Source organism: Esox lucius, chromosome 1 (genome assembly GCF_011004845.1).
Source record: "Esox lucius isolate fEsoLuc1 chromosome 1, fEsoLuc1.pri, whole genome shotgun sequence".
NCBI classification, from domain to species: Eukaryota; Metazoa; Chordata; class Actinopteri; order Esociformes; family Esocidae; genus Esox; species Esox lucius.
Genome location: NC_047569.1, coordinates 11,486,698 through 11,606,260, shown reverse-complemented (window position 1 = coordinate 11,606,260; position 119,563 = coordinate 11,486,698). Strand labels below are relative to the sequence as shown.

The 119,563-nt window shown below is 42.9% G+C and overlaps 1 protein-coding gene across 4 annotated transcripts; it reads left to right on the top strand.

Annotated features, from left to right (window-relative positions):
• The first annotated feature begins 57,652 nt into the window (after nt 1-57,652).
• Nucleotides 57,653-119,052, top strand: pdgfd (platelet derived growth factor d). Of its 4 annotated transcripts, XM_010893731.4 has the most exons (8): nt 57,653-57,969; nt 58,155-58,319; nt 98,812-99,001; nt 99,548-99,725; nt 110,685-110,738; nt 111,372-111,582; nt 115,179-115,393; nt 117,168-119,052. In XM_010893731.4, the coding sequence occupies exons 2-8, from the start codon at nt 58,181-58,183 to the stop codon at nt 117,414-117,416; spliced, it is 1,236 nt and encodes a 411-aa protein (XP_010892033.2). In that variant the 5' UTR covers nt 57,653-57,969; nt 58,155-58,180; the 3' UTR covers nt 117,417-119,052. The 4 variants fall into 4 exon arrangements, with proteins under 4 accessions (XP_010892033.2, XP_019901777.2, XP_010892035.1 ...); XM_020046218.2 differs by having other exon boundaries at nt 57,653-58,319; XM_010893733.3 differs by having other exon boundaries at nt 57,653-58,319; nt 117,046-117,279.
• Nucleotides 119,053-119,563: the final 511 nt, after the last annotated feature.

The following is a 119,563-nucleotide window of genomic DNA, read 5'->3' as shown; positions in this document are numbered from 1 at the left end:
TCCCCTCCCAACTCCACCTCTTTTTACTCCTTAACCTCCACTCCCGTTTCCCTTCCCTGCTGTTTGTTCTCCCCCTCCCGAAACCATTCTCCTTCACCTCAGTGTATTCTGCCGTGTACCTTCTCGCTTCATTGCTCCTTTCATAGCAAGTAAGCTCAGAACATATGGGGATATCAGCCAAGTTGGTGTTTTAACTGTAAATATACACTACTGTCTTAACAGACTAGACTACATAATGGTCTGATGTGATACATTTCGAAGATGGACATATTTAATGTCTTTAGAAACACAATCCAATGTGCCTGCAACCACTGTGGCTACTACTACTACTACTTCTACCATTAATACTACTACTACCATCAATACTACTACTACCAACACCATCAATGCTTTTACTACTATGACCATCAATACTACTACCACCAATACTACTACTACTACTACCACCACCATCAATACTACTACTATCAATACTACTACTACTACCACCATCAATACTATGATTACCATCAATACTACTACTACTACCATTAATACTATTACTACTATAACCATCACTACTACTACTACTACAATGAATACTACTACTATCAATGCTACTACTAATACTACCACCACTACCGTCAATACTACTACTACACTCATCACTACATCTACTACTATCAATACTACTACTCCTACCTTCAGTACCACTACCACCATCACCCCTGCTAGTATTACTGCCTGCAGTACTACTACTACCACCACCACAATCAACACTAATGATACTATGACCATCACTACTACTACTTCTAGTGATTTCTAGTTTTTATTTGTATGTAAATATGCTAACAATTCTGTATATAAAGCATCAACTATTCTCTTACTCTCTCTCAGACAGAATATCTCCCTCATTGACTCGTAGACAGACAGATAGTTGGCTCTGGTTGGAAGCTTAGCTTTTCCCTGCCAAGATCAAGTTGTGAATAGACACTGATCTAAGGTCAGTTTTGCATGTATCTCCTCCAAACGATTGGGGGAGGGTGAACAGATTGTAGATCTGTGCCCACGGGGAACTTCAATCCAGAGTACTGTTTGCATCACTCTCTCTCTCTCTTTCCCCATCTCTCTCTCGTTCTCTCCGGCTCTCCCTTTCATTCTCTCCCTCTCTCTGTCTCTCCCCAGAGGCACAGTGGGCAGCTGTGAGGGGAGAGGGGGATTGTGGGCCAGCACAATGGCACCCTGTGGGCTTCCTGCTCCAACAGGAAGGAGCAGCTTTTCACAGTCAGCCAAGAGCTGCAGCTGAGGGGAAGAGTCTCCTCTCTCTGTCTCCTCTCTCTGTCAGTCTGTCCATCTTTTTCTTTCTATCCCTTCTACACCTCTACTTCCCTCACTGACAGTACATTTGTTTGCCCTCTCCGCAGCATTCTTCAATTTGTTCTGTTTTGTTTGTTTGTCTCTCCTCCTTGTCCTTTCCAATAATAGTTTCAATGTCTTCTATTCTCTCTCTCTCTCTGTTTCCATCACTGGCCAGTAGGGCGGGGGGCTTTCTTGCAGTGGCGCGGTGCATAACATTTTCCAGTCTCCCCATTCACAATTCTCCATTTGTGCCTCTGACTGACAGGGGGACTGCAGTTCTGTGATTGGTGGACTTGTCTGGAGAAGTGTACAATTCTTTTCATCCCCCTCTGTGTTGTGGAACATGCTGGTTGGGGAATTCAGAGAAAAGCGCTTGCAGACACAATGTAATGTCTCATTGATCCAAAGCCGTCAACCTCCTCAGCTTAACAGCAAGTGTTCCTATGAGACAGAGACTGTACTCAATCTATTCACCAGCCACCACTATGCTTACTTTGAGAGGGAGACCGTGGGACAGAAACAGGGTGACAGAGAGTAAGACAAAGACAGAAAGACGGCAAGAGAGCGATGTTTGAAGATGTTTGAAGCATGTTTGAAAGATGAGAGACACACACACCAACAAACCTATAGTACATGCACAGAGAAACACAGACACACCAATGAGAAGGAACACTATATTGGAAGAGTTGTGTGTGTGTGTGTGCATGTTTGTATGTTTCTGCCCCGCCATCTCTCTCTGTTCTCCAACATGATCAAACTAAATAGAATGTTAAATCACATGCTTTAGTTTACAAGTGTAAACAGTGAAATGCTTACAAATGCTTACTTAGTATATACAGTACCAGTCAAAAGTTTGATCACACTTACTTATTCAAGGGTATTGAAGCTGGTTGAAAGAATGCCAAGAGTGTGCAAAGCTGTTTGTCAAGGCAAAGCGTGGCTACTTAAAAGAATCAGATTTTTCGAAATTCTTTCATAGACTTAATGGTTAGGTTTAAGGTTAGGAGTTAAGGTTAGGTTTAAGAATGAATGTTACATGTTTCAGATTAAGGTTCGGGTTACAGTCAGGTTAAGGTGAGGTTCAAAATGTTGCCCTTGATGGTCCTGAAAACCTGGTGTTTGCAGCCTCCCTGAACCCCTTAGTCCCAAACAGGGCAACATTCTATAGCAACAAACACCCAGTTTGGTTTCCACATGTTACTTGACGATGTGTGCGGGTGTCTGATGTGTGCGGGTGTCTGATGTGTGTGGGTGTCTGATGTGTGCGGGTGTCTGATGTGTGCGGGTGTCTGATGTGTGCGGGTGTCTGATGTGTGCGGGTGTCTGATGTGTGCGTATGTATCCAATAATCATTTCTACACCACCAGCTGATGACAACTGTAAAGAGCATTGAACACTATTTCATTTCCTGTTACTATCTCTGTTTCTTCATCAGTCTATTTTTATTTTCTAAGGCAGGGGGTATCCCTTGCTTATCTCTCGGGGTTCTCTCGTCTCTTTCATCTCTGTCCGTCCTTCCCCTTAGTGTTCTTCCTCTCATTCTGTATCACTCAGAATTCTGTTGAGTCAGACCCATATTGTCTCGTTACGTTGTTTCCTTGCAGTGTGTCAATGCGTCTCTTCCTGTCTCTTTTTCTCTCCATCACTCTGTGAGGCTATGTGTATGTACGCATGGATCCTAGCCAAGTTGGTTTAGTGATGCTACGCCTTTGGGTTTGGGAAACAATATGCTATATGCAAATTAGGGTCTTTGTTCCTCATGCATGATTGGATAAATTAATAACCTTTTGTTTGCTGCATCTCCTTGACGACCCGTGGGATAAAAAAATAAAACAACACTTGGAGACCCTGCCAACACTACAACACTTAATAAAAAAAAATCAGGACAGCACAAGAGAGGAAAGTAACAGTAGGATGAGAGCAAAGATGGTGGGTAAATCAAAATGCTTCACCCAGAGCATTTACAATAAAAAAATAGTCAGTTCCGGTCCGCCAGACTGTGCCCCTACCACCGAAACCAGTGCAGTAGCAGCTCATCTACTTAGATTCATCAACTTCCAGTGAAAAACAAAACATTGGGAACTTATATGTTTTGCCTCATCTTTCATCTCTGGAGGGAGTAAAAGATTTGAGAGGTAGACTGAGAAAGAGAGAGAGACAGGAGGTGAAAAAAGAGGTGAAGAAGAAAGACAGGAAGTCTTGCCAGTGGTTTCTATTTCAGAAAGTAAAAGTCTCTATGAGTGACTCTCTTGAGACCAGTTCCAGCAAAAACGTACAGTCCTCTCTCTCCCCCTTGTCTCCTTTACTCCTCCTTTCTCCCTCCCTCTCTATCACTTCCTCTGAATGTTTCATGGCTTCCATTTGCAAGATTACATCTTTCAATTAAGACTGTGATGGTTGTCTCTCTGTTTGTTGTATGTGTGTGAATGAATGTGTATGTATGTTTGAGTGTATGTTTGTGGGCGTGTTTGAGTGAGAGAGAAAAAGAGGCTGTCTCTACCCATCGCTGTGGTGAACTGAGGTGTTAAATCCAGATTTTTTTACTGTCTCAAAAAAAAGTATATAAATAAAAAAAGATTTAGAATGTTATATTATTCAGCCCTAATTCTCACCAGACAGGAAAGATATTAAATCCATGAGGTTTATGCTATATTAGGTCAAGACATGATTTTAATCGAGTGATCATTGGGCAGGGTACAAGCTAGAGGAAATGGTTCGAGAGGAAGTTAATTCACTGATTGAACCTCATTTCAATCTTATTCGTTCAGAAATGCAGCCGCCATTACATAATTAAAACAAGAGTTGGTTTGTGGTTGTGTTGATGAGGGTGTTTCTTGGGTGTGTCTTCACGATTTAACCGCAGCAATCCATGTAGTGATATAAGTTTTGAAGTTGAGGACTCCTGACACACTCCACATGGCAAGACCAGTAATGTAGTTACAGTGGATATCAAAGGTCTACACAGCCATATTGAAAATGCAGCTTTTGTTGATTCATCAGCTGAAATCAAGACAAAGATCTTGTAACCAGCTATATTGAAGTGAGAAACAAAATGAACACTGGCTACTGATTCAGTCCTCCAAATCATGCATTCCAAAGAAGACACGAACATGCTTACTCACCTTGGCCCAGGAGTAGACCTGTATGTCACTAAGGGAGTGGTGCACCTCCTTATCGGTGGCTACTGGATATAGGCCTGCAGTAGGGAAAAACGTCTGAACAGACTGAATAATCAAGAACAATAACAGCATTACTAATTAATGTACAGTGAGGGAAAAAATTATTTGATCCCCTGCTGATTTGGTACATTTGCCCACTAACAAAGAAATGATCACTCTTTAATTTTAATGGTAGGTTTATTTGAACAGTGAGAGACAGAATGACAACAAAAATTCCAGAACAACACCTGTCAAAAATGTTATAAATTGATTTGCATTTTAATGAGTGAAATAAGTATTTGACCCCTCTGCAAAACATGACTTAGTACTTGGGGTCAAAACCCTTGTTGGCAATCACTGAGGTCAGATGTTTCTTGTAGTTGGCCACTAGGTTTGCACACATCTCAGGAGGGATTTTGTCCCACTCCTCTTTGCACATCTTCTCCAGGTTTCGAGGCTAACGTTTGGCAACTCGAACCTTCAGCTCCCTCCACAGATTTTCTATAGGATTACGGCCTGGAGACTGGCTAGGCCACTCCAGGACCTTAATATGCTTCTTCTTGAGCCAATCCTTTGTTGACTTGGCTGTGTGTTTTGGGTCATTGTCATGCTGGAATACCCATCTACGACCCATTTTCAATGCCCTGGCTGAGGGAAGGAGGTTCTCACCCAAGATTTGACAGTACATGGCCCCGTCCATCATCCCTTTGATGCAGTGAAGTTGTCCTGTCCCCTAAGCAGAAAAACACCCCCAAAGCATAATGTTTCCACCTCCATGTTTGACGGTGCGGATGGTGTTCTTGGGGTTATAGGCAGCATTCCACCTCCTCCAATCACAGCGAGTTGAGTTGATGCCAAAGAGCTCGATTTTGGTTTCATCTGACCACAGCAGTTCTCCTCTGAATCATTCAGATGTTCATTGGCAAACTTCAGACGGGCCTGTACATTTCTTAAGCAGGGGGACACTATGGGCACTGCAGGATTGCAGTCCTTCACGGCGTAGTGGGTAACCAATTGTTTTCTTTGTGACTATGGTCCCAGCTGCCTTGAGATCATTGACAAGATCTGGGCTGATTCCTCACCATTCTCATGATCATTGCAACTCCACGAAGTAAGATCTTGTGTGGGGCCCCAGACTGTGGGAGAATGACAGTTCTTTTGTGTTTCTTCAATTTGCGAATAATCGCATCACCTTCTCACCAAGCTGCTTGGCGATGGTCTTGTAGCCCAATTCAGCCTTGTGTAGGTCTACAATCTTGTCCCTGACATCTTTGGTCTTGGCCATGGGGGAGAGTTTTAAGAGTGTGCTCCTAATCTCAGCTCGTTACCCGTATAAAAGACTCCTGGGAGCCAGAAATCTTTCTGATTGATAGGGGTCGAATACTTATTTCACTCATTAAAATGCAAATCAATTCATAACATTTTTGACATGCGTTTTCTGGATTTTTTTGTTGATATTCTGTCTCTCATTGTACAAATAAACCCACCATTAAAATGATAGACAGATAATTTCTTTGTCAGCAGGCAAACGTACAAAATCAGCAGGGGACCAAATAATATTTTCCCACACCGTATGTGACACACATTACATCTAGCTCCAATGCAAGATAATCAATGCTATTAGATTACATTATACAACCATGTTTCCCAAAAAGTCAAGAAGCTGTGTAAAATGCAAATAAAAACACAACGCAATGGTTTGCAAGTCATTTATCCCTATATTTCATAAAAAATAGTACAAAGACAACATATCAAATGTTGAAACTGAGAAATTCTATTGTTCTTGATAATATACATGCCCATTTGGAATTTGATTCCAGCAATAGATTTAAAAAAAGCGGCATATTCACCTCTGTGTTGCATCACATCTTTTAACAATACTCTGTCAGTGTTTGGCAACTGAGACAAATTTCTGTAGTTTTGAAAGTGAAATGTATTTCCATTCTTGCTTAATTAATATAGGATTTCAGTTGCTCAACAGTTTGGGGTCTCCTTTGTTGTATTTTTTGTTTCATAATGCGCCAAATGTTTTCAATGAGTCACAGGTCTGGACTGCAGGCAGGCCAGTTTATTACCCAGACTCTTTAACTATGGAGCCATGCTGTTGTAATATGTGTTCTGGAATGTGGTCTGGCATTGTCTTGCGAAAATAAACAAGGCCTTCCCAGAAAAATACGTTGTGTGAATGGCAGCATATGATGCTCCCAAATCTGTTCATATTGTTCAATATTAATGGTTCAGCATTATTGGTGCCTTCACAGATGTGCTACTCACCCATACCATGTGCACTAATGCACCCCCACACCATTACAACTGCTGGCCTTTGAACTGTGTGCTGATAAGAAGCTGGATGGTCCCTGTCTTCTTTAGTCCTGAGGACATGGGGTCCATGATTCCCAAAAATAATTAGACATTATGATTAGTCAGACCACTGGACAGTTTTCCACCTCCCCTCAGTCCATCTTAAATGAGCTTGGGCCCAGAGAAGGCGGCAGTGTTTCTGGAACTTGTTTATATGCGTTTTCTTCTTTGCATGGAGTTTTAAGTTGCATTTGTGAATGCAGCAATGTACTGTGTTCACAGACAATGGTTTTCAGAAGTGTTCCTGAGCCCATGCAATGATTTCCACCACAGAATCGTGTCTGATTTTAATGCAGTGCTGCCTGAGGGCCAGAAGATCAAGGCCATCCAATATTGGTTTTCAGCCTTGTCCCTTGAATACAGAGATTTCTCTGGATTCTCTGAATCTCTTAATGTTATTATGTAGCATAGATGCTGAGATCCCCAAACTCTTTGCAATTTTATGTAAGTTATGAAAATGTATTCTTAAATTTTTGCACTGTTTTCATGCGCAGTCTTTCACAAAGTGGTTAACCCCTCCCCATCCTCACTTCTGACAGACCCATCATCTCTGGAATTATCTTTTAATACCCAAACATGTTACTGACCTGTTGCCAATTTACGTAATTAGTTGTCTGATATTCAAGAAGGTAAAATTTTTTAGGTTGTCTCTGTCCCAAATGTTTTGAAATGTGTTTTTGGCATCAAATTCAAAGTGGGCATATATTTTTCAAGAAACAATAAAATGTCTTTGTTTCAATATTTTATATGTTGTCTTTGTACTATTTTATATTGAATATAGGGATTATATGAGTTACACATCATTGCATTCTGTTTTATTTACATTTTATGCAGCGTCCCAACTTTTTTGGAAACAAGGTTGCAATTTAATTAAACTGGCCTGAGCTTTTGGAAAACTCTTGTGGAGACAGAAATAGTCTACCAGCACAGAATAAAGTGACCAGCAACATAAACCACATTGAACGACCTATGATAGCCTAGCCATTTTCGTTTGCGTTAGATTTAGACCGTCAGGTTTCTTTACACTGAGTGGGAGAATTGAAGTGCAGACAAACAGTAGGCTCTTGGTCGGGGACAGGCAGTAGGTCGGTAAGCGGTGGCTCGGTTGATTGGCCTGGCAGACGGCAGGCTAGAACGTAGTCTTGGGCGGGCTGGAAATCAGTACATGGGAAGCCGAGCAGAACAGACTAGGAAACACTAGGGGAGAAGATGCGGGAACGCTTGGCATAGGAACACATGACGAACTGGCACAGAACAAACAGAGGACATGGGTTAAATACACAGTGGGTAATCAAGAGAACTGGGAACACCTGGGAGTGAGGCTGACTAGAAAAGACAGGTGACAGGGCGTGACAGAAAATGTCTAGCTAACGTATTTAAAATAGAAAAACAATTAGATTGAGTAGGCTAAATATTCCAACGTGCACAGTACCTGCACTAGCAAAATCCCAGATTCAGAATGATTTTGGGGGTTTTGTGGATGACAACGACCTGATCAAGGATGTACACAATCCAGAGGAAGCAGGCACGTACATTACTCAAAATTATTAAGGGAACATGTAATCATCACAGTATAACACCAAGTCAATTAAACTACAGAGACATCAATCTGTCCAGTTAGGAAGCATAAGCGATTGTGAATCAATGTCACCTTTTTGGTGCAAATTAATGTGAGAACAGGTACAGTGGAGAGGCGACAGCAAGACAACCCCCAAAAAGGGAATGATTTTGCAGGTGGTCTTCTCTAGTTTTGCATTTCCTCTAGTGGGACCTGTGCTCACAGCCCAGCACCGTGCAGCTCGATTGGCATTCGCCAGAGAATACCAGAATTGGCACGTCCGCCATTGGCGCCCCGTTCTCTTCACAGACGAGAGCAGGTTCACACTGAGCACATGTAACACACATGAAAGTGTCTGGAGATGCAGTGGTGAACGTAATGCTGTATGCAACATCATCCAGCATGACTGGTTTGGTGGTGGGTCAGCAATGTTCTGGGGAGGCATATTCTTGGATGGTCACACAGACCTCCACGTGCTAGCCAACAGTACCCTGACTGCTTTTAGGTCAATCAAGTCAATCACATTCATTTATAAAGCCCTTTTTACAACAGCAGTTGTCACAAAGTGCTTTTACAGAAACACCCAGCCTTTAACCCCAAGGAGCAAACAACAGTAGTGTTGAATTTCAGTGGCTAGGAAAAACTCCCTAAGAAGGCCAAATTTTTGGAAGAAACCTAGAGAGGACACAGGCTCAGTCTTCTTCTGGCTGTGCCGGGTGAGATATTAAGAGTCCAATTGGAATAATTAACAAATGCATGTGGGCTAAATCCAGAGTCTATTTAAATTTAGACTAGGTCAGAAGTATGACCAGATGGACAAGGACAGAGACAGCAATGGGCCCCCCAAACCAGGTACTCCGTAGGTGTGGACCAGGACCTCATGTCCTCCTAAAGTTTAAAACGGGAGGAGACTGGAAAAATTCAGAAAATGCATTAATCATATCAACAACGATTTATAGGGGAGAAGGAGACACCCACCAACCGCAACCACCCTGAATGAGGGCAGAGTATTGCCAGCAGAGTACAGCCCAAGTGCGCAACAGAGAGACAAGAACAAGACAGTGACTCTTCCCCCGAAAGGCATTGGAGGGAGGGCATCCCAGTGGTGACAACAGCCCACCTGGCAAGACAGCAAGGATGGACAGTATCAAGCATTTTGGTCACCTTCACGCCCCCGGGCCAGGCTACACCTGCCTGTAGAGATGAGTTTTTAGTAGACACTTGAAAGTTTGCACTGAGTTTGCATTTCTAACCTTAATTGGCAGATCATTCCACAGTAGTGGAGCTCTATTCGAAAAGGCCCTGCCTCCGGCTGTTTGTTTAGAACTTTTTGGTACAATTAAAAGGCCTGCATCTTGCGATCGTAGGTTACGTGTAGGTATGTATGGCTGGATCATTTCAGCAAGGTAAGTAGGAGCAAGTCCATGTATTGATTTAACAGGCAACCAGTGTGAGGATGCTAGTACAGGAGTAATGTGTACCATTTTTGTTCTAGTTAGGATTCTAGCAGCCGTGTGCAGCACTAATTGAAGTTTATTTATTTATTTGTCAGGTTAACGGAAAGAAGAGCATTGCAGTAATCTAGTCTAGAAGTAACGAAAGCATGGATTTGTTTTTCTGCATCAGTTTTTGATAGAAACTTTCTGATTTTTGCAATGTTTCGAAGATGAAAATAAGCAACTCTTGAGACATTATTTTATATGTTCATCAAAGGAGAGGTCAGGGTCAAGGGTAACGCCACATTTTTTTTTACAGTTTTTGGGGATATGACCATGCAGCCGTCGAGGTTCACAGTGAGATCTGCTAACAACACTCTTTGTTTCTTGGGTCCTAAAATGAGCATTTCTGTTTTTCTTCACTTTAAGAGCAAGAAGTTCTCTGTCATCCACTTCCTAATATCTGAAATGCATGCTTCCATCTAATTTTGGGGCTTCTCCATGCTTCATTGAAATACATAACTGTGTGTCATCAGCATAACAGTGTAAAATGTACAGACCATATTAGATGACACTTCCAGCAAGACAAAAGCACACAACCAAATCCACAAACAGATCATTCTTTGACCACAAAATCAACATTCATTCTCCTGACATAAATCAGATTTAAAACTTTGGTTCAAATTGAAGGGGGCACTCCATAAGTGAATGTGTATGGAGAAATGGTTTACAATCCCTTCCAAAGTGTTACAAATATGGATGTTTTAAAAATTATGGAAAAGGACATTATTCGTGCAAGTGGTGACTGAGGTAATGAAACAAGGGTACCAATACTTTGAACCTTATTTCTTGCAAAATACATTTTGAATATTTAAACATTCATTAAGTACTCTTCCAAATGTTGGAAAATGAGAATATTTCTCATTACTTGTGCTATAGGTTTTTTTGCTCATCTGTATCAAGGTTTCTAACAATTTGAGATGACAGAGCACTGGTTAGGTGTATTATTAATGGTGGTTGTGAAAAATGTATTACAGGACAAATTACATTATGTTGACATATGACCAGATCAAACATGCCCAACTTGATTCTAGTGTCCTCCATTACTCTGAAATAGGAATTTGGATGGCCTTTTCTGGTGATTTCTGTCATCATTGTTTTGGCCCTAGAACATACGTAATGTTGATGGCAACTGGCTTGGGTTAGCAAAATCCCAAATGCTAAGTACAGTAGGTAGCTGTTTCCAAGTATTTTCTTTCAACATTTGCCAAAAAATACAGAATGTTTTTTTTTTTCTTCAGTTCAGTTAGATTAGCGGCCCTTCCTAAAGTAGACAATGGCATAACATTACTGAAAACTGGCAATAAAACAGGTTGTCTAATTAATTAACTAAGAAGGGATGGTAGATAGCCAGTTTGAAAAGGAAGCTAGGTATATTCTAACCATCATGGTTAGGTCCACATCCTACTATCACATTAAGTAGAAGTTAGAATATGTATGTGTGTGTGTATGAAGTATTTAGCTAATAACACCACAGAATAATTAGCTAATTAGCTAGCAAAACTTTAACTGAGTTCTAACTAAGGTTATCCTATTCATACATTATAGTCAATTTCAACAGTACATTTCTGATTGATATTGATGGCACAAACTCCATTGTAAGGTAATATACATGTATACCTACACACACTCACACACACAAACACAGATAAACACTCAAGCTTATTACCACAACACATAAACTACACGTGTGTGTCTCTGTGTTTAATGGTGTTAGCGTACATGCATCAGCATGCTTATAAGTGTTTTTGTGTGTCCTGGTAATATATAGGACATTCAGTACACTGTTCAGTACACTCTTCCAAGGAGCTTGCTTAGTGATCTACAACACATATGTTTATTCATTTAAAAAGAAGCATGAAGAATTAAACAGTTTTGATTCTCCAGGCGCTAACTCTTTCTAGCCCCCAATCCTTCTCCTGCCTCCCCCATACTACATTTCTCCCCTCACATCCCTGTGCTACCAGGTCCCTGTCACCGTAGATGGCCTGGAGATGTCCTCCATTATAGATGGGGAAAGGTAAATTTTTCAAGCCAGTGGGGCTGCCACCGTATTTATATCCATACTGGCATTTCACAGGATTCATTTAGGCAGAGTGAACGTTTCAAACGGTCAAACTCATGTCACAATGAACACACCATCACTTGTATTTGAGCAGCAGCAGATTATCCAACCAACCACACCTTGTTTGGCAAACAAGCTTCAGCTGAGCTCAGTGCTGGAATAACAAAGTTCTGGAAGGTCTTGACAGTTTTGGTAGCACAGAGATATCTGTCCGTGACTACGACCTGTGGGACTGCACTCACTTCACATGCCTTCAAAGAGTTTATAGGGGTTTAATATACGCATCAACTTCAGGACACACTTGTGACTTGAATGATGCAATTGACGGTCCGCTTTTAATTAATATCAGAAATGAACATCATTAACAATTGAACATTTAATTTAGGTGGTGTTTTGTATGTGTCAAGTCGCCATTGATTATTTTCACTCCGTCGTCAATGGGCACAAAAGGCAGAGGCATGCGTGAAAGTGTTAATTGAGGGCCGTGGGTGGTCTGAAGGAATGAAGGGTTCATTTGGGATTTAGCAACAGTTTTGAATTGACATCCTATTTGATGAATTTACTTCTGAAAGCCCTTTCACAACTAGTCTGTTATAATGGGCTGAATCATTTCACCTTTTATCTACTGTTGCACTGTGTCCCCGATTCAAACATTCAATTTACACTCAGGTTTTGCCATATAGCATTCCCCAGTGGTAAGTAGATTCAGTTTAGATAAGCCAATCCAACAGATAGTATTTGAAGCTAAAAAATTTTAGTATTTTGGGGAAATTAGAAAGGTTATTTGCTTTTGTGTCCAAGCGTGATGCACCGCATGTGGCTTTGTCTGATGGTTCATTTAGGTGATGTGCATGACTTCACTAATTCTCTCAATCAGACAGGTCTACAGCAATTGTCATCAGGATGGTCAGCATTTCTGCAAGGAATGATGACAGGTGTTTCAGTTTTTTTGTTTCCTCTCATTAAATGAGAAGAAAGCTGCAACTGAATGAAATGCAGTCAAGCTCCTGTCCATGACTCATTCTGCATATTTTCAAAGGGGCCTATAGTGCTATACTTCAAGTATAGGCTAATATTTTCCTATCTTTACTGCGTCCTCTATAGAACATATTGCTACTTTCCAGTTCCCAAGTTGCTTACACCAGATTAAGTGAATCTGTATTTTTAAATAAAAGTGAAACAGACTTGGTGAGAAAATGCCTTAAGGCAGGCCTTTAAACTCCAGTCCTGGAGGGCCAAAATATATATATATAATTATATATATTTTTTTACATTTAAGTAATGCAGCAGATGCTCTTATCCAAAGCGACTTACAGTAGTGTGTGTATACATTTTTCATTCTGCTTCCCATGGGAATCGAACCCAGAACACTAGCAGTGCAACCGTCATGCTCTACGAACCAAGCTTCACAGGAAATTTCCAGTTCATGTTTGTATTGACTACATAATTGAACTCACTGGTTAACCCAGGTCTGAATTAGCCCAGAAGGGTTTCAGCTCTCCAGGGTTGGAGTTAAATACCTCTCCTTTGAGGCTAACTGTTCTATCAAGATACCTCAAATAAAAATCACTATGATTTACATAACATTTACTCTACATACATATCATCAAGTTTGCCATCAAACTCAGCTAAATATTGCTTTAAAGCTCGTTGTCATTATAATCATCAGACATTGATATCACAGTCTACGGGCATTGATATTACAATCTACAGGGCTTACAACCTACTGTTATTATAATCATCAGGGATTGATATCACAATTTACGGGCTTGGACCAGGGCTTACAACCTACTGTTATTATAATAGTCAGGGATTGATATCACAATTTACGGGCTTGGACCAGGGCTTACAACCTACTGTTATTATAATCATCAGGGATTGATATCACAATTTACGGGCTTGGACCAGGGCTTACAACCTACTGTGTTTATAATCGTCAGGGATTGATATCACAATTTACGGGCTTGGACCAGGGCTTACAACCTACTGTTATTATAATCGTCAGGGATTGATATCACAATTTACGGGCTTGGACCAGGGCTTACAACCTACTGTTATTATAATCGTCAGGGATTGATATCACAATTTACGGGCTTGGACCAGGGCTTACAACCTACTGTTATTATAATCGTCAGGGATTGATATCACAATTTACGGGCTTAGACCAGGGCTTACAACCTACTGTTATTATAATCGTCAGGGATTGATATCACAATTTACGGGCTTGGACCAGGGCTTACAACCTACTGTTATTATAATCGTCAGGGATTGATATCACAATTTACGGGCTTGGACCAGGGCTTACAACCTACTGTTATTATAATCGTCAGGGATTGATATCACAATTTACGGGCTTGGACCAGGGCTTACAACCTACTGTTATTATAATCGTCAGGGATTGATATCACAATTTACGGGCTTGGACCAGGGCTTACAACCTACTGTTATTATAATCGTCAGGGATTGATATCACAATTTACGGGCTTGGACCAGGGCTTACAACCTACTGTTATTATAATCGTCAGGGATTGATATCACAATTTACGGGCTTGGACCAGGGGTTACAACCTTCTGTTATTATAATCGTCAGGGATTGCGAGCTTTATATGGACACAGCTTGACACTCTCTGCAATCATGTTTCACATTCAACAGAGCTGCAATTTCCCTGTTTGAATACAGGAAAAGAGCCCATAGCATGGAAACAATAGACTGGGAGGATGTAGATAATGTGAATGTCATTGCAGAGAGAAGAGGATGCTATTCTGTTCCTGAAGTGCTCTCCAGATTGAAGACGAGACAAGATGTTCTGCGTATTTGCGTGCATGCTTTGTCCCAGTGTCTCAAAAACCCACCCTAAGGTTGTGGTAAGATAACAGAAAAGAGGGTTAACTGACTGGCTGATATGATGGAGGTCCAGTAGTTGTCTAACACCTGTGATTGGCTGTATGCTTGTGGTGATGTAGGAAGTGGCATCACTGAAACCAGAACCGGTCGCCGCTTGGTTGTGGTCCGCAATGAAAAGAGGCTCAAGGGGACAGGGATTTGCTGTACCCAACGCCTTCATATTGTCTGAAGAAATGGGGGAAAGGTTTTATTTTAAGGTTACATGGGAATCTACTTCATAACTGCTCCAGCGTTGTGGTGTGAACCTTCGTAGCCCTTTTAACCGATGACAGCGAACCGCTGTTGTTCCTGCTCATAATACGTGGTCATAGAGAACCCCTGAAACAACATACTTTGAGGTTTTTACTCTTTTAGTATCTGACAAGTAACTCCAAAATGAACCCATATACTTTCTACTGTAGCTAGGCCTGAGAACTGCAGGCTGTTTGGCTCCCGTTGTGTTTGATTCTCTACGTAAGCACAAAAACATTATGTTTACACCTGTTTACACAAAAACAAACATTCCCACACACAAACACATTCGTGCTAACTATGCTGCCTGCTTATGCTTGTCCATAATTGATGATAACAGAAAATAAATCTGTTTTTATTTCATGTTAACGTTTTCTCTTTTTTCATATTTTTTGATACATTCTCTGATTAGCTCACTTTCAAGAGCAGTATTTGGTCAAAGGTATTCACAGCATCATTCAATGTGTGTGTGTGTGTCTATTTTTACTATCCATTACCCTACTCCCTACAGGGATAGTAAAACCAGATGTGTGTGTTTCATTGCCTCCTGTCGTAAAAACAGCCCATCAGCTTTCAATAAAATCACCTTGACTCCAATTTACCAAAATATGCCATTTCCGTCACTGTTTGTGCTCCAAATTATCTTATGTTGTTTGAAAAGTAGTCATCTACAATTGATGTATTTTCCAAGGTACTGTATATAGCAAAGCATTAATCCCATCTGTTGCTGAATGGTTCAGAAATGTGCTCTATCCTGTCATTAGATAGTTTCATTATAGTAATCAAGCAGGATGTAGGCTGGACACAGTGTACCAGTTAATGATATCTATGTTCCATTCACAGTCATGCTAGGGGATTATTCATATAAAATGTGTTATCTTTAATGGCGTTGTCAATACAGCTGTTCACCTAGGTCAATAAAGTGACTTCACACTGCTGACTATCCATCTATCTGGAGAAATCATGAAATTAGATGTTTTTTTAAACACCCCTAGTCTTTTGTGTGTGTGTGTGTGTGTGTGTGTAACAGTGTGATATAATGTGTGTCTGTGCGCATCCATGGAAGAAATTGCATTTAAAATTCCAATTACCCCTATAACGCCATCGGTCAATACAACCCATGGGATCTGTGCATGTGCGGTTCAGACCCTCTGCTGTGCATGCTAACATTGGTATTTCTAGGGAAGGTGCCCGCGTCTGTGTGTGTCGACGGCGGTATTTGCCCTAATCTGGTCCGCTCTGGAGCAAGATGACTCGAGAGAAGGGAGAGGCAGATGGAGACCGGGGGGGCAGTAGACCTGCAGAGGAGGTTCAAGGGCCACCGAGCAGATGTTGGTTCCATCGAGCAGAGAGGTATGTGAGAGGCAGAGGGGAGTAGGGTGAGGAAGGGGGAATAAAGGGCATGTATTCCAGTAGTTAGAGGGACCGCTCCCCAGTTGGATTCATGTAAACTGTAGAGGAGAGAGCTTTAAATCAGGAGCTCTTTCTAACTCTGACACTCTTAGCAAGATTTTTAGATTTATCGCTTTGAAACCAAAGTGGCACACTGGAACACACTCCTGTGACAAGTACCTCGGCTGAGACTGGCTTTAGCTGGATGTGCTGTATGAGGTCCTTAGATAGTTTGACAACCTATAGGCTGGATTACATCTGTACACTGTCGTAGGCTTTCTCCTCTTATCCATCTCTCCCTCTGTCTTACTCCCTCTCCAGTTTCTCAGTCACTGTCTCTGCCCTTTGTGTTTTCTTGTAGACAGATAACGTCCTTTGTTCGTCTGTTTGCGTGGGTTTGGTCTCTCTGCAGCATCCCGACATAAGCACCACGTTAATTAATTAACCGAGAGTGCGTCAGTGTCTCGGATGGGAGATCTACTGGGCTTATTCACATTCAGTGGTCACCTCCCAGAGCACAGGAAAACAGAGAGCGGGGTAGAGAGACGGGAGAAAGGACAGGAGAGGGATAACAGCACTCAAAATGGGAGTGGCATGCTGAGACAGAGAGAAAGGACAGGAGAGGGATAACAGCACTCAAAATGGGAGTGGCATGCTGAGACAGAGAGAAAGACAGGAGAGGGATAACAGCACTCAAAATGGGAGTGGCATGCTGAGACAGAGAGAAAGACAGGAGAGGGATAACAGCACTCAAAATGGGAGTGGCATGCTGAGACAGAGAGAAAGGACAGGAGAGGGATAACAGCACTCAAAATGGGAGTGGCATGCTGAGACAGAGAGAAAGACAGGAGAGGGATAACAGCACTCAAAATGGGAGTGGCATGCTGAGACAGAGAGAAAGGACAGGAGAGGGATAACAGCACTCAAAATGGGAGTGGCATGCTGAGACAGAGAGAAAGACAGGAGAGGGATAACAGCACTCAAAATAGGAGTGGCATGCTGAGACAGAGAGAAAGACAGGAGAGGGATAACAGCACTCAAAATGGGAGTGGCATGCTGAGACAGAGAGAAAGACAGGAGAGGGATAACAGCACTAAAAATGGGAGTGGCATGCTGAGACAGAGAGAAAGACAGGAGAGGGATAACAGCACTCAAAATGGGAGTGGCATGCTGAGACAGAGAGAAAGGACAGGAGAGGGATAACAGCACTCAAAATGGGAGTGGCATGCTGAGACAGAGAGAAAGGACAGGAGAGGGATAACAGCACTCAAAATGGGAGTGGCATGCTGAGACAGAGAGAAAGACAGGAGAGGGATAACAGCACTCAAAATGGGAGTGGCATGCTGAGACTGAGAGGAAGGACAGGAGAGGGATAACAGCACTCAAAATGGGAGTGGCATGCTGAGACAGAGAGAAAGGACAGGAGAGGGATAACAGCACTCAAAATGGGAGTGGCATGCTGAGACATAGAGAAAGACAGGAGAGGGATAACAGCACTCAAAATGGGAGTGGCATGCTGAGACTGAGAGGAAGGACAGGAGAGGGATAACAGCACTCAAAATGGGAGTGGCATGCTGAGACTGAGAGAAAGACAGGAGAGGGATAAGAGCACTCAAAATGGGAGTGGCATGCTGAGACTGAGAGAAAGACAGGAGAGGGATAACAGCACTCAAAATGGGAGTGGCATGCTGAGACAGAGAGAAAGGACAGGAGAGGGATAACAACACTCAAAATGGGAGTGGCATGCTGAGACAGAGAGAAAGGACAGGAGAGGGATAACAGCACTCAAAATGGGAGTGGCATGCTGAGACTGAGAGAAAGACAGGAGAGGGATAACAGCACTCAAAATGGGAGTGGCATGCTGAGACAGAGAGAAAGACAGGAGAGGGATAACAGCACTCAAAATGGGAGTGGCATGCTGAGACAGAGAGGAAGGACAGGAGAGGGATAACAGCACTCAAAATGGGAGTAGCATGCTGAGACAGAGAGGAAGGACAGGAGAGGGATAACAGCACTCAAAATGGGAGTAGCATGCTGAGACAGAGAGAAAGACAGGAGAGGGATAACAGCACTCAAAATGGGAGTGGCATGCTGAGACTGAGAGGAAGGACAGGAGAGGGATAACAGCACTCAAAATGGGAGTGGCATGCTGAGACAGAGAGAAAGGACAGGAGAGGGATAACAGCACTCAAAATGGGAGTGGCATGCTGAGACAGAGAGAAAGACAGGAGAGGGATAACAGCACTCAAAATGGGAGTGGCATGCTGAGACAGAGAGGAAGGACAGGAGAGGCATAACAGCACTCAAAATGGGAGTGGCATGCTGAGACAGAGAGAAAGGACAGGAGAGGGATAACAGCACTCAAAATGGGAGTGGCATGCTGAGACTGAGAGGAAGGACAGTGTTGATTGTTACACTGTCTCAGTCAACGGCACCCGTGTGGCCACACAGGGTCCAAATGAAACATGAATTTGTCTTTTTGGAGAGGTGCGTCACTCTACCGAACCGGCAGCACAGGGAGCAATTGGATTGAACTCCCTCGCGTGCCGGTGACGTTACCGATTGCTTTCACCCTGTCAGCTCGGGGGTGAGATTTAACAACATTTCAGTACCCGGCCCAACGCTCCTAACCGCTAGGCTACGTGGCTCCCCTTGTGGCGCAGTGGATGCGTCTTAAACAGGGACAGAGAGACAGCTTTGACTGCTGTGTTATCACGCCTCCCCGCATCGCAGCGTCTCGGAGATCCTGATGTGGATGGCTCCGACAGGGATGAGGGGTGTGTGTTCGCTCTGCTCGCTCCGGTTCTGTAACAATGTGTCCGAGTGTTGGCACACTGGGAGTTTCTCTCTGGTCTGTATCCGCGCTGGGGCCACGCCGATCCCTCTCAGGCACTTTAAAGGAAATGTCAGCGAGCTTTGGAGGAAAGAGAGACGCTGGAGAGTCTTTGGACAGGCTCACCCCGAGCCCAGCCAACTGAGGCCCTTCCGACATCCGAGTGAACGCGGCCGCCCTCTTCCATTTGAATTGGCTCCCTGTTATCTGTTTTCTAGCTCACAGGGATGCCCCCTCCCTAACACACACACACACACACACAAACAAACACAGAGACATAGTCATACACGCACACGTTGCGACACCACAAGCCTTAAAAAAGGTTGTTAGAAGATCTTATGGGTGCTTGTCACTGTAGTCTTTGTGTTCTCAGAGAGCAGGGGCCATCTAGGATGTTCACTTCACCTCCTGATTAGTATTTCTATGCTGTGGTGTTACATAAATAATTGCCTCTGTATTTATAAGAACAAAAGTCCTTATTATGAAAATCCCATTATTATCTGTTAACCATTTGCCTGTCTTTACTCTCCCCCTCTCTCATTTTCTCTCCTTCCAATCAGCTTCATCCCTCTCTAACCTACATCACTCTCATGCTGTATTTCTCTTACTGTCATCTCTGTTACTCTCCTTCTTTCAAAAGCAGCTTTGTTCAAGATCTTTTCTCTCTCTCTCTGGTGTTCTCTCTCATTCACCTCTTCAGCATTCCCCTCTATTTAGCTCTCCTCTCTCTCTTTCTCATTCTTCTCCTTCCCACTCAACGGCTTTTACTTAATATCTATACCGTCTTGAGCTCCTTTTTCCCTATCAGATTTTCTTTTGCTCTTTATTTCTCTCGGTCTTGCTCCTGTCATTGCTTTCAGAGTGATTTTAAACCCTGAGGGCCTCTGGGAATTCTATGATGGTCATATATCAGTAGGCCCTGCACTCTGTATGCACAGACGCACATACTCAGCTCTCTGCCGAAGAAAGACCATTTACATTACCCACCCCTTACCCCCATTTACATTAGCTAGACCAACTATACTATGAAGGGGTAAAGTGCTGTAAAATATACTACATTGCGTTATCTTTGTATAGTACAAGCAGGTGACATTTTCTGACTAAGTACCTTGCAATGAATTATTACCAAAAAAGAAACCATGCAAAGCCTGACTACAGTATCCATCTGGCATTTACACCATACTGTAAGTGAAGCCAGGAGTTTTTTCCTTAAAACCTCTGTGACTACATGGGTTGGAGGAACGTACTCCAGACATGTAAGAGACATCTGATGGAGGTGCGCCAGAGCTGATCAAACCAAATCCCATTTGTCTTTTACCAAGGTTCAAGTCTGCTCCCGTCCTCTAGGTCCCCAACCTGTCATATCCAATTTTGCCTTCTCTCTTTCCTTCAGTTTTTTCAGCTAATTCTCTCTGTCTCTTTCCTCCTGGCCAGTCTCACATGTAACACTCTGCCTGATGTGCGGTTGGTTAAGGTTTCAAGGAAGCTACCATATGCCTGTTGTCATGACTCATATGTCATTCGCTCCGTAAGCTAACACACGCAACCCTCTCTTCCTCGCTTTCTCTCTCGTCTCTCTGTCATTCCACCCCATTTCCCACAATCCCTTCCATCCAACTCCCTCTGTCTCGGTTGCTGGTCAGTCTTAGTCAGACGGTGGCCTGAACCCTTTCTGGACCTTGTACACTTATGCTGTTGATACGTACACAGACAGGTCACACCACTCCGACACACACACACACACAAGCCATTGCCATTCTCAGCTGTCAAGCTTGTGAGTATAAAGTGGCAGTATCAGTGCTCGATCATTAAAGTTTGATCGATAGGTGATGTCTAAAACCATCTCTTTTAGCACCTCCGCTTAAAATACGGACAGTTCCACTGCGCTCTCTTTATATCCTTGTCTCACGTCCTGTGCCATCTTCCTCTCCATTCCCCTCTCTTGCGCTCCTCTATCTCCTCCTCTCTTCCATATTCGTCTGTTCTAACAGCTGGCCTGTTTGATGTTTGTTCATCTGTCCTTAGGCCTCATCACTAAGACTCGTCCTGATTGGTTACAGAACCGAGGGGGCAGGGTGGATGGGGAGAAAGGGAATGGCAAGAGAAAATGATGAGGAAGATCAAACACTCAGTCAGTCCCAGGCAGGTGCCTCTCTCGTTCTTTCTCTCACTCCTTTCCTGCCTCTTTCTTTCCCTTCATCCATCTTTCTTGCTTACACCTTTCTTTTCCTTCCTTCTCTTTCTCCTCCGTCATCGTCTCTGTCTTCTTATTAGTTCTCTGTCTTCCATCCTCTCTCTCCTCCTTCCTTTGGTCCTTTTCTTTCACTTCCTCCGTGCCTGGCTGCTGCTAATTGTTCTCTCCACTCATGCAGGCATCAAGGTGGTCAACAGCCATCACGGACAGACACTCAGAATGAACAACCCCCAATGCACACACACATTTCCCTATCTCTTACCCCTAAACCTAACGCTAACCTCAATAATCGTATCACCACCTAAACGTAACACAGTCCTAACGCTTAACACTAACCCATAATGCCTAAACCAAAAATGTCCCCATATCTAACACTATACCCAATTGTAAGTTTCACCCTATACTCAACCCGCAAGAAATCTACAGTTTTTGTAGTGTGGACTGGTCAAAAAACCTTGTGGTGAACGATTTGTCAGGCTTTAATATCTTTTTGGACACACACACAAAATCCTGTGGTGTCCTGCTCTTTTTCAATCTCTTCTCTCCTCTCTCTTTAGGTGACAGCATTTTGTTTCTATGTGTTTTTGGCATGTATGTTTTTGTGTGTGTCCATAGTTAGATGTGACCAACCTCACTGATGTGATAGCCAGCAAGCAGAGACAAGTAGTCTTTCCAACAACACCCAATACGCCTGATTTGGTTGGGGGGAGACCAGAGGGAGGTGCTGTTCAAAGTGGCTTGTTTAGCCTTTTACATGGAACAGGCTTCTATTGACAAGCTGCTCAAATATGCCTTGGATCTTTCACCTGAATGGTACCGGTGACCAGCTTGCAGTGCTGATATACAGGTGTTGTGGCCATGTTCACAGCGTGACGGCTGATAGACAGGCCTTCCGATTGCACCCCTATATAAGTCAAGGGCCAAGAAGCTGCTGTGGCGTGGTACTGCTCCATGTCACTGGTCGTGTGTGGAGAATTAGGAGCTATCTGCTTCTAATAGTTGCACAGATGTCTGTGTCCTAAAAATTTTTAATCCTGTGTGTGTGTGTGTGTGTGGTGTGTGTGTGTCTCATGCATGTGTGTTATACATGATGTTGTTTGTATGCTTAATTGGATGGCAAGCTACCAGGTCCTGTGGCTCCTAGTCCTATGCCCTGAGGTGAGACATTTGCATTTCCTGGTGGTCCCTGTTAATTGTCCACCTGTATTTTGTCCCAGGACACACACATGCATGAAAAAACACATCCACAATGTGTTCTATGTTCTTTATACCTGCCCTGCTAAATCTAACACAACCTAACACGAAACCCTATGAAATAGCCTAAAATAGCCTTTTATTTTCTGTTTTTCTTTCTTACATTTTTTAATTTGCCACTGGTTAATGTACTTGTAAGGACTTCTGGACACACAAAGAATTGCCATAAAGGGATTGGAGGTTAAAATAGCTGAGAAACTTAGAAGAAGTGAGAGGTGAAGTAAGGATTAAGGAGTTGTTGTAATGGAAGAAATGGAGGAGTTCTGGTAACAAGCATATCTGGCCCTCGCTAATGCATTTAATAGTCCTACTGACATTATGGATTTAAGAATAAGGAGGAGATGGAGCGATAGAGACAAGGTGAGGTGGAAAGGCAGGACGTGTTGATTTAAGGTAAGAAAAAAAAAAAAGCATTAGGACCTTCACATACAGCATGTCTAAAAATAGGCTCATTAAAAATATAGCAAGATGAACATGTTTCATCTACGGGCCAGAGAGAGCTGAGTATGTTCTATAGCATCTAACAGCTCGGCAAATTTCCTTTCCCTCATCTAGTATTAAATAGGCAGCTATTCAGCAAACCAGAGTGAAAGGCTGTATTGTCTATTCCACATCCCATTCACCCTCTAATTGAAAAGCGGTGTAGGGGAGGTGATAGAGGGAGGGGATAGCGGCATGGTTCTGCCCTGGTACCAACCTTGGGGAACGTGCGTGTATCGTTTTTGTATGCGTTTCTTCATGGCAGGAGGTGGGGGAGGCGCAAGAATGAAGATTTATGGGGTGAGGCAGCAAACACACATTGAGAAAGGCAGGAGATAGAGACATAAAATAAGGAGAGGAATAGGAGCAGAACTAAGAGGTGATTCGAGGAGTGAGCAGCTGTCATCGGACGAGGCTTCAGGCCAGTTCTGGGAATTGTGTCAAGGCCGATCCGAGGTGCGCGCGCACGTCAAATGCTTTATTTCAATCCACAAATGACATTTACTTTCAAATTTTTTTTTTTTTATGGTTTTAAGTGCAATGACACTCTGTACAAATAGCACCATTGTCTCCATGACAGCTGACACGGAGCAGTACCTCTCTAGCCTTCTGCTATTGTCTCATCTGGTTCTGCGATCTGAGGGCCATGCATGGCACAGGCCTAGGCACTCGAACCTCTTCACCGCCAACAGCTTGGGGCAACATGAGGGGCTGGAATTTCAGTACGTTGCCAGCAAAGACCTGCTCCATGCAGAGGTCAAAAGAACAGCCCGCTTCATGCAAAACGTGTATGTATAGACCAGGAAATAAAACCAGTTTTCAAACCTCTTGTCCATAGGAGGCCTACATGATGTGTAAATCGTTAATGTTGGTGAAGGTGTATAACATGTTTTGACCATGTCATACCTGCTTTGTAAAGTAATATTGAGCGTGACATATTGAGGAAAGGTGTTCCTCAAACTGATAACTACAGAAAATTGATGCTTCAAAAACAGGGGCGAAAACCTGATATCAACTTTGGAGGGGACAATTACATAAAGTTTTCTCAAGGGCAATTCTTGAGGGGGACACCAAAAGTAGTGCTTTAATACTGTTTTAGTTTGCGCCATTGGTTTGCTCGCTACTGTAGCTCTGCAAATTCATCTATTGTGTGCGTGAACCCTACCAGCAACATAAAACAAACTGACTGCATTAGCCTCACGTTAGCTACGTGCATTGAGTGCCTCACGAACACAGTCAACTTGCCTGCTAAGGAACACGAAATACACTGCACTGCAAGCTTCTCTCATTGACTCAAATTCAAACAAGGGGTGGGCAGATCGATCCAAAAATATGGATACTACAGATATTACATCTAGTTTTTGAATATCAATTCTAGCGTCAATTAGGTTCTCTCTTCTAAGTTGTACCAGTTTCCTCAAAGAGTAGAACTGTCACTCTGTGCAAACAATGTGTGTCGTGAACACATCTTTAGTGCTTCTCCAGCTCCACTGGTGTTGCTTGTGACGGTGCACCCAAACAACAAACATATGCGTCGCACACGCTAACATGAAGTGTGACCTGTAATTCACTGCAGCAAAAATGAACTGGTGATGGTTAGAAATGTGTCTTATTGTATTGAGCAGTAGACGTAAAGAAATGTCTAACATATCCTTCGTTTGAACTAATTACCGAAAGTCAGCTACCAACGACAGACTCCCTCAGATTCCCACACACGCAGTATAGCTGTACGATGTGCCACTGCTGAGGGCTTGGGGGGCAGTGGATCAAACCACTGTGAGGCAAAGGGCGGGGGTCACCATTGTTTTAAACTTAAAAACACGCTATTAAGTGTCTATAATCAGCACAAGTACTTTCATTGCTTCTTATTAACATTATTGAAGTTACATTGACCTAGTTATGTTTACAGTGATATATTGGGGTGCCCCCCTGTGTCCCCTGGGATTTCCGCCGATGGTTTCAGAATTGTTTATTCATGGGTCAGACATTGTCGAGTACACAAACACACCTATAAATATTTAGAAATACTTCTACTGAGTATTGCACATAATTTGAGAAGTGTTATTTTCGCAGACAAAAAAATTATTCCAGGTGAAAGTCAAAGATCCTAGTATCCTGAGGAAATGCAACAGTACATCACTCGTCAGATTTCAGATGAGTGCAGAGGTTTTCAAAATGTTGGCGATTTGGCCCGCTCCAATTTCACTTCCTACCACTAAGCCATTAACTTTCCTGAGGAAATGCAACACTATATTACTCTTCAGATTTCAAAGCATAATGTGTTTTTTTTTTCAGCTGCAGATTCCGCCCCAAAATTGACATACAGGTTTGGGACCCGTGTATGTGGGCAAAAGAAGACCTGAAAAAGTAAGCATCATTTGTACGGAGTGCAGAGGTTTTCAAAATGTTGGCGATTTGGCCCGCTCCAATTTCAATTCCTACCACTAAGCCAGTAACTCTCAGCATGCTCAGCCCAGATAATTTCATCGCAATAAATCATGCAGCCCATGAAAACTTTATTACGCCCATTACTACTCCTACCAACACCACCACCACCACCACTACTACTACTACAACTACTATATTTACAGAGCCATAAACACTCTTGCAAATGCACCACATTTACTTCTGTAAATGTATTTTTCTGGTTTAGATTCATTTGGACAAAGAGAGAGAGGAAGAGGGGGATATGGTTAGAAAGGGGAGCGATGGACAGTGAGTGTGTGTCAATGTACTGTGCAATATCGAATTCTCCACCTTCCAACCTTAAACTGTAGTCCCTCGTTTCTCCATCCATCCATTCCTCCATCCCTCCATCCATCCCCATCCAGTCCTGTCTCCTGGGGGTAACTGGTCCAATTAGCTTGTTTTACAGCCTGCATTCAGCTGGAGAACAACAGCGAAAATGTTCATTAATAAACCACACCAAAAACACAGACACATTCGCTCACACATGCACATACATAATGTAAATGCATCAAAAATTGTGTTGCCATTTATTTTCAAAACTCCTGCCCCTTAAACACACACACGCACGCACCCATATACATACACACACACACACACACACACAAAGTGTATCCTTGATTTAATCAAAACCAGACAAGAAATCAATCTTAGAACTAGCCGACCCAATAAATAAATACAGTGATTCACGCCCTTGGACCTTTCCACATTTTATTGGGTGACAACATGAAATCTTAGTGGACAAAATGTGTTTTTGCCACTGAACAACACAATATATTCCATAATGTCAAAGTGAAACTGTTTTCTAAATTAATTACCAATTTATAACAGAAAATAATTGCTTGCATTTGTATTCACCCCTTTGTCTTTAAGAGTCCAGATTTGCAAAGTTTGTATGGACTTAGCAAATTACACACTTGGCTGTAATTGCAGCCAAAATAAAGAAGGTGAATACTTTTAGTTGTACATTATTTTGTATTGGAAATTATTTTTGAAAAATGTATTTGTTTTATTTTTCACTTTGACCTGGACATTTTGTGTATTAATCAGTGGCAAAAACAAATTAAATATATTTTGATTTCATGATTTCATTTTTCATGAAACTGGAAAAGTCCAAGGAGGAGAACTCTTAAAGGGCACCGTATCTACAACCAATAGTAGTTAAACTGCAATCCTAACTTTGTAGAACTGCAGTTATTTTACTGACTTAAAAATGGTCATGCCGTAAATGAAATGTTGCCCCATGTCATCAAAAAAAGATGCACATTCATAGCTAACCGATGTTTATAGCTAATTGATAGTGACTGTACTCAGGTTATGCAGCATATTACAAATCCATCTAAACATTTTAAGAAAGAAAAAATTTTTTTGTTATAAGCAGAAGTCCTTCATTAAAAATGAAGAATTCATCTCCTTTATTCTGTTGTGAATTCATGGTGAAATACACCTTTAGAAATGTATGCAATTGTGCACAATGCTATCAATATCAAAAGCACACCACACAGTATCAAGAAAAGCTTTTGTATTAAGTTAAGCACAGTTTAATGTGGGCTAGCTATTGGGCTTGAATGATGACTAGTAACACTATCAGCTGTGAATGATTAGCATTAGAGCTAATTAGCATTAGCCTTATCTGCCCTGAAGAGTAGAGTCGTTAGCGTCACACCTAATTAGTGGCAGCAAATCGTCATGGGTTAGAGGGGTTGCCCCCCTTTAGTTTGATTGACAGGTGGTTTTGCATCTGAATGCCTGTCATGGCTTGCTAAGACACACAGACACACACAGACACACACAGACAAAGACACACACACACACACACACAGGCACATGGAAAGAGCTGAGTGAGCAGTACAGAAAGTGTGATGTTAGCAGACAAACAGTCAGCACTACAGAAAATCCTTTACAAGAATGTGATCAGAGACAAGCAGGAACTGTGAAGAAGAAGAAGAGGAGCATGTTGTAGCTTACAAGAGAGAATGATAAAGAGACGTATCTCACTGACAAGTTAGCGTTCCGGAATCCTCAAAGAGATGTCAGAGAGAGGAAGGTGTGTAGTCAGTCTGATGGAAGAAGAAGAGAAAGATTCATTTTACTTTAAAAACACCTTTATTGGATTATTTCTTACATCATTAAACCTCACGTGGTTTACTTCCTGGCAACAGGCCTAAAAAGTTTGAACCCACACCCTGTCCATGGCACACTTCCAGGTGCTTCAACGGTGTAAAATCGATTCCAGTGTCAGCCGAGCCTAAGGGAGAGGCCGAATAGCTACATTAGCATCGTGGGCTTGACTTGTCTTTAGAGAGATGGTGAAGATCGGCCAGTCAGTCCCCGGTGTCTCCTCTTCCCTCTTCCAATCTTTCGCCTGTCTGTGCTGGGAGGTGGATCAAGGAGGTAGGAGGCCAGTGAAGTGGCGCAGAACAGAGAGGGACGAAAGAAAAGGAGAGGCAGGCAGGTGTGAAGACATAGCCTTCTAATTTTCTTTTTTGTCGCTCTCCGGGGGAGTTGCGGGTGAGGTTGGTGGTGGGGGCAGTGCAGGATTGGACAGGGGTTCAGTGGTCCAGAACGGCGGGGAGGGTGTGTGTCTGGGGCTGCTGAGTGGGGTGGGCGTGGGGGGGTTGCAGGCCTGATGTCTCCGTTAGAGGAGTGAGACCGGGGCAGTGTGGATGGAGTGAGGGACGTGGGATTCATTACCTTCACTCAGGGTTTCATTACTCATCTGCTAGGAGCAGAGCTGTGCAACCGTTAGAGGGCTGGTTTGCTGCAGTTTGAGTATTAGCTGCTCTGGCAATAGCTTCAGAGGGCATATTCTTCTGGGTATTATCAACAGGCAGCCAGCTAGCCAGGCAAGAACCATGCACATAGACTCACACACACACACACACACACATCCTAACAGACATACACACTGGAAATCAGCTGCTTTCTCTCATGTTCAAATTAACGCATCACTAATTCACTCTGTGGGATCATTACATCAGGCACACGTAAACTAAATGAGAACTAGGTGAGAAGAGAGAAAGGAAAAGTAAGAGAGGACGAGGGACAAAAAGGCACTCGTTAATAAAAGAGGAAGAAAGAATGATGGACAGATGAAGAGTGACAGGCAGAGAGAAAAATAGACAAAATTGTAGAGGAATGGTTGGTGTGATTTTGACTAGGTTTCAAACTTGCTTCAACATCACAATTAAGCACTATCTTATCGGAATTGCACCTAAAAACCCAAAATGTATGTGTTTTATGCAGATTTTCCTGTGTATAGAGTTTCTTTGTTTCTGCAGCAATTCAACATGGATATACTGTATACTTGTTCGGGACTGATAATAGCATTCTAAGCATTAAATCATCTAAAGGTGCCTTTGATGAACTTCATAATCAATTTCAGATACTTTCTGATGATTTTGACAATATGCTAATATCAGTCCTATGACTTAAATGGGATCTGTGCCACAAATGCAAATACATTAGAATGTGCAATCTGTGCCAGGGAAAATGAATCAAAGCATGGACTGCTGTCATACCTTGTCAATGTACTGCATACAGAGCAAGGAAGTCAATGTGTCATTCACAAATTTGGGTGAACTATCCCTTTAAGACCACAAATGTGTTCTTCATGCTTCCGCTGTCCGTTTCTCCGTGCACAACAGACCCCTCACCAACCTATTAGACACAGGGAAACATCTCCTGGTGCCCAGGAGGGAGAGCAGTGTTTACTGTCCCCTGCTCTTGATGCTTCCTGCTAGGCAGGAAACAAGAAAGGACAAACCCCTAGTACACACTGTTTCTCTCTTTCTTGCACGCACGCACACACACATACACAATCACGCACGCACGCACACACAAAAAGCCATTAGTGAAAAACTAACTGTATACACAACTGTTCCTTGTGTGCCCTGACACACAAACACACACGCAGCTATTACTGAAAAGCTGTCCCCTTTGCACAGACACACATATATTGCTTGTGGCTAGATAAACACCTGGAGATAAGTGATGTAGTGGTGAAAAAAAGGTAGGTAAACTATAAACTCCTCCAAGCAATCATGTTAAGACAAACAATGATTGAAATAAATTGAAACATATTACATTTATAAACTACCATTTGATTGCTTTTCATCCAGGTCGAATTTTATATAAATTGCACATTAGGCAGTTCCTCCAAAAATACAATTTGACAGTTTTCATTTTGAAATGTTTTATCTTTTTAATCACATTCTCGTTTATTATCTCATTTTTTGCACTGCATACATGTATTATAAACTACTACATTGCACCAGTAGGGATGTACAGAATGTGATGAGCAAGTTATAAATGTACAAGGATGTCACATACCAGTAACAACCCTTATTCAATATATATATTTCTACTGTGTAAAACAATGTTTCTGTCACTTCCTTTATTTACCCAGTTCAATGAATTAGGCAAACATATGTAGGCCTTTATTATAAAAAGATATATTATCCTGCATTTCAGCATGGATCAGCACCACTGTGTCCCCCATCCCTGTTTGTCTCACTATTCTCAGTAGAGTTTGAAATTACATTACTATTGGCATTAGAACTATTATTTTTTGTATTTCACTGCACCTATTTAACTTAGAGATGAAATAGATAATTTTTATGAACCACTTTGTCTGGGCTGAACCAGTTTGATTAACATTAGTCTGGGGCATGCACGTGGGTGGGAGTAGTTTGCTTTCCGACAGGGTGGTGAATTGATGCACTGCTTGCAAGGCAACGATGGCATGTACAGGCAAACATAACAAGCACTTTGAGTCATGATTCCAAACGTGTGCAGAGTCTGGCGAGATTAGAATTTAGATCAATAATGTCCTTAACGTTAAACAACAAAAATTGGGAGCGCAACAGAAAGTGGGTTAATTATGATAATTGTGCGTAGAAGGTATTTACGTGGGTTCACCCACCACTACATCCATGCTGGAGATCTGTTTGATGGCTGCTGAAACGAATACGACTCAGACCCAGATAGAGTGAAGCCAGAGCCATAACTTTAATCCACAAGGCAATAGAACAGAGTACATGTAGGCAAAAGTCGATACACAGGTCACCAGAAGGTAGCAGTACAATCCAGAATCCGAGAGGGGTAAGCGATAGGCAGGCAGAGATAGTTTAGGCATAAGGTCATCCGATTGGCTACGGTACAGAATCGGCAGCCAACGAAGTCAAGATAGGCAGAACAGGTCAATGTAGTAATCAATCGAGAACAGGAAAACCAGTCGCAGTGTCATAAACAATACCTCACGGGGAGAGAAGGAAACAGACAGACTTAAATTCACAGGTGATAGTGGGAACAGGTGTCTAGTATTCGGGTGATTGGGACCGGGAGGATGTGCTGCGTTCGGGGTAAATGGGAAGTGTTGGTTGTACCGGTGACGGAGGTCGGGCGGCAGGAGGAGAGACAAGAGGCAGGCTCACAGATGCATGCTAAAAAAACACTACATAATCACACACCAACCAAAAATAATACACCATCATAACAGGGACTTCACCGGGAACAGGCTTTTTGGGTTTGCTCAAGAATTTCTCATGTTCATAAAAGGTATATATGATGATAATAAACCAATGAGATTAAAGCTTGTGTCAGTGAGGATCATTAGTTCGGTTAACGAATCTTTTAACAGGATTAACAATTGTTTTTTTTTACATTATTTATTATATTGCTTTTCAATTCTGTTTGTACCTGAGCAACTTGTGACCAAAAAGCTTGTTTCAGGTATGGATATCAATGCCAGTTTGTTTTCTAAATCTGCCCTTGTAGCATTTTGGCAATTTGGATATTCATATAAGACTAAGAAGTGGAAATTCTGCTCATAACTATTTGTTTGCTTACAGTATATATCACTCATCAGTAACATTTAGCCTGTGTAAATTTAAACCTAAATCAAAATTGGCTGTTATTAATATGCAACATGTTGATGAAATATTTTAATAATTTAATTAGCATTTGAATAGACATACCAATACATAACTTCATATAGGGCTACTGACCACCACATTGGGAGAAAACAGATTTTCTTTAAAAAAAATTGCTTGTTTTTTTACCTTGAAAATAATGGTGGCAAGGCATTTCTCATTATTTCCCAAACTTTTCAGTGGTCATTAGAGAGTTTAATTTTTTTTTTTATTCCAATAGGGTAACATACAGTGGGGATAACAAGTATTTGATACACTGCCGGTTTTGCAGGTTTTCCTACTTACAAAGCATGTAAAGGTCTGTAATTTTATCGTAGGTACACTTCAACTGTGAGAGACGGAATCTTAAACAAAAATCCAGAAGATCATTGTATGCTTTTTAAATAATTCATTTGCATTTTATTGCATGACATAAGTATTTGATCAACTACCAACCAGTAAGAATTCCGGCTCTCACAGACACAGATTTTCTTTAAGAAGCCCTCCTGTTCTCCACTCATTACTTGTATTAACTGCACCTGTTTTAACTCGTTACCAGTATAAAAGACACCTGTCCACACACTCAATCAAACAGACTACAACCTCTCCACAATGGCCAAGACCAGAGAGCTGTGTAAGTACTTCAGGGATAAAACTGTAGACCTGCGCAAGGCTGGGATGGGCTACAGGACAATAGGCAAGCAGCTTGGTGAGAAGGCAACAACTGTTGGTGCAATTATTAGAAAATGGAAGAAGTTCAAGATGACGGTCAATCTCCCTCGGTCTGGGGCACCATGCAAGATCTCACCTCGTGGGGCATCAATGATCATGAGGAAGGTGAGGGATCAGCCCAGAACTACACGGCAGGATCTGATCAATGACCTGAAGAGAGCTGGGACCACAGTCACCATTAGTAACGCACTACACCGTCATGGATTAAAATCCTGCAGGGCATGCAAGGTCCCCCTGCTCAAGCCAGCGCATGTCCAGGCCCATCTGAAGTTTGCCATTGACCATCTGGATGATCCAGAGGAGGAAAGGGAGAAGGTAATGTGGTCTAAAGAGACAAAAATAGAGCTTTTTGGTCTAAACTCCTCTTGCTGTGTTTGGAGGAAGAAGAAGGATGAGTACAACCCCAAGAACACCATCCCAACTGTGAAGCATGGAGGTGGAAACATCATTCTTTGGGGATCCTTTTCTGCAAAGGGGACAGGACGATTGCACTGTATTGAGGGGTGGCTGGATGGGGCACATGTATCGCAAGATCTTGGCCAACAACCTCCTTCCCTCAGTAAGAGCATTGAAGATGGGTCGTGGCTGGGTCTTCCAGCATGACAACGACCCGAAACACACAGCCAGGGCAACTAAGGAGTGGCTCCGTAAGAAGCATCTCAAGGTCCTAGCCAGTCTCCAGACCTGAACCCAATAGAAAATCTTGGGAGGGAGCTGAAAGTCCGTATTGCCCAGCGACAGCCCCAAAACCTGAAGGATCTGGAGAAGGTCTGTATGGAGTAGTGGGCCAAAATCCCTGCTGCAGTGTGTGCAAACCTGGTCAAGAACTACAGGAAACATATGATCTCTGTAATTGCAAACAAAGGTTTCTATACCAAATATTGAGTTCTGCTTTTCCGATGTATCAAATACTTACGTCATGCAATAAAATGCAAATTAATTACTTAAAATCATACAATGTGATTTTCAGGATTTTTCTTTTAGACTCCTTCACTCACAGTTGAAGAGTACCTATGATAAAAAAATGTCAGACTTCTACATAAATAGGAAAACTTGCTTAATCGGCAGTGTATCCAATACATGTTCTCCCCACTGTATGTTACTAACATACAATACTGAGTTGAATGGAACTAACTGTTGTACAACCCTGTTTCCAAAAACATTGGGATGCTGTGTAAAATGGAAATAAAAACAGAATGCAAAGATGTGCAAATTATTTAAACCCTGTATTCAAAAGAAAAGAATACAACGACAACATATCACCTGTTCAAAGTGTTAGAAATCTGCGGTTTTGTATAGTGGTCAAATAATGTAGAATCCGTATCAAATCAAGAAGTTCGAAAAATTGCAGCACAGATGTCATTCGGTGAACGTTCCATTATCTTCTCACTGTAATGTTGGTTACAAGCTGATCTATACAGTGAAGGGTGAGTCTACCTAGCAAAGATCAGGTTTCCAAGACAGTAACCCCCATGCCAAATGGTCAATGTGAACCTTCCTGGGGTACGTAGAGTGCAACCTACAGAGAGATAATCTGAACAGAGATGTTTCTGTTCTCATTATCTAGGCACTTTCAATGAAATGTACATAGATATTCTAATTGTTAATGCTTAGATTCCACAAAACTGGAAATGTTTATTGTTCCTTGAAAAATATATGCCCACTTTGAATTTTATGCAAATAACACAAAGAACTGGAGAAGTTATGTAATACATGAAAAGAACCTGGTGGAATATCTCACAACTAATTAGGTTAATTGGTAACAGGTCAGTAACATGTTTAGGTATTAAAAGATAATTCCAGAGATGATGGATCTGTCAGAAGTGAGGATGGGGAGGGGTTCACCACTCTGTGAAAGACTGTATGGAAAAAAATAGAGCAACAATTAAAGAATAATGTTTCTCAATATAAAATTGCAACATAAACAGAGTTTGGGGATCTCATCATCTATGGTACATAATAACATTAAAAGATTAAGAGAATTCAGAGAAATCTATGCAAGGGACAAGGCCGAAAACCAATATTGAATGGCCGTGATCTTCGGGCCCCTAGGTGGCACTGCATAAAAAACAGACACAATTCTGTAGTGGAAATCACTGCATGGGCTCAGGAACACTTCTGAAAACCATCGTCTGTGAACACAGTATGTCACTGCATCCAGAAATGCATGTTAAAACTCTACCATGTTAAGAAGAAACCATTTATAAACAATCCAGAAACACTGCAGCATTCTCTGGGACTGAGCACATTTATGATAAACTGTCCTGTGGTCAGACAAATCAAAATGTAATTTTTTTGGGGGGAATCATGAATGCCACATCCTCTGGGCTAAAGAGGAGAGGGACCATCCAACTTGTTATCAGCGCACAGTTCAAAAGCCAGCATTCGTGATGGTATGGGGTGCATTAGTGCACATGGCATGGGTGACTTGCACATCTGTGAAGGCACCATTAATACTGAACAATTAATATTGTCATCCAGACAATGTCTTTTTCAGGGAAGACCTTGCTTATTTCAGCAAGACAGTGCCAGACCATATTCTGCATGTATTACAACAGCATGGCTCTGTAGTAAATCAGTCCGGGTGCTAAACTGGCCTGTTTGCAGTCCAGATCTGTAACCCGTTGGAAATATTTATTGTGAAATGAAAAATACAACAAAGGAGACCCCGAATTGTTAAGCAGATGAAATCCTATATCAAACAATAATGGTAAAACATTTCACTTTCAAAACTACAGCAGTTGGTCTCCTCAGTTCCCAAATGCTTACTGATTGTTGTTAAAGAAGAGGATATGCAACACAATAATAGACATGCCCCTGTCCCAACTTTTTTGAAGCATGTTGCTAGCATCGAATTTAAATTCAAAATAGTCATATGTCCAAAAACAACATTTCGTTCAACATTTGATATGTTGTCTTTGTAGTGCAGAGAAGTTGTTAGGTTACACCACTTTCAGGACTATAGATGAATAGATACGCGATCGGGACAATAGATGAATAGATCAGGGGCTATTTATGAATAAAAAATGTTTTGGTCAATTTCAGATCTGAGGCTAATTATAAAAGATCTGGGGCTTAGGCCTAACGACACAGGACTGTTGTACTATTCTCAATAAGATAGAGGGATTAAATGATTTGCACATCATTGCACAGTTTTTTTTTTCATTTTACGCAGCGTCCCAACGTTTTTGGAAATGGGGTTGTATAAAGCATTAATATGTCACAATGTGAATCCACAGGGAGCTGAACAGTATGAATTACTCTCTGGCTGGTTGTTACCCCGAGGCCAGCTTTCTGTACCCTGGCTAGAGCTGTCTCCCTTGGGGCTCATGCACAACATCTGTAATAAGCTCTCAGGGGAGACAACCAACCACGGAGAATCACAAATAGAAAACATCACATATGCATACACGGGCACATTGCTTTAGATTAAGTTTAGGCTACAAATCACATCAGACAGCACCCTTTATAAATAGATTATCAGATTGTTGAGGTGCGGCTCCTTTAACATAACAAAAAATTGGCAGTATATGCAATTACAATTGTAGGGGGAAAAATGTATTGCAGTCCTTGTTTAATAGAACCATTAGATATCTTTCAGTGATGTTGCTAACAGTAAATGACTCTTGAGAGGTAGTGCTTCCTGTTCTGGCCCAGTCTCACCCCCAATGTGTTTCTTTAGACTACTGTATAATGTAAAGTTAGGCAGAATGTGAACTTCACATTATGCAACACAAAGACCCCTCATCATGACACTAAGGATTTATCATTTTTGGAAGTGGTCTTATATGGCGATCTTTAACGATACATGTTTGAAATAGGCTTAACCCAAAAAAGGATGGCAGCTGGATATTTTAACTCTGCTATTTTCTCCTGTCAATACCATTGTGAAACACATACAAATACGTATTGAAGAATACATTTGCTGATTGCATTTGTGTCCTAAACTATTACAGTTTTAGACAGCAAGATTGCAAATAAGTTTATACTATTGATTTGTACCTTGCTTATTGCTAAACTAACAGTGCCTCTGGGAATTAAATTACTATGTTTTTTGGCTAGTTTTGTAGTGGACAGAAACCTTGTCCTCACAGATTCAACCAAATGCTTCAAAAGTCATTGGATGGCACTTCAGGACAATGACCCCAAACACACTGCCAAAGCAACCAAGGAGATTTTTTATACCCAAAATATGGAATATTCTTGTCTGGCCAAGTCAATAAGCCAACCTGGAGGGACAGAACTAGAAATTCATGAATAGGGGGGCTAAGCCTGATTTTGGTGGGTCTTGTTTATACTCCCCAAAACAACTTTTCATAGTGTATTTTTAGAGTAACAACAGGTGTAAAATCTATAAAGATAAAAAATAAATTGGTCAAGGTTGGCTACAGGTTTACCTATCTCATAGTTTGCATTCGACACTGATCTAATGACATACATTCAATCCAAATAAAGAAAATCATCCATCCAACACCAACAAAAGGCACAAAAATATTGATTAGCAAAACGTACCATTGCTTTCCAGTGCATTTACATTTTTTACTTGAGAGGATTTACTTCTCCGACCACTAGAAACGGCCGATAATGGGGTGGCGGATAGTAGAGAGACATTAGCTACTATTTACAGAAGAGAGGTCGCTTCAGATGAGCGTTCAAAGCATCAAACTCAACCGAACATGCTGCCAAATGAACATGATTCTATAAACATTTTATACATCATAAGACTTTTCATAAGGTTGATGAAAAAAAGACATCACAGAGAAAATATGTTGATTGATATATTGATTTATTTAGGGGGGCTAACAAATATTTAACAAATAGGCCTAACGACGTCCCTGCCAACATGAATAAAACCAAGCTTGCATTTCACTTGCTGAAAAAAAGACTGATTCCAAAACCAAATGTTGGTTCAGGCCTGTAAGAGCATCACCAGGGTAGATACTCAGTGTCTAGTGATGTCTGTGGGAAACAGGCTTCAGGCAGTCTTCAAATACAAAGGACATTCAAGTACAAAATATGACGATGAGACTTACCACTCATTAAATCTGTACTTTAACCTCTAAGTCATTGTTTCATTTCAAATCCAATGTGCTAAGTATGGACCCAAAACCACACAGGTTTTGTCACAGCCCAAATACATATAGACTGCACTGTACATCCATTATGAATGATTGATCTAGTATTCTTTTATGAACAGACAACTACGGATAATACAGGATTGTACCATAGAAATTCAATTTGCTCGTTCTAGATTGAGATTTTTTGCTAACCTTTGTAGTTAGTACATATTTAGCTGAGCTATGATGAAATTCTCTTTTAATGTACATGTCATATAACAGGCCCACAGACATAATAGGCTAGCTAAATTACTAAATATGTAAAGTTTACTGAAACATCTTAACTAAATTGATTAAAAAAATATATAATTTAGAAATATTTTCCATTACTTAAAGCTAATGGCACAAGCTCATGGGGCGTGCATCACCTCTATTCAATATCTTCCTTATTAGGCAAGTTGGAGCCACTGGAAAGGCTAGCTGATCATTTACTCCTAGATTTAATGGTGAAATTCCAGACAAATTCTTAGATCATGTTTCTCAGACGCTCCGTGTACACAGGCAAGGCGTTGTGTAAAGGCAGCAACAGTAGGCACTTGTTTTGGTAATTTCTGTTAGTAAAATATTATTGACTGTTATCATCACATGTAACTTAACATGAAAGAGCTGTCAGAGAAAGATCATTTTGAATGCATTGTTCCTCCTCATATCACCTTTTCCCTGGACCCACCTGCCTCAGCAACATCAACCCCCAACTATGCACACCACAAAGCAAATCTAGGCAACTCTGAAAAGACCTAAGCATACAAGCAAGCCAAAGTGGAAGAAAATAACAGGCATTTCATATCTTTAATATCAGTCTGCCACTGTTTTGCAAAAGAGGAAATAAAAAAGCTCCATTTGGGGGTAACAAGCACGCCCAAGTTCTATTCAAGATTAGACAGCTGTTAAAGCATTTTCAGCTTTTTCTGTGGAAACTACAAACAATGCTGTCAACTCAAGAAGTATTGGCACCCTTCATGAAATTGAGCAAAATAGAATGCAAAATAATTTATTTCAACACAACAATCTCTCAAACAAATCATTTAATTTTTTTTGATACAAAATAATTAAAGATTATATGTAGCATACAGCAGTATTGATTTACATCGAATAACAGCCATTGAAGTAGAGATTCAATTAAAAGTCAATAAGGATAAACAAGAGAACAGCATTTCATGAGTCAACAAATAAATTGGTTTCAACAAGCCTAAAGAGTAATAACACAGAAGCATTTAGAATAATTTCTTGGAAAAAAAGTTTTTTTCAAGTCTATTTAGAACAAGGTATAATCCAAATGTACCACTTTAAACCTTGGCGTGTGTCCACCCACTGTCACTGGACCATCTCCCTGACTGGAGCAACAGTGCTTCAGGTTCTGCCTGAAAGAGGCAGCGTCAGAAGTGAATGCACCGATGGGAGGAATGTTCTGGGTGTCGGTTCAATGGGCTTCCTGATGCCAGCTGCCTTCCACCAGGTTGACATCAGCATCCTCATGGACCGTTAGACCCGGTGGGCTGGAGCAGTGTTGGTTTCACATTCCCTTAACAAGTTGTGCACATGATGGATCTTTGTCTGTGGCAGCCGACAGCCCTTTCTGCAGACTACAATGCGTTGCAGTTTACCTCAGCAACAGTCAGAAGCAGACTCAAACCAGGGATGGAGGTCAGGATGAGGCCTGTAACAATAAGCAGAGCCTATGCCTTTGCATGATGTCACTTGCGTTGTGTGATCTCTGCCACCTGAACTGCAAAACTTTCTTTGAATTTCTTTATCATTCAATACTTGTGTTGAAACTGTGTGCTGGTGCTGAAAGGACAGCGACAAATACAGTTTGGCTAGCTAGTCTAGGTAGTCCCCAAGATTGTCCCGTAGGTAGTCCCCTAGATAGTCCCATAGGTAGTCCCCTAGGTAGTCTCCTTGATTGTCCCCTATGTAGTTCCCTAGATTGTCCCGTCGGCAGTCGCCCATATAGTCCCCTAGGTAGTCCCCAAGATAGTCCCCTATATTGTCCCATAGGTAGTCTCCTAGATTGTCCCCTAGATATTCCCCTAGGTATTCCCCAAGATAGTCCCCTATATTGTCCCATATGTAGTCCCCTAGGTAGTCCCCTAGATATTCCTCAAGATAGTCCCCTATATTGTCCCATAGGTAGTCTCTTAGGTAGTCCCCAAGATAGTCCCCTATATTGTCCCATAGGTAGTCTCCTAGGTAGTCCCCAAGATAGTCCCCTATATTGTCCCATATGTGGTCCCCTAGTTAATCCCCTAGGTATTCCCCTAGATATTCCCCTATATTGTCCCATAGGTAGTCTCTTAGGTAGTCCCCAAGATAGTCCCCTATATTGTCCCATAGGTAGTCTCTTAGGTAGTCCCCTATATTGTCCCATAGGTAGTCTCCTAGGTAGTCCCCAAGATAGTCCCCTATATTGTCCCATAGGTAGTCCCCTAGATAGTCCCCTATATTGTCCCATAGGTAGTCTCCTAGATAGTCCCGTAGGTAGCTGTGCAACTCATCAACGGCCACTGTCATTTTTACACCACAGACCGAATCACCACTCACATTGTGCTCTTATAATCAGTACTTCTCCTCTGCTTTCTATTCAGGAGCTATATAAGCTCCTCCGCTATGTCTGTTTATTTATATGAAGGCTAGAGCACCATAAACTATAGCCTGACGAAAGTATATTGTAAAGGTGCGAGACACAAGGAACGGACACAAAGGGTGTGTTCAGGGCCCTGGTGGGCAATTTATTAACAAAAACAGGAGTGCAAGGGGAAGAGGTGAGGGAGAAATCTAAATCAATAATCAAACCCCATTTTTAGGAGGCAGCGTCACCTATGGGGAGCAATGGGTGCCGGCAGTGGTTGTTATGCTGACTGCTGTTATTTTGGCCTCCGCCCCAAGCTTCTCCCTGGGAGCCCTTAAGTACCTACCCTGACCAGGTCCCAAGGAGAGGCAGTTGCATAGGGGCAGGGCTTTCCCAGCTGGTAGCTTTTGGAATCTCCTGGAAGGTACCAGCTGTTTCTGTTTGGGGCGTTTGTGCAACGCTGATATGTGATACGCATTCGCCCCCCAATATACAGCTCTGGAAAAAATTAAGAGACCACTGCACCTTTTTCTTTCCTTTCCAAAAAAGTTGAAAAGGAAAGTTTTGAGTGAGCAACAGAAGCATTCAATTTACAGTGGTCTCTTAATTTTAGTGGTCTCTTAATTCCTCACTCAAAACCTTCCATTTTGACTTTTTTGGAAAGGAAAGAAAAAGGTCTCTTAGTTTTTTTATATATTTATTTTTATATTTTGATAATGACTAGAACATGGTAGATATTGAGCAAAAATTTTATATTCATGCCGTCACAATGCAACAGTTGTCTAAAGGCATTTTGACAGACATACGATAAAGGAGCCTTTATTTTACGTGCACACACACACACACACACACACAGAAATTCACCCTTTAAAAAATATGAAAAATATGGATGAAATCATGGGTGATTCTGCATACATCTGCACAGACATGAATGTCCATGTGTGTTCACTGTGTGTGTGTGTGTGTGTGTGTCGGAATGTGTGTAACTGACTTAATGACGGCTGAAACTGGCCTCCTTTAATCTGCTCTCTCCTAATTAAAAGAGTGTGCCTACAGAGGCCAACTCTGGAGCTGTCTGCTGGCAAAATTAAAAAGGAAAGATGATTAGGTGGAGGAGGAGGAGGAGGTAGAAAGAGATATGGAGAGGAGGCGCAGAAAGAGACCTTTTCTGAAACAGCTTGTGGTCTTGGTTTAACATTCAGAACCATGCTTCTATGCTACGGACAGCCCAACGGAGAGAGAATTTACCACCTGAGATAAATATAGACAGGGAATTCTAAGGGATTCTCTCAGCTCCCAGAAGGCTTTGCAGTGAGGAGCTTCCAGGCAAAGAGACGGAAGAAGAAAAGCGTTTGATAATTTCTTGTGAATCAGCAGGTTTATGTGGCTGCCTTGAGAATACGGACAGTACTAGAGCTATTCGGCCATTCTCAGATTCTCCCTATGTCTCTGGAGCCTTCTATCTGCCTTCCAAGCTCTTTTTCAATGAAAAGTAAACAGCAGCTAGAAAAGACAGGATGTTCTAACAACCCTAAGTCAGTTAGCCAGATGTAAAATTATCCCACAAAAATTGGTAATTTTCTCATTTTACTTTCAGGGGGAAGGCCGTTAACAATTGGGATAGTCATTGTTCAAAGGAAGGACCAAGTGTATTCCCTCATAAAACGAATCTCTCAGACAAATATGTTTTTCACGGCCAAACATTCTTGTACATATATTTTTACAACAGCCAATTTGACTTGACCATGGAATTTTGTGGAAACCATTTATTATCAGGAAACGGCCTTAAAACCGCAGTCCCCGTTTAAGCACGACTTTCTCCCAATCCTCAATATAATCACTGACAAACCAACTACTGCGGCTTGCAATCACATCCTTCTACATGAGCCTTGACAGATTCTCACCATTTAATCTATCCACAACCATCTGTTCACGACAGATTACCACAATCAACTGAGGTCTGAGCTGATCTGATGTGTCTCACTGCCATCCTCCCCTTTCAAGCCAATAGACAATATGTCAATAAGTGAAGATTTGAGAGTAACCAATAGAGTAACCTGTCTCTAATGGCCAGCTCCGCCAACTACTGACCCTCCAGCCTACCTCAGCAGAACTCCGTAATGCTGAATGCCCAGTATCGTGTCTCTATCTTATACATTATGGTACTGTGAACACGTCTCGAGGGACAGAAGACAGGCAAGTATGTAGAAAAGAGAGGTAGGGTCATAGAAGCATGTGGCCATGAATCCTTCACTCGCTAACTCGGCGCGAAACGCAAGGCGATATCGCAACTTGTCCGAGCTCAGTTGATTTCCCCAGATAGAAAACAATGCAACCCACACAAATCGCCGTCCGAAAGAATGCTCGCGTATGGCACTACATATTCAAAGCGTCACGTTGTTCCCTCAACTCAGGGTCTTCTCATAGCAGACGAATCAATGTAACCCAAAAAGAGGCGAACAAGCGGTGAACCAAATGTGTCGCAGCTCCATGAAACCCGCCTGTATTGTATGAAGGTCTACAACAGGCGAAGGTGACACGCCATCACAGCAGCGACGCAGACGCTTCCTTCTGTCTCACTGTGGACTTGCCACGTCGAAAACGGGCCGTAGCTTGGATGCACGTTCACTGCTCTTCTCCGTAAGCACCCCACTTAAGGGCTCTGTAGGCCTCACCTCTCCAGGGAAGGGAACAGGAGCCACCAGCCAGCGCCAAATAAGACTGGGCTGGCTGCCTGACTGCAGCCGGATGGGAGGGGGCGGTGACACAAGGCTACATGTTTAGATTATAGTACCCCGCCGCTCTCATCAATCAGTGGGAATAAATGTGTGTGGGGTTGGGGTTTCTGTGTGTGCGCACGTACATTACTATCCCTGAGACATAGTATATCACTAAAGTACAGCAGCAGAGGACCAGAGGAGCTGGAGGATTAATGGTACGTGTGTGTGTGTGTGTGTGTGTGTATGTGTGTGTGTTTGTGTGATGGTGTGCCTGTGCAGGTGGATTAATGGGGAGTTTGAGGCTACTTGACATTTTTGGCAGTTACTCCAGCTGCAGGGAATGAAAACATGGCTATGTGTGCCCAAACACACACACACACACACACACTCTGTAGATGAACAACAAATACACACATAGCTCAGGAATGTAAACAGTCTCACAGAAAATACTTCATAAGAATCAACAAACACACACACACACACACACACACACAACAGAAGTAGAACGAGCGATAGTAAAGACTTGGAAGCACACACTTCAGACACAGATTAGTGCTTCATTCATGAACGTTATCTTATCATCGCTCTGCCAATTTAAATGGAACTCTTTCTCGTTGACAGTAAGCCTTCATCGATAGCGGAAAAGCACCAGCAGTAAAGAAAAGCATTACATGGCCTATAGCACGATATTGATGACAATATCTTTCCGCTGTTGATGAATGCATGTCTTTGTTGTTTCAGCGTTTGCGCTTTTTGATGGGAGGATTGTCTGTTTTCATTAAAGACCGTAAAGGATTTCCTTTCACAATTCATGATGTTGCTCTTGGTTTGACAATGAAGAGCTAAAGAGATTAACCGTTATCGGTTCAGTCAGCGGTTGACGTGTGCGCACATGCACGAGAGCTGCGCGTGTGCGCGCGCATTTGTGTGTCTCAGCAGAGAGACAGACGGGTCTGTGTTTCTTCATGAAAACAGAGAAGATAAGTCAGCTTTAATAATCCCACGCTTGCTTTACCAAGCCTGTCTAATACGGCGACCTGCTGATAATATGCACCAGACATACAGACACACACATTATACATAATGTAGACCCTATTTTCAATGACTCAGCAAACACACACTTAGCCGCATCAGCATCAGTATCAGCATCAGTGGTATGACAGCAGTTCTACAGTAGAGTCATTCTCCAATTACAGCCTGTCTGATTCGACTACAGGTTTGAGATGGTGTATCAGAGGGTCACATGTATGTACCTGTTCAAGTGGTCGTTCCTGTGGTCAACATTCATTAAGGAAGACCGGGGGGGGGGGGGGCTCAAGGATGAGCGCAGCATGATGTCTCAGAGTCTCATTCCTACATTATCGGAGTGTGTCCGTGATAGGAACGCTACTGTAGGAACACAACAGAATTATTCAATTAAATACAAATAGGAGGACGAAATGAGGGGAGGTCCCATAAAGAGGATAAGGACGTGTGGGGAAAAGAGGGAGGAGGCGGAAAGGCAGACAGATCCGCATAGAGGGATGAACGTCCTAGAAGACTGACAACAATGAACATACTACGCAATGCTGTCTTTGCTAATACAACCATTTCCATATATTCCCAGAGGGTGAGTAAAGAGAGAGGGCGGGAACAGAGTGCAATCCTGCCAGCTAATAAAAGGGAGGGAGATAAGAAAAGGGATGTGAAGTGGAAGAAGAATGAGACAAGGAAAGAAGAATGTGCGAGAACAGCAAGAAACCTCGTAACGAAAAAAAAAACAATCCTTGTTCCACCACAGTTTTCGCAGTTCCAGATTGCTGTTTAAGCACTGTGAACACTGTCCCCTCACTCTCCTCTCCTCGCTCACTCCCTTCCTTTCTCATCTCACTCTCTTCCTCTCTATCCCTTGTTCCCCTGTCTATCCCTCCTCTGTGCTCCCCCTTTCACCTCCTCCCTCTGTGCTCCCCCTTTCAGCTATCCTGTCTCTCCTAGCTTCTTATTTGCAGTAAAGGGTTAGTGGAGTCATTTTAATGGTGTAATATTAAATAATCACTTAGTGTGGTTCTCTGGCTGGCACAGCTCCACTGACACCATTAAAAACATTGACATTCAGATGGGCAACTCACCTGATGGAACACGCACGCGTGTGGACATGCACGTGTCAACGCGCAGGCACAAAACACATTTACACAACACTGGTAACACGCACACGGGACGCACACTGCAGCGCACACTCACAGGCTGGGAGGAGTGTGCTGGGTATTTGACAGGACACACGGCCAGCGCGTTCTTCTCACACTCACGTCCACAGACTCAAACAGATGATCCAGTCAGGTCACGTTTCCCACATTCTCTCTCGCCCCCCCACCCCACTGTTCCCTCTGCAGCTAATCTTTCCACATCCGACAGTCAGTCCAGGGTTGAAGGGATGAGGGAAGGGATGAGTAGGAAGAAAGAGAGGAAATACAGAAAGAATCAGTGCTCTTTGACCTCTGACCCATGGTGGCAATGCTCTGGATAGAGAATAGATGTCTGAAAGTCACAGTGCTCCTTTGTGTTTGTAGACAATCCACAAAGATGACACACACACACATAGATGCAAGGACAGACAGACGCACAAGCACTCAGAGATATGTGCGCGCGCACACACACAAACACACTGCTCAGAGCTCCAATAATGATGTGATACCCCATTAATCCGCTCTCTGGATCTGACAAAACCTAAGTCTCCTTCAGGGTCAGTGTCGTTTGTCCCCCTTCTCAGACTCACTAACCAACTGGCTGAATGACTTACTGAATGACTGGCTGAATGACTTACTGAATGACTGGCTGATTCTGTGAGGGATCAGCCTGTAACCCGAAATACTTTGATTCGATACCATAGAAATCACACATTTCTCAATACCCATTTCAATACATTGGCAAAAGAGTCTAATAAATAAAATCTCTTTTTTTAAGTGAACAATAACCATTATAGCATTTGTGTTGTCAAAAGAACATTCAAAAACTGTTATTATAGAATCAACAAATACATGAAACTTTGGCCTTTAATTTGTTTTTCTCTGTGGTTAATTGTCTGAACAAACAGAATTTATAATGAGATTTTTTTTTTAAATGCTGTATTTGGGATATATACACTACCGTTCAAAAGTTTAGGGTCACTTAGAAATGTTCTTGTTGTACATTAAAATAACATCAAATTGATCAGAAATACAGTGTTGATATTGTTAATGTTGTAAATGACTATTGTAGCTGGAAACAGCAGATTTTTTAAGGATAATCTACATGGGCGTACAGAGGCCCATTTATCAGCAAACATTAGTCTTGTTTTCCAATGGAACATTGTGTTTGCTAATCCAAGTTCATCATTTAAAAAGCTATGTGATAATTAGAAAACCCTTTTGCAATTATGTTAGCACAGCTGAAAACTGTTGTGACCATTAAAGAAGTAATAATACTGGCCCTCTTCAGACTAGTTGAAAACTAGACCATCAGCAATTGCTGGTTCGATAACAGGCTCAATATGGCCAGAAACAAATAACTTTCTTCTGAAACTCATCAGTATATTATTGTTCTGAGAAATGAAGGCCATTCCATGCCAGAAACTCTCTATAAACTGAAGATCTCGTACAACGTTGTGTACTACTACCTTCAAAGAACAGTGCAAACTGGCTCTAACCAGAATAGAAAGAGGGGTGGGAGGCCCTGGTGCACAACTGAGCAAGAGAACAAATACATTAAAGTATGTACTTTGAGAAACAGGTGCTTCACAGGTCCTCAACTGGCAGCTTCATAAAATATTACCCGCAAAACACCAGTCTCAACATCAAAAGTGAAGAGGCGACTCCAGGATGATGGCCTTTTTTCCCAGTCTTCCTCTGTCCAGTGTCTGTGTTCTTTTGCTCATCTAAATATTTAATTTTTATTGCCCGGTCTGAGATATGGCTATACCTTTGCAACTCTGCCTAAAAGGCCAGTGTCTTGAAGTAGTTCATGTTCCTCAAACCCAAACAATGTGTGCAGTGTGGCAGGGTGCATTACCCTGCTAAAAGAGGTCACTGCCATCAGGGAATTCCAATTTCCTGGGTCCAGAAATTAATGTGGAATTTCCTAGTATCGATATATCGTGCAACACTAGTTAAGAAATTCTTAGTCTCGCAATGCCACAACTCCAATCGCGTCTGGCCTCCTTGGAGTTGCCACAAACCTCCACTCACAGGCTTGTTGAAGGCGGGCTTAGTGTGGTTTCATTATTACTTCAAATGGGATAGAAGACATTTCCTGAAAGTTTTTAGTTCCTACCTAGGTTGCAACATATCATAAAAGGTTGCAAAGTTTTATTATGTTTTGGAAGAACTGTGCTCTGTTCATAACATCAAATCAATAAAGTAATTACAACTTCTCTGTTTAAATGGTGTTCTGAAAACAATTGATGTTTTGGCATGCCTTCCTACAGGCTATCGTTCGTTAGGCGAAAATCTTTTGGTACATCTCACAAACCCTCACAAAAGCTCTAATTCTTTCTACCTTATGCACACTTTTTACAAATATTTTAATAGAAGATTGCGACAGGAGCCACATACCACTAAACCCATCAGTCAGTGTTACTGGTCCTATTATATCTTCTGAAGCAAGTGTATAGTCCGGTCGCAGTAACGACAATTTACCTAGGAAAAGGTTATGTTTGGTTCTCAAAGACACAAACGTGACACACATCCACAGATTTCAGTTGGGTTTTATTTGGTGACTTTGCTGCCATCTTCACTTAGCTAGCTACTGTTGCACTGAAGGCATTATTTTTGTGAGCACCTGTTTAAGCACATCCCAAGCAATGCATTTGATTGGGTTAACGTGTTTTGAGGCGTTAGCCCAAGGAACAGATTTTTTTGGGTTAAAGTGTTTTGAGAAACTACTGAAAAAAGAAAATCCCACCCCTATAAGCTTCCCCAGGCCTAGCGACAAGCCAGGCCTGGTTTAAGAGGCTAGGAGATTATAAACATTATTCGCTTCACCTGTGAGTTGTCTAGCATGGCATCATTAAGTAATTTCAGTGCTATTGTTTTTTTTTTTGTTTTAGGGGTTATGGATCAAAAACACTGTAACAGCGGTGCTTTGAAAAAAAGCTCAAAATAAAAAGAAGGAAGAGTGGTGATGCCATTGGAAAAATGTCCTTGTACTTTCAAAATATTTCTGTAATGACTGTGAAAATCTAAGTGGACAAGGAGTGGTTTCACATAGGGGGCGTTCAAACTGAGTTTGGGAATGGGTGGGGGGGCCTCCAAATACACTTGTGCCACAGGGGCCTCATAGAATGTAGATCCGTCCTTGTCTGTTCGTTTTCACATCAACACAACATTATCATACATCTATGCCATACAGCTCTGGAAACAATTAAGAGACCACTGCAAAATGATCAGTTTCTCTGGATTTTCTATTCATAGGTGTTTGAGTAAAATGAACAGTTTTGTTTTATTCAAATAGAAATTTGTCATTAAGAGTATTTATTTGTAGGAAATAACTGTTTTCAAACCTCAAATAATGTAAAGAAAACAAATTCATATTCATTTTTCAATAACAAAATATTAATGTTTTAACTTAGGAAGAGTTAAGAAATAAATATTTGGTACAGCTTTCATGCGTCTTGGCATGCTCTCCACCAGTCTGTCATATTGTTGTTGGGTGACTTTATGACACTCCTGGTACAAACATTTAATTTGATCAAATTCCAGAGGTTTTCAAAGGGGTTCAGGTCTGGAGATTGGGCTGGCCATGACAGGGTCTTGATCTGGTAGTCCTCCATCCACACCTTGATTGACCTGGCTGTGTGGCATGGAACATTGTCCTGCTGGAAAAAAACTATTCTCAGAGTTGGGGAACATTGTCAGAGCAGAAAGAAGAAGGTGTTCTTCCAGGATAACCTTGTACTTGGCTTGATTCATGCGTCCTTCACAAAAACAAATCTGCCCGATTCCAGCATTGCTGAAGCATCCCCAGATCATCACCGATCCTCCAACAAATTTCACAGTGGTTGCGAGACACTGTGGCTTGTAGGCCTCTCCAGGTCTCTGTCTAACCATTAGACAACCAGGTGTTGGGCAAAGCTGAAAATTTGACTCGTCAGAGAAGATGACCGAACTCCATTCCTCTACGGTCCAATCCTTATGGTCTTTTGCAAACTTCAGCCTGGCTCTTCTTTGCTTCTCATTGATGAAGGGCTTTTTTTCTAGCTGTGCACGGCTTCAGCCCATCCCCTAGGAGCCTGTTTCAAACCGTCCTCGCCGTGCACTTCACCCCAGCTGCTGTTTGCCATTCTTTTTGTAGGTCACTTGATGTCATCCTATAGTTGTTGAGTGACATTCGAATGTCATCTCGGTCAGTAGACAGTCGTTTTCGACCTCTGTCCGTCTGTAGCTCTGTTGTCCCCAATGTCTGTTGCTTGACCTTGTTCTTATGAACCGCCGTCTTTGAAATTTTCAGGATGGAAGCAACCTGGCGCTCATTTTATCCCTCTGCCAGTAAAGCCAGATTATATATATATTTTTTTTCAAATTACATTTGAGGTACTACTTACACTGTTTTTGCCATCCACCTGGTCCTATTGCAAGAGGATGGTGGTGACCACAACAGTGGATTTTATACTTTTTGTCATTAAATAAGATTTGGTTCAGGTAGCACCTAATCAGTACCTCATTAAGTGAAATGAGGTGTGCCTGTGTTGGAATTTAACAGACATGGGGGTGAAGAGCTGCCATACATGTCGAGATGCTGATTTAAAAAAAATTAGGAGTGGTCTCTTAATTTCTTTCAGGGCTGTATGCTAGCTAGCTAGTCTATATATTTGATGCATTCATGTCAACTACATGTACTTCAGACGGCAAAATAATTGACTAGAAGCTGCCAAGGTTGTTGAATTCAGGTATAAAATCAGCCAAACGTGAATCAGAGCTCTACTGCTCTGTCGTTCACTGGATAAGGTTAACAGAGCAAAGCAGAGTTGGGAGGAGCAAGAAAAAACTATTTCATTATGGCAAGCTAAGTTATATACAATATTAAATGCCCTCCTTGGCGCTAACAGACGGTTTGCCTCAAAGTATGTGCTCACACATAGCAGTTAGCTGAGCGTGGCACGCTGTTTTAAAGGCGGGAATGTGAGCAATATGTGGGACACAACTTGTCGGCTGTAGAGACAGAAGGGAGTGGAATGTTAAGTAATTACGTCAAAGATTTTTTCTAGAAGTATCTTCACACTGCACTCCTGTTCGTCTAGCGTGGGTTATCAAGATGCGATCGTTGAGGTGTTGCACTCTGCATGATAATGGTGTCTTTCTGTAAATGTTTCACATCATTTCTGTGACATATGCAATTATTTTCAGGAAAAATCGATACTACAGAACATGTGAAAAACAGAGATCAGAACCATTTGTTATTCGGTATCGACATAGAATTTAAATATAGATTCTTGTGACATCCTTATACCCAACAACAAAGTGTTTGTAGAGAAACGTTGGTGTATAAAGTGTCAAGAAGGGAAAAGAAAAGTGGGAGGACCAGAAAGGTTGAGCCACACCGGAGGCTACACTCAAGTCAGTCAAAAGCATTAAGCATCATCATGATGACATGCTATACTCTGCTAATTGAAGTCCTCCATCTTGAAAGCACGACTGCTTAAATGCAAAACATTTATCAATCTTTTACTTTTTAATGTTTCTCCTTTCCTCAATTTTGTCATGTCTAATTGTGAAAGTGCATGAAGATGGAGGAATTCAGTTTTTAAACTACAGTCCATGACATACTGGAATATGCAAACAAATCTCCATCTTTTGTTTTCTTAAGTTGCAACCCTTTTGGAGCTAGAACTGTGATCATGTACATTTACATCTGAGAATTGTAGATAATACTTTTATCTAGATTTACATACATTAGTGATTGCATATATTTATTATAAATAATATCTTAAAAACATTTTGAGTTACAAAGGGAAAAGCTGAATCATGATTGAATTGGAAGCTGGGGATGATTAAGTGGCAATGATGACGTGAAAGCCAGATTCAACATTTAGCCAGGGTTAACCGACCCACAGCCACCTGATTCTGTTTTTAAATGTAATCTTGTGGGACCCGGTAGCTGTGCAAGGCAAGGGTTAACAGCCCACTTTTACAATAAGTGACATGAGAGTTAGTCAGTACATGGCTTTTCTGGTCTCCCACCTGGTGACCTGCTTAGCTTCAGCCAGTTAGCCAGTTACCCTTGGGATGCAGGGTGCTGGCCTAAAGCCAAAACTCAAATTCAGAAAAGAGTAACGGAGAGCATTGTACAGTGCTCTCCGTAGGTGTTTGGACAAGTTTATTGTTTTGGCTCGGAACTCCAACACACTGGATTTGAAATTAAATAGTTACTAAGAAGTTAAATTGCAGACTGGCAGCTTTAATTTGAGGGTAGTTACAGTTCATCCATAAATCCATTAAAATATTTAATAAATGTGTCATATTTAAGTACTTCATTTGCATTTGATGACCGCCTAAAGTCTGTGACCCATAGACATTCAGTTCCTTTTTGTTTCAGGGCATTTTTGTCCACATGCTCTATTGAATTCAGTTTGGGTGATTTACTTGGCCATTCAAGAACATTCCACTTCCGCCGTTGAAAAAACCTTGGTTGCTTTAGTAGTATATTTGAGGTCACTGTCCTGCTGCAAGGTGAAGTGCTGTCCAGTGAGTTTTGAAGGCCTTTGTTGGATCTGAGCAGACGACCTGTACACTTCAGAATTCATCCAATTGCAGCTTTCAGCAGTTACATTGTCAATAAAGACAAAAGAGGCAGTTCCAGTGACAGCCATATATGCCCAAAACATAACAACCCTTCACCTTATTTCACAGATAACCAAGGAACTGGCATACCAACTTTTCTCCACACTTTCCTCTTGCCATCACTCTGAAACATGTTAAAATCTCTCTCATCTGTCAATATCTTTTTTCACAGCTCTGCAGGCTCGTTTTGGTATTTTTAGACCATCCTGCATTTGAGGTTAACTAGTGTTATTGCACCTTGCAGTCCAGCATCTGTTGTTCAGCTTATATAATTCAGTGACTACCTCATGGAGTTTTCCTGATCTGTTGGACAGTTCCTTGTTGTTGTTTTTCTTCATTGATTTTGGCACACCTAATGTTTGGCTATGTCTCTAATACATTTTCCCTGATTCACCTGCAATACAATGGCCATCATTGACACGTTGTTGGTCATTCTTTTGTCAGACATCATCAACTGACTCCAAATGCAAATTCAAAACCTATAAACAAGACTAGGCATTTGCAGCTCTCTTGTGCATGCACTAGTGGTGCACACAATCAAACCTGACAAATAAGAAACAGCTGTGAAGCCAATGGTCCAAATACCTTTTGTCCCCTCAAATGCGGGACTATGTACAAAACAAGCTGTTATTTCTAAACATTTAATTCATGAATATCCCCTCAAATTATAGCTGCCAGTCTGTACTTTAACCCAATCGTCACTGTATCCTTTCAAATCCAAAGTAAGACTACAGAGCCAAAACAACTAAATGAACTGATGCCACTGTCCTACAATGCTGTAGCACCTGGGAGGACTCCACAAAACCTTTTTGTATCAATAGTTTCTTCTCAAGTCTTCTGCCCTCCCAATTATATACTGTCAAATTCACAACTGTGTCCTTGCCTCATCATTGCACCCACAAAGCAGGTATACAACAAAGCCCTCTATGGCTGTCGTTGCACATGTCTCTTAACACCATCCCAGCTGTGTTAATGTCAGGTTTCAAAACAAGCAGACATCTTCTGGCATTTATGCGTGCGGTTATGCAAAGTCATCAGACCAAATTAAATTTGCAATTTATTTTTGGAACTGGATCAAAGGACCTGGGGCTACTCCAAAAAGACACAAGGCTGTAATGCTGGAAGGCCAGGCCTAAGGACACCAGAACTCTCCTCCTTCCTTTCTCTCCGCCTCACCTCCCGCTCTACTCTCCACCTCTCCCCTCCCTCTCCACTCTCCTTAGGGCCAAAACCTCCATATCAACACGTCGCGCAACCATTACCCCAGGAAGTAAAGGATGAGTACAAACATGCTTTATCTCTCCAAGCAGAGTTCTTCTGCATCCAGACCAGGTAGCAGATTAACACACACACACACACACACACACACACACACACACACACACACACACACACACACACAGCAAGGCAGACAGACTGATTGTATCTCTATTAATTAGAGTGTCCCAGGGAGACAGAATGGCTTGTGATTGTGTGTGCTCAGCCTCCTAATGATTCTCTATGTACACCTGACTGTCTGTCACTGACACAAATGAACACAAGCCTGTCAAAGTCAAAGCTCTGACTTTAGGACTGTGGCATGGAGGGTAGAATTATACAATGGACTATAGATACTGTACTTAAACTAAAAATATTTCATGTGTCATTTCTCCAATGGAAATAAACTTTCTGGCCAATCAGTGTAATTTAGTAAATGCGAAATATCAATGGCGAGACAAGAGTTTCAGTCTGATATATTACCGTTTGAAGGAGAATCTTCACCCATTAAGACCAGCAATATTTACTGGAACAAAGTTCCTTTCACTTTGACTAACCTGTAAAGATCACCAAAACTAATTTAATCTGTAGCCTAATAAACGTCTCGCTTTGGTGAAGTGGGTGGACAAAAATCACAATATGTCTCCCAATTTATGATGATGTCAGGGTCTTTCTATCAATATATGAGAATAAAAGCGTTTCCACCGACATTTCCTGAAATTTTACCTTTTACACAGGAACAAAAAGATCCCACTATGTTGAACAAACACATTTTCTGTCATCAGTTCTTCCAACAAATTTGGAAACATGAACAGTGTCAGTTAATTTTTAACTCAAATCTTGGATTGAAATGTTTACTAACCATTAGTGTTCTTTAGACACATTCTCTGTGTATCCAAGAGAACTGGAATTTTATAAGAATCCCAGGAATCTGAATCTCAGCATCTGACATAATGTTATGTACGTAAATTCCTTGTCATAACTGTGTGTTTGTGTGTGGTTGAGATTACCTGGCGGACATCTCGCCATCCTGAGGCGTCTTTTGTAGTATCCCAGAATATTTCGTCCTGTTCAGATCTCACTGTGCACTCAGGATAATGGGGGAATTATCATGAAAAGTCAATTAATGTATCTGTCACTAATTAGTGTTAATATGAGACTCCTCAGAACTCTCCTCCACGTGAATCTGGAAGTTTATCTTCATATCTCAGATATTTTTCACACATAGACAGACACAAACACACACACCCCACCCCCTACACACACACACACACACACGTCCATACACCCTCACACATGAAGGTTGATATTTCTCCTTGTAGATAACTCAGATATAGGGTTCTTATAGCTGTGCATTCATGTCCTCTTCCATTAAAAGGCTGTCATTCCCTGGGGGCTCCTGTTTATTAAAGAGGCTATATTACTCTTGGCGAAGTTGGGAAATGAAATAGTTTACGCTTTCTCAGCAAATATCAAAACTTGGCAAGTTTACCCCTAAAGATAAAGTAGCCCATCTGTAAATGGAGTTGGCAGTGTGAGAACAAACCTGCCATAGTGCCATTATGGAGTGAGTGACTGAGGGAGGGAGTGAGAGAGAGTGAGAGAGAGAGCGAGGGATAATAATATGTTCACTCCATTAATACAATGCCTCCACAGTATCTACAAAACCAGGAAAAACTGAATAAATACATTCCTAACAAGGCTGCAATATGATAGCCTTTCAACACTTTAGAAATGTCTGTAGAATAGAGTAGATGTAAATTGCCTGAATATAATAGACTAAATAATAAGCTATGAACATCATGCTATTAATCCACATGTAGGATTAAATCAACTGAAAACAAGCCATGAACCAACATTTGTGAAAAGTTAAGTGGACTATTAATGTGAAAAATCCATACTTTAGGCCTATAATGTCATAGCATGTAACTGCTTACCTACATGAAATACATCATAACATTACTGTCCTGACAATTGCTCAACATTTGCTAATTTATATGATGAAATGAAGAACATTGTCAGACATGGTTTTCACTTATTAACCAGGCACATCAACAAGTGAATTATTGTCAGAGATTTTCCCTGGACAAGTTATGCTCTGAGGACATATTTGTGTCAATGCGTAATGCCGCAGTGACTGCCCAAATCTCTTCCTCCAGATTAATTTTGCCTCCAGTCAGGTTTCTGTCTTTTACAGGACAGTTCTTAAGTTACTTAAGGGGATGGGTGCTGGTCCTTGAGGCATTACAACTTGAGGCGCCAAAGAATTACAAATAATTACAAATACAAATTACAAATAAAACTCACACTCTCCAGCATTACAAATAGCTTAACACTCCCAATGTAGAGTAAAAACAAATTATCATACACATAAAATATGATTATGACCAAAAAACATAATTGTAGCTACCTTGTGTTAATAAACGTGGATATCAACTTAAGTAGTAAATCGTTCTGTGAGTCAATTTTCAGGCAGAAGTTTGACCACAATGGATAAGATTTCCTCTGTGTCACATTACACTAAGACTGAAACTGACTGCAGACGATAACCAACAAGGGGGAAATCATACATATATATATATATATATTTTTTTTAAATAAAGCACAAGGGGGTGTGGTATGTGCAGGGGCATAGCTACCATGGGGAAAGGGGGGCACGATTCACAGGGCCCTGATTTGGCAGGGCCCACTGATCGTAATGTTGTCTACTGTATAAGTGAGGGGGCCTGGGATTCCCTAACCCTAACAACGGCCCTGGGTACATGGCTAATATACCATGGCTAAGGGCTGTTTTTAGGCAAGATGTAAAGCATATACAAACACTTCATGGTATATTGGCCACATACCACAAACCCTGGAGTGTATATTATTGTGAATGCACTGGGTACCAATGTAATTAGAACTGTATCAGAAGGTTTTTGTTTGCATACAAGCGGTATAGTCCCATACATTCAAGACTTGATATAAACAGATTACAAATATACAGTTGTGCTCATTAGTTTGCATACCCTGGCAGAAATTGTGACATTTTTGCATTGATTTTAAAATGTTATTTAAAGATAGTGATCATATGAAGCCATTTATTATCAAAATGTTGCTTGGCTCCTTTTTAAATCATAATGATGACAGAAATCACCCAAATGGCCCTGAGCAAAAGTTTACATACTCTTGAATGTTGTTTAATTGTGGAAACTTTGGGGACCTCGTGATATCAAGCCAAGGTCAGATAGACCAAGAAAGACATCAGCCAAAACTGCCAGAAGAAGTGTTTGGGATACAAAGAAAAACCCACAGGTGACCTCAGGAGAAACACAGGCTGCTCTGGAAAAAGACGGTGTGGTTGTTTCAAGTACCACAACACGGCCATACTTGAATAAAAATTAGCTGCATGGCCAAGTTGCCAGAAAATAACATTGCCACAAAAAAGCCTGGTTACAATATGCCCGACAACACCTTGACACGCCTTACAGCTTCTGGCACACTGTCATTTGGAGCAACGAGACCAAAAGAGAGCTTTATGGTCACAACCATAAGCACTATGTTTGGAGAGGGGTCTACAAGTCCTATAGTGAACAGAATACCACCCCCACTGTGAAGCATGGTGGTGGTTCACTGTGAGCTCTAAAGGCACTGGGAATCTTGTGAAAATTGATGGCAAGATGAATGCTGCATGTTATCAGAAAATACTGGCAGACAATTTGCATTCTTCTGCACAAAAGCTGCGCATGGGATGCTCTTGGACTTCCCAGCATGACAATAACCCTAAGCACAAGGCCAAGTTGACCCTCCAGTGGTTACAGCAGAAAAAGGTGAAGGTTCTAGAGTGGCCATCACAGTCTCCTGACCTTAATATCATTGAGCCACTCTGGGGAGATCTCAAACATGCGGTTCATGCAGGACGACCAAATACTTTGCATGACTTGGAGGCATTTTGCCAAGTTGAATGGGAAATTCTATACCACTTGCAAGAATTTGGGGGCCTCATAGACAACTATTAAAAAATACTGCACGCTGTCATTGAGGCTAAAGGGGGCAATACACAGTATTAAGAAGTAAGGGTATGCAGACTTTTTGAACAAGGGTCAGTTCATTTTTTTCTTTGTTGCCATGTTTTGTTTTATGATTGTACCATTCTGTTATGACCTACAGTTGAATGTGAATTCCATAAGAAATAAAAGACGTGTTTTGCCTGCTCACTCATGTTTTCTTTACACATTTTTCAAGGGTATGCAAACTTTTAAGCACAACTGTAACAAAGCCTCTAGGTTGCATATGAGCTATTCCTGTGTGTTCTTGAACATTTTAAACGTAAGTAGTTGCAGATTTGAATGATGTAACGTGTATGATTGCTACTTTACCTGTTGCAGCAAACAATTATCCCCCTACCACTACTGTCACATTGGACAGGGGTAGGATAAACAGTTGATTGGTGAACTACAGCTGTGGTAGCCTATAACGTGTGGAAAAGCATGCAGATTTTTTGGAAATGTTCTGCATACAGAACATTTCCAAAACATCTGCATGTACCAGATGGGATAATATGGCTAGTATTGAAAAAACATTATATATTTAAACCTGCTAAATTAAATGAGAAAATAGCGAGATATAAATGCACTGTACTACTCTCCCCTGTGGCTAATATGAAAACACCCAAGACTTCCCAAAGAAACAACAAAACATAAACAACCTTCCTCATTTTCAAGACAACCGAATTTATCACATTTTGACCTTTCCTTAAAATGTATCTTCTACTGAGTTACCTCCAAATTGCCTTCATAGCCGCTAAAATATTTCCTCTGGTCTTTCGTATTTCCTAGCCCCGGTTCAAGGAAGAGGAACAACCCTCCTCTCTCATCAACTCATTGGATCAACTAACCCTTTGAAGTTTCACACACTATAGCATGCGTGTTTGAGAACCGCGGCCACACACACCCGCAGCTTCGAAGTTCATTGTTGGAAAACATTTATATCTCGCTGTAAATATCAAATAAATGTGAGGAATGTGGAGTATTTCTGTTGGATTTAACCGGGTGGATTAACTCGCGATAAAGCAATAAAAAGTCGTTGCCAGTGGACGTGTTTGACCGTGAACCGGAGTATATGAACCTGCTCGGTTTTCAACAGCAGCCGTGCTCCTGCATGGTGAGTTTGAGGCAGTTCATGCTTGTCTGACTGTGAAAAGTGACTCGAAAAAATTATGTGAACAGCACAAAAGTTTGAGGAAACTTTTCCCTGAGTCTTTATTTAACGAGCTGGTATTTTTTTCCTGTTCTTAAAAAAAAAAAAAAATACAGTAACTTTTCCTTCCTACAATTTTGGGATTTTAGTTTGTTTTACAACAGCCACCGACAGAATGAATAGTTTAGGGCGCATGGCTCTCGCGCTGGCGCTCGCACTGCTGGAGTGTTTTTCCCGGGATGCACGAGCCCAGGTAATGTCAGCCAAGGTGATGCGTCCTTCTAACGTGAGGCGAGATGGTGAGTTTTCGATGTGTACGTTGATTTTTGTATGCACTTAGCCTACACTAACAAATGTTTTACAAACAAAATAACTGTTGTTTTTGGGGACACCGTGTAGTTCGGGCTAGTGTTGCTTGCTTATCCCAAAGGATTTTTACTTACTTTTTATTTCTTTACCTCACTTGTACAGTCTTTTATAAAATTTCAAAATTACAAGACTCAATTGAAATATCAAAGAAAGCTTCATTATAGGCCAACAATGTTAAATGTGATCTTGCCAGTTCCTGCTATATTTGACCTATCTTTGTTGTTTCATCTGGTAATTTACCTTAGTAAGCGGTGACAAATGACCTGGCTAGCCCTGGGATACAGTATAAGCACTCTGTGATGATCTGATTAAAATGCTTGGACAGTGTGTTGTTACTTTTGTCTGAGAGAGACAGAGGGCAGAGAAGAGGTGGAGAGAAGGATGGAAAGATGGTTTATGGTAACACTTGGGGCAACCGAGGGGAGGAAAACAGCTTGGGGTAGGGAATGAAAGGAAAAGACTACCAATTGAGTGACCTGTGGTCCTGGCTACTTTCAGTATTCTAGAACTGCAGTAACACTAACAGTTCCCGGATGTTATTTAGTTAGGCTTACAGGCACATCAGCTGCAACAGGATTAATTTATAACAGTCTGTCTCTCATCTCACACGCATGCAGAGCTGTCTGTGTGAGCCTCTTTCTTGGCAGAGAAACAGGAAAATACCACAGTATCACTTTCGCCTCTGGACCTACGCTCCAGGCCATGTTTTACCACACACTCCAGTGTGCGTGTGTGCGTGTGTGCGTGTGTGCGTGTGTGCGTGTGTGCGTGTGTGCGTGTGTGTGTGGACTAACATTTCTCAGCAGGGGTGAATGTCCCATCCTAATCGTTTTTATTGGATTGAGCATTCTGGTTCTTGAGAGTAGGGAGGTGCTTCTAAACTCACACCTCCCCGTCATGTGAGAGGGAGAGAGAGAGAGAGAGAGAGAGAGAGAGAGAGAGAAGCAGTAGGTGCAGGTATTTACGTGTATACCCTAGTGGTGGATGGTCTCTGAAAACTCATAGGGCTCTACCCGGTGAATTCATTGTGTGCATATGTAAACAGGTGCAGTTCTGTCTCAGGAGTTGAGAGAGCTCCTTCGGCATTGAACAAACACGTGTGGTTGTGCATGTACGTGATCTCATTTGGAAAAGCTCTGTCATACTGCGCAGCCAGGAATGCCCCCCAAGGTTTCTGCTGTGTTTGTTTAGCATTCTGCTCACACTTCCCTACTCACTGTTGGGGGGGTGGAGTTTGTTGGGAGATTTGGGGGGACTAATCACCTTTACTGAGGAAACATCACCTAGATTAATGCCTTATCTCTTACTGGCAGACCACAAATGTTTTAAGTGAATGTGTGATGGCTTTGACTTAGGATCAACCCATCTTATGCAACAGACAGACTGAAAGACACTCCCAACCTCCTCATCAAATTGAATAGTTCTGTTTTGCTAAGACACCGTAAAGTAAAGGGCTCAGGAGGAGCCCCTATTCTTTTCTTAATCTCATTCTCTCATCTTCCTGTTTTATGTCCCACTCGCTACGCTCCGCCATTTCAAATATACTCTGTACATCCATCAATCTGGCCCATTATTTTTCCTTTCTCTCGCCATCTTTAATGAAAAGCTTCTGTGGGTCTCAGACCAAACGTAATGTGGCAAAGAGTGTAAGTGTGCGATGGAAAACACATACCAGGACTACAGTGTGTATGTAATTCAAATTGCTTTGGGGTGGTTGACGTGCCACAGCTTCTTTTCATTCCAGTTTGTCAACAACACTGAAGTGAGTTTAATTTGAGATTACTTTTCATTGATATAATTAAGAAGAGCTTTCTTTGGATCATCTGCATTTTATGTATTATATTTTTATAATGTTTTTCTACTAAATGTGTAAAGCGTTGAAATTTCTAATCCACTCTGCAGTATGTAGAATGTTGACACAGATGTCTATGTTTGAGAGTGATGTTTCCCAAGTCCATCCATAATTTAATAAAACATTTTGTTCTATTCAAAAACATTTGTTCAGAGAAAATGTTGTATACCGGTATGGACACACTTGCGATATTTAAACAGGACATTATCTGGGCACCATTGCTGTTGGGAGGTCCTTACTCAGAATGTAAGTGCAGAACACAAATGTCATGAGCAAAGGGTGAGTTTTGCCCTTAAACATTTTATTTGTCTTTGGGTGTGCAAAAGAAATGCAAATGAAAAAAGTTATATTTTAAACAATTAATCTAATTCAGATATAGTGTGAACCTACACTGATCAGCTATGATATTATAACCACTGACAGGTGAAGTGAATTCTCATTCATGGAATCTGTCAGTGGGTGGGATATATTAGGCAGCAAGTGAACATTATGTCCTCAAAGTTTGTGTTAGAAGCAGGAAAAATGGGCAAGCGTAATGATCTGAGCAACTTTGACATGGGCCAAATTGTGATGGCTAGACGACTGGGTCAGAGCATCACCAAAACTGCAGCCCTTGTGGGGTGTTTCTGGTCTGTTCAGAGGTCAGTACCTATCAAAAGTGGTCCAAGGAAGAAAAAGCGGTGAACAGGCGCCAGGGTCATGGGCGGCCAAGGCTCATTGATGCATGTGGGGAGGAAAGGCTGGCCAGTGTGGTCCAATCCAACAGACAAGCTACTGTAGCTCAAATTGTTGAAAAAGTTAATGCTGGTACTGATAGAAAGGTGTGCGCCGCGTGTGCGTCGCTGACCTGGAGAACACATGACACCAGGATGCACTATGGGAAGGAGGCAAGCCGGTGGAGGCAGTGTGATGCTTTTGGCAATGTTCTGCTGGGAAACCTTGGGTCCTGTGGATGTTACTTTGACACGTACCACCTACCTAAGCATTGTTGCAGACCATGTGCACCCTTTCATGGCAACGGTATTCCCTGATGGCATTGGCTTATTTCAGCAGGATAATGTGTCCTGCCACAAAGCAAAAATGTTTCAGGAATGGTTTGAGGAACACAACGATTCCAAAATTCCCATTCTCATCTGTGGGATGTGTTGGACAAACAAGTCAGGTTCATGGAGGCCAACCTCGCAACTTACAGGACTTAAAGGGTCTGCTGCTAGACTTGGTGCCACAGTACACCTTCAGAGGTCTAGTAAAGTCCATGCACTCGACGGGTCAGGGCTGTTTTGTTGGCAAAAGGGGGACCTACACTATATAAGGCAGGTGGTCATAATGTTATGCCCAAACTGCAGAAAACATCCTTTGGCGTGAAATTATGTCCACTGGTGTGACAGTTTTTAGTTTTCCTAACGACTAATTAGTTACTGTTTTAAGCGATTATATTTTTTTAATTCATTCAACATCTTAATGGAAACGATGCATTTGACTTCACGTGCACATACAGCTCTGGAAACAATTAAGAGGCCACTACTAGTGTCTGTTAAACTCCAACACAGGCACACCACATTTTACTTAATGAGGTACTGTTTAGGTTATTACCTGAACCAAACCTTATTTATCAACGAAAAGTATAAAAAGCTGTGGTCATCACTATCCTCTTGCAATAGGACCAGCTGGAAGGCAAATACTGTGCAAGTAGTACCTCAAAGTTAATTTGAATAAAAAATTACTATTAAGCATGAGAGAGGGGTTAAAAAGAAATGCTTTGAGTGAGGAAAAGAAGGGTTCAATTCTGGCTTTACTGGCAGAGGGATACAGTGAGTGTCAGGTTGCTTCCATCCTGAACATTTCAAAGACGGCGGTTCAGAAGAACAAGGTCAAGCAACAGACATTGGGGACAACAAAGCTACAGACTGTCAGTGGGTGAAAACGACTGTCCACTGACTGAGATGATGTCAACTCATTTGAATGTAACTCAACAACCGTAGGATAACATCAAGTGACCTACAAAAAGAATGTCAAACAGCGGCTGGGGTGAAGTGCACGGCGAGGACAGTTCGAAACAGGCTCCTAGGGGATGGGCTGAAGTTGTGCAAAGCTAGAAAAAAGCCCTTCCTCAATGAGAAGCAAAGAAGAGCCAGGTTGAAGTTTGCAAAAGACCATAAGGATTGGACCGTAGAGGAATGGAGTTCGGTCATCTTCTCTGACGAGTCAAATTTGCAGCTTTGCCCAACACCTGGTTGTCTAATGGTTAGACGGAGACCTGGAGAGGCCTACAAGCCAGTGTCTTGCGCCCACTGTGAAATTTGGTGGAGAATTGGTGATGATCTGGGGATGCCAGTCTGGAATCGGGCAGATTTGTATTTGTGAAGGACGCATGAATCAAGCTGAGTACAAGGTTATCCTGGAAGAACACCTGCTTTCTCTGAGAATTGTTTTTTCCAGCAGGACAGTGCTCCATGCCACACAGCCAGGTCAATCAAGGTGTGAATGGAGGACCACCAGATCAAGACCCTGTCATGGCCAGCCCAATCTCCAGACCTGAACCCCATTGAAAACATCTGGAATTTGATCAAGAGGAAGATGGATGGTCACAAGCCATCAAACAAAACCGAGCTACTTGAATTGTTGTGCCATGCGTGGTAAAGTCACCCAACAGCAATGTGACAGACTGGTGGAGAGCATGCCAAGACGCATGAAAGCTGTGATAAAAAATCTGGTTTATTCCACCATATATTGATTTCTGAATTCATCCTAAGTTAAAACAGTATTTTGTTGTTGAAAAATGTATTTGTTTTCTTTGCATTATTTGAGGTCGGAAAACAATGCATCTTGTTTTGGTAAACTTCACAAGTTGTTGTTTTCTACAAATAAATACTCTAAATGACTGTTTATTTGGACTTTGGGAGTAATGTTGTCAGTAGTTTATAAAATAAAAAAAATAATTTTACTCAATGAATAGTAAAACCAGTGAAACTGAATTTTGCTGTGGTCTCTTAATTTCTTCCAGAGCTGTATATACACAAACAATTATGATCTTGAGTACATCGATGGGCTTTGAAACTGAAGGAGACAAAGATATCAAGTGCACAGAGAACACAGAGATACAGGGAGAGGCGTAACACTGATCCTGTGAAGTGAGAAGATGTCTTGAGAGCAAGACAGATTGAAAAAAGAATGGAAGGTTAACAGAAAAGGTAGAACACGGTAGATTGAAAACAGACGCATGATTCTGTAAAGATCCAGTCAACTTTCCACTCTAACCAACGCAAGGGAATCAATTTCTTTCTAGGCAGGATTGAAACATCCCCTTTATATGTACGGTAGAACAGTGTTGCTCACCAGGGAAAAATGTTTGCTCATTGAATTCTACTCCCAATGCAAATGATCTTGTGCATCATGCCGCAAATTAATTTGGTATCTATTTCACCAACACCGGTATTGTCACCTCTGTCATAGAGCTTTTAGTAATGTTTATTTATTCACTTTCCCCAAAAACACTGGTGTCAGGTAGACGTTTAGAAAGTTTCTTGAGAAGCACGGCTGTCATGCAAGTCATGTTTCAACGATGAGTCTGGTTTGTTGCGACTATTTCTTTCTCTACAGTTTGGCAAATTTCTATCAGGTTTTGACATTATTTGCCAGATTGACCCAATTTGTTAGAGCTGTAGCTATAGCTGTAACAATTCCAAATGTTGCAGTACAATGAATTGTCTCAGAAATAATTGCTTATTTTGGTTAAATAAAATAAAAAATAATTGGTTAACTGTTCTGTCACTACAGGGTGCAAAATGGCTTTAGAAATGTGTTTGCAGTGCCGTTTTTATATGTAAAAAATTGGTGGGGCACAAACCATTTCAAAATATAGGATACATACCAGTAAAGCTACAAAACTCCCTCTTGCTACTAATGTGTTTATTTAACACATCAACAAACAGCGTGCCTCCACAAAACACTTGTAACGACAGAGCTGCTTGCTTCTACCTGGTGTTGTAGAGAGTGAGAGAGACGTTGTGTAATTGCTCTCCTCTCTCTCACATGTAAAATTACCACTGTCACATTTACAAACCTATATTAGGAATGCAACCAAGCTCAGAACCAATTTCCCTCCGGCCCATACGCAAACAGCAATGAGCTCAACACCACTGAAGGCCTCAACGAAGCAGAAAGACAACTTTTTAGGGATCCATGCTATGACAACAACCTTAATAGATACTGACACTCGTCACCATCTATATCAATCGATCCAGCACAAAAATATGACCAATGCACGGACCAGCACCACAAAGGCAGGATGATAAAATATGCATTCACTCACCAAGGCTGAGGGCTCACTTGAAGAGAAAGGTGGCATGGCGGTTCTTCCTCTGGGCAAACTTTTAAATGACTTTGGAATGAAGTCATGTAGCTGCTGAATCAGCTGGCTTTCGATGGACAACATGGCCAATGTGTTGAGTCGCGGCTGTCCCATGGTATTGTGAGTGAAGGTTTTTACCCTCTTCAAGGTGGAAAATGTCCTCTCTGACTCGGATGTCATCATAGGTGTTGTGATGATAATTTTCAGCAGAGTGATGGTCTCAGCAAAAGCCTCTAGGTTGTTCTCATGGATGGATCTTAAAAGAGACAGGGCCGTCTTACCAGTCTGAAGCTCAGTGTGGCGGTACAGAGCGGTCAGCTCAGACTTAAACTTTTCCTTTTCTCCTAGAGGCCATAGTTTCACTGCACAGTCAAGCTCAGATGTAGGGATGTAGGACAAATTGTGGGAAGAGCGAGCTATCAACCAGCTTGGCCGCGATCAGGTGGTCCTATTGCGAAATCTCCCAGGTGGAGCAGAGGTTGACTGTGCTCATCACCAGCACTGTGTTGATTACTCGTCGGCCTGGCTCATCTGTTCCATCGTGAATGGTGGCAGCCCATTCATCAGTTTGCTTCGGCATATTCTGGACATTCTCCTTGAAAAGGGTGAGCGCTCTGCCAATCCCAGATGCATCAATGCTCCGTTTTTGCAGCGTGTTGTATAAAACATCAACTTCTGCCATAAGGAAGAAAAAAAATTCCAGCAGCTGTCACAAATTCTAGCCACTTTTTCTTCAAAAACCACTCCACGTTAAACCTGCGGTTACTTTTACCAGCAGTTTGGGTGATGACAATATCCTGTGGCTGATGGGCACCAAGTCGCTTTACTTCAAGTATCTCTTCCAAATTAAGGGTTTCAAACCGGTGCTCGAGTATGAAATCCACTTCATTCATTTTCTCTGGTGTTTCTGAAGCTAACAAACTAGCTAATACAATCTACCCTCTTCGCTCTTCTTGCCGACTAATGTTGGTTCCAGACAGACAGCCAATCAGGTCTGAAATACGAAATGATGCTCTAAGTGGGGCTACCGGCTGTCAGCCCTACTTGGCATCATATTTGAGTGATCTACATTGATCACACTAACATTCTGAGCATGCTTATTCATATTTTCACACGTACAGTGTATATTGTATTGTGCGAGAGGGGCTAGCCCCACATTCACGCTTAGCCTATGGCCTACTACTGTGAACTCGAATCGGCAGAACGCAGTCTGAAGCAGCAAGGCAGGGACCAATGAACATGAAATTAAAGCCTAACACAAATGATATGCAATTTAGGAAGATGCTATATTCACCATGCTTTGACCCATCTCATAAATTTTTTTTTACCGCGGTTCAACAAAGAAACCGTGATCACGTCAAAAAATATTTGATAATTGTTACAGGACTGGCTATGACTCTCCAGCTATTTTGGCAATAGCATCTGTCAGTTAGCAGAGCCTGATTGAACATGTTAAAACTTACCTAAACTTACTGCCAAAATACCTAGCAGTATATTTCTTTTTATTTTTGGATAGCTGTTGTGCAGTGTTTGCTAGTACAGCTCTGAACTGGGGGATAGGATACGTAATGTTGTGTCATAGTTTGCACTACACATGGATTCACTGCTGTTGCTGACCTTTGACAGTTGCCACGTGAGAGTTTGTGTGACATCAAAGTGTTATTCATATTAATGAGGATTAAGGGCACGCCCATAACGTCTGCTAAATTGTACCCCGAGGCATAAAATCTGGTTTTAAATATAGTCTACAGGCCCTTTAACCTTCTTCTGAGTTTTAAATCGTTATGAAATGCCCTAATGGAATCAGTCTTACTTCTTAACTTGTACTTTTTTCTCCATCCCCTCCCCCAGATAGGTTACATGGCAAATTCTGTGTTTACCGCTTCAAATAAATGCTGTTTCAACCATGCCCACTGCTAACAAGTGAATTAAATAGCACGCAGCCACGCAGTCTCCATAGACGAATTGGCAGTAGAATGGCCTGTACTGAGTTGTACTGTCATATGATGCCATCTTTCGAGAAAGTCAGTTTGCTAGAGCTACCCGGTCAACTGTAAGTGCTGTCATTGTGAAGTGGAAACGCATAGGAACAACAACAGAGCTGTGAAGTGGTAGGACAGACGAGCGCTCAGTATGGGACCGCTGAGTGATGAAGTGCATAGTGCGTAAAACTCACCTGTCTTCAGTAGTAACACTTTACCAAGTACCAAACTGCCTCTGGAAAAAAAATCAGCACAAGAACTGTTTGTCAGGGGTTTCATGGAATGGGTTTCCATGGCTGATTTGCCACACACAAGCCTAAGATGTGCAACACAAAGTGTCGGCTGGAGTGGTGTAAAGCTCACAACCATTGGACTTGAGCAGTGAGAATGTGTTCTGTGGGGTGATGAATCACCGTTCACCATTTTACATTCTGATGGACAAATCTGGGTTTGGTGGATGCCAGGAGAACGCTAACTGTCCAAATGCATAGTGCCAAGTTTGGTGGGAAAGGAATAATGATCTGGGGCTGTTTTTCACAGTTCAGTCTAAGCCTCTTAGTTGCAGTAAAGGGTAATTTTAACGCTGAAAATTACTATGACATTCTAGACGACTGTTCCAACTTTGTGGTCTAATCGCTCAACATCAGTGCCCAACCTAACTAATGCTTTTGTGTCCTAATGGAAGCAAATCCCTGCAGCAATTTTCAACATCTAGTGAAAAGCCTTCTGAGAAGAATGGAGGCTGTTATAGCAGGAAAGGGAAACCAACTCCATATTAATGCCTCAAATCTTGGATGGAGATGTTTGATGAGCATGTACATTTTGATGATTTTTTTTGAAATTGTTCTGCTTTTTAATGGATGATTATATTAACAACAGAATGCTCTTCACTAGTGGCATTTTATATGACCCACAACTAAATTTATGGTTTTATAAAATGGTTGGACAAAATTAATGTAAAACAAAATTAGTGTATACCAAGACAATTATGCCTTGTTTTAGGTAATATGTGATTTTCAGGTCAAAATATAAAATGTTTTTTATATCATGTCACACCAGAGTACAAATTCAATGCTCAAATGTATTGAATTGTTCATAAAATGTTTGTTTTTTAATATTCAGACTTTATAGCATATGACTATGCTATGCTTTTTATATCTGATATTCAAAACTATATATATGCTTGAACATCAACTAGCCACTGTATAATGCTATTTTTAAATATGAGGTCAGGGAATTAAATGGATCTCTGCGTCAGTGTCCTCAGACACCTTCCCTGTATCAGTGTGATGTCATCGATCTTGTGTGGGTCTTGGACATAATGTGTTAAAATACCAATATCAAACAGTTTTCAATTCAATGTATCACTTTTGTGAATCCCAGTGGAGATGTAAGAATTGTCATACAAAATGTAAATAAAATGTTTAGAAAACCTATAGTCATCTTAAACATCATGTCAATGACTCCATTTATTTTTTAATTATGAAGCTTATGCAGTTCCCCAGAATTGTTGAGCCACTCATTAAAGTGCCTCCATGTTTTGTTGGAGAATCACAAACAAAACAAGAATAGTTTGGTTTAACTTGCTAGTTTGCTAAGCAAATGGCTGAATGGACCCCTTTGATGAGTCAAAGGGCTTTGGATGCAGTTTGTACACATCAGCAACTGACTCGCAGACATGCTGCTCTTACTCATGCTCATTTTGCACCCAAGGAGGCTGGTGGCATCTTCATTCGGGAGGATTGGCTCATAATACTAGATCGAATGGAATAAATGTAATGCAAATAACACATGGTTTCCATGTGCCTGATTCTATTCCATTTAATCCATTCCAGCAGTCCTCTCCTCACCAGCATCTGGTGTGTGACATGTCTTTCTTTCACTTTAGTTTGTACATGTTCAGACTTCCTGATTTGAAAACTGTTGGTAGAAGCTAATACCTATACTTGTGACCTCATGAGCTGGTTTGTGTCTATGTGATTAGTACGCTTTTATTTGCATTATACCCTATAACAATTTTTTTGGTTCCTGGGTAGTGAGTGTTATTTTCTAATTGCTTATGCCTCAGAAGTATAGAAAACAATTCCACACAAACTTCGCTTTTGTGACCAGGACAGTGATATTTTGAAATGTACCTATTTTCCAGAACATTCCAGATAGATTCTGTGCTGAGTAAACTTTCTAGAACATTCCAGTAATATAAACAGTAGTATAAATACAGGATTACAACAGCATCAAGACCTTCCTGGTTGCCTTGAAGTATGATGAGTAAGGCTGGGAGAAATGGTGGCATTCCTGATGGGTCTCCTAGGCAGTTTTACCAGGTTTCCTTGCTATCTTTGCCTGTGGGACAGCAGGGACACCAAGGCGCACTACCACAGGCGGGACTGGCCACAGCGGATCGGGTTCTCTGTGGGGTGGAACAACGTCAAGTCGGAGCCACTGGTGGAAGATGCTGATGCCACCACTGCACATCAAATTGGGCCTTATGAAACAATTTGTCAGCTCTAGATGAAGAGTCAGCTGCCTTCGAGTACCTTCAAGACTTCAAAGCCACTGCCTTCGTCATACCACAGATAGAGGAGATCCTGCAGTGCAATGAATTCCCCAAGAAGCTCACTAGTAAGGAGAAAGCAGCTTGGAACAGCTTTGTCACAGTAGTTCGGGGCTTCCTGGGCATTCACAGGGCCCAAAACTATGTGGAGCTGGTTGTGACTCTGTTGAAGAACTATGGCACAATGGGCTGTAGGATGCCCCTGAAAGTCCACTTGATGGTCCTCTTGATAAGTTCAAGAAGAACATGGGAGCGTACTCGGGAGCAAGGCAAGCGCTGCCATCAGGAGATACTGAACTTTGAACACCACTACCAAGAACAGTATAACGAGAACATGATGGGAGAATATTTGGGGGCTGATTTGTGAAAGTGATTTACGGTATAATCATGTATCTCGAGAAACTACTCACTTCTGTATCTTTTGTAGTAATTTTTGTATTACTTTAGTATAAATACATGTTAATTTGGATGTTGTTGTTTTTCTGACTTTTGTAAACATTGCAAATAGGTAAATTTGAAAATATCACTATCCTGGTCACAAAAGCAAAGTTTGTGGTGAATAATAGCCATTTTCTATACATTTTAGGCATAAGCAATTACAAAATCAGACTTACTACCCAGGAACAAACATTGTGTTAGATACTGTTATTTTTTTCCACCCACTCTTCCACTGGATTGTAAAGATCCAAAGCATGTCAACATGATATGTAAGTTCCTAAATTGGTTTAAATTATCTATCAGTAATGATTACATACGAATCGATCCGCATTGTTTCTGTCGGTTTCAGATCCCAGATCATTGTTCCAGTTCCCCAAAAAACAGATGTCCTATTCAACTACAGACATGTAGCACATCAGTCATCATGGAAAAAGCTTGAGCTCCTTGACATGTCTCCCTTCAAAACCATCAATGACGCCTTGCTCTGTAGGAAAACCACAGCAGTTTTCCTCCAGAGCCAAATGGTATAAAAATAAGGCTTGACTACATTCTCTGACTACATTCATCCCGGCAGCCTAAAGACATTTGCAAGGATATTAATTGTGGCCCTGCATTCAATACATCATCCCATAAACTACTACAATAACATATCTCCCAACTGAATGTGTCCAGCTCCATCTGTCAGTGAATCACTGATTTCCTGATGCAAGAGTGGCCCATACATTTTAGACTTTATCCCTCATCATAGATTGCTACAATGGCTCCAGACTAACAATTTCCAATGGTGTTACTAAGCCTCTTAGTTGGTGGCACCAGCACAAGATAAGGTTATCTTATAAAATAGAGGGGAACAAATATTTGCCATATTCATTTCAATGTATTCAGTAATTTAATTAGACTATGTTTGGATACAGTCCTTTCCTTTAGATCAGAGGTGTCAAACCGGTTCCACGGAGGGCCGAGTGTCTGCAGGTTTTCACTCTCACCTTGTACTTGATTAAATAGGTCACTAATTGGTTATTTTCTACCCTCACCTTACATTTTAGGAAATACCTTGTGCTTTGCCATGCTTGATTTCACTGTGTCCAATATGAACTAGCGTTCCAGTACTTTCACTGATTTAATTCGAGTCAGTAACAGCCAGAGTCCTCCATGATCATGATGGACCTTCCTGCTTCCTTACTCACTGGGTTTGCTCTGCATCTTTTTGATGCTTCATTTTGGAAAATTCTCATTGCTTAAAGCATCAGCAGCTACCTTGCTGTTTCACACGCCAACAGAAGGTATTTGTTACTCCTACTCCCTCGTTGGCATGAAGGGTATAGTAAGCAAGGGAGAGAGAGGGGCTCATATCCAGCCACATGCACTACTTGCAATACAAACACAAGTAGAGAGTTAGATATTAAGTTAATAATGATTCACATTAGCAATTGAAATCCTGAAACTTGGAGAGGAAACAAAGAATAGTTTCTGATGGTTGCAGTCCTGAGAAAAGATGTGCTCTCACCCCGCCTCTACTCACTCTACACCAATGACTGTACCTCCAACAATGCGTCTCTCAAGCTACAAGAACTGATTTCAGTAAACACTCCTCACCTCTACCCCTTGATATCATAGCTGACATAGCGAAGTCAAACCAAAAATATCCCTGTCTATACAGACCCGGCTCTGCACATCAATCGTGGAGTCCATTATTGTCTCTTTATCTCAGTTTGGACTGGGTCTGTCTCTGTCCACTACAGAGGTAAACCACTATGCGTTGTATTATACCTGAGAAAGGGTAATTGGTTGCCACCTGCCCTCCATCAATATCCTACATGACTTTGCCGGCAAGTTTATTGCTGACCTCTCCCATCCCGGTCATCCATTGTTTCAAAAATTCTCCGGCATCGGAGGGCAGACAGGAAGTACAGGTCAGTCATGACCAAATAAATCACACCACCTGAGCAGATTCTTTCCCTGTGTAGTGACACTCAATAATTGGCAATCTGGCCCAGGGAGACGGAAAATACTATGCACACTCATAAAGCCACCTCCAAACTGTAGAACTACCAATTAAACAACTGCTCTATTCTATATAGATGGAATTGTAAACATATACACCAACTCGAAATGAATTGACAGGATGGGCTCAAAACACTTACCTCAATGTCATTCTCAACAATTATTGTGTTGTGTACTTACAGTTGGAACCGGGAATATTTGGACACTGATACCCTTTTCGTAATTTTGGCTCTGTACGCCACCGCAAAGGATGTGAAATGTAACAACCGAGATGCAATTGAAGTGCAGACTTAGAGCTTTAATTCAAGGGGGGGAAAAAATATTGTATGAAACGTTTAGGAATTGAAACCATTTTCATTTACAGTCCCCTTATTTCTGGGGCTCAAATGTAATTGGACAAATGAAAACAATCATGAATACAATTTTTAATACTTTGTCGAGAAACCTTTGCAGGCAATGACTGCTTGAAGACTGGAACGTATGGACATCACCAAATGCTGCGTTTCTGCTTTGTGATTCCTTGCCAGGCCTTTACTGCAGCTGTCTTCAGTTGTGTTTTGTTTGTGGATCTGTCTGCCTTAAGTTTTGTCTTCAGCAAATGATATGCATGCTCGATTGGGTTGAGATCAGGACTTGGCCATTGCAGAATATTCAACTTTTTCACCTTCAAAGGTCCTGGGTTGCTTTCGCAGTATGTTTTGTGTCATTGTCCATCTGTAAAGTGAAGCGCCGTCCAATCAACAATCAACTGAATTTGGCTGAATCTGAGCAGACAATATATCCCTATACACTTTAGAATTCATCCGACTGCTTCTGTCTTCTGTCACATCATCAATCAAGTCTGTAGACCCATCACCATTGGAGGCCATGCATGGCAATGCCATGACACCTCCTCCAATGTGTTTTACCGATGATGTGGTATGCTTCGGATCATGAGCCATTCCAAACCTACGCCATACCTTTTTCTTCCCATCATTCAGGTGCAGGTTGATCTTAGTTTCATCCATCCAAAGAATGCTGTTCCTAAACGGGGCTTGCATTTTTAAATGTTTTTGGGCAAAATCTGGCCATTATATTCTTGAGGCTTATGAATGGTTTGCACCTTGTGTTGAACCCAATGTATTTGCTCTCGTGATGTCTTCTCTTGATTGTAGACTTGAATAATGATATTCCTACCTCCTGGAGTGTTCTTCACTTGGCTGGATGTTGTGAAGGGGTTTTTCTTTACCATGGAAAGGATCCTATGATCATCCACCACTGTTGTTTCCATGGACATCCAGGCCTTTTTGTGTTGCATAGCTCACCAATGCGTTCTTTTTTTTTTTATAAGAATGTACCAAACTGTTGATTTGGCCACTCCTAATGTTCCTGCTATATCTCTGATAGATTTTCTTTTGCAGTCTAAAGGATGGCCTGTTTCCCTTGGGTTGAGAGCTCCTTTGACCGCATGTTGTGGGTTCACAGCAACAGCTTTCAAATGCGAATGCCACACCTGGTATCAACTCCAGACCTTTTACCTGCTTAACTGATGAAGAAATAATAAAGGAATAGCCCACACCTCTCCATGAAACAGCTTTTGAGTCAAATGTCCAATTACTTTTGGTCCCTTGAAAAAGAGGGGGCTACATATTAGAGCTGTAATTCCTAACCCCTTCTTCCTATTTGGATGTTAATGCTCTCAAATTAAAGCTGAGAGACGCCACTTTAAGCCCATATTCATTATTTAACTGTAACTTGAATATAGTTTGGTAAACAGCCTAACTATGTTGACTTTTGGTAGATTTTGTGTATTCTATTTCTGTAGGTTGTCTACCACTAGCAGCTCCTTTATGCCATAAATGTACTTAGAATCCCCTTCATTTGATAAGGCAATGCTCGTCTTATATACTGTCACAGGTACGTAGGTTGACTGGATTTCTACTTTTGCATTAGGCCAAAGAACAGTTTTTATGATATAGCACTGGCAAATGTGCCTCATTGCTTAAATATGCAACACAACCACTAAGCAATGCATATCTTCATACTGATGACCATCTTCAAGGTTCATGTAATTTGTGAATAAAGGAGATTCTGATATAATTGCCTCGGTCCAAAAGGGAGCCCCAAAAAAATCTGAATTTAGCATTAATTGGTCCACTAATGATTTATACTTCAATGTTTTTATCCCCACAGTGCCTAACTAGTGGAGACCATAATGTATCCCTGTGATACATTTTATTCATGTTTGGCAGCAGCATTCAAATGCTTGTCAAATGTCTTTCTCATAGTCAAGTCTTAGGCTTTATTACTTAGGTGACAATGTAAATTGTTGGTCCATTATTACAAAAGAGGTTGTGGAAAAGGTGTTTCTGTAGCAGAGTTTTTAGACTACTGCAGTGGATTCAACGGTTAGCTGATTCCAGTTCTTACTGCTGATTAGGACTTTGCCTATCAAATTGTTCATGACGGTAGATGTGTAGGCCTGTTGCGTATTGGTTGACACTTGCCCTTTGTGGAGGGAAGGGAGGGGGTCTCCAAAGTAGTCTGGATGGAAGGGAGGGAATCTGTAGAGTAGTCTGGATGGAAGGGAGGGAATCTGTAAAGTAGTCTGGATGGAAGGGAGGGAATCTGTAAAGTAGTATGGATGGAAGGGAGGGAATCTGTAAAGTAGTCTGGATGGAAGGGAGGGAATCTGTAAAGTAGTCTGGATGGAAAGGAGGGAATCTGTAAAGTAGTCTGGATGGAAGGGAGGGAATCTGTAAAGTAGTATGGATGGAAGGGAGGGAATCTGTAAAGTAGTCTGGATGGAAGGGAGGGAATCTGTAAAGTAGTCTGGATGGAAAGGAGGGAATCTGTAAAGTAGTCTGGATGGAAGGGAGGGAATCTGTAAAGTATTCTTGAGGGGAAGGGAGGGGGTCTGTAAAGTCTGAACTCCAGAAACTCCTGAGTCATTGGTTAGAATGAGCTAAACTGGGACAACCCACTCACAAATATACACTCAACATTACAGGATCTCTCCTTCCAGGGAATCCCCGTTACCACGCACGCGCATGCACACCCACCCACCCACTCTGTGCCAAAGTGTAACAGGCAAGAGCTCCTAGACTTTGGCAACCTATGTTTTCCTCTCCTCTCTGTAGACAATAGGGAGGCGATGCCTGTCAACACTGAGTAATGGAAGAGGGAAATTGTGTTTGTGTGCCTGTCTGTTGGCCCTGCTGCCTGCCTGCCTGTCTGTTGACCCGGCCGTTCTGCCTGCCTTTCTGCCTGCATGTTGGCCCTGCTGCCTGCCTTTCTGCCTGCCTGTTGGCCCGGCCGTTCTGCCTGCCTGTTGGCCCTGCTGCCTGTCTGCCTGCCTGTTGGCCCTGCTGCTTGCCTGTCTACCTGCCTGTTGGCCCTGCTGCCTGCCTTTCTGCCTGCCTGTTGGCCCGGCCGTTCTGCCTGCCTGTTGGCCCTGCTGCCTGTCTGCCTGCCTGTTGGCCCTGCTGCTTGCCTGTCTACCTGCCTGTTGGCCCTGCTGCCTGCCTTTCTGCCTGCCTGTTTGCCCGGCCGTTCTGCCTGTCTGTTGGCCCGGCCGTTCTGCCTGTCTGTTGGCCCGGCCGTTCTGCCTGTCTGTTGGCCCGGCCGTTCTGCCTGTCTGTTGGCCCGGCCGTTCTGCCTGTCTGTTGGCCCGGCCGTTCTGCCTGTCTGTTGGCCCGGCCGTTCTGCCTGTCTGTTGGCCCGGCCGTTCTGCCTGTCTGTTGGCCCGGCCGTTCTGCATGCCTGCCTGTCTGTCTACCTGCATGTTGGCCCTGCTGCCTGCCTTTCTGCCTGTCTGTTGGCACGGTCGTTCTGCCTGTCTGTTGGCCCGGCCTGTCTGTTGGCCCGGCCTTTCTGCCTGTCTTTCTGCCTGCATGTTGGCCCTGCTGCCTGTCACCACACACACAAATCATCTTCCTCCATTTTCTTTTGTGAGAACATAATTCAGAGTTGATATTAAAAATATATTAGCATTAGCATTATCATTGAAGGAGTGGGGTGTCAGCTTGGGGTATCAGCTTGACTAAAGATCTTGTTCGGTTATTGAACTACATTAAATGAAGTGAAAACAGATTGACATTTTGTCCTGAGCTTTATAGATATGCATAATTATGGACATGCAATGTATTAGTCATGATTCATTCAGTGGTATCCTGCACACATTGTGTATTGAGGGGAGAGTGATGGAGTAGGCGTTTCAGAGCAGGGTTGTCCAGACTGTCTTTGGTTATGCACTAAACATAACAGTATGTCAGTGAAGAGGGGGATTCTAGTCAGTTACCCAACTGTCTGCTTGGTCATTCTGTTAGATATTCTGTTTCATATTTCTCCCATGCCTTACTTCTAGCCTTTGCGCCAAGGCATTATGCTATTTTTTTTTTTTTAAACACTGCTCATCTATCCATAAAGTCAGGTGGGTCCATGTGTGTTGGGGCACGCTCACTCACCTGATGACGTCAGTTAGCTTTGCAGGTGTCTGAGCTGCTTGAGGGAGTTGCTAGAGCAGAATCAGACCAGGAAATGGAAGTCTCTCCCTCTCCAGCCCAAGCTGGTCCAGTAGACTGACACATTTTAGCCACTTCATAATTTATAACCAATATTTACAATGCCAGTCCAAAGTCTGGAAACATCTGCTTATTCAAGGGTATTTCTTTAGTTTCAAAATATGATTTTAATTTTGAGTTCTTTGGAATTTTTGTGTTTTTACTCATCTTGAATACTGTACCTGTTTTTTTCCCTTTAACTCTGTATCTACTGTACCTGTTAGACCAGGAATACACTTTTATTACTGTTAAATTTAAAATGGAATATGGTTGAAAAACTTGATATATGCCTCTTAGATTTGAAACAATATAAGATGTGCTGCTATGAAAAGATTTACGTGAGAGAAGTTTAAGTGAAAAAAAGAGGTTAGGAAGAGCAGAAGAGAGGATTGAGGTATTTGAGAGGTTCGGAGAAGTTCCAAGACCTGCATAATGCCCTGTCAGCTGTAGGCCAAAGACCTTAGAGAGAGCAGTGCCTAGGGAGGGAGTCATGAAATAGGGAGATGGAGAGAGGCTGTTCCTTAATTTTATAAATCCAGCTGACTCGTGGATGGAATAGGTTGATGCAACAGAAAGGTACAAGGGGTGGAAGGGGGGGTAGAGGTGCGTGGAGGGGACTCCCTTCATCAATTTGACAGAAATAAGCTGATGAGTCAGTAAAGAGAGAGCGAGAGATTGGGCCAACTCTGTTTGTTTGATGGAAATAAAGCTGACGTGACATCAGTTTCTAACTGCCTGATGAGGAAAAGAAAGTGCTGATCATGCTGTGTGGGCGCTCGTGCGTCTGTGCCTTCCTGGATGCGTTTGACTAGCTCCGTGTGTACGGTGACATCCAACAGGGCAATCTTCTCTTGGGTACCCCTACTGAGAGACGGCTGCTGTGTAGCAGAATAGAGTGAATTCGTGGAGAACACAAACCGCCGGCATGATGGAGAGAACGGCGTATCCGACAGAAATAACACAGCAGGAAGACGGGAGCAGGAAGTGTTCCCGCGAAGACAGGAAAGCAGTCACGACTGTGGGCAAGAGATTACCATGCACATCTCTGCCTAATAGCCAACTTCATTAATGTGTAGGACTGATGCCTCTGTGACTCAGACGATAGGGCTTTACCTCAGATAACATAGAGCTCTCGTCCTGTCAAACACACAACCACTCAGTGTGTAGATGAAAGCGACCTTTCAGTTTAACAGGCATTAGAGCAAGGTGGTAACTGCTGTTTAAGTGACACACTGAGTGCAGGCTTCAGAAAGGAATCCCTCACATAGCCAAACTCGCATTGGAAGGTCTGTCTTTCTTGCACCCTCTTGTAATACAGAATATCCCTATGCAGAGTGAAAGAAAATACAAAGCTCTGTTTGGTTGAAGGCCAATAACTGCAAAATCACACAAATTAATGTGCACACACACACACACACAATGCCTAATACACTAAAACTGTCATATCCCCTCAATTGATCTTATATCCAAGCAACATTTTATATGTGAAATCCCATCTAACACCTGCAGGATTAAGTATATAAAATACATTAAATCAGTAACCGATTGAAGTTGACCAGAGCCGATTCAAAACATGTCAGAGATGAGGGAGAATCTGATCTAATCTGGGTTGGCTACTGTATATATCAGACCCAAATTGATTCGAAAGATACAAAATTCATGTTTCCTTGCCCGCAACTAAAATGTCTCATTTGTCCTCATTCTCAGTTGTGCACTGGGGCCTCTCGCTCCTTTTTCTATTCTGGTTAAAGCCAATTTGCGCTGTTCTGTGAAGGGACAGGTTGCTCCTTTCAGCTGTGCTAACATAAATGCAGAAGGGTTTTCTAATGATCAGTTTGCCTTTTAAAATAATATACCTGGATTAGCAAACACAACATGCCATTGGAAAACAAGACTGATGGTTGCTGATTATAGGCCTGTGTACGGCTATGCAGATATTGCTTTGAAAATCAATGTTTACAGCTACTGTACAATAGTAATTTCCAACATTAACAATGTCTACATTGTATTTCTGATTACATTTGATGTAATTTTTAAAATTTTCTTTCAAAAACAAGGACATTTCTAAGTGACCACAAACTTTTTGAACGGCAGTATACACCAGAGCCAAATTCATCCGTAAGACAGAAAATGTCTGTTCTATTCCCACGAGTCCCACCCAAACTTTTCCGTCAGTAAATGTTTATTTTGTACTTACATTTTGTTGTAGTTCAACCTATCAAATACATGGTTTATGCTGTACAGTTAAATTTTTCAGGAAGTTATCGCTAATATAAAAGGTTGAGACAAGTGGCCTGTGTTGTAAGGACATATTACACATTTCCAACATGCACTGTCTGCCTTCTGTTCGTTGTCATTAACTTGTTAAATAATTGAGCATATGAGGGGCCTGTTTACGAAAGTAGGTCTATTAATCTGGATGTGGGATTTATTTGAGTAGTGTAGAATAATTACATGAACTGGCGTCCAGAGATGCCGAGCTTCTCAAAGTATTTTCTTTTAATTTATCACCTCACACAAGTCAGTGTTTAATGCAATTGTGAATAATAACTTTCCAATTCCTTAACAGTGCTCCTAACCACCATGCCTTGTAACCAGTGGAGTTTCTAAAATTTTACATGGGGTGGCAGATGGAAATTAAAGGGTGGCTGGGCCGGCGCCAGGATGAATGAAGGGGGACATGTCTAATCACTGCGCACCACTGCCACCACCAAATTTTGAAATGTATATACGCATGTAAAGCCAACTGAAACGTGTATACATTTCAGTTGGCTTTACACGTGTGTACACATAAACATCAAAGTGTAGAACATGTTTGATATTTATTAGCAAGACATTACACTGTCCATTTTCAGTAGCTGGTTTTGTTTAAATAAAGTGGACATAACCAACAACAGAATGAATTGCCACCCTTCAGGCCCAGTTTTACATACATATTCTGTAATTCTATAGGCTTAATCATCACTCATCATATCTTATCAGATATCTGCATTGAAAACATCACAAACTAGGCTACCCGAATACTACTTCAGTCAGTTTTGCTTGTTTTCTCACCTTGTCATACCAATCTGAGATCCAGGCCACCAAGCGCAATCTGATCTGGTAGGATAATGTACGGTATCAGATCTTGGGTGATCAGGTTGATCAGAAAGACCTCTAGTTGATAAGGGTTACCTGATGTGAAAGGGTGGTGTTTGACAGTTTTCTATGTTGTTCCGCCAAGTCGTCCTTTAACAGCACCACACACACAAACAGACACACAGATATACTGTCTACAGATACAGACGCACACATAGGCAGACCATTTAACCGCACACACTCATATAGTTTTAAAGACCTAAGTAGCATGATGACACTGTAAATTTGGAGTGCCTAAAATGAGAATCATTATAACCATCGACGTAGGAGGACTCTTTATGGTAGAGCCTTGGAAGTTTACTAGCAGTAACAGAAGGCCTCTCTCACACACCAGACCCACCAGAGCACAGAGGATAACAGTATGTCACACTGCTGCTTATGTCCCTTTAACCCCCCACCGTGAGCAATTTTAGGATAATCCAAAACACCACAGGGGTGGGTAGCCGGTTTCATTCACCACTCCTGTGTAGGGGCCGGCGATTGGGAGGTGTGAGTCTGTGACGTGCTTGAATGTTTCTTTTTAAGCATAACAAATGCATGTCCATTGACAAAGTGAGAGGGTTACACAAACACAGTGGTAAAGCTAAAAGCCTGTTCGCTGAACTAATTCACTCTTTTCATAGGCTCTGATACCCGTTACAGAAACATCCTCCAAGAGAGCTAGAAAGAGGGACGGGTGACAGAGGGAAAAGAATGGAGGTGGTGAGAAAGAAACTCGTAACTGATGCGGAACTAAACAAAGAGAACCAACCGTATATTCATGAAATCCCAAGATACATATCTAATGCTACACACGAAAGAGCATTACTCTCATAATGGACATTTATTGCTGCATCAGTGTGACCATTGATGTGAGCACAAGGCCATAGAAATGTCCTTACCTAACGTGTATCTTCACATTCAAAGTCAGAGTCTGTTTGGGAAGTCTGTCGAGCGTTTCTTTTAGTGTTGTCTTCTATCTTTTCTCGACATCTCTCAGGCCAGTCATTACTTGGAGACAAGTTTACCTCATCTATTGAAGCTTTGCCTAGATGGTTTTCTGGTTGTTAAGCTTACCTCATCTAATGAAGCTATTCCTAAGTGTACTTTAAAATTGCGTAGACGCTTATGACATGATGGGGGTGTCGGCCAATTCGCTTCAGAAGCATGTCGATTTTACTTTTGTTAAGGAGTCTGATGACCACAATGATGAGCAATTTTAGACTGTAGAAAAACAGCCTTTCTCAAACAATTTTGTGCCAGGGACCAGCCCATTATGGACATTTCCTCTGCAAACCTCTTGGGTTAACAGATATTGACCTTTGTCTTTAGATGGTCCATCAAGTCTTTAGCTTCATTTTTATAGGATACGTTTGAGGTATCAAATAAACATTTTATGTGATTGTGTGTGATTCTGTGAACTTTTGAATTTGGCATTGACCTACTACTCAATACACTTACCAAAGATCTAAGAAGTACATGGTACATTCAGTGTTCACAAATTCCATTGCAATCATTAGGACCTTGCAAGGATATACATGGATTGGCAGCCATTCATTCCTGCATTTGAAAAAGCCTCTCTATGGTAAATAGGTAGCTAAGCTTTTAATGGACTCTAACAAGTTTTTTTCTAACATTTGTTATTTTATTTTTTAGGTAAAACCATCCTGGGGAGATTCACCAAAGCTCACCAACATGATGTTGCAAATGTTAAACAATTAACATTTCAACACAATCTTAAACGTGAATTTTGCATTAGAATCCAGAAGTATCGCTTTCCTCGAGCTCTGCATTTGTCTGTTCGTTAAATACCAGCATTCATAGCAAACGTATGTATCGCTTTATCAAAATGGCGATCAGAGAATACAGTAGAAATACCACGGTAGAAAAACATAGTTATATAGGCTATAGTGATTCATTTGCCTGATGAAGAAGTACTGTACCTCTATGTAGCGAGAACAGATCTACGGATATTATGGACGCAGAGTTCTATGAAGGACGTGTAAACTGTCCTCCTAAACAGTTTGTTCTGCAAACTGTTTTGTAGATGGAATTACAGCAAAGTAGCTGAATTAGCATTTAAGCTATTTGAATACTGATAGAAAAACTGTGCTATACCATGTACATAATACAATAGACAGCCAGATCGCTTTCTGTAGAGCCTGGTAAAAAGAGCATGCATTTTATCTCAATGTTTACTGTAGCTTCTAAACTTAGCTAAAAGAAGTAGTAAATTAACTCCCAGAAACACTGTTTAACTGTAAGGAATTATGGCATAAAACAATAGAATTAACTTATTTGCTGTGTTGGTCCTGTTAGAACTGTTGTGGTACAAATGTAATTATTAAATGCGTTCTTCCATCCGTATTTGAATGCATTTCACCAGGATATTGGCAGGAGAAAGTAGCTGATCCAGTTTGAATATGTGAATCTCCCAACTGTCACACCAATCATCTTCATTAGCCTACAACGGTTTAACATACAGCTCCGGGAAAAACTTGAGACCTTTTTCATTCCTTTCCAATAAAGTTGAAAAGGAAACTTTTGATGGAGGAAAAGAAGCGTTTAATTTGCAGTGAAGACATCATGTTGTGTAAAGTTAGTTAGCTAGCTACTGTAGTTTGCTGTCAATTGAGAATAAAAAGAAAACAAAGCTGAATGCGATTGAACTAGCCTTATGGCCGGGACTGGGTCAGCGCAGGAAGCATTACCCCTCAAGATTTGTAGTCTTTTAAATTATAGAAGAATCATGACATGCTGTACATTTACCAATATACTGCAGCTACACTCAAACGACTTCTAGCGTGATTGGTACAACATCATTAAGACAGGACTACATGTCAGTGTTCCCGCTGGAACGTTTTCTTGCTGTGGGGGGAATGTAGTTGAGCGGGGGAGGGGGAGTTGTTAGGTGACACTTCTTGGTTTTTTGAGAAAAATATTTCCTACAGTTCAGCTTATTGATGGGAGGAAAAGGCAATTGCAGGCTAGATGCCATCCTCCTATGGCTTATGTTTTCTTTCCAGTCTTCCTCTCACTTTTCTTCTTATTCCCCTACTTTCCATAAATTCTCTCTCCCTGTTCCCTCCTCTCCATCTCTTTACTTTCTTCCTCTCTCCTCTATTCCACTTCCATTATCTCCATATCTTTCCCTCTTTATTTTTCCGTTCCTCTCTGCTTTATCTTCTCTTCTGTTCCACTTTGGTTTACTCTCTTCTCTTCCATGTCCCCTGCTGGCTTTCTACTCTGTCCCATTCTGTCTCTCACTTTCAAGACTCTCACTTTTCCCTGGCAAGTAATGTACACTTCTTATAAAAAAACACAGAGCGTAATCTTTTAAAGATGATACTAATACTTTTCTCCTAATTGATACGATTTTTTATGTTCAAGTTAATACATTATTTAATTCTGATTGTCATCACACTAGCTAAAGTTAACAGACACTATTGTCCCTGTTCCCCCTTTCTTTTTTGCTGCAACAGCTTTAAATATTAAAACAAACTCAACTTAAGAAAAATTACACCGATAACGTATCCATTTACAGTACAGGCCAAAAGTTTAGACACACCTTCTCATTCAATGTGTTTCCTTTATTTTCATGACTATTTACATTGTAGATTCTCACTGAAAGCATCACAACTATGAATGAACACATGTGGAATTATGTACTTATCAAAAAAGTGTGAAATAACTGAAAACATGTCTTATATTCTAGTTTCTTCAAAGTAGCCACCCTTTGCTCTGATTACTGCTTTGCCCACTCTTGGCATTCTTTTGATGAGCTTCAAGATGTAGTCACCTGAAATGGTTTTCCAACAGTCTTGAAGGAGTTCCCAGAGATGCTTAGCACTTGTTGGCCCTTTTGCCTTCACTCTGCGGTCCAGCTCACCCCAAACCATCTCGATTGGGTTCAGGTCCGGTGACTGTGGAGGCCAGGTCATATGGCGCAGCACTCCATCACTCTCCTTCTTGGTCAAATAGCCCTTACACAGCCTGGAGGTGTGTTTGGGGTCATTGTCCTGTTGAAAAATAAATGATGGTCCAACTAAACGCAAACTGAATGGCATGGCATGTCGCTGCAGGATGCTGTGGTAGCCATGCTGGTACAGTATGCCTTAAATTTTGAATAAATCCCCAAGAGTGTCACCAGCAAAGCACCATCACACCACCTCCTCCATGCTTCACGGTGGGAACCAGGCATGTAGAATCCATCCGTTCACCTTTTCTGCTTCGCACAAAGACACGGCGGTTGGAACCAAAGATCTCAAATTTGGACTCATCAGACCAAAGCACAGATTTCCACTGGTCTAATGTCCATTCCTTGTGTTTCTTGGCCCAAACAAATCTCTTCTGCTTGTTGCTTCGCCTTAGCAGTGGTTTCCTAGCAGCTACTTGACCATGAAAGCCAGATTTGCGCAGTCTCATCTTAACAGTTATTCTAGAGATGTCTGCTGCTAGAACTCTGTGTGGCATTCAGCTGGTCTCTAATCTGAGCTGCTGTTAACCTGCGATTTCTGATGCTGGTGACTCGGATGAACTTATCCTCAGCAGCAGAGGTGACTCTTCATCTTCCTTTCCTGGGGCGGTCCTCATATGAGCCAGTTTCTTTGTAGCGCTTGATGGTTTTTGCGACTGCACTTGGGGACACATTCAAAGTTTTCGCAATTTTTCGGACTGACAGACCTTAATTTGTTAAAGTAATGATGGCCACTCGTTTCTCTTTACTAAGCTGATTGGTTCTTGCCATAATATGAATTCTAACAGTTGTCCAATAGGGCTGTCGGCTGTGTATCAACCTGACTTAACATGCATAACACAACTGATGGTCCCAACCCCATTAATAAAAATTCCACTAATTAACCCTGACAAGGCACACCTGTGAAGTGAAAACCATTTCAGGTGACTACCTCATGAAGCTCATTGAGAGAACACCAAGGGTTTGCAGCGCTATCAAAAAAGCAAAGGGTGGCTACTTTGAGGAATCTAAAATATAAGACATGTTTTCAGTTATTTCACACTTTTTTGATAAGAATGAGAAGGTGTGTGCAAACTTTTGGCCTGTACTGTACATCGCACTTAAACTTAACTAGCTAACATGGCAAAATAGTACCGTTTTGCCTAACATCTTTGTTTCTCAATATAACTGGGGATACAATTGTGGCAGCAATATTGATTGCATCTAAACAAGGTGAAAATAATTTGTGTTTTAACTGAAAAGTTAGCTAATTAACGTAGTCAAGCAAACAAACATGGGTTCCTCTGGTGATCTTTTTACCTCTTTCCTTCTATAGAGGCAAACACTCTGAAGTAATTGGTTTTGTGCACCGGGAGATCAAGAGTTGATCTCCATGCTGGGCCCCATGGTAAAATGAACACAACGGAATCACTGCTACATATATTTCTCAGATATCGCTCGTCCTAACGTGCACATTCTGACATACTAGGTTGTGTCGTTTGTCATGCAAACCTGATTCCCATGTTGCTTCTGGCCAATTATGTGCAAAACAAATCTCACTGACATACAAATCCTTGAAAGATACAAAATGAACTAAGGCTCCCCCAGGGTAAAATGCCCTTTTGACTATTCAGAATTAATATCTAACCTAAAGCTTAATTTTAACTGTAACTACCACCAGCAAAATTGTAATTTGTCCAAATTGTAATGTAAACCAAACACTGCAACCACAGCTTTTCATTATAAAACACATCTGATTTCACCTATGGTAGATTCTACGTTAGCCCTTCAGTTATATTTACGTAGTTATGTTTGAAAGAGCCTCTCCGTTCAAATGATCATCTGAAAAGTCTTTCTAGCTAAAAAGTCCCAAATTATTGTTACAGACAGGACTGTACCACCCCACACTTAAACAGCAACCTTGCACTCTTGGTCCTCTTTTTGATTGTGATTCTTGGAAATATGTTTTGGACAAGGTAGGGGCTTAGCAATTTCATGATGTGATCAGAGTGCACCTTTAAACCCAGAAGGGCTTGAGGCTGTTTGATTAGCAAGTAATATGTCATTCCATGTAGGGCTGTTGCAGTTATTACATACATTGAAATTGTTTTATAGACATCAATCTTTTAACGACAATTTAGCACAATATTTTGATTCCAAAATCATATGTTTCCAATCTGAATACGTTTTTTTTTTGTTGGCCAGTCTCAACAAATACCATGCAAATTAAGTCTGTTTCCATCAGTGAGCAGAAGAGCTCTGTGGAAAGTTATAGGCGCAGATAAATTACTTATACTAATTTTCTTTATAAATTCAGTATGTTTAAACCTATTTTAGAATTGTTATGCTTTGCACAGTAATGACATTTCTCAACACAACTATTTAATAGACAAACGCGTTTCAGTCGCTTATCTGTTGCATCAATGCTGATCGACAAAAAAAAAAAGCTCAAGTGTGTGTAAAATATTATTACTAATATAGTAAGTTGAATTTTGTCATTTCCAACCATATCTTAATTAGATAATGCGCATACATTTTTTTAAATATAAATATATGTTGTCCCATTGCACATAAAGCATGGAAACACATTTTGCTATGTAATGAAGGCTGTTTCAAATAACTGGTCTGTAATATTTGCAGCACAGCAAGAGATGAAACGTCAACAACATTTAGTGGTAGTTGGAACCCAACTGCACCGCTCTGGGCGCATTTTGGTTTCACAACAAATTGAAAGAGGTTAGCCCAATGAGGAGAAGGCAATTTGCTGGATTTGCTTCAGAAAGATGGCGCTCAAAAACTTAAAACACCACAAATCTGAAGGATCACCACATGTATTTTACAATATTATTAGGCTTACACTATAATAGTGGCATAACATTTATAATATTGACAATTAAATTGTGCAACAACCCTAATACCAAGGCTAAAACCTAGGACCTCTGGTCCCCTATAATGTGACCCCCCCAGAGTGGTCCACCTAGTTGGCTAAAATGGAGACAGGCTGAGGGGTGAGTTTGGCCAATCTCCATCTGCTCATCTTACAGTTGTCCATTTATCATGCTAGGCCTCGCACACCTTCTTTTATTTTTGGCATATGCCAATTTGGTTAGCCCCTAGCCTCTCCAGTGAGGCGTCTCCATAGCACCTCGGCTAGGACTGTTGAATAATGCAGACAGTACCTCTGCTGACTCAGTGCTTTGGCCAGGTTATCAGGCACACGGACAGATCGTTTTTGATGTGAGGAGTCTGCACATTATTTCCATGGAAAGCCTTAGTTACTACCCCTTAAGTGAACAAATGATCTGATCTGGTCAGTGACTGCCTCTTAACTCAACCTATCATCTGTTATGGTTAGTGACACCCCTAATTCAACATGCAGGGCTCCAAACAAAAAAAACAATTAAGGAGCCATTGGCTCCTATAGGGGAAAAAAACAGGCGCCATTTTTTTTTTTTAAAAGCCACATAACAATGCACTTACTTTTATTCACCTTGTTGTGTGCATGTCTCTCCTCTTCCGAATTATGAACTATATACAGTCAAATAAAAAATAAAAATGCAGATTCTCAGCCAGTGTCACTGCCACTGACCATGATTATGTCCATATCACTTGGCCACTGAGTGTAGTTTGGTCGTCATAAATAATACATAAAAAATGTATATAGCAGACGAATAAATAATCACAACATAAGGCTACGGCACATGAACTGGAGATTATATCATCATGAACCGAACCGTAGCCTACTTGCCTCACAGGCCTGAAAAATTTGAAATATATCTATTATCTACAGAAAGCTGTTTCTAAACCGAACTATCCACAAAAAAAAAAAATATAGGCTAATCCGTAGGAAATGTGCTCTCTTGCGCGCTCACTAGCCTACTGCAAAGAGCGCAAGTCAGTAGGCTATCGTCAACCTAATCTTTGCAGCCGAAAGAAAACACTTGTTTATTAATAAACAATTAAAATGTCTCATTGCAAACCATAGACAATAGCATATAAGAGGCGCAAACAGAGCGGAAATTGCAGGCGCGGCTCGAAATGGCTGTTATTTCAAATAGAGCATATTTTAAACTAATCGCTTAACCGGTTTCAACCGGCAAATGAGGCTTGGCGGTCAGTCAAGAACATTTTTAGTTTTCGCCATAGTGAAAGGGGGCCAGACTATGTACAAATGAATGACGTTAACAGAACAAATGAAGCGATAGGCTACTTATAAAACATGCACGTAGGATGCAAATGTTACAATCAAAGGGAGTACATTTGTATTGTCGCCAATGGCGAACTTGGCAGAAATTTCACTCGCAAATAAATATATTTGGTCGCAAATGCGACCATTTTAGTCGCAGTTTGGAACCCTGACATGTGATCTGGTCAGTGACTGCCACTTACCTCAACCTATCATCTGTTATGGTTAGTGACACCCCTAATTCAACATGTGATCTGGTCAGTGACTGCCCCTTACCTCAACCTATCATCTGTTATGGTTAGTGACACCCCTAATTCAACATGTGATCTGGTCAGTGACTGCCCCTTACCTCAACCTATCATCTGTTATGGTTAGTGACACCCCTAATTCAACATGTGATCTAGTCAGTGACTGCCCCTTACCTCAACCTATCATCTGTTATGGTTAGTGACACCCCTAATTCAACATGTGATCTGGTCAGTGACTGCCCCTTACCTCAACCTATCATCTGTTATGGTTAGTGACACCCCTAATTCAACATGTGATCTAGTCAGTGACTGCCCCTTACCTCAACCTATCATCTGTTATGGTTAGTGACACCCCTAATTCAACATGTGATCTGGTCAGTGACTGCCCCTTACCTCAACCTATCATCTGTTATGGTTAGTGACACCCCTAATTCAACATGTGATCTGGTCAGTGACTGCCACTTACCTCAACCTATCATCTGTTATGGTTAGTGACACCCCTAATTCAACATGTGATCTGGTCAGTGACTGCCACTTACCTCAACCTATCATCTGTTATGGTTAGTGACACCCCTAATTCAACATGTGATCTGGTCAGTGACTGCCCCTTACCTCAACCTATCATCTGTTATGGTTAGTGACACCCCTAATTCAACATGTGATCTGGTTAGTGACTGCCCCTTACCTCAACCTATCATCTGTTATGGTTAGTGACACCCCTAATTCAACATGTGATCTGGTTAGTGACTGCCCCTTACCTCAACCTATCATCTGTTATGGTTAGTGACACCCCTAATTCAACATGTGATCTGGTTAGTGACTGCCCCTTACCTCAACCTATCATCTGTTATGGTTAGTGACACCCCTAATTCAACATGTGATCTGGTCAATGACTGCCACTTACCTCAACCTATCATCTGTTATGGTTAGTGACACCCCTAATTCAACATGTGATCTGGTTAGTGACTGCCACTTAACTCAAGATGTGATGTGATCTATTTGTGAAGTGTTGATCACTCTACCCTGTCAGGGTGCAGTATTATGTGTATAATAATGTAAAGGCCGTCTTTGCGGTCCTGTGGTGAATGTACTGTACATTGTCACAGAGGGGTTCTCTCACACATACTGAAGATGCAGGAGGACTCAGAGAAAAACCAGTGCGTGCGTATGCGTGCGTACGGGGGCCTGCGTATGTGTGCATGTGTGTGCGAGAGAGAGGGATCATCTCCTTAAGTACATGAACTAAGTGAATGAGACAATGCTCAAACTGAAGAACTAGTAAAGGAGAAAAGTAAGTAGGCAGGGGATGAGGAAAACAGGAGTTCACCAATCCCTGTTTAACCTTCCAGCATTATGAGACAGTGTTTGTTTAGTGGATGTTTGCAGGTCAGGTGTGTTGTATGTCCATAGTCTTATCTCTTGAGTCCATACCTGAAGTGTACAGAACCCCGTTCAATAACATTGATTTTGCGATACCTACACTACTGAATTTAGGATTAACTCAAACTAATGATTAACAATAACACACACACACACACCCCACCTTAGACTAACTGACAGTAAGCCATTCAACTCAAAAAGCAATTAAACAGCCACCAAATACACACACACACACACACACAAAAACAATGTCTGTGAGTCAGAAACCCCTTCAATACACACACACACCTTCACAGAGTGAAACACACAGACTCCTACTGTACAGGAATGACTAGAGCAAGCAGTGCACACGCTAGGGATGCAACGGTACACATGATGTTATGGAACTGTTCGGTACGCCCCCCACGCTTCAATACGCCCCCCACGCTTCAATACGCCCCCCACGCTTCAATACGCCCCCCACGCTTCAATACGCCCCCCCACGCTTCAATACGCCCCCCCACGCTTCAATACGCACACCGACGAGTGAACCGCCGAGTTATGATGTGCTGGTCATTTTCTTATCATTTCCCAAACATGCTTATTGCGCTGCAGACTTACACGCACGTTGTAGATTCAGATCCACATAACCAGACGTGTAGCTTGTAAACAGGTGAGGCAGGGAACTACTTGGGGCCCCAATCCATTAGGGAACTCCTGAGGGCTGACAGAATTTACTCCACAGCAATGCCTCAAAATGTGGCAATCGCATGGACCTTAAACAACCAATGGACGATTTGCAAGGACATTTCATTAGGAAACTTCCCTAAAAGGGGCCCACAGGGCATCTGCAGGTTTCAGCAAGTTACATTTATGACTTTTTTAATGCCACTATGAATTCAGTATAAGACCAATTTCACAACAGCCCACGCAAATTATGTAAGGACACCAATTTGACTGAAGTACCTGCTATTGTTAGAGCAGTAAGCCTACTGCTAACAATAACGTTACAGGCTTTACTTCGCAGGACAGTTGTCTACTGCCAAACAAAACTGAAAAATGCAGGTTATTTGTTGGAGGCTTTTCGCAGCATTTTTGTGTTTCTCACACTTTGTATGGGATTCCACAGTTTTAATTCCCATAAATGAGTTAGAATTTGCACTTCCCCATGGTTCCTGCGGGCAGTTGAACAGCTAATGTCCACTATGTAGCTTGGTGCTCGCTAGCTATCTACCTCACAAACAACCATGTTGGGAGCAAAGTAGCCAGCCGTCACAAGTGTCTTGGTGACATCAAACATTCAACTGAAATCATGGTTTTTCACTGCGCGAGACCAGAGCAAACAGGCGTTCACAAACCACACATTGTTTTTGTATCACCTCTTCACAATGATAAAACAGTACTTCATTTTTTTTTAAGACCTTTCATAGACAAAGTTAGACAATTTAACTTTATTTAGATAAATTAAGGCTTTTTAAGGACCTGCGGATGATGACGGGAAACTAAAAACAAATATTCTCTCAGCTCCAATGTGCCAATGGCGAGCACTTGCAAGACAGAGAGAAGCAAATTTGAAAGGCACCACTGTCTTCTTAAGTCAGCTGTGTGGGAACATTTTGGATTCAGCGTTCAATGTGATGACGAGGGCAAGGAGATTGTAAACAGAGTACAGTCTGCCAACATTGCTTTGCCACTGTCGGGTACTTGAGTGGAAACACACGTCATTCTTACCGAAACCGTACCTTCACCGTCCGTGTGTCCGTCCGTCCGTCCGTGTGTCCGTCCGTGTGTCCGTCCGTCCGTCCGTGTGTCCGTCCGTCTGTGTTTGTGTCCGTCTGTCCGTCTGTGTTTGTGTCCGTCTGTCCGTCAAAAACTGAAAAATGCAGGTTATTTGTTGGAGGCTTTTCGCAGCATTTTTGTGTTTCTCACACTTTGTATGGGATTCCACAGTTTTAATTCCCATAAATGAGTTAGAATTTGCACTTCCCCATGGTTCCTGCGGGCAGTTGAACAGCTAATGTCCACTATGTAGCTTGGTGCTCGCTAGCTATCTACCTCACAAACAACCATGTTGGGAGCAAAGTAGCCAGCCGTCACAAGTGTCTTGGTGACATCAAACATTCAACTGAAATCATGGTTTTTCACTGCGCGAGACCAGAGCAAACAGGCGTTCACAAACCACACATTGTTTTTGTATCACCTCTTCACAATGATAAAACAGTACTTCATTTTTTTTTAAGACCTTTCATAGACAAAGTTAGACAATTTAACTTTATTTAGATAAATTAAGGCTTTTTAAGGACCTGCGGATGATGACGGGAAACTAAAAACAAATATTCTCTCAGCTCCAATGTGCCAATGGCGAGCACTTGCAAGACAGAGAGAAGCAAATTTGAAAGGCACCACTGTCTTCTTAAGTCAGCTGTGTGGGAACATTTTGGATTCAGCGTTCAATGTGATGACGAGGGCAAGGAGATTGTAAACAGAGTACAGTCTGCCAACATTGCTTTGCCACTGTCGGGTACTTGAGTGGAAACACACGTCATTCTTACCGAAACCGTACCTTCACCGTCCGTGTGTCCGTCCGTCCGTCCGTGTGTCCGTCCGTGTGTCCGTCCGTCCGTCCGTGTGTCCGTCCGTCTGTGTTTGTGTCCGTCTGTCCGTCTGTGTTTGTGTCCGTCTGTCCGTCTGTGTTTGTGTCCGTCTGTCCGTCCGTCTGTGTTTGTGTCTGTGTTTGTGTCCGTCCGTCCGTCTGTGTGTGTGTCCGTCCGTCCGTCCGTCCGTGTGTGTGTGTGTCCGTCCGTCCGTCCGTCTGTGTGTGTGTGTCCGTCCGTCCGTCTGTGTGTCCGTCCGTCTGTGTGTGTGTGTGTGTGTCCGTCCGTCCGTCTGTGTGTGTCCGTCCGTCCGTCTGTGTGTGTCTGTCCGTCCGTCTGTGTCCGTCTGTGTCCGTCTGTCCGTCCGTCTGTGTCTGTCCGTCCGTCTGTGTCCGTCCGTCTGTGTCCGTCCGTCTGTCCGTGTGTGTGTGTCCGTCCGTACGTCTGTGTGTGTGTGTCCGTCCGTACGTCTGTGTGTGTGTGTGTGTGTCCGTCCGTACGTCTGTGTGTGTGTGTCCGTCCGTACGTCTGTGTGTGTGTGTCCGTCCGTACGTCTGTGTGTGTGTGTGTGTGTCCGTCCGTACGTCTGTGTGTGTGTGTCCGTCCGTACGTCTGTGTGTGTGTGTCCGTCCGTACGTCTGTGTGTGTGTGTCCGTCCGTACGTCTGTGTGTGTGTGTCCGTCCGTACGTCTGTGTGTGTGTGTCCGTCCGTACGTCCGTGTGTGTGTGTCCGTCCGTACGTCCGTGTGTGTGTGTCCGTCCGCCCGTCCGTCCGTGTGTTTGTGTCCGCCCGTCCGTCCGTGTGTTTGTGTCCGCCCGTCCGTCTGTGTTTGTGTCCGCCCGTCCGTCTGTGTTTGTGTGTCCGTCCGTCCGTCTGTGTTTGTGTGTCCGTCCGTCCGTCTGTGTGTCTGTGTTTGTGTCCGTCTGTCCGTCCGTCCGTCCGTCTGTGTTTGTGTCCGTCCGTCCCTCTGTGTTTGTGTCCGTCTGTCCGTCCGTCTGTGTTTGTGTCTGTGTGTGTGTCTGTCCGTCCGTCCGTCTGTTTGTGTCCGTCCGTCCGTCTGTGTTTGTGTCCGTCTGTCCGTCCGTCCCTCTGTGTTTGTGTCCGTCTGTCCGTCCGTCCCTCTGTGTTTGTGTCCGTCTGTCCGTCCGTCCCTCTGTGTTTGTGTCTGTGTGTCTGTCTGTCCGTCCGCCCGTCTGTGTGTCTGTCTGTCCGTCTGTGTTTGTGTTTGTCGGTGCTCTCTTGATATTGGTAACAGCCACCCAGTCTGTATACCACAAATCAGCTTCTGTTACGGAGTCTTGTGTGTGTTCCTGTCTAGTATCTTTGTCCTCACCATGATAGTAAAAACATTAGGGTAATATTATTTTTAGCCATAAAGTTAAGATTACTGAGGTTAAGGTAAGGTCAATGTTAGGTTATATACACTATATTTTAAAGATAATGCGTCGCCAGTTTTCACTTTGACAGTAAAACCAGCGTGTGTGCTAGTAGAGATGTATACAGAGCATTACTCTGACCTGTCTTCATCAGATTGTTTCCTTGAGCTGTCCTTCTTAAAATACATCTGCCTTTATCCCTGCTGTCTGATGTAGGATGACGGATGTAGCTTCTCAAAGGAGCTGCTTATGCTGCTGCTTCTTTTCATATTCCTCCTCTCTGAAGACCTTCGCCACATGCTCCCTCATCAGACTGCCCAACCACTCTTCTTTTCTCTCCATCCCTGGCGGTTTACACACACTGATGTGTTGTGAGTGGAATTGGAAAAGGCACCTCGGAGCGGTACCACTGCAGGGGCAGGGTAACAGAGTTAATTTGGGCAGATACGATACAGAGGGGGAGGTTGAAGTCCCTCACGACACCACACGGTAGAATTAAGAGATTTCGCTGGGGCGGTGGTTTTCCAGTCCAGGCCCCGGGGACCCGGAGCACTGCTGGGTTTCATTCAAGGACTCTAATCAGAGACCGATTTAGACCTGGACACCGGCTGAATGCCTTAACTAGCAGGTAGAAGAGCAGCTCGAAATGTCAAACCTACTATATGCCCTGAAGTAGATATATTTTTTTTAGAACCAAATTATAAAATACTGGGAAGGATGAGCTGATCTGTGTTTGTGAGACGGCTGGAGTTGGAGTTTTGTCCCCTACGTACTTGGTACTGTTGAAAGACAGGTGGTTGTAGATGGTGGCTGTAGATAAAGGAGTCAAAGTGCTCCATGCCATTATCAAATGGGTCGCCATTTCTACCTGGGTCCATATGTCTCGTGTTTCTGCATAGGAGAACTGATCTGTTCCTAGATCAACACACTTTTTCCTCTGAGACCTTTGAAACATTTAGTTGCTGGACTATTAGATTTGACAGAGGGAGCAAGCTTTTTCTGATTGTGGGAGCCAATGAGTGAGTGAAAAGATGGGGTGGTCGTAGGGAGGTAAAGATCAGAGGGCAAGAGGGTAACCGAGGAAGGGAGGCGATGCTGACAACCCCTCGGCGTTCAGCATTACTCGAGGGGACAGGAAGTAAAGAGGAGGATCCGAAGCTGTGTGTGTGACAATTTGACAAACAGGAGCTCCCAGGTTGAGAAAGTCAAAGGTTTTGCATGTGGTGACACAAATTGGCTTCTCACTGCCCAGGGTTGGATAGCAACTCCTTTTGGTTGGACAGGCAAATTCAAGCTCAGTTTGGATTTTATGGCCAGTGAATTCGTTGTCCAAACACATAGGTATTGGTAGGTACTTCCTGGTTGAGCAAGCGGCATGATAAGGGGCAGGATAGACTGACGTGAGGTCCATTGGTGGACTCGTCTTGATGGTTGGACCTTCCCCAGGCCTGAAGGAAGTTGCTGCGATGAGGCAAAGCCATAAGGGCAGTGTGAAGAATTACCGTGAAATCGAATCGAGAGGAACTAAAAACAGGAGAAAATGCAAAAGGGGGGAAAATAAACCGCAAAGGGATGCAATATTAAACGTTGAGGTATCACTCATGATGGTCCGAATCACACACAGTGTAAAGATCTGAACCAGTGCAGGCCTGGAGTGTAGCCCGTACGTTGCCTCGGGGAAGGAAAAGGTTTTAGTTGGCCCACAGGGGAGATGTTCAGTGGAGAGAGAACAAGACTTCAAACCACATCAAGGCCAAGAGGGAGAGAGACACACACGTGCGCACACACACACCACACAGGTTGTTTAAAGTTAGATACCACTAATCGGAAATGTTTTACATGCAGGCGCCCCTCCCCCAGTCAGTACAGGGTCATGTCTGTGTCTGCGGTCTGGGAATGGCATATTATTAGAGAGTAACGAGGCCTGGGGCTGTTCAGCACTCGAGGCTGTGTCCTTGCTGTCCCGTGTGAGCAGTCACCCAGAACACAGACACATTAAAGGGGGCTGCCGCATTCAAATGAATTGAAGGACACTGGGGCATACATGCATAAACAGACACACGTCTTTTAATACACTAGTGAGGACTTTTTTGGAACCAAAATGCATTCCTATTAAAATCGTATTTACCCTGAAGCTAACGTTATACTTCACCTAACCCCAGTAGCCTAACTTAAATCTAAACTAAACCGTAAATAGACTTGATTATGCAAGTGAGGTCTGGCTAAGTGAAGACAAGACAATATCACTGATTTACCATGAGCCACTATACTAGTGTGGTCTGGTTATACACACACACATACATAAAGATAACAAATCTATCTAGATTTGATTATAAAATTAAATGTGTATTCAACTCACACTTTTCTACATGGTTAATTACACATATTCACAATCACACTTTCTCTCTGCCTCTGTCACTCTCTTTCACTCTCTCTCTCTCTGTCTCTCTCTCTGTGTCTCTCTCTCTCTGTGATTTTGTGATTTAAGGCAGTTTAATTGTACTGCGGGCGGTGATGTGTCATCGTCGCCGACTGCAGAAATAGATTCAGAACATTGCAGCCTTTCACTGTAGGTGCGACAATGAGGTTCAGCACAGTGAGAGGTGACGCTAAACACACACACCACACACACACAGACACACATCCCCCGTCACCCCGCACATGCGCCCGCACGTCATACATACACAGCGCGCGGGAGACAGTTGTGTGTCAGAAGTCGGATGTGTGTAACGACGTGTAGCCAAGTGATGTGGGTCTAATTTGAGCGGCGGCGTGACGCAGCCGGCTGTGGACCGAGTCACAGAGTTATCCAGGAAGTTCAGCAAGACATCTTCACTTCCAGTGAGTCTGTTAGGATTTGTCTGTTAACATTCTTTCTACATTATACTGTAGCGCGTACACACACACACACACACACACACACAGACTACATGACCTGGTGGGCTGACTGGGCTGTATTTTTCTGAGGTGTGTGTGAGGTTTGGGCTTGGACCCCTGGGTGATGACACAGCTGAGACGGGCCAAGCCATAACCCCCTCATTCGCCGTCTCTCTCTCTCTCCTGTTGTCAGAATCTGTTGTGATCCACGTCCATGTGGTAGTCCCCACAAGGACGGTGAAGTCCAATACATGGTCCAGACAAGTTTGTTTCATGGTCCAGACAACCGGATTACTGGATTAGGGTTCGGTCTAGGGAAAAACCAAGGTACCATTAAGTTTGGGGTTAGTGCTAGGTTAAGTTCAGGCATACATTAGGTTAGGTTATTGAGGTTAGTATAAAGGTTGGGTTTAGCACTAGGGAATGGGAAACATGGATTTCTGGGGTGTGTGTGTGTTAGTGTGTGTGTGTTGAGGGAAGGAATGGAGGAGATTTTCTAACAGCATTGTTCCACTCTGGTAATCAGAGATCTGGCTGAGATGTCCAGTCAGTTGTGAAAGGGCTTACGCATCAAGTGCCATCAGCCAATGAGGTCACAGGGGGTGGCACCGGTAGGACCAGCTCAGGAGGCTGTGTTCATCAGGGCTTTGGATCCACTCCTGCAAGTTGTTCTCACTGCCAAGGTTATGCCATAGACTTGTTCAACTCTCAGCCTGTTCACCTTAGCCGGAACGGTAGACAACGTAGGGGAAGAGCCGCTGTGTGCGAGCCTGTGATGTTTGTAGTTGCATGGAGGTTTCAGACCATTGAGCCAGTGGAGCAAAGCAACCCGGCTTTATTAGACATTCCTGCTGTTAACAAAGGCTCTCCGGCCGCTCCCTGCCTCCTCTGTGGGATGTGGAAGTCTAACTCTCCTCTCATATTCACTTAGATCTCTCCACTTTCCCTGCCCCCGCTCTCCCGCTTGTTCCTCCTTCCCCTCGCAATCACTCGCTTCCTCGCCTCTCCTCTTGCACAGCGGCACGCCATTTCGACGCATTTCTTTCCCTCCACTCTCTCGCTCTCTGGCCCAGTGTGCATTAACACTGCCAGAGGTCAGCTTCCACTAGACGGAGAAGGTCACGAGGCCAGGTTGTCGGGTTCATTAGCGCGCGTCATGACTGACCGCGGTACACGGTGCACAGGAGAGGCCGAGAGGCTCGGTGTTCTCAGTATCCAGAAAGACCGGGTCACACCGGCTCTCGTCCATACTATCCTTGGATTAATTGGGTTTAGGGCCGTTGACGACAGAACAGCCACTTTATATGTAAATGGTTCAATTTCGGCGTTTGATTGGCCGTTGCCTGCATCGCTGCTCCTCTCCTGGCTCTGTATATGTGCACTTACCCCCATGCACAGACACATCGTGCAGACAGACGGGCGGACGGACGGGCGGACAGACGGACGGGCAGAGGGACAGACGGACGGGCAGAGGGACAGACGGACGGGCAGAGGACAGACGGACGGGCAGAGGACAGACGGACGGGCAGACGGACGGGCAGAGGGACAGACGGGCGGGCAGAGGGACAGACGGGCGGACAGACGGACTGGCGGACAGACGGGCGGACAGACGGACTGGCGGGCGGACAGACGGACTGGCGGACAGACGGACGGACTGGTGGACGGGCAGACGGACGGGCAGAGGGACAGACGGGCGGGCAGAGGGACAGACGGACGGACAGACGGACTGGCGGACAGACGGACGGACAGACGGACGGACAGACGGACTGGCGGACAGACGGACGGACTGGTGGACAGACGGACGGACAGACGGACTGGCGGACAGACGGACGAACGGACGGATGAACGGACGGACAGACGAGCAGAGGGACAGACGGGCAGGCAAAAACAGACAGAAAGACAGTGACAATGCATGTACTTAGTTTCACCAGGGGGTTTGCTAACATCTCTATGGATACAGTACGTCAGCCCACTCATCAGTGTGACGGTGGGAACGGGGAGGTAGAGAAAGAGAGGCGGGTGTTAAGAGAGAGAGCAAAAGGGGGAGGGAGAGAGGGTAGACGTAGGGAGGGAAGTAGAGAGAGTAGATGTAGGGAGGGAAGTAGAGAGAGTAGATGTAGGGAGGGAAGTAGAGAGAGTAGATGTAGGGAGGGAAGTAGAGAGAGTAGATGTAGGGAGGGAAGTAGAGAGAGTAGATGTAGGGAGGGAAGTAGTGGGAGTAGATGTAGGGAGGGAAGTAGAGAGAGTAGATGTAGGGAGGGAAGTAGTGGGAGTAGATGTAGGGAGGGAAGTAGAGAGAGTAGATGTAGGGAGGGAAGTAGTGGGAGTAGATGTAGGGAGGGAAGTAGAGAGAGTAGATGTAAGGAGGGAAGTAGAGAGAGTAGATGTAGGGAGGGAAGTAGTGGGAGTAGATGTAGGGAGGGAAGTAGTGGGAGTAGATGTAGGGAGGGAAGTAGAGGGAGAGTAGATGTAGGGAGGGAAGTAGTGGGAGTAGATGTAGGAAGGGAAGTAGAGAGAGTAGATGTAGGGAGGGAAGTAGAGAGAGTAGATGTAGGGAGGGAAGTAGAGTAGTGGGTTTCAAGAAAGAGACGTGGTTGAAAGTTGCTGGCAGTCAGGTGTCTTCCAGCGGACTTTCCCGAGTCTCACCACTCACTAACTCTGTGGCCCTGAACAGGTCATAATACAAACTACTAAGTGCTTCCACTGTGAGAGGGGAGGGGAGATAGAGGAACTAGAACTGAGTCAGAGGAAGGTAATAAGCACCATGCAGGAATGACGTGAGGGATGATTTATTGTAATATTTCTGGTGTTTCTGTTTATCCTGTCTTTATCCATTGGTATCTCTCTCCTCTTTCTCCATCACTCTTTTTAAACTGCTCTGTCTGTCTCTCTCCTGGACTCTGTTACTGTGTGTGTCCGTCCGCCTGAGTATATTGTATGCCAGAGAGTAGTCACTAACTTGTAACAGTTGTAACCACTAACAGACAGCAATCACCTCACAGACTTGTACCGGAAAGAAGAGGTTGTCACGGTAACGGCGGCGGGCGGAAACATCCTGAGCCCCCGCTTCCCAAACTCCTACCCCCGGAACCTGCTGTTGTCGTGGAAACTACTGTCGGCCCACAACACCCACATCAGCCTGGAGTTTGACTCCCACTTCGGACTGGAGGAGCCGGATAATGAAGTCTGCAGGTGAGGGGGGGGGGGTGGTTTGGCTGAGTTTAAAACGGATGGAAAAGCCATGCGGAAGTGGAGAGAAAGGTACTCATGGGAATGAGAGGGGAGCGATAAGAGCAGGAGAGAGATTTAATGGTGTGTAAGGTTTTTTTAACAGAACCGAAGGAAGGGCTGGCGTCCCACCGATGGGGGTATCGATGAGATGAAGAGATTTAAGAAAGCAGGACTGGAGAAGGGCGGTAGTGTAGGGGGGGAAGCTGTGAAATGGATGGAGCGATGAAGGTTGCTGTCTTGCAGAATGAAGAATATGTCCTTGAGGGTGAGAGGAGAGAATGGACTTTTAATCCCCAAATGAATGTCAGCTGCCTTTGTAAGCATTTTAGACAAGAGGGAACCAGAATTAGGGAGTTGAGGAAAGATAAAGAGAGGAAGAGGTGACTCTGGAGTTTGGCTTTCCAACAAATTATCCCATTTCTGGTGAACAGCAATAATTAATTAATTTAACAATAATATACATAGATTGACGGACTAGTGACCCCATCTTCCCCTCCTTCCTCTCAGGTATGACTTTGTGGAGGTGGAGGACATCTCAGAGACCAGCACTATTACCTGGGGGAGATGGTGTGGTCAGAGGCCCCCCCCTCGCATCACCTCCAAATCCAACACCCTCAATGTCACCTTCAAGTCCGACGACTACTTTGTGGCCAAACCTGGATTTAAACTCTACTACTCTCTGCTGGTGAGTGAACAAGGATGGGACCAGTGTTCCCACTCCTCTTTAGTGGCACAGACAACATTTGGTCCATCACATTTTAGCCAATTGGCTATTGTGGCTATTTAACCCTAAATGTATCAGGACTATCAGGGGATTGATGTTTGATTGTGATTATAGGACACATTAGACTGTATGACAAGGGTGGGTCAGTTAGAAGTGCAGAAGTATTGAGTATATAACAAAAAGTAAAAAAAATACTGCAGCCTAAGTTTAAGGACTTTTTCTGGCCTGATTTTGACTTACAAATCATAGATTTGTACCCTTATCATAACTAGAACAGATCTCACATTGTGGATATTACTTTTGTATTTATCCTGCGTATACCATTCTAATTAACAATGACAAATTAATCAGTAGAAATGTCCTTTTAACAAGCGAATTCATGCAGTTTCACTGCTTGTGTAGAAGATTATATAGGCAACTGTACGGGGGAACACTACTAACTAACCTTGCCCCATTGTGCTATTCTGCTAGCTAAGTGAGCTAGCTATCTGCCTAAAACAAGTTAATAAAAATTGTCCCAAACAAATTAACAAAACTTAATTTGGGAGCCAGCCAGAGCAATATATCTTTATCAACAAAGGCAACTGTGACTACATGCAAATCAACTTGTAACACAATCAGTATACAAAGGAGGCTTCGCAAAATGAAACAAAACATAACATATTATTATATCAGATCTCACTTGTCCGTCAATATACATTCTGATGTACCACAATGTGTGGTTTAGCATGTAAAAGCCGTCTCATGCTCCTTCGGGCCAATTATATCTGAAACAACTCTCACTGACGTAGAAATCTCAGTCTGGATGCCAAACAACTAGGGGTCCCCCAGGGTGAAATGCCCTTTTTTTCACACCATGGGCCAAATAGGTGATTGTAAATCCTCCTGGGTTTTAGGATAGAACAAAACTAATTTACAAAATAAAAATCCTTATTATTTTCAAAGTGCCTAGAGAGAAATGAATTATGTAAGCTACCCTCTGCAATATACTCTCTAAACAACACACTCCTATTAGTCATGAACAAGCTTTTTACCTGACTCGTTCAATCTTGCAGAGTTCAATATGTTGTGGTGTGTTGCTTTTGAAAAGGAACTAATATTGAGTTAATCACACTAGAGGGAGCGAAATCCGTTCAGTCTTGTGTGTCTGCCTACAGTTTGCATTTCTTCTGTCCTTGGAGGAGATGCACGGTTTTGAAGGAGGCACTGGGTGTGACAACATCTTCTGCAAAAAGATGATCTCATAACTGCCAATTAATCTCTCATGTGATCCTTATGACAATCAAATTCTGTATGACAAAGACATTTTAATCAATATAATGCCAACAATCCTTTGCAAGGTCACTAGTTCTGAGAATTTGGAGAGGACTGAACCGATTAAAGCCAATTTTTTGTAAGGCGTGTGACTTTACAGTAGAGGGGGGAGCAGGATGGATGTGGGGCGGATGAGTCTCCCGCCTGGATGAGAAGATCAGCTGTGTTACAACAACGTCAACGAGTCTAAACGCAGAGAAAGATTTAGATGTGCAGATGTTCCCTTGGCTCTCAGACACATTAACATCACTAAATAGCCAGGGAGCTTTTTGTTATTCTTTTCCTGAAGCACTTGACTTTACTTAACACACATTATCTCCCTCTCATGTCTTCACAAAGAGATTTTTTAAGATGCACTCTCTCTTTTTCTGAATTTCTCTACCATTTTTTCTCTTAATACCACCATTTCTCCAGTGTCTGTCCTTTCTCTCTTGATGTCTTCCTGGTCTCACTGTTGTTACAAGGAAGGTACACGTTATGTCCTTTTATTATTCCTTTACTGTGGCTCATGTTGTCATGTTACGTTTAAGCAATAAGGCACAGGGAGTTATGGTACTGTGCATGGTCAATATACCACTAACCTCAATGTCCTGGGAAAGTATTCAGACCCCTTCATTTTCTCTAGACTTTGAGTTATAGTGATAATTCAGAATGTATTATTATTATTTTTTGCCATCAATCTAGACACAATCACCCACATTTTACAGTGAATGTCTGAGCAAAATTCAAGCTATGTACTCCATGGACCTCAGTAAAACATTTTTTTTAAAGAAAGTTATGAAAATGTTCCCTGGAGCACAGTGGGCTTGATTATTGTGTGACGTTGAGACCAACATTGAACTTTTTGGCCTGAATGCCAAGCGCTGCTTCAGGAGATAACATACAGGCCCTCACCTGGCTAATACAGTACCATCCCTACTATGAAGCACTGAGGTGGGAGCATCATACTTTGGATTCTTCTAAGTTGCAGGGACTGGGAGGCATGTGCGGATTTAGGGAAGGACGAACGGAGCAAAATACAGAGAGATCCTTACAGAAAACCTGACCCAGAGCACACAGGACCTCAGACTGGGGCAAAGATTGATTTATTTAAGAAAAACAACAGCCCAAAGCACAGAGCCAACACAATGCTCGAGTGGCTTTGTGACCAGTCCATGAATGTCCGTAAGTGGAAAGTCCAGAACATCTGTGGAGGGACCTGAAGGTCACAGTTCACCAATTTTCCCCATCCAGTCTAAAGGATCTACAAGGAAGAATGGGAGAAACTGGCCAAATCCAGGTGTGGAAAGTTGATACAGGCGTACCTATTCATTTGTAGAATCAATCATAATATTCATAATTGATTGATTCTACACATTTCTGAATAAAGCATCTGAATACTTGTACAGATAGATGATTCAGTTTATAATTTTCAATAAATTGGCATTCATTTTAAAAACCTGTTTTTAGTGGTATTGGTGTCTGGCAAAAAATATTATCAATTTTAAAGTAAGTCCACTACGCAGCAAAATATACAGTGATGAAGGGGTATGAAGATTTTTCAGAAACCACCATAATTACAGCTGTGGAAACATAGTATGAACTACAAAACGATCCGCATTCATGGGTGTAAGCACCTGGCTCATAAAGGCCTTTTTTATAAACCATCCCCCCACACTCTATCACCTCTGCTAACTTTAGGGCTGTTAGGGGCCTTCATTTAACAGCTTGTGTGTTCTGCACAGCCCTACGTAGGGAGGGAGAGAGCGGTAGACAGAGGGAGAAAACCCGTGTCTCAGATTCTATAATGCTGACAGATGATAAATCCTCCAAACCAACCTATGAACACACAGAAAAGAGTGAGGTGGGAGGGAGGTGTAACTCTATCGATCATTTGTAATAACCACAATATGGTAAGTTGCACATGTTAGCCCGTGTGTGATGGAAATATCTTCTGCTTTCACCCAACCTAATACATAGAAACATAATAACAAATGTTCCAAACTTTATTAGCGATATGTTCCATTTGGTTGTGACTTGATTGATAGCTCTATGTCCGCTAGCAACAGGCTTCACATAGAACCACTGAAAAGGAGGAACTGAGTCATAAAATCAAACTTGACGTTGTGGCAAATATTCAGAATGACACAATTTCCTGTGTACACTGTGTGAAATGCAATGCCTTCATCACTATACTAAGCTTGTTTGGGTTAAAAATCACAAAAATTACCTTTTTAATGTCTCCTTTAACATGAGGAGTTTTCTTGAGTCAGGCATAATGGAGTCTCTCAAAACTGCACATCAATCCGGACCAGATTATCATTGAGGAACGCTATTATCTGCCCCCAGAAACGAAAACACTTAAAATAACATCACAAATGCATCTGAGCTGGGAAATATACACACACACACACACACCTCCCTGTCTCTGGGAACTTAGTAAAGAAAGACCAGTCTGTCCCGTATTATGTTTACATATCTGTTATGGATGATTCACCCCGAATGCAGTAACATCCTAAGCCTTTTAAAAATGTCTTTAATAGACAGAGGTGGTTGGTTAAGATAACAGTGGGAGGGTTTCAAACTGGTGTTGCATCAATATATACAGTGGGGAGGACAAGTATTTGATACACTGCCGATTTTGCAGGTTTTCCCACAGGTCTGTAATTTGTATCATTGGTACTCTTCAACTGTGAGTGACGGAATCTAAGAGAAAAATCCAGAAAGTAACATTGTATGATTTTTATGTAATTAATTTGCATTTTATTGCATGACATAAGTATTTGATACATCAGAAAAGCAGAACTTATTATTGGGTACAGCAACCTTTGTTTGCAATTACAGAGATCATACGTTTCCTGTAGTTCTTGAACAGATTTGCACACACTGCAGCAGGGATTTTGGCCCACTCCTCCATACAGACCTTCTCCAGATCCGTCAGGTTTCGGGGCTGTCACTGGGCAATACAGACTTTCAGCTCCCTCCAAAGATTTTCTATTGGGTTCAGGTCTTGAGACTGGCTAGGCCACTCCAGGACCTTGAGATGCTTCATACGGAGCCACTCCTTAGTTGCCCTGGCTGTGTGTTTTGGGTCGTTGTCATGCTGGAAGACCCAGCCACGACCCATCTTCAATGCTCTTACTGAGGGAACGAGGTTGTTGGGCAAGATCTCGCGATACATGGCCCATCCATCCTACCCTCAATATGGTGCAGTCGTCCTGTCCCCTTTGCAGAAAAGCATCCCCAAAGAATGATGTTTCATCCTCCATGGTACTCATTCTTCTTCGTCCTCCTAAAACGGCGAGTGGAGTTTAGACCAAAAAGCTCAATTTTTATCTCATCAGACCACAATACCTCTGATCATCCAGATGGTCATTGGCAAACTTCAGACAGGCCTGGACATGCGCTGGCTTGAGCAGGGGGATATTGCGTGCGCTGCAGGATTTTAATCCATGATGGCGTAGTGTGTTACTAATGGTTTTCTTTGAGACTGTGGTCCCAGATCTCTTCAGGTCATTGACCAGGTCCTGCCGTGTAGTTCTGGGCTGATCCCTTACCTTCCTCATGATCATTGATGCCCCACGAGGTGAGATCTTGCATGGAGCCCCAGACCGAGGGAGATTGACCGTCACCTTGAACTTCTTCCATTTTCTAATAATTGCACCAACAGTTGTTGTCTTCTTACCAAGTTGCTTGCCTATCTTCCTGTAGCCCATCCCAGCCTTGTGCAGGTCTACAATTTTATCCCTGATGTCTTTACACAGCTCTCTGGTCTTTGCCATTGTGGAGAGGTTGGAGTCTGTTTGATTGTGTGTGTGGACAGGTGAATTTCATACAGGTAATGAGTTCAAACAGGTGCAGTTAAGACAGATAATTAGATTTAGTCCTGTCACGAGAAATAGATATTGTAGATCTAATAATTTACCCCCTAAAATCCTGAATTATCAGATCACTGTCTTATTACATTTACCGTTCAAACAAGAAATCCACTTGCCCCCCAAACAATGAGTTTCAAAAGATCGTCACCATTAGAAAAAAAAATAACTGACTCCTTAAATAGTTATGGTCCTCAAAATCTCAGTTGTCCAAAAAATGTCCTGAACCTCCCTGACCAGGTGTCAATGGGGACACTTTAATTTTTTGATTCCGTATCGCTCGACACATTTACAAAATTTGTAATGAGTTCTAAACCCACAGACTCTCAGCTAGACCCTATTCCAACAAAATTACTTAAGGAGCTATCTCCTGTGCTAGGTCAGCCAATGCTGAACATAATAAATTGCTCACTTTCCTCCGGATGCGTACCAAACTCACTACAAATAGCGGAAATTAAGCCTCTTCTAAAAAAATCTAATCTGGATCCCGACATATTAAACAATTATAGGCCAATATCGAACTTCCCGTTCCTCTCATAAATCTTAGAAAAATGTGTTTCCCAACAACTGAATGCCTTCCTAAAGACAAATAATATTTCTGAAATACTCCAGTCCGGTTTCAGATCCCATCATAGTACTGAGACTGCACTTGTGAAGGTAACAAATGACCTTCTAATGGCCTCAGACAAAGGTTCCGCATCCGTCCTGTTGCTTCTTGATCTTAGTGCTGCTTTTGACACTATTGATCACTCCCTTCTCTTAGAGAGACTGGAAACCCATATTGGGCTACGTGGACATGTTCTAGACTGGTTTAAATCTTATTTATCTGAAAGATATCAGTTCGTTAGTGTGGATGGCATTTGTATGCTTTGGTGTTCCTCAAGGCTCGGTTCTGGGCCCATTATTGTTCTCACTGTATATGCTCCCTCTGGGCGATGTAATCCGAAGTCACAATATTAACTTTCACTGTTATGCTGATGACACACAGTTATATATTTCAATGAAGCATGGAGAAGCCCCTAAATTAGCTACTTTGCAAGCATGCGTTTCAGATATTAGGAAGTGGATGACAGAGAATTTCTTGCTCTTAAACTCAAATAAAACAGAAATGCTCGTTTTAGGACCCAAAAAACAAAGCGCGTTGTTAGCAGATCTCACTGTGAACCTCAACGGCTGCATGGTCGTATCCCAAAAAACTGTAAAAAACCTTGGCGTCACCCTTGACCCTGACCTCTCCTTTGATGAACATATAAAATATGTCTCAAGAGTTGCTTATTTTCATCTATGAAACATTGCAAATATTAGAAACATTCTATCAATAACTGATGCAGAAAAATTTATCCATGCTTTCGTTACTTCTAGACTAGATGACTGCAATGTTCTTCTCTCTGGTTATCCAGACAAATTAATAAATAAACTTCAATTAGTGCTGCACACGGCTGCTAGAATCCTAACTAGAACAAAAAAATTTGAACACATTACTCCTGTCCTGGCGTCCTTACACTGGCTGCCTGTTAGGGTTAGGGCTGATTTTAAGGTTTTACTCTTAACCTATAAATCAATACATGGACTTGCTCCTACTTACCTTGCTGAAATGATCCAGCCATACATACCTACACGTAACCTTAGATCGCAAGATGCAGGCCTTTTAATTGTACCTAGAATTTCTAAACAAACAGCTGGCGGCAGGGCCTTTTTCTCATAGAGCTCCACTCCTGTGGAATGATCTCCCAATTAAGGTTAGAAATGCAAACTCAGTGCAAACTTTCAAGTGTCTACTAATAACAGCACGGTTTATAATTAGGTGTAGGCTGGCCCGGGGGCGTGAAGGTGACTAGTAGGCTTGATACTGTCCACCCTTGCTGTCTTGCCAGGTGGGCTCTCGTCGCCACTGGGATGCCCTCCCTCCAATGCCTTTCGGGGGAAGAGTCACTGCTTGTTGTTGACTCTCTGTTGCGCACTTGTGCAATTGGGCTGTATGCTGCTAGCAATACTCGGCCCTCATTCAGGGGGGTTGCGGTTGGTGGGTGTCCCTTTGGTTGATGCCTGGCAATGTGGGTGGATAGATTTCTTGCCTGTTGGGCCCTCTTCGGGGCCTCCCCAGGGTAGGGCCACAGTGTCACCGGACCCCCCCGTCTCAGTTCCAAGGTGTTACACTGCTATATTATTGTGCTGGGGGATATGAGGAATGCACTTCTAACTTTTCTCAGTCTCCTCCAGTTTTACATTTTAGGAGGAGATGAGGTCCTGGTCCACACCTGCGGAGTACCTGGTTTGGGGGGCCCGTTGCTGTCCCTGTCCTTGTCCACCTGGTCATACTTCTGACCTAGTCTAAAATCAAATAGACTCTGGATTTAGCCTAGAGAAATGTATTTATTATTCCAATTGGACTCTTTAATATCTTACCCGGCACAGCCAGAAGAGGACTGGTCACCCCTCTGAGCCTGGGTCCTCTCTAGGTTTCTTCCTAAAATTCGACCTTCTTAGGGAGTTTTTCCTAGCCACTGAAATTCAACACTACTGTTGTTTGCTCCTTGGGGTTTAAGGCCGGGTGTCTCTGTAAAGCACTTTGTGACAACTGCTGTTGTAAAAAGGGCTTTATAAATACATTTGCTTGATTGATTGATTGAGATAATGAGTGGAGAAAGAAAATTTAACAGGTCTGTGAAAGCCGGAATTGGTACTGGTTAGTAGGTGATCAAATACTTATGTCATGCAATACAATGCAAATTAATTATTTAAAAATCATAAAATGTGATTTTCTGGATTTTTGTTTTAGATTCCGTCTCTCACAGTTGAAGTGAACCTATGATAAAAATTACAGACCTCTACATGCTTTGTAAGTAGGAAAACCTGCAAAATCGGCAGTGTATCAAATACTTGTTCTCCCCACTGTATGCACTGAATTCAGCAGCCTAGACTGCTCGGTTGCCCAAACCTTTTTTTTTTTACCTGGGATCATGACAAACCCTTTTAACCTGGGATCGTGACAAACCATTTTAACCCTGGATCGTGACAAACCCTTTTAACCTGGGATCGTGACAAACCCTTTTAACCTGGGATCGTGACAAACCCTTTTACCCTGGGATCGTGACAAACCCTTTTACCCTGGGATCGTGACAAACCCTTTTACCCTGGGATCGTGACAAACCCTTTTAACCTGGGATCGTGACAAACCCTTTTACCCTGGATTGTGACAAACCATTTTAACCCGGGATCGTGACAAACCCTTTTACCCTGGGATCGTGACAAACCCTTTTACCCTGGGATCGTGACAAACCCTTTTACCCTGGGATCGTGACAAACCCTTTTAATCTCTGACAGTGAGAAATCTTTATACCTTTTGACCCCCTTCATACCCTGTGAAACTTGAGCTCTACAGCTACTATTTATGAAGAAGTGGTGGCCTTGTGTCCCTTTTTGACATACGCTCTAATTCCACTGTGAACAGGTTTTTTCTTATTGAAAGTTGAAGATGTTTTGCATGCGCGTGTTTGCATGCGCGTGTTTGCATGCGCGTGTTTGCATGTGTGTGTGTGTGTACGTGTGTGTGTGTGTACGTGTGCTGTGGCCCCCGCCCAGCCCTCCCTACATTCTTCCTTGAACCACTGAACGACTGTGCGACAGTTTATTGAATCTGACTGCTTATGCCCTAATAAGGTCAGATGGCAACTCTGCTGCACATCAGGATGTGCTGCTGCTGGGCCACACACACTTGTAATTTATGAGAGTCATCACATAGGGGAAGTTCAAAGACACACACACATACACTCTATTCCAGCTGTGTATGAAGTCTGAGTGGTTCCTATAAAAGCACAGTGTGTATCTTGCTGGTCTCACACAAGAAACACCCACAATAAAACATACACCTACAGTAGACCGTGTTCATGGATTCAGACAGTATGTTGTGTTGATTTACAGCTGTGCCCCCTTAGGGTCAGATTGACCTTTACTCATTTACAGGAGTTGAATGAAGAATGTTAGGGCAAGGCTTGTGATTAATTCTGAACTGGATTGGAGGGCATGTTTTTAGTTGAACTAATACACAGAAGAAGCACCACAGACTGTTTCATTGGGTCAGAATCACATTTGCCGTTATATGCTAAGTGCATTTACACATACCTACAGTAGAACTGGTTATATGCTAAGTGCATTTACACATACCTACAGTAGAACTGGTTAAATGCTAAGTGCATTTACACATACCTACAGTAGAACTGGTTATATGCTAAGTGCATTTACACATACCTACAGTAGAACTGGTTAAATGCTAAGTGCATTTACACGTACCTACAGTAGAACTGGTTATATGCTAAGCGCATTTACACATACCTACAGTAGAACTGGTTATATGCTAAGTGCATTTACACATACCTACAGTAGAACTGGTTAAATGCTAAGTGCATTTACACGTACCTACAGTAGAACTGGTTATATGCTAAGTGCATTTACACATACCTACAGTAGAACTGGTTATATGCTAAGTGCATTTACAAGCACCTACAGTAGAACTGGTTATATGCTAAGTGCATTTACACGTACCTACAGTAGAACTGGTTATATGCTAAGTGCATTTACACGTACCTACAGTAGAACTGGTTATATGCTAAGTGCATTTACACGTACCTACAGTAGAACTGGTGCAGCGGGTTTTTCCCAAACATTTGAGGGCAATGATTCCCCTCTGCCGAGTCACCTTTTCTGAAGAAGTGGCCTGCGAGGAGAAACTGAGCTCAATTGTTAGTCACGTCCCTAGTTTACTAATGGACGATCCCCCTTGACGTTTACATTTGTTTAGATTTTTACCCATGTAAGCAATAAGAAACAAACTCCCACGGTCCGATGCCGTACACCCGCTAGGGGGCAATTACGTTCAATCTGCTGCACATAGGCTACAGCAAGGCTTCGCGTGAAGCTGTCTAATGACTGTTGTCTGCGCTGCTGTTGGCGTTGGGGTGGTCACGGTGCTTCCCTTTAAGATGGTTCAATTGCACCTGTAAGCTTACTGCTTTTTCAGTTCTACATGGATTCCACCACCGCCTCACTTCTCTAAACATTAGCATAAGGTATTTCACTGCTGTCTTCTCTGTTTTGTGGGGAACGATATGCCTCACCACAAATACTTTTTCTTTGTTAGGGGAGCGGTGGGGAATACAGGGCCTGGCATCTAACCAGCTAGGATGTTCTGCACCAAATAGACCCAACACACTCATCGTCACTGAAGAGAAGGAGCAGGCGAGGGCGGGTCAACGTATGGCAGGGAGGACGGGCAGGACTTTGTGCTTGTCTTCTGAAATCTGTATCTCTCAATATCCTAATCAGATCTAGCCTTAAACATGTCTCTTCATCTCTAGGTTTGGGTTTCAACTCCACAACCTCCCGTGGGCATTTATCGTCTTGCAGGGCTATAACGCAGCAAACTCGATTTTGTGATAACTCCGCGGCGATAAACGTGTAAGGAAGAAAAAAATACAAACGTTAAGGATTATTTTGGCGAGCCGGCAGCTCCATAACGCAGTCAGTGGTTGCACAACATTAGACTAAAGCTGATTCAACAATGCCAGACTGACAGATGGACAAACAGACAGACGTGCCCTGACCAGCTCCTGATCCCATCACCTGGAATTCTACCAGGGATGATCCGTTCTGACAGGAGCCAGCAGCAGAATAACCCAAATACCTCTCCATCTCTCTCTCTCTCTCTCTCTCTCTCTCTCTCTCTCTCTCTCTCACTCTCTCCCCCGCCCTCCAGGATGTCTCCCCTCCTACTGCATCGAAGAGTAACTGGGAGGCTGTGACCCTGATGGTGAGTTAGACATGCTAGCTGGCTCAGCACACCCAAGCTACGAGGCCACTTTCCCCCACGCCAGGCCCACTAATCCTCCTGATTGGCAGCAAGTCTCAGTCATTAGGATGATTAAAGGATCAAGGTTGTCCCCTGACCTGTGACCTTTTTGGTTAACCTCAGGGTTCAAAGAGCATGTCAGATTCCGGTCCCGACAGAAGCAGTCCATCACGTACATATCACAAACAAACAGGTCCACTCAAGAAGTCAGTTGAAGTGCAGCGTCTGTGTCAGTTGAAGTGCAGCGTCTGTGTCAGTTGAAGTGCAGCGTCTGTGTCAGTTGAAGTGCAGCGTCTGTGTCAGTTGAAGTGCAGCGTCTGTGTCAGTTGAAGTGCAGCGTCTGTGTCAGTTGAAGTGCAGCGTCTGTGTCAGTTGAAGTGCAGCGTCTGTGTCAGTTGAAGTGCAGCGTCTGTGGTTTGGCGGTAACACTCTTAGACAACAACAACCGCTTTACCAAGACCCCGGGGTTAGACTGTCCACTTCAACCCTTCTGCACCCCCCCCCTTCCCCATATCATAAATAAAGAACAGTTTCAAAGACAAACTTGTGTCCCTCTTCTGACCTTTGACCTCATTCCCTGCTCCCTTCCTACAGAATGATTATTCATCGGTGTTTGCTCCAGCGGTAACGGAGGTTCCTCTGACCGCAGCTGCACTGGACCAAACCATTGCAGCCTTCGACACCGTGGAGCAGCTCCTCCGTCACCTCAACCCCGACAGCTGGAAACAAGACCTGGAGAACCTGAGTAGAGAGACCAGCATTTACAGACCCCGATCCTTTCAGCAGAGCAGCAGACATCACAAAAGTAATAGCACACTGAAAACACAGGATGCTCAAACCGCCCACAAAGGTGTCCAGTAAAACTGTTTATTCAACTCACACAGGTGCACACAATTTTTGTAAACAATTTTTGTAGGAGTACATGTTTTCCTTATACCGTTTGGGAACAAAAATCTCCACAAGGATAGTAAAACAAGAAACATTTAACCCTTTAAAAGTATTGAGTTGTCATGGGTTAGAATCTGACCTACTGACGATTGAGTGTTTTTCCACTGCAGTTTTTCTAAAAGGAAATTTACAAAACAGTTTGTTGTTTAGGTTGAGGGTAAATAGGATTTTGAATTAAAAGAATAGTTTGAAGACCCCACAAGGATAGATAAATGTAGTCTGTGGGTTTGTCTAACAAATTTGTCATATGAATCTGTGGTAAAGTCAGAGACATGGGAGATTTATTTGCTGACTACATTTGCTGGCTCAAGTGTTAGGTCTAAGGTAACACTTGAGGTTAGGATTAGGGTTAATCACTAGTGCTACTGTAGGTTAGGTTTAGACATGTATGTTGGATTATTGTGGTTAAGTTTTGGTTGAAGTTAAGGTTAGGGTAAAGTGTAGGTTAGGATTAGTATTTTTTTTTAAATATTTTCAAGAACAGTAAACTTTGAAGTAGTAAACTTAAATAAGTAAATGTGTGGGACTGAGTGTGCGGGGGTGAGTTGATTCAACTATTGCAAAACCTTCATGTTGAAAAGGCAAGAAGTTCCATTTTCTCCTAGCTGCTTTTGAGTGTCTGGGCTTGAATGTGTGATTGGTGGAGTGGAAGGTGTTTGTGGTGTTTTTGTGTCAGTTTGCTGTAATTGGTCAGAGCCCAGTGCGCCTCTTCCTCTCTCTGCGAGGAAACCCAATGATACTGAGACTGTTCAGTAGAAAGCAGGTGTCTGTATCTACGGTCACCACTTCTTCTCCTTCGTCTCCTTACTCCTCCCTTCCATCGCTTTCATGCTATTCTTTTTAATCTTTTCTCTGTCCTTCTCTCTTTCTTTCTCTCTTTCTATTTCCTTCACACTGTCTCTTTCCACCTGAAGGATCCTTTGTTCCTGAGTAAATATTTGGGCTTGGCTGAGACAATTACTGTCAGCAAGTGTGTTTGTGTGTTGTTTTTGTGTGTCCTTCTGTAAAGAGCTTGTGTGTCTGTGTGATGTCTGTGAACGTCCGTGTGATGTCTGTGAACGTGTCTCTGTGTGATGTTGTGTGTATGTCCAGTGTTCCTGAAAAAGTTCCCACAAGGAATGTAAAGCAAGGAACGTTGGCCCACGAGAGGAAGCCTTCTTTTTTTAGGCTAAGGGGGTTAGGTTTGGGATTAGGGTTACACTTAGGGTTCCGATAGGTATAGGTCAGGGTCAAATGAGGGTTTTGGGTTAGGGACAATCCAATTTTTACTGGAAATCCATTTCAGGTCCCTCAGGGGTAGTAATAATATAATTATTTGAGCATGCACGTGTGTTGCTGCATTTGCAGGGCTGCTGCACTTCTTTGATAGGCTGTACCCCATGTCAGACTCTAATTGGAAATTCAACCTGTGCAGCCAAGCAGAAATGTTCCCTAGTCAGCATCTAGGTTTTTTTTTATTAACACCCCCCACACATACACACACACACACACACACACACACACACACACACACACACACACACAATCCTGTCTTTCACCTTTGTTTTCAATAAGGAGGTTGTGGAGGACAAAAAAATCTTTAAGCTCTCCTCGAGCCATGTAATCAAGGAATGCAAAACTATATCTTTCCCTGGTGGTGGTGACCCAGTAACACCACTTTATAGACATACATACCACTTGTACACGCGCACGTTAACCAACAAACATTTAAGCACACGTGTGTGCAAACGTGCAGGCAGACACACACACACACTTCCTTCTGTGTGGAGTGTGTGAGTGGCATACTCATTCTGTTTCGGTGTGCTCTCTGGGCCATTATCAGAGCACAGTTCCACACCAGTGCCTTTCTTAGATTACACTCCAAGAACACTGACACCTGCGCATACACACACACACACACACACACACACGTACTGTGTCCTGTTATGCAGCATTGGAACGGTCCGGGGTCTGTCATCTTAGTGAGAACGTGAATCTGCAGGGCAGGGAGCTGCTGTTTCTATGCGTCATTTTCCACCAAACCCCGGCTAGCCCCTGGCTCCCCTCAGACCGACCACCAAGCCCCGGCTAGCCCCTGGCTCCCCTCAGACCGACCACCAAGCCCCGGCTAGCCCCTGGCTCCCCTCAGACCGACCACCAAGCCCCGGCTAGCCCCTGGCTGCCCTCAGACCAACCACCAAGCCCCGGCTAGCCCCTGGCTGCCCTCAGACCGACCACCAAGCCCCGGCTAGCCCCTGGCTGCCCTCAGACCGACCACCAAGCCCCGGCTAGCCCCTGGCTACCCTCAGACCGACCACCAAGCCCCGGCTAGCCCCTGGCTACCCTCAGACCGACCACCAAGCCCCGGCTAGCCCCTGGCTACCCTCAGACCGACCACCAAGCCCTGGCTAGCCCCTGGCTACCCTCAGACCGACCACCAAGCCCCGGCTAGCCCCTGGCTGCCCTCAGACCGACCACCAAGCCCCGGCTAGCCCCTGGCTGCCCTCAGACCGACCACCAAGCCCCGGCTAGCCCCTGGCTACCCTCAGACCGACCACCAAGCCCTGGCTAGCCCCTGGTTACCCTCAGACCGACCACCAAGCCCTGGCTAGCCCCTGGCTACCCTCAGACCGACCACCAAGCCCCGGCTAGCCCCTCGCTCCCCTCAGACCGACCTGAAGCCAGGGCTCATTCTTTGCATACAGAAGCCGTTCCCTCTGCATCCTACCCACATTCCTTCACGGTGTCCTGATTTAGCCTTCGAACACAGGAATATACACACTCATGTATGCTGCCCCAAGGCACTAATCTGTCTGGTATGCTCGCTAGCACGCTAACCAACCCTGCAGAAGTCTGCCTGCACAGACACACTACCCAGGGATTAGAGAGATCTGACACTGACACACCAACCCCTCCCATCTCCATTCTTTATTGTCCCTTATTCATGGGAGTTATTTTCTTGGTAATACTTCTGTGGGCTGTCGGGTGGCAAATGAGCGATCCCACAGTGGGAAGATGATCCGTTCTGAATGTTCAGAGCCCAAGATCAATGCTAATCAATCGAACCGCTTAAATAAAACTGCAATCAAGATCGTGAATATGATTTAAACCGGCCGTCTCTCCTCCCCCATTTTCTCTTCTCCGCCATGTTTCACATCTGTCCCCCTTCCCCCAATCTGGTAGTCCATCCCAACCTGGCTCTGCTCACACACAGTCAATGGAGTCACTCGGATGAAACCATAATCATGATTCATTTTTGGGGAACAACTGTTAATTGATTAATAATGTCAAGAACATGTCCTCTGACCTCAGACCCCGCCCCCACCACGCCTCATTGTTGCCCTGTCCGGTTCACTCTCAGTTCAGCTACATCTAATGATCTGTTGCATTTGGTCATTGTTGACATCCGGCTGAATACAAAGGTAGCAAATCCGTCATCAGTTGATGTCATCTCCTCCGAACCCCTCCCCCCAGTTGACCTGGACCGCCTGCACGATGACGTGAAGCGCTACAGCTGTACGCCCCGTAACTACTCCGTCAACCTGAGGGAGGAGCTGAGGGCCACCAACGCTGTCTTCTTCCCACGATGCCTCCTGGTGAAACGCTGTGGGGGGAACTGCGCCTGCGGGACGGACAACTGGAACGGCTGTGACTGCAGCCCGGCCAAGACCAGCGTCAAGCTACATGAGGTACACACACACACACACACACCCAGAGCTGTAGCCCAGCCAGGACGTCATGTGGCGGCAGTGTTCCCTCTTAGCTCAATGCCCAGCCCAGCTCTCTTTGTTCAGACTTCCCATTCCTTCCCATTTGGCTGGGAATTCAGCTGCTACAGCTCTTATCAGGACAGGCTGGGCACACACACACACACTCACACATACACACACACCCCGCGCACAAACTCGCTCTACACACATTTATCACGGCCGAGCACACTGAATACTTCATGTTCCTTATTATAAAGCAGAGGGAAAATCCCTCAGCCTGCTGGCTACTGTATTATCACTGGAAGCGGGAGGGATGGAGAGACAGTAGGGGGAGAGAGGGAGAGACATGTGGAGAGAGGGAGAGACATGTGGAGAGAGGGAGAGACATGTGGAGAGAGGGAGAGACATGTGGAGAGAGGGAGAGACAGTATGGGGAGAGAGGGAGAGACGTGTGGAGAGAGGGAAAGATGGTAGGGGGAGAGAGGGAGAGACGTGTGGAGAGAGGGAGAGACGTGTGGAAAGAGTAGAAACAGTAGGGGGAGAGACTGTAGGGGGTGAGGGGGAGAGACAGTAGGGGGTGAGGGGGAGATACAGTAGGGGGAGAGGGGGAGAGAGGGACAGACAGTAGGGGGAGAGGGGCAGAGAGGGAGAAACAGTAGGGGGAGAGAGGGAGAGACAGTAGGGGGATAGGAAGAGACAGTAGAGGGGGAGAGAGGGACAGACAGTAGGGGGAGAGGGGGAGAAACAGTAGGGGGATAGAGGGAGAGACAGTCTATGGACCTAGTACTGCACTGACACTCAGACAGCTCTGCAGCACAAGCTTTCTTTCAGCCCTCCTCCCTCCTGCCCCGGCCTCCATCTCCTCCCCCTGTCCCTGTTTCACCCCTGTATCCCCGTCCTCCTATCGTCCCCCATACTGTCCCTGCTCTGTCCATTCTGTCTGCATTAATCTGTTTATGCTGCTTCTGGAATCCCACTGCAGTAATCCACCGTAGCTTGTGTAGGTCTGTTTGAAGGGTGTGTCTGTAATGTGTGTGTCCAGATCTCTGTTCCAAGTGTCTGTATTCTGTGCGCCTGTGTGTGTGTGCATGCCATTGTGTGTCTGTGCACTGTGTGTGTCTATGTGACCGTCCAACCCAGTCTTATCTGGACTTCCCTAACACGCTGCCAGAGTATGATGGGGTGACTTGATTGGTCCATTGTACACTCAGACCAAGGAAACATTCCTGCACTTAGTCCTAGCCGGGTGCTGATGGACGGTTCAGTGTCTTGCTCAACGGCAGGCGATTAAATCAAAGATTTGATACTAGAAAACCTTTCTCGTATCCAACTAATTTCCCAAATTTTTCCCCATCAAACCTGCAATTTTCAGTTGCTAGCTCACCTCTCAAAACATTAAAGTTGTCTGTCTGTCTGTGTGTGTGTGTGTGTGTGTGTGTGTGTGTGTGTGTGTGTGTGTGTGTGTTTCGGTGTGTCGGGGTGTGTGTGTCGGGGTCTGTGTTTCGGTGTGTGTGTCCTGGTCAGGATGGCAGCAGATCAAACAGCTTGTCATTATTTTCCATTTAAGTCATTACCCGTATTTCTCTTCTCCCTCCCTCCCCAATCTCCTCCGTCTTCCCTCCATCCACCAGGTTCTAAAGTATGCCCCTGAGATGGGGGCTTACTCGCGGCGTCAGCCCGCTCGTATCCGCTGGGTCCTGGAGGAGATCCACCTGACTCACCACGAGCGCTGTGACTGTGTGTGTCCTTATAGGCCACCCCGCTGAAAGCCCACTGGACGGTGGGGAGGGACACAGCTCTGGGACTGACTGCTGTCTACATCTCCACCCTTCTCTCTGCAGTGCTCCGCTGCCCTCCATCCACCCCCCATTGTCCTGCTGCCACCCAGCCAAACCCCAAATTGTTCTCCCCCTGTGGCATTCATGAGGGACTGTTAAATTCAAGGTGCACATGTCGTCGTGTTCATATCCATGCCGTTGTATGTTTCCGTGTTCACATTTGAATGTCTTTTTTTCCCCCCAGTAAATGTTTTTGCTTTGTACAGTCATTTGGAAATGGGTTTCAGGGAAGGAGGATGTAGCAACATAACACTATTAGCCCAACCACAACCAGGAACCACACGCCCAAGGTCTCCACTCCACCCCAATAGAAACATTCATATTTATTTTGAAATTCTTTGTGGTTTTTTTTTCCTGTTAAGTCCTACTTTGTTGTGTGATACGCTTTCTTTGTTGTTTTCCTGTCCTCTCATATTCTTTTGGATGTAGGGATATTATCGAGGAATACAGACGCAGGCTGAGTTAAAAAAACATTCTCTGTTTTTATCCCTCTCCACAAATATTCCACCCCTTTCCTCCCTTCATCTCCTGCTTCGGCAGATCAAAGAGGAATCCGTCTGGATCGGAAACATTCCACCCTGACCGACGTTCTGATCATACCAACAGCCAAACCAGGAATTTAGAGAACGTGGAGAATCCTAGTGTTCACCCTAAACAAAACCAGAGATAATTGTACACTCTATTTTGTCATATTTTATATCTGCAATATTTGCAGACCTGGTTCCCTGTGTGTAGTACACATCACTGTTTGGACTTTTGAATTGTGTAGTCGTAATGAACAAATTCTTCAAACCATTAATCCCTGAACCTAATCTACTGTGTCATCACTACTGTATTTCATTGTGTGTTTGTATTAATGTGCGAGATTATCTGTCAAAGACCTTGAAACATTCTCATATTACAATGTTCCTTTAAGTTGGGATAGAAAGAGCAAAGATGTTGCTGTGGCCCCTCTTAGAGATGTCCATTTACATTCCACTAAGGGCGCTGGCCTTAGTCATTGCAATTTAATCCGCAGCTGAAACTCCGTTAATAAAAATGTATATTTCTCAGTTTTTCTCATAACTTCTGTTTCCCTGTTAATGGGACTTTTGTGACTGGAGGGAGATTCAGTATGTCTCTGCTCTTGTAGAACTTGTGTGCCACGGGTATCGGCTGTCTGGAGTGATCTGAAACACATTGGCAGAGTCTCCTAGGAGAGAAACCAAAATATGATGCACGTGCTTGTGGACTAAAGTTATGTGACAGTCAAGCTCCCAGCGATTAGACACAGATGAAGTATTTTTACCATCTCTCAGTCCTGTCTCTCTCCATCTCACACACACTTGTGCAAATTGATGTCCTAACACGCAATAGAAGCCCGGTTTGTAATACACAGACATGTTTTTCTTTCCCTTTCAGCTGAAACAGGTGGGTGTCAGTTCCTCTCCCATGTTCTGGTTTTTGGATGATTTTGTCAATAATTTTCACTGTGTGTTTTTGTACTGTAGATTGAGCACAGTTCACAGAGGCTTACTATTCACACAATGTTATAGTCTCTGCAAGGCCAATGGATTTATTCAGTTAAGTGTGTGTTTTTGTGTGCGCACGTGTGCACACTCTGGCTATTGCAGTTTTATCAGCACATTCCTTTGTCCTCTGGTTCAAAGTGACATTCCACTCCTTTTTTTTCCCAAATAATATTTTTTCTTTTTCAAGTGAAGCTGAAATGTTAGAGCTTTTAGTTTGGTCAAAACTAAAAAAAATCACACCTTAATGCCTATATTATCCATTATTGAAGCAGTATGCTTGTCATTAATTTATTTTTTTATTCATATTACCTGTTTTTGTTTTGATAAATAAAGTATTTCACGCATAAAACATTTTATAATGTAGGACTTTTCAATGTCATTAATAAAATGTGTTTTCGATGGGCAACACTGAAGAAATGGCACTTTGCTACAATGTAAAGTAGTGAGTGTACAGCTTGTATAACAGTGTAAATTTGCTGTCCCCTCAAAATAACTCAACACACAGCCATTAATGTCTAAACCGCTGGCAAGAAAAGTGAGTACACCCCTAAGTGAAAATGTCCAAATTGGGCCCAATTAGCCATTTTCTCTCCCCTGTGTCATGTGACTCGTTAGTGTTACAAGGTCTCAGGTGTGAATGGGGAGCAGGTGTGTTAAATTTGGGGTTATCGCTTTCACACTCCCTCATACTGGTCACTGGAAGTTCAACATGGATCTGTGGATCTGAAAAAAAGAATTGTTGCTCTACATAAAGATGGCCTAGGCTATAATACGATTGCCAAGACCCTGAAACTGAGTTG

Bases quoted from the DNA above. Each gene is read 5' to 3' on its own strand.
- pdgfd (XM_010893731.4), top strand. From the start codon at position 58,181: ATGAATAGTTTAGGGCGCATGGCTCTCGCGCTGGCGCTCGCACTGCTG. The intron at 58,320-98,811 runs GTACGTTGATTT...ATCACCTCACAG, and splicing joins AGATGGTGAGTTTTCGATGT to ACTTGTACCGGAAAGAAGAG. The intron at 99,726-110,684 runs GTGAGTGAACAA...CCCGCCCTCCAG, and splicing joins AACTCTACTACTCTCTGCTG to GATGTCTCCCCTCCTACTGC.